The sequence below is a fragment of the Heptranchias perlo genome, chromosome 6, assembly GCF_035084215.1.
Source record: "Heptranchias perlo isolate sHepPer1 chromosome 6, sHepPer1.hap1, whole genome shotgun sequence".
Classification (NCBI taxonomy): domain Eukaryota; kingdom Metazoa; phylum Chordata; class Chondrichthyes; order Hexanchiformes; family Hexanchidae; genus Heptranchias; species Heptranchias perlo.
This window is the reverse complement of record NC_090330.1, coordinates 8,059,463-8,203,641: the sequence shown is the minus strand read 5'-3', so window position 1 is coordinate 8,203,641 and position 144,179 is coordinate 8,059,463. Positions and strand designations below refer to the sequence as shown.

The 144,179-nt window shown below is 44.6% G+C and overlaps 1 long non-coding RNA gene across 1 annotated transcript; it reads right to left on the bottom strand.

Moving 5' to 3' along the window:
• Positions 1 to 72,962: 72,962 nt before the first annotated feature.
• On the bottom strand, positions 72,963 to 121,970 carry LOC137322443 (uncharacterized). The gene is made up of 4 exons (XR_010963123.1): positions 121,634 to 121,970; positions 81,382 to 81,572; positions 78,720 to 78,865; positions 72,963 to 73,252 (listed from the first exon to the last, which is right to left on the bottom strand). It is a non-coding gene; the product is annotated as an uncharacterized lncRNA (long non-coding RNA).
• Positions 121,971 to 144,179: the final 22,209 nt, after the last annotated feature.

Below are 144,179 nucleotides of genomic sequence, written 5' to 3'. Positions count from 1 at the left end.
GCTGTGATGCCCTGGAAGCCCCGTTCCACAATGGTTCCCCAGAGCCACGATAGCCGCAGTCTGAGCTTCCAATGCAGCAGTCAGACCTTGGATGGCAGATGTTTGTGCTACAACGGAGGTGACCACCCGTTCCATGTTGGAAAGGATGGGCTCCAAGCTCTGCGCAAAGCCCTGCGCCAAGTTGGAGCTGGACTCCTCCATGCCCCTTCTCATTGTGCGCAGGCTTTCTGGCAGGCTTTCCAGTGCCCCAAGCATTTGTTGGTGTACGCCCATCAGCCGTCTTCTGTAGCCTGGCCCATCGAAGTCCTCATCTGACTCCTCTGCAGCAGAACTAGTGAGCGACCTCGCCCTCTGGTGAGCTGGCTCCTGTGGTATCCGTTCCCCTGCGCACTTGTGCTCGGTGTCTCACCACGTGCAGATCCCTCCACTAACCTAACCTCTAAAGGACGCTCAGTGTCAGTCTCTGAGCTGGTGGAAGCAAGTTTCAGATCGAGTGACGGTGTGGCTTCGGTGTCCTCCTCCTCCTCCTCCTCCTCCTCCTCCTCCTCCTCGGGTGCCGTCACGTGTTCTTGGGTATCTGCAATGACAAAGTGAAACAGGTTGAGTTGTGGAGTGGGGAGAGGAGCAAGTAAGAGGTGTGTGCTGACAGTATGAGCAGCACGTGAGTCAGAAAAGATTATGGGGGGAGGGAGATGTGGAAAAGGAGAAGGAACATTAGATATGCAGGGACCCCCTTCATCGGGACCTCCAGTGCGACTTGTTGTGATGGCTGTAGCAACGGCCTGCCCATTGATCCTGAGCACCGTCTCCTCTAGGGGGGTGAGGACGTGCGGACGTGCCCGTCCAGCCTCAGGTCCCTTCTGCTGGCGGGTGTTATACTCCACCTTCTCCTGCAAGTCAGAGGACAGTGTGTCAGTGAGTGTCCTGCAAGGTGTGTGGGTGATGTGCCTGTCATGGTCGAATAGCTGCCAGTTTGTGTGACTTGTGAGCGGTGGTTGTGTGGCCTGCAAGTGTGGTACTGTGTGCGGGTGAGATGTAGCATTGCCTATGGATGGGCAGTGTTTGTTGGTGGGTGGGTGGGTGACGGGAGGTGTCGTTCATGGAGTATTGGTGCCACTTGACACTTGCATTCACTTACCTTGACCACTCGTGTCAAATCATTAAACTTCTTCCGGCACTGCACCCATATGTGTGGTACAATGCTCCTCGCATTCACCTCCTGCGCCACAGCCTGCCAATGCCTGCGCAGCTATAGTCTGGAGGGTCTCTGGCCACCCTGCGGGTACATGGCTGATCCACATCTTCCACCGGGGCCTCCAGAGCATCGTCCGAGATTCACGGATCCCTCTCTCTTGCCGGTGCAGCTACTCGCGATGCCATTCTCCCTTCTCCTAGTTGGCTGTGTATCTGCCATTTGAAATGTGCCTGCACCTTTAAGTAGTGCAGGCAGCTGATGACGTGCGCTGTGCACGCCCCATTTCCAACGTCCTCATTCTCCGTGCAGCCTCTTAGCAGCGAGGGCTTGCTGCACGGAGATTTCAGGGTAAGTAGCAGGCAGCACGAAGTTCACGTGCTACCTGCATAGGGTCCATCGGACGCGGGGTGGTAGCTACCATCGCCCAGAACGGACCCTTATCCAATTTTTCCCCTTTGGACTTTCAATATGAAACCAAAATACCAGTTTTAAGGAAACTAAAAAGATTGGCCAGAAACCTGGATTAATTACCTGCTAGAGGAGCTGAGTTTGCTTAAAAGTATTAATTCCACAAAGGAACTGTTAAATTGACTGTTCAAGGCGACATGCTGGGAAGGCTGGCCACATTTGAAAAGTTTTATTCAGCAGAATGTCTAGGAGGTTAAAGATAAGACAGCTGTGAGGCCTTGACAGTCTGTGAGAAGCTGTTGTAAACATCAAATGCTGCCGTATCCACTTGTTTTAAGCCATGGGAAAGAGATAAGGTGAGAGAGTACTGGAAGCTTGTTTTTGCACCAGCGTGAAGGGTATAAAACCAGCCATTTTAGTAAGTTCACAGAGACAATCCAGAAGAACACCACCACACAGGATGTCGATGGAGAATTAACATCTCGCTCTCCCGAAGCAGTAAAACAAGCCATTCTGAGTTTCGCGTTGTATTGCTGACTTAAAAGTTGTATGAATCTCTGTCTATAAACCTACTGTTTTAACATTAATAATACCAATAGTTAGAAAAGTAATAAACCCTTGGTTGATTGTTACCTCTGATTACCCTAAAGAGTTAAGAAAGTTAACAGAAATACACTACAGGTAGGTGGATGAAGGAATAGGGGATAAAAGGATCTGGGAACAGGGTGGGTAAAAGTGAAATCTTGGCCTTTGTTCATCAAGGAGTAAAAACCAGTACAGCCTTACATAATTCTCATCTTGATGTAACAGGGGGTGATTCTCGTCCCTCTATCACCCCATTTTTCAGCATAAACAGGGTGGTAGCGAGACGAAAAGGGTGAAGAAAAAGATACTGCCGACTTCTTGCCAGAGGCCTGCCCAGTGTGGTCCTAGACCAGGCCTCGATTTCGACGGTCAATACTCTCCCGTTAACAGGCAAGAGCCTCATTATTCCGTGCAATTTGGACCGCAATGCTGCTTTTGTTGTCGCCAGCGAGGCGCCTGCTCGGTGGTAAAGCTGCTCATTATTCACAGCCGATACAGGGCGGTACACAGCCATGTCCAGCATTAAAGGGACCATTGGAAGCAGGCCTGAGAATATTATTAATTTATGGATTTGGCAGTTTTTGAGCCCTCAAGATTGAAAGAAAGAAAGATTTACATTTCTATAGGAACTTTCATGACCTCAGGATGTCCCAAAGTGCTTCACAGCAATCAGTACTTTTGAAGTGCAGTCACTGTTGTAATGTAGGAAACGCGGCAGCCAATTTGCACACAGCAAGATCCCACAACAGCAATGTGATAATGACCAGATAATCTATTTTAGTGATGTTGGTTGAGGGATAAATGTTGGCCAGGATACTGGGGAGAACGTACCTGCTCTTCTTTGAAATAGTGCCATGGGATCTTTTCTACCCACCTGAGAGGACAGACGAGGCCTCAACTTAACGTCTCATCCAAAATTCAGCACCTCCGACAGTGCAGCCCTCCCTCAGTACTGCACTGGGAGTGTTAGCCAAGATTCTGTGTTTTAGAAGTCTCTGGAGTGGGACTTTAACCCAGGACCTTCTGACTCAGAGGCAAGAGTGCTACCTCTGAACCTAGGCTGACAACACCTCTCCCTCCCTGGACCCACCTTCCCCCCCCCTTCCCCATCCCGAAACCAGCATGTCTGAGTAATTGTCAGACTCCACCGTTGGCCTGTAGTCCCTGATTATGCGAGGCATGGGACTGGCAGCGGACGCTTGAAAATCATACTGCTTTGGCTCTAGATTCAGACATTTGGAGTCGTCACTTGGGTGAGGTATTGGAGGTCGGCCAGTGCCGGTGGAAGCAAAGCCCAGCAAAGAGTCAGAGCCTTCTGCAGACAAGGGGAGAACACTGGACCAGCCACATAAATACTGTGGCTACAAGAGCAGGTCAGAGCCTGGGTATTCTGCGATGAGTGACTCATCTCCAAAGCCTTTCCACCATCTACAAAGCACAAGTCAGGAGTGTGATGGAATACTCTCCACTTGCCTGGATGACTCAACACCATCCAGGACAAAGCAGCCCGCTTGATTGGCACCCCATTCACCGCCTTAAATATTCACTCCCTCCACCAGGTGCATGGGAACACCATCACCTCCAAGATCCCCTCCGAGTCACAGACACCATCCCGGCTTGGACGTACATCGGCCGTTTCTTCATCGTCACTGGGACACCGTGGCTGCAGTGTGTACCATCTACAAGAAGCACTGCAGCAACTCGCCAAGTCCTCTCTGACGGCACCTCCCGAACCCGCGACCTTTACCACCTAGAAGGACAAGGGCAGCAGGCACATGGGAACAACACCACCTGCACGTTCCCCTCCAAGTCACACACCATCCCGACGTGGAAATACATCGCCGTTCCTTCATCATCGCTGGGTCAAAATCCTGGAACTCCCTTCCTAACAGCACTGTGGGAGAACCTTCACCACACGGACTGCAGCGGTTCAAGAAGGCAGCTCACCACCACCTTCTCAAGGGCAATTAGAGATGGGCAATAAATGCTGGCCTTGCCAGCAATGCCCACATCCCATGAATGAGTGAAAAAAAAGTGTATAAAAGAGAATAACAATATTCCTTTGATACAGAAGAGATGCTAGCCTGTGAGAGTAAGAGAGTATTGGATTGGGCCACGGGGTGAGATACAACAAGGTATGAGCTGGAGGAGCAAATACACATATGTTAATTGTTAGTCGGTGAAAATCTCTTTATTTTAATTCATTCTTGGGATGTGGGCATCGCTGGCAAGGCCGGCATGTATTGCCCATCCCCAGGTGCCCTTGAGAAGGTGGTGGTGGGCCTTCTTATTGAACCACTGCAGTCCGTGTGGTGAAGGTGCTCCCACAGTGCTGTTAGATAGGGAGTTCCAGGATTTTGTCCCAGTGACGATGAAGAAGTGGCCGATATATGTCCAAGTCAGGGTGGTATGTGTGACTTGGAGGGGAACCTGGAGGTGATGGTGTTCCCATTCACCTGCTGCCCTTGTCCTTCTCGGTGGTGGGGGTCATGGGTTTGGGAGGTGCTGCCAAAGAAACCTTGGCAGGTCATTTCAAAGCTTGGTATGGATAGTTACAACATAGTCACTGGAAAGTAACCTCGGCCTGATATTTAGTGAATGAAATTTAACCAGTTAAAATAAATTGCTGATCTAGAGAAGTTTGTCGTGTTCTTCATAAATCACAAGTAACACTTTTAAAGTGTGTTTCTCATAATTAGAAAAGGGTATTTATTGAACTTCAGTAGGTACCTGCCACTGTAATTCCAATTTCCTTTCCATTAGTATTATATCTTAATCCCTGCGAAGGCACCATAAGACCTGCTCGTGTTCCCACACGCTAGTCACACCAGCTCCTATACTCTGCCTGAGTGCAGTGCTACACAAACAGCTTAGTCTCAACACAGCCCCTGTTGCCCACCCTTCCATGGTAAAATATTTACATGTTCAAACGGCTTTTGAACTTCTTCCTCTGATCCTCTATCCATCTTGCTGTCACAGTGCACGAAGACACTTTGCTACCACGGAAAGAGTTGGAGCTTGTAATTACATTGAGGACTATTGATTCATTTTAAAAGTACGGCACTGATGGTCATTATAGCCTACTTGCAAGTTAGGTTCCCTCGCTACTGCAATAGGAACACAGGAATGGCCATTCAGCCCCTCGAGCCTGTTCCACCATTCTATTAGATCATGGCTGAACTGGACCTCAACCCCATTTCCCCACTTTTTCTCCATATCCCTTGATGCCCTTACCTAACAAAAATCTATCAATCGAAATCTCGGAAATTTCAACTGACTCATCATCCATGATGGTTCCTGTGTTGCTGGGCTCGGGATAGGGCCCAGAGAAGGAGGAATGCTGCTCTGTGTGGAGGCCAGGGTTAAATATTGAAGATATAGCAGGGGGTGATCAACTCTTTTTTTCCTCTCAGGAGTTGGCCCATTTTAGGTTTGATATACCAAAACTCATCTCCAGAGTGGAGATGAGGAGAATTTTTTTATGCAGTGAATAGTTATGATCTGGAATGCACTGTCCGAAAGGGCGATGGAAGCAGATTCAATAATAACTTTCAAAAGGGAATTGGATAAATACTTTGGAAGGGGAAAAATTTGCAGGGCTATGGGAAATAGCAGGACCAATTGGACAGCTCTTTCAAAGAGAATGGGCCTTTGCTGTCTGATTCTATGATAACATTGGCTTTTTCTAGTTCCATATTTTGTTATGCTAAAATTCATTTTGAGACAGTTTTTTGAACTTTCTGACATGTTTCCCGACAGTTTTAGAAGTTCTTTCCACCCAGTGTTCTCCCCATCTCTCCAAGCGCTGGTGACCCTAAGTGGGGTGTGCTTCCACACGTTCTCTCAACTGACTTGATGTGTGAGCCTAGACATTGAATATCAGCTGGCTATTTGACTGTGGAGGGCAGTCCGATACTGCTGTAACCCAGCAACCGTTCACCTCCATCTTCCAGATTTAGTCACTGGATAGCAATGAGGAACAATTCTGGCTGGCTAGTTAATTTTTTTCCTTCTCTTGCCTAGGGACATGAGGAGCCCCTACTATCATTTTACCTGATATAAGCTACCTCACCACAGACTAGAAATGGAATCTGCGTCCTTTCCAATCTATCTCAATCCTCCATTGACCATTAAAGAAATACTTGCATTTATATGTTGGCTTTTATTGCTAGGGGGATAGAATATAAAAACAGGGAGGTATTGCTGCAGTTATATAAGGTATTGGTGAGACCGCACCTGGAATACTGCATACAGTTTTGGTGTCCACACTTAAGAAAAGACATACTTGCTCTCGAGGCAGTACAAAGAAGGTTCACTCGGTTAATCCCGGGGATGAGGGGGTTGACATATGAGGAGAGGTTGAGTAGATTGGGACTCTACTCATTGGAGTTCAGAAGAATGCGAGGCGATCTTATTGAAACATATAAGATTGTGAAGGGGCTTGATCGGGTGGATGCAGTAAGGATGTTCCCAAAGATGGGTGAAACTAGAACTAGGGGGCATAATCTTAGAATAAGGGGCTGCTCTTTCAAAACTGAGATGAGGAGAAACTTCTTCACTCAGAGGGTGGTAGGTCTGTGGAATTTGCTGCCCCAGGAAGCTGTGGAAGCTACATCATTAAATAAATTTAAAACACAAATAGACAGTTTCCTAGAAGTAAAGGGAATTAGGGGTTATGGGGAGCGGGCAGGAAGTTGGACATGAAGCTGAGTTCGGATCGGTCAATCCCCTGTGGGTGGCGGAGAGGGCCCAGGGGCTGAGTGGCCGGGTCCTGCTCCTACTTCGTGTGTTCTTTAGTTTTGTGGTTGGGATCAGATCAGCCATGATCTTATTGAATGGCGGAGCAGGCTCGAGGGGCCGATTGGCCTACTCCTGCTCCTATTTCTTATGTTCTTATATAGCGCCTTTCATGATCTCAGGTCGTCCCAAAGCGCTTTACAGCCAATTGAATACAATTGAAGCGTAGTCACTGTTGGAATGTAGGAAATACAGCAAACAATTTGCACACAGCAAGATCCCACAGACAGCAATGTGATTCTGACTAGATAATCTGTTTTAGTGATGTTGATTGAAACATAGAAACATAGAAAATAGGAGCAAGAGTAGGCCATTCGGCCCTTCGGGCCTGCTCCGCCATTCAAAATGATCATGGCTGATCGTCTAACTCAGTACCCTGTTCCTGCTTTTTCCCCATATCCCTTGATCCCTTTAGCATTAAGAAATATATCTATCACCTTCTTGAATACATCTAATGACTTGGCCTCCACTGCCTTCTGTGGTAGAGAATTCTACAGGTTCACCACTCTCTGAGTGAAGAAATTTCTCCTCATCTCGGTTCTAAATGGCATACCCCGTATCCTGAGACTGTGACCTCTGGTTCTGGAGGGATAAATATCAGCCAGGACACCGGGGAGAACTCCCCGGCTCTTCTTTTCTTCAAATAGTACCATGGGATCTCTTAAGTCCACTTGAGAAGGTAGACGGGGCCCCGGTCTAACCTGAATGACGGCACCTCCGACAGTGCAGCACTCCCTCAGTACTGCACTGGAGCGTCAAGTCTGTGGAATGGGACTTAAACTCACAACCTTCTGATTCGGAGGCAAGAGTGCTACTGACTGAGCCACACCTTAAGAAACTGAGCCAATTAGACGCCTTCCCAGTTTTAAAGTTACTGGGAGTGAAATTGGTCTTTGCCAGAAGTGCCAAGCAGGCTCATAGCGAATCGGCAGCCCCGTTTAATACCGTGTCTGAGTTTCTTTTCCATTAACGAAGGCCAACACCCTCTTCAGACCTATCTGCATGATATCTCAATCATTCCTCAGACTGGAGTATAAGCATGTGACCTGTTCCCAGGCCTTTAAATAAAAAGAAGATCTGAATTCATATAGCGCCTTTCATGACCTCAGGACGTCCCAAAGCGCTTTACAGCCAATGAAGTACTTTTGAAGTGGAGTCACATTTGTAATGTAGGAAACGCAACAGCCAATTTGCGCACAGCAAGGTCCCACAAACAGCAATCAGTACTGCTTTGTAACCGGGTGCTCCGAGACATGGGAGAAAACTCTGGAACAAATTGGTGTCTCACTGCCCTTTTCTCCCCACTGGTAGACGTACTTTCCATGCCAGAGCACAAAAAAAAATTCCCCTGAACATCTGTGCAGTATCTTTGAGTGAATGGACCTCTCCCTATCTAAACCAGCTGATTTAAACCAAGATTCAGATTTTTCATGCTAATTTCAGAGTTGGAAGACAGTTCCTCCTTTTTCCCTGGAGACTTTATTCTCATTGTTCCCATTCATATTTGATCCAAGCTACAAGAGGTGCACAGCCCCTAATCTATCCTAACTTGCACCAAGTCCCGTTCCCCCATCATCCCTGTGCTCATTGATTTACATTGGCTCCCAGTCCATCATCACCTAAACTTTAAAATTCTCATCCTCATATTCAAATCCCTCCATGGTCTGGTCCCTCCCTATCTCTGTAATCTCCTCCAGCCCTACAACCCTCTGAGAACTCTGCGTTCCTCCAATTCTGGCCTCTTGTGCATTCCCTATTTCCTTCACCTCACCTTTGGCTGCCATGCCTTCATCTGTCTAGGCCCTCAGCTCTGGAATTCCCTCCCCAATTCTCTCCACCTCTCTATCATCCTCTCCTCCCTTAAGATGCTCCATAAAACCAACCTCTTTGACCAAGCTTTTGGTCACTTGCCCCAATATCTCCTTCTGTGGCTCGGTGTCAAATTTTGTCCGATAAACTCCAGTGAAGTGCTTTGGGAGGCCTCGGAGGTTCCATCTTTCAGACGAGATGTTAAACCGAGGCCCCGTCGCAGGTAGATGTAAAAGATCCCACGGCATTAGTCGAAGAAGAGCAGGAGAGTTCTCCCCGGTGTCCTGGCCAATATTTATCCCTCAACCAAAATCACGAAAATCATAGAATGATACAACCCAGAAGGAGGCCATTCGGCCCGTCGTGTCTGTGCCGGCTCTTTAAAAGAGCTATCCAATTAGTCCCACTCCCCTGCTCTTTCCCCATAGTCCTGCAAATTTTTCCACTACAAGCATTTATTCAATTTCCTTTTGAAAGCTCTTATTGAATCTGCTTCCACCGCCCTTTCAGGCAGGGCATCCCAGATCATAACTATTCGCTGCGTAAAAACTTTTTTCGTCATGTTACCTCTGGCTCTTTGCCAATTACGTTTAATTTGTGTCCTCTGGTTACGGACCCTCCTGCCACTGGAAACAGTTTCTTCTTATTTACTCTATCAAAACCCTTCTTGATTTTCAACACCTCTATCAAATCTCCCCTTAACATTCTCTGCTGTAAAGAGAACAACCCCAGATTCTCTAGTCTCTCCACATAACTCATGCAATTCATGCCTGCTACCATTCGAGTAGATCTCCTGTGCACCCTCTCTAAAACAGATTATCTGGTCATTATCACATTGCTGTTTGTGGGACCTTGCTGTGCGCAAATTGGCTGCCATGTTTCCTACACTACACTTCAAAAGTACTTCATTGTCTGTAAAGAGTTTTGGGACGTCCTGAAGTCGTGAAAGGCTCCATGTAAATGCAAGTCTTTCTTTCTATAAGCAATGGTGTCAGGCAGTTGTAAAGGACCATACTAGTCCAGGGTCACTTCACAAAATGGAGCTTTTACTTTCGTGATACCTCTTGAATTTAAAACAGCCTCAGAAACCAACAATGGAATTGTATGTCCTCTAAACTACATTTAGCCGAGAATTACATATTTCCAAAAGACCTTATCCGCTAGTCCTGTAATTAGCTGAAAAGGAGTCATAAATCTCAGAGTAATGAGCTGGAATTGGAGATGAGGCAAATTAATGTAATTATCGCACAATCCCCAGCTGTGACTAAAACCATGAATAACCTTCGCTCATCACTAAAGAAACCCCTAAATTATAAAAAAAAGGAAAAAAAAAATCACCATGTTTTTCCACACTCAATCTTCAGTTATATGTTAAGAAAAATCACTTCAATTTGATGGATTGCTTCGAGCACTCTAGTTAAGGAAAGACAGATGGAAATATTTACAGACAAGATTTACAGTGAAAGAGTTCATTTGCAAGTCTTCTTTTTTCAATTATGTCATCTGTCGGCGCTTATTAAGAATCAGAATTGCAATTGAAAACATGAATTAAGTTTTTAATTACAAACTATAGCCAGATTTACGTGCACACTGCCATCTTCCAGCTTGGATTCAAAGCGATGTTTTAAAGTAGGACCCACGTTTCATGACTTTAAAGGGGGTTTCCAGTCCCCCCCGTTTAACACAAAAACAACTTGCATTTACATAGCGCCTTTTAACGTAGTAAAATGTCCCAAGGCGCTTCACAGGAGCGTTATCAAACAAAATTTGATCTCGGAGATTAGCACAGGAAGCTTGGTCAAAGAGGTAGGTTTTAAGGAGCGTCTTAAAGGAGGAGAGAGAGGCGGAGAGGTTTAGGGAGGGAATTCCAGAGCTTAGGGTCCAGGCAGCTGAAGGCATAAACATAAAACTCCTTGGGGTGGGTTTTCAACTTGCTGCCCGGGCTGTAAAACTGGAGTTGCGGATCAGCCACCTGTTTTAGAAACCGTCTGACTTTCCTTTCCATGACTTTGGTGGAAATGAAAATCGCGCGGTTTCACTGATGTGCAGCTGATTCGGAATGTCGGTTTTAGGCCTAGGGCAGCAAGTCAAAAATCTACCTCATGGTGGTCACACACTTCCCTGGGCCTGGGCTGATACTTGGGCCTTTGTTTTCACACGATCTTAATCTTCAAATTGCTTAAGGGTTGTATTAAAGTAGCACACAAAATAATTCTCTGCAAATACATTAAGTAATGTGCTACCAGACAGAATTAATATAAGGAGTCTTACAACACCAGGTTATTGTCCAACAGCTTTATTTAAAATCACAAGCTTTCGGAGGCTTCCTCCTTCATCAGGCGACGAAGGAGGAAGCCTCCGAAAGCGTGTGATTTTAAATAAAGCTGTTGGACTACAACCTGGTGTTGTAAGACTCCTTACATTTGTCCACCCCTGTCCATCACCGGCATCTCCACATCATCGATAGAATTAAACCACAGAGATCATTGGCAGTATGATATTAAAAACCAATCATGTTAATGTGTTCATATGCAATTCCTCTGTAAGCTACTTTAACAAAGGTATTAAGCCATTTATCTTAATTGTGCTAACTCTTTTGTTAAAATAGCAGGCAAACGAGCCTGTTTGTTAATAATACCGTACAGCATGATCACCTGCTATATTACTGCAACTAACTCTCAAAATGATCAGAAAATTCTTTCAAAACAACTGTCTTTCTCGACCCTATTGCAGAGAGGAAAACTCAGTGCCATAAAGCCTTTTATGACAAAGATGAAGCATCCTTCACCAAGATTTGGCTTGGCTTCTTTAATAATCACAGTACTTAAGGGGTTAAGGACCAACTTCACGGACAGAAATCATGTCCCAATTTAACTCATTACAATGTTTTGACTATTTTTATTATTATTCATTCTCGGGATGTGGGCCTCACTGGCAAGGCTGGCATTTATTGCCCATCCTTAATTGCCCGTGGGAAGGTGGTGGTGGGCCGCCTTCTTGGAACGCTGCAGTCCGTGTGGTGAAGGTGCTCCCGCTGTGTTGTTAGGCAAGGAATTTCAGGATTTTAACCCAGCGACGATGAAAGAACGGCCGATATATGTCCAAGTCGGGCAGGTGTGTGACTTGGAGGGGAACTTGGAGGTGATGGTGTTCCCAAGCACCTGCTGCCCTTGTCCTTAATGGTGGAGGTCACGGGTTTGGGAGGTGCTGCTGAAGAAGCCTTGGCGAGTTGCTGCAATACAACCAGCAAATGGCACACACTGCAGCAAAGGTGTGCCAGTGGTGGAGGGAGCAGATGTTTAAGCCATTGGATGGGGTGCCAATGAAGTGGACTGCTTTGTTCTGGATAGTGTCAAACTCCGTGAGTGTTGTTGGAGTTTCTCCCATCCAGGCAAGAGGAAAGTATTCCATCAAAGTCCTGATTTGTGCCTTGTAGGAGGTGGAGAGGCTTTGGAGAGTCAGGAGGTGAGTCATTCGCCTAGCCACTAGACTGGACTATCTGCAAGGGTATTAAAGGCCAGTGAAGAGAAATCGTGGTTTCCAGTGCTCTGGCAGGGCAGATGTTTGCCCATTCATTTGCTGTCATTTTCACCTGATCTTAAATCCTAAGAATGAGGTAATTTAAGTAATACATCGATTGCCATTTGATTATGACATTGAGGAGCCCAAACATGGCCCTATACAGCAAACATGTCGGATCCATGCAGGTGTACTTACTGACACCCATATAGTAGTGGGATTTTTGGAGAGCTGGGCATCCTACTCCAAAAGTGACACATGCACCTCCCTCTCTCCCTCCATCGGAATTTGTCATCACTGCTAGAAAGCGACGGAAATCCAAGGAGAAAGGTTTTGCCCCAATTTCTAGCCCGCTCTTGCTCCCACGGTGCTGGTTTTCCAAAGTCCCAAAACCCTGGAATTTTTAGGCCTGGAAGCCTCCAGAAGGACTGGGTTACAATACTGTCCCTTCACCTAGGGACCCGGATTTGAATCTGGCTCAGACAGATGAGATGAAAGTCCCTTACCCTTGCTGAGTGGAACGGTCCTCAATTAAATGAGCTTGGAGAGGTTTCTATCCAGTCCGTGGTAAACTCTAATCCATAATCTAATACTAATTCAGAGCGTCACTCCACAAGCCCCAAAGAATGGGGAATGAAAATACAACACTGGTACACTGGGAGATGCTGTTCTGAGATTAAAGGATATCATAGAGTGGAGAGAGCGTTCATCTGCATCCAGCATGACCTAGGAGTTGATGTTGACACAGAGTGAAAAAAATTGGATAAATGTTCTTTCCCAATAATCACATTGATCACCACATTGATGAACATATCGATGCAACAATGTTCTTAAAGGGTGAGGCCCATCTACATCCCGATTACCTGATTTAAGCCAATGCTCCACAGAGTAATTTCAAACTCACCCAGTACAGATTTCCGAAACAATTTATTCCCCTACCTCCCCCCCAACCTTCCATGGAGATTTTCTTCCCATTGTTCTGGTTTTTAGTTGAGCTCAGTTCCAGGGCGTGACAGGGTGGGATTCTAATCGGCCGTTCTAATCTGTGAACTGGAACATTTTTTGTGGTTGATTTGGCAATTGCCGTTATCGGGACCCAACTTGCAATTTTTTAGTCCGAGGCCTGAGCTAGATGGAGCAGTGACAGCTTCCCCGCCCAGACCAAACCTGCTAGGAGGCAAACTGTGGGCTAGAAGAAACCAAGACAGGTAAGACTTTTAATTTTTTTTTTTGCTTTAGGTGTCCTTGTGGGGCCAGGAGGAGCGAGAGGGCTCACCATTTACCTGACTGCCGAGGACCATTTCCGAGGGTCCCCAGCTACCGCCTCCTGCCGCCAAATTCCCGTTCCTGCCCGCCAGGCCTGGTAGTAGATCTGGCCAGGTTCGGCTGGGCAATCGAGGACATTTACTCAAATGAAGGCTGGCTGTTAAGATCGGGGCTTGCGCGCACCGTACCCGCGACCCACCTCCACCTCCCTTTTTAAAACCGGGGCCCACAAAATGGACGACCTTAAACGTTCGTTGTCTTCAAGCAAACAAAATGGTTTCTTCACTTCTGACGTCATACCAATCAGCCAAATGTATTTGTGGTTTCTCTTCGATTTTAGACATCAAAAGATGGCATTTTATTGCATTTCTAACTGGAGGGATTTTTGTTTTCCTTGGGTGGATGAATAAGGTGCTGAATAATTCACCAGCACTTTGTCTGTTGTAAGTGATTCCTCGCACCGAACAATGTTATCACAGCATGACATTCTCGTTCAGCTTTCATTTCTTTTGTAATTAAATTGCTCGGAGGGGGCAGCCGGTGTTCCGACGTCTTTTCTTGTTGACTTTTAATAGACTGTAAACCGAAGAAGGAAGTGATAAAGTGGAAAGCGTGAAATCAAATTTCCGAGACGATAACACTTTCTTTTAAAAGAGTGAAGAATATGCGTGGCAGTCGTCCTTTTCTTTCCAAAGGGTCTCTAATAAGGTCACCTCTAATCTCGCTGCAGCTGCTTGCCTCCCTCCCAGTTCTTCCTAAAAGTAGAAGCAATTGTATTTTAGTAAACACGTTTCTCACCATGTTTTTGTATACTTCAGGCTTCTGTAAATCGCGGCAGCTCAAAATGCGTGGACTATCATATAATTTCCCTTAGAATCAGACAGAACAGAAGGAGAACATTCGGCCCATCGCGCTTGTGCTGGCTCTTTGAAAGAGCTGTCCAATTGGTCCGACTCCCCGACTCTTTCTTTTACAGGAGAATCAATAGGGGTGTTCAAAATTATGAACGGTTTTGATAAAGTAAATAAGGAGAAACTATTTACACTGGCGGGTGGGTCGGTAACCAGAGGACACAGATTTACAGATAATTGGCAAAGGAACCAGAGGGACGACGAGGTGAAATTTTGCTTAGGCAGTGAGTTTACGACCTGGAATGCACTGCCTGAAAGGGTGGTGGAAGCAGATTCAATAGTAACTCTCGAAAGAAAATTGGATAAATTTGGAGGGCTGCGGGGAAAGAACGGGGGAGTGGGACTAATTGGATAGTTCTTTCGAAGAGCCGGCACGGGCCCGATGGGCCAAATGGCCTCCTTCTGTGCTGTAAGATTCTCGGAGTGCATTTCAGGAATTTTGGAGTATGCCCTCCACTCCCACAAATCTAAGTCGTCAACACGCACTTAAGAATTCAATTCACACAAATAAATAACATCGAGACTGTGCTTGCTTTTTTGTTTACAATTTATAACACCTTTTTTGGACCCTGATTTACGTGCATACACAGAGTTGTATCATCCGCCAACTCATTCTTTACAACCACCTCGTAAATATTTTCTGATTGAAAACGTGTATGTTCCAACTTAGACCTGATCAAGTGTGATAACTACGAATACATTTGTCGTGATATTAAAAAAAAAACCTACCTATACTAATTTACTTATCGTTTGGCTCAGATGAGTAACTGGAGAGGGTGACTGATGCTAAATTAATCCGACTGTTTTGTCTGCATACCCACCACAAGTCCCACAAGCTGAGACTCGGTAATCTCTGTGTTCTGGATAGCTTCTTGAGGTCACCACCCACACTTGATGTGCTCACAGCATCCTTGTCTTTTCCTGCTCCTCATTACAAGCTACAAATATGATTGCTAACAATATCACAAGTCACGCTAATGGCTGTAAAATGGGCACTCTTCACTGACAAATTATATTGCATTAAAAATCATTGACTGCCTAGGACTCACCAAAGAATGAACCTTTATTACATTTTCATCCATTCATCATAAAATGTTTAGTACTAAATTACCATCAGGAGTCTTTAGCTCCACTTCCTCTGAACTCTGAGCTTCTTTCCAACAAAAGATGACTGTTTTCTTCCCCCTTACTTTGACAGCACAGAGGTCCTTAGCGTATTCCTGAGATTCTGTTATAAGGTGTCTGAAATCCGGAGTCATTTTCTGAAGATCTCTGGACTGCAAACCAGAAAGCCAAGCTCCATTTTTCGCCTCGTACCTCAGACCGATATTGAGATTCATTCAGGCTCTTGGGCCCCATGAGACCCTTGGACCTGCTCTGTTGGTATAAGCGCGCCCTGTGACCCCTGCTCTTGACCACGCTGGAGTATCTGGGGTCAGGGCGGAGTCAACTGTTTATGGTTTTGTGGGTAGGCTCCCAAGCCAGAATGGTTGCCTGCTGCTGGGGGTGGTGGGGGCAGGAAGTGCAAACTGGCAAGCTGATCATTTGGCCAGCCAGTGCCACCGGCTCCGTGGAGCCCAATCAGCCCCCTTCACAAGGGGGCCAATATCACTCAGGGTGCAGACATTTTCAGCCTGGGCATCCAAGTGGGTCCAAAGCCCACAAGTTCAGTGACCTCTATGTACGTCAGGTATGTCTTGGCATCCAGGTTGTTGGGCGGATGGTTAGTCAGAAACAAGGACATTTCCGGTGTGCAAAATCCCTCCCCTCAGCCACGCCCCCTCCAATGTCATAGGCTATAAATGTCCTATGTTCCCTGTGCCCGAGAGCCGGTCAGGAATTGCTGAACTGGGCTGTTGTTCCAGGATATTCTGCATTCCCAGCCGACTTACACCAGCAGTACGTCTCTGGCACCGAGGTTATTCAGGAACCTGCTCTTTAGTTCAAGAACTAAAAGTTAAGAAGACCCACCATATTGAGAATTCAAGGCTCACTTTAGGACTTGAGCAAATAATCTCGATTGGCATTCCAGTGCAGTACAGAAGGAGTGCTGCATTGTCTGAGATGCTGCCTTTCAGATGAGACATTGAATCATACAACACAGAATGAGGCCATTCGGCTGTGCCGGCTCGTTGAAAGAAGTATCCAATTAGTCCCACTCTCCTGCTTTTTTCCCCATAGACATGGCTCAGTGGGTAGCACACCTGCCTCTGAATCAGACTGTTTGTGGGTTCTAAGCCTCCCTCCAGAGGCTAGGATACAAAATCTAGGCTGATGCTCCAGTGTAGTACTGAGGAAGTACTGCACTGTCGGAGGTGTGGTCTTTCAGATGAGATGTTAAATTGAGGCTCCATCTCAGGTGGTAGTAAAAGATTCCATGGCACTATTCAAAGAAAAGTTGGGGAGTTCCTGGTCAATGTTTATCCCTCAGCCAACATTATTATAACAGATTATCTGCTCATTACCACATTGCTGTTTGTGGGACCTTGCTGTGTGCCAATTGGCTGCCACATTTTCCTACATTACAACAGTGGCCACACTTCAAAAGTACGTTATTGGCTGCAAAGCACTTTGGGTCATGAAAGGCGCTATATAAATGCAAGTTCTTTCTTTCTTTCTATATATCCAATTCTATTTTGAAAATTACGTTAAAAACTGAAACCCCCATCTGCCTGTTGCAATAGACGTAAAAGCAGAACAGAAAGTTGTCCCAGTGGCCTGCCCAATACTCCACCCTCAACACCAAAACCGGTCCTTCATTGCATTTGCTGCTTGCAGTACACAAAATGGCTCCTGCACTTGCCTGCATAGCAACAGTGACTGCAACTGAAAAGTAATTCATTAGCTGAGAAGTGCTTTGGGGCATCCGGGGGATGTGATAAGTCACTGCATAAATGCAAGTTCTTTTTTCTCATATTAAAAACTAACAACGGCACGTTTCATTAATTTGTCCAAAATCCAATTGCTGATGCTAAAAATGCAATCTGTCCGAATGGATGTACAACGACAAAGTCTGAAATGGGTCAATTGCCTTTCATTTCTGAAGAAAAGTCAAGTTTCTGGTAGCTCACGAAACAAAATCCTGAGGGGGGCAAATGTTCTAACGATTCTCTTGTCCCTTCTTTCAGAATCGGCATATTGCACCCGTTTAGAAAAGAGATGACCTGATAGAGGTCGTTAAGATGATGAAAGGGTTCCTTAGGGTAGACGTAGAGAAGATGTTTCCACTTGTGGGGGAGACCAAAACTAGGGGTCATAAATATAAAATAATCCGATAGGGAATTCAGGAGAGAGTGGTTGGAATGTGGAACTCGCTGCCACAAGGAGCTGTTGAGGCAAATATCAAAGATGCATTTAAGGAGATGCTAGATAAGTACGTGAGGGAGAAAGGAATAGAAGGTTATGTTGAAGAGGGGAGGGAGGAGGCTCGTGTGGAGCATAAACACCAGCACAGACCAATTGGGCCGAATGGCCCGTTCCTGGGCTGTAAATTCTATGTAATTCTATGTAATAACATATAGCAGGGTAGATTTTGAACTTGCCACCTGGGCGTGAAACTGGCCTTCCAGGTCGGACACCTATTACAAAACCGCCCGATTATTATTTCCTTTGAAATCAACTTAAATGAAAATGGGGGTGTTTTCTATAGCGGGCGACCCATCACAATGCCAGTTTTACATCTGGCGGCAGCATGGAAAACCTACCCCAACGTCTCAAACAGAGCATGGCACAAGGTCCTTTGATCATGGAACGTAATTCCAAACAAACTGCTGAACCGAAGCAAAGTCCAACTTTTAAGCCCTTCATTCTTTTGGAATCGAGAGTCATGGATGAACTTAATGATATGTCATTGCACCCGAAAGTTATTATTTTTTTCATTCCGTCAATAGAAGTGGGTGTCGCTGGCAAGGCCGGCATTTAATGCCCGTCCCTAGTTGCCCTTGAGAAAGTGTTGTTGGACTGTCACTGCGTGAAGCTCTTTGAGGTGTTTCAATGTAACACGGTGCACTGCAATTTCAAGTATTATTACTTTTGAAGATACAATTGACAGTTCTACATATAAATAGAGTGTTTCTGATTTAAAGTGGAACATGTTTATTCAAAATCCGCAGCTAGCTAGCACTGGTTCAGAGCTATGCATAATAAGTACCTATTTCTTTGATAAACTGACAAGCACTTTACCAGAAATAAAAACAGAAAATGCCCGAAACGCTCAGCAGGTCAGAGCAGCATCTGTGGGGAGAGAAACAGAGTTAATTTTTCAGGTCAATGACCTTTCGTCAGAACTGCCAGCACTTTACCAGATTTGTCCCATTAATGGAGCGTTGGAGTTGGAGTATAAGGTTACTGGGTTCCAACATCCAGCTACTCCCTACTGAACAAGGTATGAATAAGAACACTCCAGTGCAGTGCCGAGGTCCTGTCTGCCCTCTCGGGTGGACGTAAAAGATCCCATGGCACTATTTCGAAGAAGAGCAGGGGAGTTCTCCCTGGTGTCCTGGCCAATATTTATCCTTCAACCAACATCACTGAAACAGATTATCTGGCCATTATCACATTTCTGTTTGTGGGACCTTGCTGTGTGCAAATTGGCTGCCGTGTTTCCTACATTACAACAGTGACTACACTTCAAAAGAACTTCACTGGCTGTAAAGAGCTTTGGGGCGTCCCGAGGTCATGAAAGGAGTTATATAAATGCAATTTCTTTCTTTTAACAATGAGTACGAGCTGCATTTATACTTAACTATGGACACAAAGTTATAACAATATAGATACACACCAGCCACTACTTTTGAATGAAATATCAATATAATAAATAATTGGGAAATCCTGAAGATAATAGAGATAGTAGGGCTTAATTCCGCAATCATTGGCTAAATTATAAGTGTTAAGTGGATTAGGGTCTAAAAAAGATTTTAATCCAACCTTCGCCTAGGTTAGAAGATGAATGGTGTTCTTTGGGTAAACACTATGGGGTGACGGAGAGCCTGACTGAAGCCAGCCTCGCGAGGCCCACACGAACCATTTTCAGGTTGCGGCCTCGTTTGAATAGAGTCAGCGCATTGCAGGTGACAAAAGGGTGCTCTGCTGCAGCTCGCTGGTTGTGGGAGGACGAGAAATCGACCGGCTCCTACGGTATCCGGCCAGCAGGTTGTGTTTCTGGGGAGAGAGGGGAGAGAGGGGGGAGGAGTGGGAGGCGAAGTTCATCCCGGAGGTGTGTGAGCACGGCAGCCGGCCACTCCTGTTCCTCCTGGCCCCATAAAATGAACAAAAAAGCAAAGAAAAAGCGGCCCGGGATCCTTTTTGTGGAAAAGTCTGCAGCTTCCCTTTAAGAACTGCTGGTAAGGCCACTCACTGCCTGGTCCAAAATGGCGGAGCATGCATGGTGCCCATTTGTACTTCAAAATTGTAATCGGGGCCCACAACAGCGTTGGTGACCTGATTTGCATATTTAAGAAGCTTCCCGCTCGAAGCAGACAGACACACTGTACGTCCATTTACAGGCCCACCCAGGCATCTAAGGGGCAGCCCAGGTGACCCCCCTCCCCGATTTACCACTGTTGGCCGCCCGTTTTTCAGGCGAGGAACGGACGGGCGGCAGTTGAAAATCGTCCTCCTAAGGTCCATCCCAGAAGTAGATGTTACCATGGACACAACGTCTAGTTTTACTGGACAGGTTGTTTAGCAAAAGCCAGCATTAGATCCAACTTTATCTTAAACTCACATCTCTCTGGGCGTCAAGTGTAAAAAGTCATCCACTGGGAATCTGATTGCAGGCAAAAGGCCGAGATGGTGAAAGGATTTTTTTATTAATCCATAATGAGAAGAAGAATTGCTCAGAGATCACATAATCTATGAAGGCCCTTATCTTGTGTTTTTTTAATCTCTAAGCAAACAATTGATTTTGTGATTTAAAACAGATTCAAATCAACAGGGGCTAATTTAAATTGGACGCACCATTTATTTAAATGGCAGCATGATGGATTGAATCTTGATCACCGTGTTAGATCTGATGAGTTAGGAACCTATTATTGGCTGATATTTCCTCCCCTTGTGCTGCTCAGTGTCAAAAATCCAAATATATTATTGGAAATCTGAAAGGACTGATGAATGGGATTTAACAAATCATTGGATCATCAAGGATGGTAAACATTACTCGTTACTGATATAGCGGGGATGGATTTCTGATGGGATTTTCCTGATCATATGGTGGAAGAGATGCGGAAACCCCGGAATAACGGCCTACTTACTTAGAGCAAGTGTCAAAAAAAAGTCATGTTTATGCGCAGAATGAGTGGGTATGGAAAGAATGCAAAGGTTGCTGGCTGATGGGCCTGGCTTGCGATCATTTCATACTTATTACATTCAGCTAACATATGAGCCTCAAAATTACTTGCTCATCCCCGATTTCGTTCGCTCCACCATTGGCGGCCGTGCCTTCAGCCGCCTAGGCCCCAAGCTTCCCTCCCTGAACCTCTCTTCCTCTCTCTCCTCCTTTAAGACGCTCCTTAAAACCTACCTCTTTGACCATGCTTTTGTTATCCTGTCCTAACATCTCATGTGGCTCGGTGTAAACTTTCGTCTGGTAACGCTCCTGTGAAGTGTCCTTGGGACGTTAAAGGTGCTATATAAATACGAATTGTTGTTGGTGATGTTAATGGACGAACACTCAAACGCATTCATCTGACATTCCTCTGTCTGCCATTTTAGTGTTAATATCACTCATTGTCCTTTTATCGAAAAAAACTGAACGCAACACATTATATGGAGAGCAGGCATCCAATGAGCTTCAGTACATCAGCCACCTACCTCAACCTTGTCTGTTCTGTCGAGGGGCATCAATTTTACATCTCCTGCATAAACAGTGTAGTCCTTTTACATGAGGCTCACACTCCAGCGTTAATAATTCTGTTGTTTATATGAATGGCGCGAGGGATAATTTCCCATTTGTCCACATCGCTATCATCAGATGTTCCAATAAAATCTTCAAGGGTCTCTCAGCAAAAAAGAAAATTACAATGTAGAAAGTGAAAGCTCACAGGATCCAGGATGAATTGGATTATTAATTAGCTCGATAATAGCAGAGTGCATTTATCAATGGTAATAGTTTTAATTGGACAGCTGCAACCAGCAGTGTTCTCAAAATCCATGGTACTCATGGAATTTATTAATGGGCCTGATGATGGCATTGTAAGTCGACTGTCTAAAGCTTGTTGATAACGGAAGGGGGATGAAATTGGTCTATGTCAGCAGCACAAAATGGGCTGATGGTGAATCAACAGCCTGTTTTACACTGCACCTGATTTTCTTTCCCATTGAAGGTGACAAGGATGTAGGAAGGAGAAAGGGCTTGTGTACTTGCACTAGAGGAGGGAAGTTCAGATGCGGCAACAGACATGGTAGACGGGGGAAACCTTTTTTTGTATTATTCATTCATGGGATGTGGGCGTCGCTGGCAAGGCCAGCATTTATTGCCCATCCCCTGATTGCCCTTGAGAAGGTGGAGTTGGGCCTTCTTCTTGAACTGCTGCAGTCCGTGCAGTGAAGTTACTCCCACTGTGCTGTTAGGTAGGGTGTTCCAAGATTTTGACCCAGTGATGATGAAGGAACACTGATATATTTACAAGTCAGGATGATGTGTGACTTGAAGATGAATGTGGTGGATGTAGTGTACATGGACTTCAGGAAAGCCATTGACAAGGAACCACATGGGAAATTCCGATAGAAGATTAAGGGGTATTGGTTTAGGGGAAGGATGGAAAACTTGATTAAAAATTGGTTAGAAGGGAGGAAACAGAGAGTAGGAGTTATAGGCAGTTTTTCAGAGTGGTTGGAAGTGGGTAGTGGTATCCCTCAGGATTCAGTTCTGGGGCCACTTCTGTTCACTGTGTAGATCAACGATTTGGATATAGGCTTAGAGCGAATGGTGTTGAAAATTACAGATACCAAATAGGATGTATAGTTAATTCTTTAGAAGACCAAAGGAAGCTGCAAAGGGATATTGATAAGGTGGGGCAGTGGACTAAAATATGGCAGATGGAATTCAATGTCAGTAAGTGTAAGGTGATACATCTTAGTTAAAAAAAAACAGCAGTAAGTGTACTCTGAATGGAAGTAGGCTGGGTGCAGTGGAAGAGCAGAGGGGTGGAAATTCGTATGCATTGCACCCGTTTATTGGGAGCAAAACGGGAGCAAAGCATACTGATGTAGCAATGGGAGAGCCTGTGCCCAATCTGTGCAGGCGTTGGTCCCACTGCTAAATTCACAGGACCATTTTCTTAGGCATCTAATATGTAAATTAAGGGCCTAAGGCTAGTTGAAGGCCTCCATCCAGTAATTAGTTAGTGACGCCCCTGCCCCGTTGTGGATTCTTCAGCAGCACCTGTGGGTGTCATTAAAATAAAAATGTTCCCATGGAGCCAGGAGAAACAGGAGCGCTCCTCCATCTCCACGGGAGTTGCCATGGGCTCTCCGCGTAGCCCGCTCCAATTCCCCCCCCCCACTCCTGGGACTTCCCCAATGCAGACGGTACGACGTCGATTTCGTCACTCTCGTGAGCTCACTGTCGAGGTACGGACATAACCTGCAGATCACGCCGAGTATGCAGATGAGGCCCGAGGACTGATTTCCATTGATCCTTTAGCCTCTTGGTTCGGGCCCCGAGAATGGGTCTGAAAACGAGCCCGGACTAAAATCTACCCCTCAGGATTTTAAGGGTACAGAATATTAAAGGTAGCACCTCAGGTTGATCAGGCTGTAAAAAAAAGTCAAAGGTATTTTGGGTTTTATCACAAGTGGTATAGAATATAAAAGCCATGAGAGAATGATGAGCCAACATAAGACTTTAATAAGATCACTTAGAGTATTGTGTGCAGTATTGGGCTCCACATTACAGGAAAGATATTAAAGCTCTAGAGAAGGTACAATGCAGCTTCATGAGGATGCTATCATAGAAACATAGACTCTTCCAGCACAAAAGGAGGCCATTCGGCCCATCGTGCCCATGCCAGTTCTTTGAAAGAGCTATCCAATTAGTCCCAATCCCCGCTATCTGGTACGAGGAAATACAAATATGAAGAAACTCTTGAAAAATCGGGGCTTCTTTTGATAGAACAACGCAGATTATGGGGTAATATGAAAGAAGTGTTTAAAATTGTGAATGGATGGGACAGGGCCGATAGACAACTGTTATTTTCAGCAGTTGAGAGGTCAAGAATGAGGGGCTAAAGATGCAAGATTAAGAACAGAGAGCAAGAGAAACTTCTTTGCACAAAGAGTTGTGAGGCTGTGGAATTCACTTCCAGGGTTAGTGGTTGAGGCAGAAATGACGTCAGCATTCAAGATTAAATTGGATAGGTGGATGAAGAAAAATGTTTCCATATACCTTCAACCCAAGGTGGCTAAATGTGATTAGGACAATTTGGTTACAAAGAGGGTAAATCACGGGTTGGGCGGAATGGCCTGTTACATAGGAGCATCGGAACATAGGAACAGAAGAGGGTCATTTAGCCCCTCGAGCCTGTTCCACCATTCAATGAGATCATGGCTGATCTGCGACCTAACTCCATATACCCGCCTTCGCCCCACATCCCTTAATACCTTTGGTTAACAAAAATCTATCAATCTCAGATTTAACAATTGAGCTAGCATCAACTGTCGTTTGCGGAGGACAGTTCCAAACTTCTACCACCCATTGTGTGTAGAAGCAGTTCCTAACTTCCCTCCAGAAAGTCCTGGCTCCATGTTCAGGCTATGTCCCCTAATCCTAGACTCCCCAACCAGCGGAAATAGTTTCTCTCTATCTACCCTATCAGTTGCCTGTAACATCTTGAAAACTTTGATCAAATCATCCCTTAATCTTCTAAATTCCAGGGAATACAACCCTGGTTTGTGTGATCTCTCCTCATAATTTAATCCATGGAGTCCAGGTATCATTCTAGTAAATCTGGGCTGCACTCCCTCCAAGGCCAGTATATCCTGAGTCTACTTGAAAGTTACAACACAGAAACTGTTTGCATGTTATAACTTCCATGTACACCTATGAGCACTGACCACAGTATTATTGATAAAATAAAGGAAGATGAGAAAGATAAACGCAAGGTCATGTACGTTGGTGCTAAAAGGTAGTAAATATAATTGTATCAGTAGGGCAGAGGTGAATATGTTTCTTGTGCAAAACCAAAACACAAATAGGAGTCAGGATTATAAATCATTTCAACTGCAAATGTAACTTCAGGAGTAACTACCTCACACTCTGGTTGGATAACTTATGGAATAGACTGCCATCTAAGTGTAAGAAATGTGAACTGAATTGAAAAAAATGAATAGGTCCAGATTCAAAGTGGGATGACGAAGGACGCAAGGTGGCACACTAAAAGAGGGCAACATGAAGATAAAATGGACTGTACGGGTCATGAGGATAGAGCTAAACAATGGGACAAGCTTTATGAGCTGATTGACCTTTTCATTTTTCTCGATCTTCTTATGTTAGCTGGTCACCACAAGAAAACAGGTAGGAGTTATAAATAATGACTGACACATTGATGAATGAAACACAAGTTGAGCATTATGATTAACGGATTTGCTAGGATAGATACAGGGAAACTATTTCCTCTGATGGGGGAAACAAGTCAAAGTTGACATGATCTTAAAATTAGAACTAGGCCATTCAGGAGTGAAATCAGGAAGCATTTTTTCACACAAAAGGTAGTGGAAATCTGGAACTCACTCCCCCAAAAGGCTGTGGTTGCCGGGCCAATTGAAATTTTCAAAACTGACATCAATGGATTTTTGTTAGGTAAGGGTATCAAGGGATATGGAGCACAAAATGGGGTTGAGGGACAGATCAACCATGATCACATTGAATGGCGGAACAGGCTCGATGGGCTGAATGTCCTAATCCTGTCTATATATTAGCAATGATTAATCTCAAGAGTGTATTTAAACTGTAATGAGCAGTAAAACTCATTAGCTTAGACCCCAGGTTCTTTCACACTGGGCTACTAGTTTTTGCACCCTTATTTAGGGAACTCTCCAAGAAATCTCTAAAATGAATTTTTGAAATTAAACTTTTTTGCTTCCACTTACTTCAGTTTCGGGTTTCTGCTTAGAATTTTGGGTTCAGGCTTAGAATTAGAATTTTAGGGTGTGGGTAGGGTTAGGACTAGGGGCTCGGATTTATGATTAATCTTTATGTCTTAGGAGCAGATCCTGTGTTCGAGCTTAGGGTTAAGGCTTAAGGTTAGCCACTGAAGGGTGGGGATAGCTTTAGTTGGGGTCAGATGTCTGAGCAAGGGTCACATTCATTGGTTATGCTTAGGAGTTATAAACGGGATTTAAGATGTGGCGTTAGAGACTTTGGATGTTATTTTTTCCTTACTCATTCATGGAATGTGGGCATCACTGGCAAGGCCAGCATTTATTGCCCATCCATAATTGCCCTTGAGAAGGTGGTGGTGAGCCGCCTTCTTGAACCGCTGCAGTCCGTGTGGTGAAGGTTCTCCAACAGTGCAGTTAGGTAGAGAGTTCCAGGATTTTGACCCAGTGACGATGAAGGAACGGCGATATATTTCCAAGTCAGGATGGTGTGTGACTTGGAGGGGAACGTGCCGGTGGTGTTGTTCCCATGAGCCTGCTGCCCTTGTCTTTCTAGGTGGTAGAGGTCACAGGTTTGGGAGGTGCTATGGAAGAAGCCTTGACGAGTTGCTGCAGTGCATCGTATAGATGGTACACACTGCAGCCACGGTGTGCCAGTGGTGGAGGGAGTGAATGTTTAGGGTGGTGGGTGGGGTGCCAATTAACCTGGATGGTGTCGAGCTTCTTGAGTGTTGTTGGAGCTGCACTCATCCAGGCAAGTGGAGAGTATTCCATCACACTCCTGACTTGTGCCTTGCAGATGGTGGAAAGGCTTTGGGGAGTCAGGAGATGAGTCATTTACCGCAAAATAAGACCATAAGACCATAAGAGATAGGAGCAGGAGTAGGCCATTCGGCCCCTCGAGCCTGCTCCACCATTCATGGCTGATCTAATTTTTACCACAACTCCACTTTCCCACCTTTTCCCCATATGCTTTGACTCCCTTGCTGATCAAAAATTTGTCTAACTCAGCCTTGAATGTATTCAATGACTCAGCCTCCACAGCTTTTTGGGTTAAAGAATTCTAAAGATTCACGACCCTCTGGGAGAAGAAATTCCTCCTCATTTCCGTCTTAAACGGGCGACCCCTTATTCTGAGACTATGCCCCCTAGTTTTAGATTCCCCCATGAGGGGTAACATCCTCTCAGCATCTACCCTGTGGAGTCCCCTCAGAATCTTGTATGTTTCAATAAGATCTCCTCTCATTCTTCTAAACTCCAATGAGTACAGACCCAACCTGTTCAATCTTTCCTCATAAGAAACTCTTCCATACCTGGAATCATCCGAGTGAACCTTCTCTGAACTGCCTCCAATGCAAGTATGTCCTTCCTTAAATAACTGTACGCAGTACTCCAGGTGTGGTCTCACCAGCACCCTGTACAGTTGTAGCATGACTTCCCTGCTTTTATACTCCATCCCCCTGGAAATAAAGGCCAATATTCTGTTTGCCTTCCAGATTACCTGTTGCATCTGTATGTTGACTTTTTGTGTTTCATGTACGAGGACCCCCAGATGCCCACATTCCATGAATGAGTAAGGAAAAAATAACATCCAAAGTCTCTAACGCCACATCTTAAATCCCGTTTATAACTCCTAAGTATAACCAATGAATGTGACCCTTGCTCAGACATCTGACCCCAACTAAAGCTATCCCCACCCTTCAGTGGCTAACCTTAAGCCTTAACCCTAAGCTCGAACACAGGATCTGCTCCTAAGACATAAAGATTAATCATAAATCCGAGCCCCTAGTCCTAGGTAGAGAGTTCCAGGATTTTGACCCAGTGACGATGAAGGAACGGCGATATATTTCCAAGTCAGGATGGTGCGTGACTTGGAGGGGAACGTGCCGGTGGTGTTGTTCCCATTTTGTAGTATTTCTCCATTCAAATAATATTTTGCTTTTTTATTTTTCCTCCCAAAGTGGATGACTTCACATTTTCCCACATTATATTCCATCTGCCAAATTTTTGCCCATTCGCTTAACCTGTCAATATCCCTTTGCAGACACTTTGTGTCCTCATCGCAACTTGCTTTTCCACCTATCTTTGTATCATCAGCAAATTTGGCCACAAGACACTCTGTTCCTTCATCCAAGTCATTGATGTATATTGTAAATAGTTGAGGCCCCAGCACTGAGCCCTGCGGCACCCCACTAGTTACAGATTGCCATTTTGAAAATGACCCTTTTATCCCGACTCTTTGTTTTCTGTTAGTTAGCCAATCCTCTATCCATGCCAGTATAATACCCCAAACACCATGAGCTCTTATCTTGTGCAGTAATCTTTTATGTGGCACCTTATCGAATGTCTTTTGGAAATCCAAATATACTGCATCCATTGGTTCCCCTTTATCCACCCTGCCCGTTATTTCCTCAAAGAACTCTAATAATTTTGTCAGACACGATTTCCTCTTCATAAAACCATGTTGACTCTCCTTGATTGTATTATGAGTCTCCAAATGTCCTGCTACTACTTCCTTAATAATGGATTCTAGCATTTTCCCAATGACAGATGTTAGGCTAACTGATCTGTAGTTCCTGCTTTCTGTCTCACTCCCTTCTTGAATAGGGGTGTTATATTTGCAGTTTTCCAATCCGCTGGGACCTTTCCAGAATCTAGTGAATTCTGGAAGATTACAACCAATGCATCCACTATCTCTGTAGCCACTTCCTTTAAGACCCTTGGATGCAATCCATCAGGTCCAGGGGACTTGTCAGCCTTTAGACCCATTAGTTTACCCAGTACTTTTTCTCTAGTGATAGTGATTGTTTTTAGTTCCTCCCTCCCCTTTGCCCCTTGATTTTCTACTATTATTGGTATGTTATTAGTGTCTTCTACTGTGAAGACAGATACAAAATATCTGTTCAATTCCTCTGCCATTTCCTTGTTTTCCATTATTACTTCTCCAGTCTCATCCTCTAAGGGACCAATGTTTACTTTAGCTACCCTCTTTCTGTTTATATATTTGTAAAAGCTTTTACTGTCAGTTTTTATATTCCTTGCTAGTTTACTCTCATAATTTATTTTCTCCCTCTTTATTATTCTCTTTAGTCATCCTTCGCTGGTGTTTTAAAGTTTTCCCAATCTTTGGGCTTACCAGTAATCTTTGCCATGTTGTATGCTTTTTCTTTTAACCTGCTACCATCCTTTACTTCCTTAGTTAGCCATGGTTGGTTAACCCTTTTTGTGGCGTCTTTCCTCCTCACAGGGATATATTTTTGTTGCGAGTCATAAAATATCTTTTTAAATGTTTGCCACTGCTTATCCATCATCATACCATCTAATCTGTTTACCCAGTCCACTTTAGCCAATTCCACCCTTATTCCTTTATAATTGCCCTTATTTAAATTTAATACAGTAGTTTCAGACCTAAGATCCTCGCTCTCAAACTGGGTGTGAAATTCTATCATGTTATGATCACTGCTTCCCAAGGGATCCTTTACTTTGAGATCATTAATTAATCCTGTTTCGTTACCCATTACCAGATCCAAAATGGCCTGTTCCCTGGTTGGTTCCCCGACGTTTTGGTCTAAGAAACAGTCCCTAATACACTCTAAGAACTCCTCCCCAGGGCTATTTTTGCCAATTTGATTTGTCCAATCTATGTGAAAGTTAAAATCACCCATGATTATTGCATTACCTTTTTTACAAGCCCCCCTTATTTCCTGATTAATATTTTGCCCTACAGTGTAGCTCCTGTTAGAGGACCTACATACTACTCCCACCAGTGATTTCTTTCCCTTGCTATTTCTTACCTCCACACAAATTGATTCAACATCTTGATCTTCTGAGCCAAGATCATTTCTCACTATTATACCAATTTCATCCTTTATTAACAGAGCTACCCCACCACCTTTACCTTTTTTCCTATCCTTCCGAAATGTTAAATAACCCTGAATATTTAGCTCCCAACCTTGGTCATCCTGCAACCACGTCTCTGTAATGGCCACGAGATCATACCCATTTGTTTCTATTTGTGCTGATAATTCATCTGTCTTATTACGAATGCTGCGCACATTCAGATAAAGAACCTTTAATTTTGTCTTTTTATCATTCTTTCCTACCCCGGCCCCATTTGCTAGCGCACTCTTATGTTTGTACGCTCTGTGCCTTCCTGACACACTGTGTTTATCATTACCCCCATCACTTTCTTGTATTACTTCCTTGCCTTTTCTCTTTATCAATCTAAACTTCGCCCCACTGAGCCCTCCCCCCCCTCTATTTAGTTTAAAGCCTTCTCTACCGCCCTAGTTATTCAGTTTACCAGAACACTGGTCCCAGCATGGTTCAGGTGAAGCCCGTCCCAACGGAACAGCTTCCTCTTTCCCCAGCACTGGTGCCAGTGCCCCATGAATCGAAACCCACTTCTCCCACACCAATCTTTGAGCCACGCATTCATCTCTCTGATCTGATTTACCCTGTGCCAATTTGCTTTTGTAGCCACAGTATTTATGTGGCTGCCCCAGTTAAGTTTCTGGTCAATGGTGACCCCCAGGATGTTGATGGTGGGGGATTCGGCGATGGTAATGCTGTTGAATGTCAAGGGAAGGTGGTTAGACTCTCTCTTGTTGGAGGTGGTCATTGCCTGGAACTTGTCTGGCGTGAATGTTACTTACCACTTATCAGCCCAAGCCTGGATGTTGTCCAGGTCTTGCTGCATGCGGGCTCGGACTGCTTCATTATCTGAGGGATTGCGAATGGAACTGAACACTGTGCAATCATCAGCGAACATTCCCATTTCTGACCTTATGATGGAGGGAAGGTCATTGATGAAGCAGCTGAAAATGGTTAGGCCAAGGACACTGCCCTGAGGAACTCCTGCAGCAATGTCCTGGGGCACTACGGTTTGTATTACTCTTAAGATCTTTTTTAGCATTAGTGTTTGGATCCACATTAGGGTTAGGATTTGGGTCTGCATTGAGGTGAAGGGATTTGGTCTTGTGGCTTTCTGGTTGGGACTGAGACCTTTTATGCCTAACCTTGCTTCAAGCCATCAGTTTGTCGATTTGCTATCCAGTGACTTTCTTTCCTTTTCCATCGGCAGGATTAGGGTTAGAGTTAACCACTGCTGTATTACAGGAAATTAAACCATCTCAGTTCACTCTTTCAGTGAGCAGATGTTCACTAATGTGCCTTTTTTAAAATTGCCCCAGAATCTTAGTAGCTCTATTGTAACTAAAGCACATCAAATCATGTCAATCCCATGATAAAATGATATTTTATTTGACTCCTATTTAGTGATTATGTTTGTTATTTCAGGGTTATTTGATGTTTATTTCCACTTCATGGTCTAATTATTGTTATTTTCTACTGAGAATCTGTAGTCCAGTGTGGGACTAAGCTGTACAGACCAGGGAAGTCCCACGTTCAATCCCTCATTTTTTGTTCAATTAATCTTAGCTCAGTGGCAATTGGGGTGGGGGCCATTGGCCTCAGTGCCCTGGGGCAAGGCAGGTGACAATCATCCAGAGTGCCTGCTCCTGACGCTAGCCACTAGACTTGCTGTGCGTGTGCAAAATGGGTAGGGGCGACATCAAGTTTGCCTGCGATTCCCTCCGTGGTCACACGGAAGGTGAATTTCTGCATGGGTTTTCCTGGTCGTTTGCTATATCTGACTCCGTTTTTCCGGGGCTTTCTGCAGCTATTCCGCCAAAGTTATAGCGGTAGAGCAGGAGAGCCCCCTCGGATATTTACCCCCATTGTCCACCAAAGCTCGCAGTCCTGGTTCACACATGAAAAAAAACCTGCCGCGTCGTAACTCAGCACCCTCGGTTATGGTAGCCTAGTAGTTCTGGTACGGAATCACCAATCGCAGAGGTTGCGAGTTCAAATCCCACCATAGGAAGCTGTGCAATTTAACACAATAAATCAGATAATTTGTGATGTCAGCGCCAATAAATTTGACCATGAAAGCTGCTTAAATTTTGTTAAAAATCCAATTAATTCACTGGCGCTATATAAATGCAAATTGTTGTTGTGATATCCTTGGGAAGGGCATTTACTACCCTTAGCTGGTGTGACCTACATGTGACTCTTAATGCCCTCAGGGCAACTCAAGATGGCTAATAAATACTGTCATGCCAGTGTTAACCACATCCCAAGAACAGAAATGAAAAAAAAAACTTCAGGAGAAAATGAGTGAAAAATGGAGGAAAAATCCATTGGAACGAGAACTTGTAACCATTTCTAATTGAATCTACATAACAAATCCATCCCATATATAAATCTGTGTATTAAAAATGACAAACTAGCTTTGTTCATGAATACATTGGTCAGCTTTTATCAATAAAGGGACTCTTTTCTCTGAATCAGTAGGTTTGGGTTTCAAACCCCACCTCATGACTTGGTACATAACCTAGGCTGATACTTCAGTGAAGTGTTGAAAGAGTGCTGCATTGTCAGAGATGCCGTGTTTCAGATGAGCTGTTAAATCGAGGCCCCTTTTGCCTGTTTAGATGGGCTAATAAGATCCCATGGCACTATTAATAATTTGGATGTGGACTGCTCACAATTTTCCAACCATTTAGACTTTATAATATGCTCTTGGTGGGTAAGGCTGCCAACCAGAAGCATGGACTCAGAAAAAATTGCCCCTCGTCTTCTCAGGAACTCTTTGGGGTCAAGCTGGCTCCAAAGTGACATGTCTGGTGATGGGAGGTTGGAATCGAGTGTATCTTCTGTAGCAGGCAAGCCCAGGTGCTATTGGCAATTGACTAGCCAGCCTGGCTTATTAATGTAACCTGGAGGGGTAGATCTAGGCTGGTATTCTTCTCATGTGTCTCCAGATAACAATGGAAGTCAATGCCCAAAGTGGGTTCTGATGGACAAACAACAGAAAGCTTATCAGTGCTCTTTGAAGGTAAGCTGCACTGTTTAAATTGCTTAAACTCCAAAAGTATCTCGATGCGCATTTGGGGGATTCCCTAAATTTTTGTTCTATCCGACCTGCACCTCTGTTCTCTGTCCTCGGCAAATGGGCTATGTCCCTACAAAGAGAAAGTGCGCATTCCTTATCAACCAAATGGAAACTATTTATATGGCTTTGCCAGTAGATTGTTTGAGGACTCTGAAGCATGTAGGTGGGTTTCATTGCATGTTAAACACTGGCTGGCCAAAAAGTATCATCAGTTTTCTTCTCTGGCGAAGTTGCAGCTCCATGTTCCATATTGGTACATATATTACACAAGAACTCAGCAATCATAGTAAATTAATAGGCCAATGTTCCCACACCTCCACAGTTCTTCCTTAATCATTTCTGATCTACCTTTGTTCAGCATGCTGATGTACCATGTAATTAATGCACTACAGAACTTATTGTTTCAAAGTGTTTATTAAATAAAAACAAATAGCTGAAACTATTCAGTTTAAAGCAATGGTTTCACTCAGTATGCTGTACAGTACCTAATGGTTCCATATGTGTCATGCCAGAAAGCCCATTTCATTTTAAAATTCTCATCCTTGTTTTCAAATTCCTCCATGACCTCACCCCCTCCCTATCTCTGTAACCTCCTCCACCCCTACAACCCTTCTAGATCTCTGCGCTCCTCCAATTCTGGCCTTTTGTGTATTCCCGATTTTCATCGCTCCACCATTGGCGGCCGTGCCTTTAGATGCCTAGGCCCTAAGCTCTGGAATTCCCTCCCTAAACCTTTCCACCTCTCTACCTTTCTCTCCTCCTTTAAGATTCTCCTTAAAACCTACCTCTGACAAGCTTTTGGTCACCTGTCCTAATATCTCTTTATGTGGATCAGTGTCAAATTTTGTTTGATAACGCTCCTGTGAGGCTCCTTGGGATGTTTTACTACGTTAAAGGCGCTATATAAATGCAAGTTGTTGTTATCTCAAAATGCTATCTGGAAGTCCATCCATTTGCATCTGTGAATTTATGCAACACTTTCTCTTCAGACTTTTTGGCACTGTTGACTCATTTGGCAGTGCCACATTTTTGGGGTATTACACTAGATATTCCCTCAAGTTCAGCAGCCCCAGTCATTCCTGTAAGTGGACCGTGTGTCCCCTACAATCTGGAGTACCCCTTTTGAACCTTGTATCTCCTATGATCCGTTAGTAACTGGTAGCTTGAGATATGTGCAGATGAATGGATTTAAATTTTATGTGGCTCTCACAAGACTTCATGACATGCACTTATGTGGTCCATAAAGAAAAAGCTTTGGACAGCTCTGGTTCAGCAACAGCATTTACTGATCAAATCATGAAAACATTTGACGTCAAGCGACACAGTATCATAGAATGATACAGCACAGAGGGAGGCCATTTAGCTTATTGTGCCTGTGCCAGCCCTTTGAAAGAGCTATCCACTTAGTCCCACTCCCCTGATCTTTCCCCATAGCCCTGCAATTTTTTCCTTTTCAAGTATTTATCCAATTCCCTTTTGAAAGCTACTATTGAATCTGCTTCTGCCATTGCCAGGAGGTGCATTCCAGATCATAACAACTCGCTGTGTAAAAAAAATTACACCTCATCTCCCATCTGTTTTTTTTGCCAATTACCTTAAATCTGTGTCCTCTGGTTACCGACCCTCCTGCCAGTGGAAACAGTTTCTCCCTATCTACTCTATCAAAACCCCTCATAATTTTGAACACCTCAATTAAATCTCCCCTTAGCATTCTCTGCTCTAAGGAAAACAATCCCAACTCCTCTGATCTCTCCACATAACTGAAGTTCCTCATCCCTGGTACCACTCCTCTGTACCCTCTCCAAGGCCTGAAGTGTGGTGCCCACAATTGGACACAGTAAGTACATTCTAACTTAGAAAAGTAAAGTCAAACTAGAAGGAAAAGTTCCATCTTGTTACAAAATAAATGTTCAAACTACAAGTGGAGAAGGCCAAGGGCAACTGAGCTAAGCTCAAACTATGTCTCTCTCATACTTCTGGTGCACCTGTCTCCTGAATTCCGTATGGCTGTAGATCTGTACTCATACTAAACTGGGCATGCATCTTAAACTGTGACCCTTTGTCATTGTCTGCTATGTGCTAAAAACACACCATCTATCTTTCACGCGCTTTGACCAGTAACTGCATGCCCATTAACTCAATCACTGACATGACTGCAGTGTCACATAAAGTTGCTTTTACCCCCACTCTTACTACAGTGCTAGTTTACTCAGAATTAAAACTTTTCTCCCTTTTCTCAAATCTGTTCAGAGCTGGGAAGCCAACAAAACCAAATACTAATATCAGATTATCATTTCACATTGTATGCAAATAAACAGATTATATAATATGCAAATTGTCACAGATACTGTGATGGGCAACAAGATGGACGAAATTTGTACTGAGTCAGTTAAAGGACAATATTAAAGGACAAATTCCATAAGCTATTTAACTTCGGGGGGGGGGGGGCATCACAGTCCAGTCCAGTCCCAACCTCATTCAATGTCCATACTTGTGCACTTTCCAGCAGGAATCACTGGATCTTGATCCAGAGCAGGAACTGTAAGAATATAGGTATGTTTTTACTTTGTTTTTTCAAGACGGAACAGCTAACGTAGCAATTATGGTTAAATCACATGAGTAAATCCAAATTAGTTTGATCTGTAAACTGGCAGGTCTTATCCTTTCATCACAATGACAGCCCAGGATAAAAAGCTACAGTTCAAGGAGAGCAAACATAGGAGGCAAAGGTTATTGAAGGATGAAACCTTAGACAATGTAGTAGGATATTGATCAGGTCATGAGGCCTCTATCATTGTATGCTTGATGTCCTAAGGGTAATAAAACAACCAACAAAGTTAACCTCAGAAAGAATTAGACAATGGAAGCTTGTTTTTAAAATAGTATAAAGGACAGGTATGAAGCAAAACTCAATAGGAACTTTAGCTACCTTTGAGGCAAGCTACCATGCACAGCTTTGGATAAGCAGCACTCACAATTCCTGGGAAATTCTTCACATTAAATTTCTAGATGTGGGACTGCATTGTTGACCGGAGGTCACCGGTTACGGTTATTGGCTTAGTACAAAGAGGAGAAGAGTAAATTCTCTCTTAACTCTCAATGCGCTTTATTCACGCCGTTAGATCATATACATACAGCTTATATGTCTGGTTAGATATAGACATGCAGTTTGCACCAGGTTATACAGTTTTATACCCAAACTAGGATCTAAATGCACACCCACTGGTTTCTCTGACACTCCCTGAGTGGTCACAGAATATAAAGGATAATACCCGAAAAGGAGAGCTGACGCTGGCCAGGTGTTCCGTTCTCTCTCTCTCTCTCGACATCGTCTCTATGTCCCTGACGGAGGGTCTTCCACTTCCGCGATGGTTGGTCTCCGGAGTCTTCGCTCTCTCTCTTTCGAGGTTTCTCTGACACTCCCTGAGTGGTCACAGAATATATGTCGTCTCTACGTCCCTGACGTAGGTTCGTCCACTTCAGCGATGGTTGGTCTCCGGAGTCTTCGTTCTGGCTCCACGCCCCAGATTCTTCATTCTTATTCTGAATCTTATCTCTTCAAGCTGTGCTGTCTTTCTCCCTTTGGATTAGGCTTGCTCGCCTAGCCTGTGTCTTCTCCTCATTGGCTCTGTCCCAAGGACTTAGGTAACATTACCTCATTACTCCTTTTCTAAATAAGGACTTGTGTCTTATTACATCTCCTTTGTCTTTCACAAAACTTAGCTAATTCAAACCGGTTCCAGCCAGCTCAGGCCAGCGACTGAACTCAGGTTACTTCAGTTCAAAAGTTGCTTTTGCCTGTGTGTCAGCAGTTTGGAATAAACTCAGCCCCTGGCCAACAGCGTGTACTGCTCTGTATGTAGACTTAAGATGAATGTTTTGGAATAATAATAAATGAAGTTAATTGTCAGACATATTACTGTCTCTAACTTTTTGAAAATGTTATCAAAAAGGATAATGGATTTATATCTAACAGGAATGATAACTGATTTTTCCTCATCCTAGCCCAAAGTACTAATAACCTTTTTTTTGGTCTTGTGTGGTATTGTATCTTGAACTCATCCACGCATAGTTTGGCACACTGAGATGGCATACAGAGAGTGAGAGAAATGCCACGGTGTCATATTTGAGAAAAATGGTCTTGAATTAATATGCAAAATGTAATGTAATTAATATAAAAATTGCCTTCTGAAATGCCAGTGATTATTATTGCTGTTTCCTTCAATGGTAAACACACTAGGGCAGTGCATTCTGCAGAACTGAATTGTGCTTGCTCGGGTGAGCTACATGATTGACCTCACTAAAGATTTATTATTTTGGGAACTCCTAGATACCATTACAGTTTGCAGTAAATTGCAATTTATTTCTCCCAGGCTGTCAGGTCATTTTCTGCTTGTACCTTTATCCTACCATCATTGTTATGACTCTTACTCTATCACTTAAAAGAACCTGCTAGCAGCAAGATTGCAAGTACTCACATGCCTAGGAGACCTTAGATCAAATTAGGGAATAGATACAGGAACCAAGGTCCAGTAACCCTGGTTGCAACAGTTGTGAGCGGTGTCATTCACTACATTCATAGTGAAAGTGTAAGACAGATCTTAGTTACGATGGATTTGTTAATGGCCTCTGAAAATTATACTATGCCCTAACATGCTCTTCACTTCCTCTCACTTCCACATCCTTCTGCTTTCTCAGGGGCTCGTTCTCTGCTTTCCATTCGCTGCTCTATCACCTTTTCCCAATCGCACACACTCACACTGGGCATCTGTACCTCAACCTGCAAACGATGCAGCAGAAGATGTACTAGTACTTAAAGAAAACCCACTAGCAATCATTCTAAAAGTTTACCTGCAATAGAGAGCAACACAAACTATTAAATGCACCGCACAGAGGAAAATGAGCAAAGTGTTCAACGTTTTAACCCAGTACCCCAGACACCTCCAGTCTTAATCCCCTGTGTGAGATAAGCAACAAGTGAGTTTAGATTTCCTCAAATACTTTTGTGATTGACTGTTTAAATATGTGCTTAGTAGCCCCTTACTTGAAAAATTGATTCTTTAATAGCGCACGAGAAAACATCCAACATGAGAAATAGGAAAATGTAATTGGAGGGGTTCGATTTATGACACAGGCAATGCCTTTATAGGAACAGCACGTAACTCTCATGTAATGGAGACTCTGTGGCTGAAAATTCATCAGCACCTTTTCAAGACACAATTTAAAATTTGGATTCTCAGGGCCCTTTATTTACATTTGAAGAGACGGTGTCTTGTGGATGTTATTGGTTCATAATTTAGTTTTCAAGTTTTTCATGTTTTGTGCTTCTGATGTGAGCACACATTTAAGAAATCATTTTAAATACATATACACAAACTCACACATATACACACACAAACACATACGTATACTCACTAATACACAAGAACGTTTATATTTACGCATCCACAGATAAACTCACAGATATACAAGTACACGCACAATCATACCCACCCACATATATATCAAAAGAAAGAAAGAAAGAAAGAGTATAGTGCATTTCACCACCTCAGGATGGCCCAAAGTACTATTTTGAAGTGTAGTCATTGTTGTAATGTAGGAAATGTGGCAGCGAATTTTCACTCAGCAAAGTCCCACAAACAGCAATGAGATAATAACCAGATCATTTGTTTTTGGGTGTTGGTTGAGGGATAAATGTTGACCAGGATACTGGGGGGAACTCCCCTGCTCTTCTTCACATAGTGCTGCGGGATCTTTTACGTCTATCTGAAAGGTTTAATCTCTCATCTAAAAGATGGCACCTCCGACAGTGCTAGCCCTCAAATGAAGTGCCAGCCTAGATTTTGTGCTCAAACCTCTGGAGTTCTGTAATACATGAATGCACATACACCCACAATATGCACAAAACTAGGAAATAATTAAAGATGGAATAAAATGTTGCCTTTCTGCCTTTAATGTCCCCTCTGTATTACAGAACTCCTTCAATTAGCAATGTAGGCTCTACTCCCTCTCTACTCACCCTCCCTCCACCCTGATGTTAACTTTAAGGTTCTCATCTTTATTTTTAAATCCCTCCATGGCTTCCTGTGAGTGATCTTCTCTAGCCATACATCCCAACCCAGTTCCTCTGCTCCTTCAACTATGCTTGTCCCTTGTTCCTTCTCCTCCACCATCAGGGGCTGATCTTCCAGTCCTGGCCAACATTTATCCCTCAATCAACACCTCCAAAACAGATTAACTGGCCTCTTATCTCATTGTTGTCTGCGGGATCGTGCTGTGAGCAAGTTGGCTACCTCGCTTGCCTATAAAACAACAGCGACTACACTTCAAAAGTGATTCATTGGCTGTGAAGTGCCTTGGAATGTCCTGAAGACATGAAAGGTCTTAAAACTCCTGCATTTACACTCAGTAAGGCACCATAGGTTGATGTGCATGGAAAAGAAAATAACCATGACTGCCCGAATGGATTCCATCCCCCTGTAGGCAGCTCGTCCTTCTGCACAATGGGCTACTGCACATGGACCAGTTGAGGAAATATGGAATAAAACTAAAAGGTTAATAGAAGGAATAAAACTACTGTACAGGGATGATGTATCATCCAAGATAGTTGTCAAAAAGATTGCAGAGGTGAAAAAGCTAGCCACAGGAGGGAAAAAGTAGTTAACACCACCAGCAGCCATTATAATAGTATGGAGTCCACATACGTATTAATTGCCCAGGAGTCCAAATTGGTCCAAGTATTAAGCCAAGGTTGCAGCAAGCTGGGATTTTGGGACTTGTTAAAGGTTAATAAAAGGACAGTGGATTCAGCTGAACTAACACACAGTTGAACGACTTAAAATAAAAAGGTTTTAGACATGAACCGAGACAGGAAAGATACTCAGTGTTAAGGAGAGAGCATATGCCAGTTGATTTATAAATAAATTATAATGCTCATTGAAGGGAGTGCTCTCCTGTTTGAGAGATACACCCTTGGCTATAAAACTTAGATAACTCCTTTCAGTCTATAGACAGGAGTCTCAAGACCACAGGAGTGACTTTGCAAGGCTCTGCTTCCAGGTTGGAGCCTCAAAGACTGGAGAATGGGTTGGAGATTGGGGGATATATAACATTATATGGCCATTCCTGCCAGTCAAGAACAGACTCCACTCTGGGAATGAAATTACATCTTGCATCTTCAAACCTTTGAGCAACTGTTATCAATACAGAATAACAGATATCTGAGAGTGACTAAAAGATGATAATCAGAGTTCCCTTACATTCCTCAGTGTGAAATTGAGCAATACGGGCCAGGAATTTATCAGGTTTGATATCTGGTTTAAGCAGATCTTAACCGGGACGTGGGAGAGACCAAAGGTGCTAAAAATTGACCTTCATGTGCCTCAGCTGGAAAGGAGAAAAATCAGCCAGAGTTGCCAGACCTGAAGTTCTCATAGAAGATAGGACAATGCTTGGCTAGGGTATCCCCACAACTGTCCTCATGCACCGTGTTTGGTTCATGTAGAATGACCACTTGGGCAAGGAACTGGATAACAATCTACCACGGGGCAAATTTTCAGCTTACTGCCTGACGTAAAATTAGTTCTGTGGATTGACCGCCATTATAGAAACTGCTCGATTTTCACTTCCATTGAAATCAATGGAGATAAAAAATCGGACGTTTTTAAAAAATTCATTCTCGGGCTGTCGCTGGTATTTATTGCCCGTTCCCAGTTGCCCTGAGAAGGTGGTGATAACAACTGAATGGCTTGCTAGGCCACTTCAGAGATCAGATAAGAGTCAACCATGTTGATGTGGGCCTGGAGTCACATATCGGCAGATGGCAGGTTCCCTCTCCTATTAGTGAATCAAATGTGTTTTTACAACATTCCAACAGCTTCTAGGTTACTTTGACTGGTTCCAGTTCCTTATTTTCCAGATTTTTTGAACTGAAATCAAAATCTCAAATGGTGGGATTTGAACTCACGTTCAATGTTGAATTAGCTAGTGCAGGCCTCTGGATTACTACCCCAGTAACGTAACCACTACACTACCGTACCCCACAATGGGGATGGTGGTGTAGTGGTTATGTATATAATGGACGGCCGATCCACAGAGGCAGTTTTACGCCCGAACAGCAAGCTGAAATTCTACCTCCACAAATCAAAGCCTTCAGGAACAAAAAGGCCAAGCAATCGGAGAAAGACAAAAGCCAATAATATCAGCCAGAGGTTCAGATTTGCAACTGAAACTATGAAAGCTTAGCTGGAGCCCTATGTAACTCTCCTCTTAAACCCTGAGACATGATTTCATCCTTAATTTCATTCTAACAAATCCAAATGTGTTAATATATGTATATCTTACTTTCTGTCTACGAAACCTTATTTCCTGTTGTCACAGGACATTGACTAGTATACTGTGACATTCATTGAATACATTATATTCCACTTGGGAGCCTGGTTCTTGCTTACTGTGCTATAATGGTGATCAGACAATTGCATGTTTTCCCACATATTGCTCTTGTTGATCTCCACATTGAAGGCACAATTGCTGGAAGGTTATCGAGCATCAATCAACAATTGATTGCAAGGAAATAATAGTTATCTGCATGTTTATAAGAGTTATGAGCTTAGAAATTACTATTGATGGTAATCAAGGGGCAGCTGAGAGTTACTTCAGTTTTTTGAATGCAATAAATCAAGTTTGAAATGAACGTTCTTACTGTTTTATGGATTTGTGGTAAAACATGTATTCGACTCACGCACAGCAGGACTTTGCGGTAGATTTTCAATTTGACATTTCAGTTACGTGGAGGGACTAGACAAGCTGGAATTGTTCTCCTTAGAGCAGGGAAGGTGAAGGAGAGATTTAATAGAGGTGTTCAAAATCATGAAGGGTTTTGATAGAGTAAATAAGGAGAAATTGTTTACAGTGCCAGAAGGGTCGGTAACCAGTGGACACAGATTTAAGGTAATTGGCAAAAGAATCAGAGACGAGATGAGGAGAATTTATTTTTACACAGCGAGTTGTTATGGTCTGGAATGCACTGCCTGGATCAATGGTGGAAGCAGATTCAATAATGGGCCAGAAATTTATTTAAAAAGAACGGTGAGCTCAAAATAGCTCACTGTTGTTAGCGGCCAAATGAAAGAGCAAATTCCGGCGTTCGCACATGCACAGACAATCGGGGAAATCGGCACTTGCTCTTCCTGGTTCGCCGGGGATCTGCCAGCTTTGCCTTAAAGGGATATTGCCAGCTGCAATCAACAGAATCAATGGACCAGCGCCAACTTTCTCTTCTGCCCAGCTGGAAACTAACTTAAATCGCCACAAAACAGGTACGCTTAAAAGTACCAGGTCTAAACTAAATTTTAACAGCAGTCTTAATGAGTGCCAAACAACTAAAAATTAACCTTTAAAAATTGGAGTCTCATTACTCCTTATTTTAATAATATTTGATCACTAAAAATTTTTTTTAAAAAATTAAAAACATTTTTGTTTTTTACTTTTTCCTTCTGTCTCTTTTATTTAATTCGTTATTCTTACCCTCTCTTTTTTTCCCGCTGTCTATAACTGTTTTTACAAATGGTTTTATTGTTGTAACTTTCACTTCCTGGTTTTTACGTTGTTTGCACTTCAACATTTTGACTCTTCGCGGCTTTTCAAGGATGCGGCAATCTGAGTGGTCGAGGGGAGAGATCGATCGTCTCGCTTCTCCCTGAGTCCTAGCTTTGCTGGAGCTAATGCTGAGCTCTCCTCAGCTTCCTACTAGAGGAAGTGCCCGCTGTAAAGACCGCGGTAAGTTAGTGGGTAATTATAAATCTACGGAGGGACGAGCGCGTTTGTTCGCCGCTCAAAGCAATTTACGGGCCAATAACGTTCAAAAGGGAATTGGATAAATACGTGAAGGGGAAAAACGTGCAGGGCTGTGAGGAAAGGGCAGGGGAATAGGGCCAATTGGATAGCTCTTCCAAAGAGCCGGCACAGGCACGATGGGCTGAATGGCCTCCTTCTAGGCTGTATCGTTCTACGATTCTATGAATCTTCACACCTTGACGCCCAGGTGTAAAACTGATGTCATGGATTGGCCGCTCATCTTAGAAGCTGTCCAATTTTCATTTCTACTGAAATCAACTGGGAATGAAAATCTAAAGGTTTCTGTAACGGTGGATGGCAAATTTACCCTTTTGTTAGATTGGCATCCCAACTGCCTCTGAATACAGACAAAAAAAATGATGTGACCATGTCATTCTTGAGATCCTTGTCATTCGATTAGACTTTGGAGCTATTTTTCTTCGCCAATCAAATGACAATTTATTTGCCAAGTCAGGCCTATGTCCGAAATGGACAGTGAGAGTGGGGAGGTGGAAGATTCAACACAGGTAAAAGATTTAAAATTTACAGAATCAATGTGAATACAGGTAAGATTAGAGTTAATTCGTTAGTAAAGAGCAAAACTAAATTAAAATGACAAAGATCAAAGAGTATTGGAAAGAGAAAATAACAACTTTGAAATTGAAAATTTCAAATCTGAGATTGATAGACTTTTGTTAGGCAAGGGTATTAAAGGTTACGGAACCAAGATGGAAAGATGGAGTTAAGGTACAGATTAGCCACGATTTAATTGAATGGTGGAGCAGGCTTGAGGGGCTGAATGGCCTACTCCTGTTCCGATGTTCCTAACTGGACTGGCAGAAATATGGTATGGACTTTCTTTTAATATTTATATAAAATAGTGACTTTAGCTTTAATTTTAGAAGCTTGGGGTTAATATTACATTGATAAGGCTGTTCCTGGATATCTAAGCAGCATTATTGCTGTAATATTAGAGGTTGTTTTAGTGTCATTCTATGTGAGTCGAAAACTGCAAAACCAATCAGGCCAGGGAAATGAATATTTCCCCGGATCTTCTGGCAGTGTATGTCTTCAGAAAATGACAGATCTTGTATCTCTGTTGATGTTTTCAACCTATTCTTGCTTCACATTGTTGACCGGAGGTCACCGGTTATGATTATTGGCTTAGTACAAAGAGGAGAAGAGTCAATTCTCTCTTAACTCTCAATTCGCTTTATTCACGCCGTTAGATCATATACATATAGCTTATACGTCTGGTTAGATATAGACATGCAGTTTACACCAGGTTATACAGTTTTATACCCAAACTAGGATCTAAACGCACACCCACTAGGTTTCTCTGACACCCCGAGTGGTCACAGAATATAAAGGATAATACCCAAAAAGGAGTGCCGACGCTGGCCAGGCGTTCCCTTATCTCTCTCTTTCGACGTCGTCTCTACGTCCCTGACGTAGGGTCTTTCACTTCCGCGATGGTTGGTCTCCGGAGTCTTCGCTCTTGCTCCACGCCCCAGATTCTTCATTCTTATTCCGAATCTTATCTCTTCAAGCTGTGCTGTCTTTTTCCCTTTGGTTTAGGCTTGCTCGCCTAGTCTGTGTCTTCTCCTCATTGGCTCTGTCCCAAGGACTTAGGTAGCATTGCCTCATTACTCCTTTTCTAAATAAGGACTTGTGTCTTATCACATCTCCTTTGTCTTTCACAAAACTTAGCTAGTTCAAAACCGGTTCCAGCCAGCTCAGGCCAGCGACTGAACTCAGGTTACTTCAGTTCAAAAGTTGCTCTTGCCTGTGTGTCAGCAGCTGACGTCTCAGGTTACTGCAGCCTCTGGCCAACAACATTCATTCATTATTACATTGCCTGAGCCTCTCATTGCCTTGTACCCCTCCATCTCATGCACTATCCTATATACCATATAGGTGAAGAACAGTAACAGCGATAGAATGGGCCAGAATTTTGCTGTAGCAGGGCATCTATCAGCGTCTGCCATTAATTAGACTTGCCCCCTGTGCCCCTCAGTTCAAAAAGATGTTGCCCACAAAATTGCTGGAAGTGCGAGCTGATAACATCACAGCGAGGGAAACAGGGCATCTGGGACCTCAGTGAACAGGGCTACCAACAGGGTATCTCTCTTAACCAGTCAGAGCTAAGGATTGGGAAATAAACGCAGAAAGAACTTAAGAAGGAGGGTGAATTAAAGGGGGTGAATTCAATGTTAAATCAGGTACAGAAAGAGAAATAAAGAGTGGGAAAGAAAAAATTGGATTAAGAGAGAGTGAAAAAAAAAGGCAGAAAGGCAAAGTAGGAATTTAAAAAAAAATAACATTTTTAAAACCCCCCTGAAAAAATTCAAAACCTGAAGGAATGAGACTACACACATGTAATGGTTAATTTTCGGTGCCAGAGAGGTTGCTTGGCAGTCATTAACACTTATCATGTCGTTAAAAGGGTTCTTACGCTTGTAACGACAAGACTTAACTTTGTGTGATGAGTTTAATGGGCAAATACAGCAAGTTCCTAAAAAAAAAGGGTGGGGGGGGGGGCTAAGGGCGAGTCGGCGTTTTCGCGAAGCTAACGGTGGAGCGGCGCAACTCGGACAGCAACTTTTAGATATTTACATTTAAACCGCGCATCTGCCCCTCGCCTGAAGTCGCCGCACCATTTACCCAGAAACAACGGTGAGCGCCATTAGCCTTGCCGTTATTTTTACACCAAATTCTGGCCCAATTGTTTCTTTTCATCTGGGATCATTGGGCAGTTGTCCCACTCGGTCCTGTTACGTAACCCCCCCGCCCCCATTACTATCACTTAAACACCTTCCAGGTGTTAAACAGAGATTAACTTTATTAACAACATGAGCTGCAACGAATTCCTCTAATTTGTGCTTATCAATTGTCACAGTTGGATGGAACATTTACTAGGTGGCACTAAGTCTCTCTTAATACGGAAGGTTTTTCAGTTTTTGAATCCTCCTGTGTTGCGATAAATTAGAAATTCTTCAGAATTATCAGATTACGTCCGGCCAAAATTAAATCAGACAAGTTGCCTTTGTTGTTTCTCTTCAATTTTTCCAAATTTTCTCCTTTTCTCTTCTAAAGCTGGGGTATGGTTCTGTAACCCTCTTGGCCTAAGTATCTATTTGTGATGCATGTCACAGCAAAGCCAGATCCTGTTCTGATTCAACACCCATGCAATTGTACAAAAGTCAGAGACTAGCAACCAGGAGGGGAAAACTTGGTTGATTCTTTTTTTCCCCTTTATCTCAATCTTTGCCCCTTTTTGACTTGGAAAATGTGTCCAACCTGATATGGAAGCTGAATTCCGTGGCAGATACATTACAGACCTTTACTATGTTGCTATACCACTTCGGTCTTGTAACATTATACATAAAGAAAGCAAGACTTACCTTTACACAGCACATTGCCATGTCTTTCAGAAATATCTCGATGCGCTTCACATACAATGAATTATTTTGGAGTTCAGTGACTGTCAGGTATGCAAACATGGCAGCCATTTTGCACACAGCAAGATTCCACTTTTGATATTGCAGCACTCCCTCAATACCGCATGGAGGTGTCTATCTAAATTAGAATGGGACTTGAACCTTAGCAGCACTTGGAGACAAAAGTGCTGCTAAGTAAAACAAACTCAACTTTAACACAATGGTACAAGTTAACTACAATAGCAGTTAAGAATTGTTAACTTCAGATTTCACCTCAATGAACCGGACAAGTAACATCCCAGGGTAAATATTCCCTTTCTCCACTCAGGTGGTAATCCGAAGAAACGGATCGCCCACCAATTGTAGAACCCACCTGATTCTCATTACATTGGTTCTTGGATATGTGACTCTCTCGGGGAGCGATTTTAACCCTACCTGCCCAGCGAAAACTGGGCAGCTAAAATTGCCCAGCTTACTTACCCGCCAGAAAGCCATCAGATGCCCATCGAATTTTAACCCGCTCCACTGATCAGGTAGTAAAGACACGCGCTTGAACTGGAGGGGACCTTCTGTACATATGTATGTCGGGCCCCAATGACATCATTCGGACCCGACTGCAATTTTAGCCGGTTATCGGACCCTGAATGAAAATTTGAGGTACAAATGGGCGGAGCTTACGCCAAACACACTTCTCCTAGTTGTACCAGATGCTGAGTGACCTAACTAGCGATCCTTAAAGGGTCTTCAGGAAGCTGCTCAAAAAGAAGGCCCAAGAAACTTCCATTTGTTTCCATAGATGCAGGAATACTCCTCCTGGATCCACAAAAAATCTTCGGCCTGCTGCCCGCATGTTCGCAGGGCCTACTCTGGGATTGTCTCCCCACAACACTCCTCCACCCCCCCCCACACCCACCCCAGATCCGACCTGCCAGGCAGATAAGCGTAGAAGCCGGACGATTTCTCGACCTTCAAAACTGGTGAGCTGCAGGAGGGGCCACCTGTTCGGGGCCTGCAGCTCGCCGTCAGCATTTAAATTAACCACCACGCCGAATCAAACTTTGGGCCTCAGGCCAGCAGGGACTGGAGCGCGGAATCGCTGCTCCGCCAACTTTGCGCCTTTTTTTGGGCGCGAGTCGAATTTCTCAGCCTCTGTGTCTGAGCCCTCCGTTGAAAACATTGACACATACATGAATCCATTTCCACGGGAACCAGTCGCACTCCAGTATCTTGCCTAAGGGACCGTTTTTCATATTTAAGCATTGGCATTGAGTTTTGGCAACATTTTTGGCCATTGAGGCATTCCTGTTCTCATTGATGATTCATACACATGCCCTTTCCAGCAAGACCAATGGATATCAATTAGATGCATCAACCTTGATTTTGTTCCTCCATTGCTGAGGCCCAATTGTTGCTCAGTTTATTTTTAATTAATTCTTGGGATATGGGTGTTTCTGGATAAGCCGACATTTATTGCCCATCCCCAGTTGCCCCTTGAGAAGGTGGTGGTGGGCCTTCTTCTTGAACCGCTGCAGCCCATGTGGTGAAGGTTCTCTCACATGGTTGTTAGGTCGGGAGCTCCAGGATTTTGACCCAGTGATGATGAAGGAACGGCCGATATATGTTCAAGTCAGGATGGTGTGTGACTGGGAGGTGATGGTGTTCCCAAGCACCTGCTGCCGTTGTCCTTCTCGGTGTTGGAGGTCACGGGTTTGGGAAGTGCTGAGGAAGAAGTCTTGGCAAGTTGCTGCAGTGCATCCTGTAGATAGGACGCACTGCAGCCAGTGGTGGAGGGAGTGAATGTTTAAGCCGGTGGATGGGGTGCCGATGAAGCGGACCGCTTTGTCCTGGATGGTGCCGAGCTTCTTGTGTTACCTCAGTACAGACCAGCTAGTGAGTCTTGGGAGCTTCCTGGTCCACACTGAGCAGTGCGTTCTTCCAAGGGTGGCCTCTTGCGCATCCCAGATTTCCTTTCCTCCACCAGCAAAAACCTCCTCTAGCCCTACTCCCCTCCGAGATCTCTGCGCTCCTTCAATTCTTGCTTCTTGCACATCCCCGATTTTAATCGCTCCACAATTGACAGCCGTGCCTTCAGCTGTCTAGACCCTAAGCTTCGGAATTCCCTCCCTAAACCTCTCTGCATCTCCACCTCTCTCTCCTCCTTTAAGACGCTCCTTAAAACCTACCTCTTTGACCAAGCATTTGGTCACCTGTCCTAATATCTCATTGTGTGGCTTGTTGACAATTTTTGTCTGATTATGCTCTTGTGAAGCACCTTGGGATGTTTTACTATATTAAAGGTGTTGTATCAATGCAGTTGTCATTGTTGTTTCATTTACACACTGGTAGAGTTGACATCTGACTGGTTCTCCCTGATCCTTCCTGGTTTTTCAAATTGTCTGTGGTGGACATTTGCCAGTTTTAACTGGCAATATAGCAGCCAGTAACTTTGTTGCTTGTACAATGTATATTAAACCCCTCAACGTTTAATATTAACAAATAATACAGCCACTCTATTGATTGTTAAAACCGTCAACCAGCAGCAAGTTTCAAAGCCTGGTTGTTACAGTGAGAAAGTGGGACAGGTGGCAACCCTCCCACTGAGGCACTAGGGGAACTAGAGGCTGTTAGGTTTAGTTTTACATCTTCATGCCACACTATAATCTGAGTAGGACGGGGAAAATAAGAGCATTATAAACATATTACAATTCATCACTTTGACAAATTAACTCATGCAAACTCAGTACAGCTGTGTGAGATGAATCCCTAGTGTCCTCCAGACGATCGGTGCATTAAACTGACTCTATTAGGGAAAGGGTCTATCGGTTTCAAGAATATCCCCCACCCCTTCACTCCTCTGGTACTAATTGTAAAACGGCTTTGTATCAGTACTATTCGGTCTGCATTTATATTGCATAGAACTACATAGAATTTACAGCATAGAAACAGGCCATTCAGCCCAACTGGTCTATGCCGGAGCTAATGCTCCACATAAGCCTCCTCCCACCTTGCCTCATCTCACCCGATCACCATATCTTTCTATTCCCTTCTCCCTCATGCACTTATCTAGCTTCCCCTTAAATGCATCTCTGCTATTTGCCTCCACCACTCCATGTGATAGTGAGTTCCACATTCTCACCACTCTCTAAGTAAAGAAGTTTGATATAATATAAAATATCACACCTTTCACAACCTCAGGACGTCCCAAAGCGCTTTACACTCAATGCAGTAGTTTTGACGTATAGTTACTGTTGCAATGTAGGTAAACATGGCAGCCAATTTTGTGCACAGTAAGGTCCCGCAAACAGCAATGAGATACATGACCAGATCGGCTGTTGATTGAAGGATGAATATTGGCCAGGACACCAGGGAGAACTCCCTTGCTCTTCGTTGAGACAGTGTCATGGGAACTTTTACATACACCTAAGAGGGCAGAAGGAGCCTCGATTAATGTCACATCCTCAGACAGTCCTTCAATACTGCACTGAGCTGTCAGCCTAGATTGTGTGATCAAATCTCTAGAGTGGGGCTTGAACCCACAATCTTCTGACTCAGAGGGATGAGTGCTACCACTGAGCCTGAACATCCTCGGACTAGTGAGGGGGAGAAAGGAATCAGCCAAGCTTCCTACTTCTTATCGTCAACCAGTGGAAAAATCTTGTCCTCGCATTCTCTACATTGCATGAAAGCATCTCACGTGCATTATGTTTACTGTTGCAGGGCTGCATTTCCGATACTGTGGGAGGACGTTACCTGTAGCAATGCCTTAAATTTTACTGATGTAGGACATGTCAGAATATTGAGTCTACTTTGAAGTCCCCATCAGGTTAGACTTAACTGCACATTCCAGGTTAAAATTCACTATCTTTTATATAACGATAACAACTTAATCTCCATATAGTATGAGATAAAATAATGTATTCAACAGGAAACTAGGCCTCCTTACCACCATACAAATGTCCCAGCCTGCGGTAGCAGCATCGATCCACTGCATTAGCATTTATCGCCTCAAACTCTACTTCTTAATAGACCTCATCACTTCATTATTTTGCATTACGTACCTCAAGGGATGTGTGCCTTCACTGTAGTATCCACACAGGTGCATTGAGGGAACATTTATCGAATCTAGCCTTTAGAAAAAGAATATTAAAATCCCTTAACACTGTCGCAGCTCTTACCCTTACAGTTGATGTTTGTGGAGCTAAACCGCACCAAAATTAGCAAATCAGATTTCCAACTCGCTGTAACGCATCTGGCATTAATCCTTTTTATCTCTCGCTACAGACTGCCATTAGGATCAGGGAAGTAAATTAGCCTGGAGGTTGGGCTTTGGTAATGAAGCGCGGTGAGTGCTAAATATGAAAGTTCGGGAAACGTTTCCTCCTCGTCCTTAACCTCTCACCACACCGCCCCCCACAACTCCGCACACACCTCAGCTTCAAAGCACAAATCCAGACGGTTCCTGTAGCCGACACTCAAAGTGTCAACTGAGTTGCTGAGAGACAAGAAAGCATCATTATGAGTGAAACCTTATTGATCAGCTACATAGATGAGCAGCGAACCAATCTCAATACATTGGCACAGAGTGAGGAGATAGAGCGCATCATTCAAATAGTTTGGAAAGGATAAGGGCTTTTGCTTGGCAAGGTCAGACGAAGGCAATGGGTGCAAGCTGAATTCACAATGTACTCTGACACTCGCTAATTTACAGCGCTGATAACTGGCAATTCCCCGTTCTGAATGACCAATGAATTTTCTTTCTTCGGTGCATGATGTGACCACTGGTGTGTGAAAGTCAAGTGAAAAGCCATCAGATCATCTTCGCATTTGTAACGGAGATGCCACTGGCCATATATAATTGCATTCACTTTCGGATGAGGGATTGCAAGAGCTCGTTCCAAAAAATATCCATCAGGTTTCAATAAAGGTTTCGAGGTTACAAAAGGAATGTTTGTGGAAGAAAGATTAGTAATTAAAGATTTCATCGACATAGCTGTAGACAACATAAAACATGTATTAATTCAGCACATAGAAAGAACTTGCCTCATAGGCAGCTGAAGCAGATAAGCCCACAAATTACTGTTGTCGATATTAGCAGCTGTATGCTTGAGGCGTCCGTATGCCATTCCGCTCTCTGTTATTTCAATGCTGTTCATTTCATAGAATCATAGAATCATAAAATGGTTACAGCACAAAAGGAGGCCATTCAGCCCATCAAGCCCATATCGGCTCTTTGTAAGAGCAATCCAGTTAGTCCCACTGCCCCCCCCCCCCTCTTTCCCCGTGGCCCTGCAAATTTTTCCCCTCAAGTATTTATCCAATTCCTTTTTGAAAGCCACGATTGAATCTGCTTCCACCGCCCTTTCAGGCAGCGCATTCCAGATCATAACTACTCGCTGTGTAACAAAGATTTTCCTAAGGTCGCCTTTAGCTCTTTTGCCAATCGCCTTAAATCTGTGTCCTCAGGTTCTCGACCCTTCCGCCAATGGGAACAGTTTCTCTTTATTTACTTTATCTAAACCCTTCATGATTTTGAACACATATATATATATGAACGCATACACCCTCAGGTCTCTCTGTTCCTGCGCCCCCTTTAGAATTGTACCATTTAGTTTATATGGCCTCTCCTCTTAACCTTCTCTGCTCTAATTTCTCTGCTCTTGTCAGCCGTGGCTCAGTGGGTAGCACTCTTGCCACTGTTACATAAAGGTTGTGGGTTCAAGTCCCACTCCAGAGACTTGGTGTACAGAATCCAGGCTGACACTCCAGCGCTGCACTATCGGAGGTGTCGTCTTTCGGATGAGATGTGAAACTGAGGCCCTGTCTGCCCTCTCAGGTGGATATAAAAGATACCATGGCACTAATCAAAGAAAAGCAGGGAAGTTCTCCCTGGTGTTCTGGCTGACACTTATCCCTCAACCAATATAATTAAAACTGGTTACCTGGTTGCTGTCACATTTCTATTTGTGCGCAAATTGGCTGCTGTGTTTCCTACATAACAACAGTGACTACACTTCGAAAGTACTTCATTGGCTGTAAAGCGCTTTGGGACATCCTGAGGTCGTGAAAGGCGCTATATAAATGCAATCTTTCTTTCTGCTACAAGAGTGGAGTGAGGAAAGTTATACGAACATGCTAAGCATTCACTTGCTTACATCACCAACAGTCGTTGTTAGGCTCTGGATGTTGGATCAATTGAAATTTTCATGACTGAGATCGACAGATTGTTATTAAGTAAGGCCAACAAGGGATATGGATCAAAGGTGGGTAAATGGAGTTGAGGTATAGATCAGCCATGATCTAATTGAATGACGGAATAAGCTCGAGGGGCTGAATGGCCTCCTCCTATTCCTGCGTTCCCATGTTCTTATTAGCCTGCAGAAAGTAAAGAATAGCTTGCGTAAGGTAAGGGCCACAGATGTGACCAGGTGGCTCCTCCATTTGGCTGAGGGCAGAACCTCGACTGAACCAGGACATGACCGCTGAATAAACTTGTGAGAGTAACTCACTGTTTACAGAGTGCTCCCCACCATGGTAAATCCATCGCCCGGTGTAGCACTAAGCCATACAAATCAGGAAGATCCAGGTTCGATTGCAGATCTATGCTGAATTAACTAACTTCAGTCTGGGTAGCAGCTGGGGTGATGCAATTGACATCAGGGCTGCTGGGCTATAGATGAGAGAAATGAACCAGGACTGATTGCGTGTGCGTGTGCGTGTGCGTCAGGTGAGTGCATTAACGGGCTGAGCTTCAAGAGTCATGTATGTAGAACATCCACCATAGGGAAAGGCTGATGGTGCCTGTCGATCTGTACTCCAGAAAGAGTCATCTCCTTCACGAGAAGAGGGAAGAAAGGGGAAGAAAATTGGAATGAAAACGAGGATGATGCCAGAACTGAGAGTTTACACCCATCAGGAAAGATTAAACAGGCTGGGGCTCTTTTCTCTAGAAAAGAGAATGTTGAGGGGTGACCCTGATAGAGGTCTTTAAGATTATGAAAGGGTTTGATAGGGTAGACATAGAGAAGATGTTACCACTTGTGGGGGAGACCAGAACTGGGGGGCTGTAAATCTGAGATAGTCATTAATAAATCCGATAAAGAATTCAGGAGAAACTTCTTTACCCAGAGAGTGGTGAGAATGTGGAACTCGCTACCACAAGGAGTAGTTGAGGTGAATAGCATAGATGTATTTAAGGGGAAGCTGGATAAACACATGAGGGAGAAAGGAATAAAAGGATATGCTGATTGGGTTCGTGTGGAGCATAAACACCGGCATGGACCTGTTGGGCCGAATGGCCTGTTTCTGTGCTGTACATTCTATGCAACTCTATGTAATTAAAAAAAAGACCACAACAATAAGGTGCATTTATAAAGCACCCTTAATATAGTTAAACATCCCAAAATGTGTCACAGAGGCATGAATTGATGCCGACCAGTAGTGGGAGAAGAGTTTGACCAGCCCTGACCTGGCAGGCGAGAAAAATCCAGTTTTCTTTGTAAGTGTACGTTGCCCTTTAACCTTTCTTCCATTTTCTAGTATTTCTGGCCTATCCACACCAGGCATTCCCTCTTGTCAAGATGAACAAGCGAACAACCTAATGTAAGGTTGCTGCTGTCCTTGAACCAAGTACTAGGAAATTTTTGTTGGGTAAGAGTATCAAGAGATATGGAGCTAAGGCGGGTAAATGGAGTTGAGGTACAGATCAGCCATGATCTGATTGAATGGTGGACCAGGCACGAGGGGCTGAATGGCCTCTTCCTGTTCCTATGTTCCTAAATGCAAAAATAAGGCACTGACGACCCATCATACTATCTTCCCTTTCTCCCTGTGGGAGGCCACCTGACGTCTGTGCAATGCCTTCCCATAGTGATGCATCTAAAGTAGAACAATTCAAAGGACCAGGACTGCAAACCCACATCACGTTACTCCATGGCCCTGGGAGTTGGTGCTCCATCAGCCCACTTATGTTCCAGTTACATTTGTAATATCCAGTTAGACACTTCTCATTTTGGCTCCTTAATTTCGATGTTCAAATCCAAAACATCAAATCAGTTGACCAGATTCTCATATATCTATTGGCAGACTGCTCCACTGTAAGGTCTAATCATAGGCACGATTCCAGAATCTGTACCACACCACACTAAGGGAGTGAATGTTCAGGTTAATTCAGACTTTTGATTTCAGGTCGGTCAAAATTCCACAGATCCATTTGCATCCGAATCCAGGGTATGGATTAATGAAGGAAAATCTTCACTTCAACCACCAGGAGAGTGGGGACATACCCATGATCAGAATGCAAGGATCCATGGGACTGAAAAGAATGCGATCCATACCCACCACTGGACTACTAGGAAATTGGAAATAGCACATCCATAAGTAGATTATCAGGAAATTAGATGCACATCCAAGAATAGACTGCCAGGGAATTGGCAGTATACCCACACTGCTCTACCAGGGAATTGGGAGTGTACCCACACTGTTCTGTCAGGGAATTGGCAGTATACCCACACTGTTCTGCCAGGGAATTGGCAGTGTACCCACACTGTTCTGCCAGGGAATTGGCAGTGTACCCACACTGTTCTGCCAGGGAATTGGCAGTGTACCCACACTGTTCTGCCAGGGAATTGGCAGTGTACCCACACTGTTCTGCCAGGGAATTGGCAGTGTACCCACACTGTTCTGCCAGGGAATTGGCAGTGTACCCACACTGTTCTGCCAGGGAATTGGCAGTGTACCCACACTGTTCTGCCAGGGAATTGGCAGTGTACCCACACTGTTCTGCCAGGGAATTGGCAGTGTACCCACACTGTTCTGCCAGGGAATTGGCAGTGTACCCACACTGTTCTGCCAAGGAATTGGCAGTATACCCACACTGTTCAGCCAGGGAATTGGCAGTGTACCCACACAGCTCTACAGGGAATTGGTTGCATACTCACACAGCTCTACCAGGGAATTGGCAGTATACCCACACTGTTCAGCCAGGGAATTGGCAGTGTACCCACACAGCTCTACAGGGAATTGGTTGCATACTCACACAGCTCTACCAGGGAATTGGCAGTGTATCCACACTGTTCTGCCAGGGAATTGGCAGTAAACCCATACTATTTTGCCTGGGAATTGGCAGTGTACCCACTCTGCTCTACCAGGGAATTGACAGATACCCACACTGTTCTGCCAGGGAATTTTTTTTTATTCGTTCATGGGATATGGGCATCGCTGGCAAGGCCAGCATTTATTGCCCATCCCTAATTGCCTGAATTGAGGCACATTTGAGGAAAATAATTTAATTTTATGAGTGCATGTCTATTTGATGGCATAAACATGTATACAGTGGCAAACTATTCTAACGAGCACAGATAGCTCATATAATCTGGTTGCTAGGAGCTCAGGGATACTTGGAGAAATTCTAGTTCAGTCAGGATGATGCCAAGGGTGAGAAGCTATAGTTATCAGGAGAGACTTGAGATACTGGGATTATTGCCATTGGAGCAGAAAGAACTTGCATTTGTATAGCGCCTTTCACAACCTCAGGACCACCCAAAGTGCTTTACAGCCAATGAAATACTTTTGAAGTGTAGTCACTCTTGTAATGTAGGAATCATGGCAGCCAATTTGCCCACTGCAATGTCTCACAAACAACAATGAGATCGTGACCAGATAATCTCTTTTAGTGATATTGGTTGAGAGATAAATATTGGCCAGGACACTGGGGAAAATTCCTCTGCTCTTCTTCGAAATGGTGCCATGGGATCTTTAAAATCCACCTGGTAGGGCAGTTGGGGCCTCGGTTTAACGTCTCATCCAAAAGACGGCACCTCCGACAGTGCAGCACGCCCTCAGTACTGCGCTGGAGTGACAGCCTAGATATTGTGTTGAAGTCTCTGGAGTGGGACTTGAACCACGACCCGAGAGTGCCACCAACTGAACCAAGGTTGACACCCGAAAGAAGTGCATCCAGATAAAAGCAGCTGAGACAGACTGAGGATCGACTATCATTAGTCATGTAGTTGACCATTGCAATACACTTAGTCAGTTCTCAGATATCCTGCAGGTAAGTCCGCAAAATCTATGCTGCTGCCTGAAATACACAGGACAAAATATCCGCTCAATGGATATTGTTCTTTTCCTTGCGGCTGAAGGTTGCTTTTAATCAAAGGCACTGAAGCCAAACAGACAGTGGAGTACAGCATGTCGAACTAATATTGCTTTCTTGGCTGCTTGTCAGAATCTGATGTTGTTTCTTGGCTGCAGGTCTGCTTCCAGGAAAGAGCATAATTTACTTCTTACCTCCATTAGGAAGTGTAGCCTTCTCAGTCAGTTTTCCTTGGTGAGGTCAAGGTGACTTTCTTGCCCACGGTAGACACAATGCCGGGGTAGTAGTGAATCCTTGTGCTCCTCATCCTGTGGCCACTGATCACCTCTGCTGCTCCTCCTCCCTCCTCCAGCATGTTCTGTTGTGCGAATTGGAATAGTTGAGTCTCTCTGTAAGAAAGAAAAGAAAGAACGTGCATTTATATAGCACTTTGCAGCCAAATAAGTGCATTTCTTGAAGCGTCGTCACCGTTGTAATGCAGGAAACGCGGCAGCCAATTTGCGCACAGCAAGGTCCCACAAACAGCAATGAGATAATGACCTGTTAATAATAATCTGTTTTAATGATGTTGGTTGAGGGGATAAATATTGGCCAGGACACCGGGGAGAACTCCCCTGCCCTTCTTCAAAATAAAGTTTTGAGTTTTTTTACGTCCTCCTGAGAGGGCAGACAAGGCGGACAGGGCCTCGGTTTAATATGTCACCCGAAAGACAGCACCTCCGACAGTGCAGTGCTCCCTCAGTACTGCACTGCAGTGTCAGCCTAGATTACGCACTCAAATCTCTGGAGTGGGACTTGAACCCACAACCTTCTGACTCAGAAGTGAGAATTGCTGTCGGCTCGGCCGATATTTGGAGTGTACCGTCGGGTAGGCCGATATTTGGAGTGTACCGTCGGGTAGGCTGATATTTGGAGTGTACCGTCGGGTAGGCCGATATTTGGAGTGTACCTTCGGCTAGGCCGATATTTGGAGTGTACCGTCGGGTAGGCCGATATTTGGAGTGTACCGTCGGGTAGGCCGATATTTGGAGTGTACCGTCGGGTAGGCCGATATTTGGAGTGTACCGTCGGCTAGGCCGATATTTGGAGTGTACCTCGGGTAGGCCGATATTTGGAGTGTACCGTCGGGTAGGCCGATATTTGGAGTGTACCTTCGGGTAGGCCGATATTTGGAGTGTACCTTCGGGTAGGCCGATATTTGGAGTGTACCGTCGGGTAGGCCGATATTTGGAGTGTACCTTCGGGTAGGCCGATATTTGGAGTGTACCGTCGGGTAGGCTGATATTTGGAGTGTACCGTCGGGTAGGCCGATATTTGGAGTGTACCGTCGGGTAGGCTGATATTTGGAGTGTACCGTCGGGTAGGCCGATATTTGGAGTGTACCGTCGGGTAGGCCGATATTTGGAGTGTACCGTCGGGTAGGCCGATATTTGGAGTGTACCGTCGGGTAGGCTGATATTTGGAGTGTACCGTCGGGTAGGCCGATATTTGGAGTGTACCGTCGGGTAGGCCGATATTTGGAGTGTACCGTCGGCTAGGCCGATATTTGGAGTGTACCGTCGGGTAGATTGGTATGTGAAGTATACTTTTAGGTAGGTTGATTTGAAGTGTACTGTTAGTCAGGTTGGTATTTGAAATGTACTATTGGTTAGTTTGATATTATTTGGACTGCACTGTTTGGTAATTTGATTTGGAGTGCTGCGTGATATTTATTAATTAACTGGTTGATATTTGGAACATCCTTTCCTGTTGGATGGGAACAGGATCACGGATATCGACCAGGAGTAGGAATCCTGTCTGATTTTTGCCTTTTAGTAATTTGTAGGCAACACTTTGGCCGTCGGAGCTGATCCTGCTCAACCATCTTAACTTGGCCGGGGGGCGCTGTGTAAACTCCATTTACAGACGGTTTATTCCTTAATAACGAAGATAAAATTTGGCATGACAAGGATATTTTATAAAATGTAAAATGTAGTCATATAAACTCAGATAAAATATTAATACATGCCAGTTTGAGGGCCGAATTGGCCTTTTTAGATTGATTCTGTTCCCAACAGGTGTGATGGAATAGAAAAACATCTGCGTGGAATACCAATGAAAGCAACGAGCCAAAGGCCAATATTCTGACTATCAGACTATCCAACACAGCTCAGAAGAGATTAATTTGGAATTTTTATTATTTTACTCAAAATTCTGCACTTTGGGACTGAATCCATCGGAGCTGGACCTTTAATTAAATTATCAATATTACCTATAGATGAAAGGAATGTGCTCTGAGAAAGGAAATTGAGACTATGCATTGCCTGTGGATTAAAAAAAACCTTGTTTATCTGTGGAATTTTATAACATTTATCCAGAAGTTTACTATGCTGTTGACTTAGCTCTTAAAAAATAGTTGGCAAAGTTTGTTTATGATGGGCTCCGTGTTGTGTTTACATTGATTATAAATCCAGCAGTGAAAGAGTACCATTAACTACAGCCTGCTGTTCCTCTTGCATTTGACTGTAAGACACTCTGTAAAATATTAACATATTTATTCGAAAGAGTTTTAAATTCACTGATCTATCAGGATTATATTCGAGCTTTAATAAGAGTACAATTCTCAGCAGATAATGCTGGATGAGAACTCCTGTGACATAAATTCACCAAGAATGCTTGGATTCACCCTTAGTTGCATTTGCCCATTGATGCTGCATTTGTTGGTCACATGGAACCCCACCCAGTCAGAAACGCTGAATTCATCTGCATTCAGTGCCTGCCTTGACTCAGTGGTAGCACTCCCACTTTTGAGTCAGAAGATGGTGGGCTTAAGCCCCACTCCGGACACTTGAGCACAAAGTCTAGGCTGACACTCCAATGCAGTACCGAGGGAGCGTTGCACTACCAGAGGTGCCGTCTTTCAGATGAGACATTAAACCGAGGCCCCGTTTGCCCTCTCAGGTGGACGTAAAAGATCCCTTGGTACTATTCAAAGAAGAGTAGGGGAGTCCTAGCCAATATTTATCCCGCAGCCAACATCACTAAAACAGATCTGGTCATTATCACATTGCTGTTTGTGGGACCTTGCTGTGTGCAAATTGACTGCCACGTTCCCTACATTACAACAGTGACTACACTTCAAAAATACTTCATTGGCTGTAAAGTGATTTGAGACGTCCTGAAGTCATGAAAGGTGCTATATAAATGTTAGACTTTCTTTCTTTTTCTATTACCTTTTTGTCCCCCAAAACCTGTGAGATGGAATAATGCATGTGTTTTGAGGATCCCAGTATCATTTTTATCTTTCACCAGTTAAACCAGAATGGATAGCAAGTTGGCAACAAAACAGAAAACAGAGAGTATGAGTTAAGGGTGGCTAAAGATGGGAAGTGGTGTTCCACATGGATCAGTGCTGGGACCACTGTTGTTCACAATTTACATTGACGATTTGGATTCAGGAATTGGAAGTACAATTTCAAAATTTGTGGACGACACCAAATTGGGGGGGTGCAGTTAATTCAAAGGAAGAATGCGTCAAAATACAAGAGGACATTAATAAACTTGCGGAATGGGCATGTAATTGGCAAATGAATTTCAATATAGATATGTGTGAGGTGGTGCATTTTGGTAGGAAGAATAAGAGGGCCACATACTGCTTAGATAAGAGTCTAAACAGGATAGAGGAGCAAAGGGATCTGGGGGTACAGATACACAAATCACTAAAAGTAGCAACGCAGGTTAATAAGACCATAAAAAATGCAAAACAAGTGCTGGGGTTCATTTCTAGAGGAATAGAATTGAAAAGCAGAGAAGTTATGTTAAATTTGTATAGAACCTTGGTTCGGCCACAGTTGGAGTATTGTGCACAGTTCTGGTCTCCATATTATAGAAAGGATATGGAGGCATTGGAGAGGGTGCAAAAGACATTCACAAGGATGATACCAGAACTGAGAGGCTATCCTTATCAGGAAAGGCTGAACAGGTTGGGGCTCTTTTCTCTAGAAGAGACAAGGCTGAGGGGTGACCTGATAGAAGTCTTTAAGATAATGATAGGGTTTGATAGGGTAGACGTAGAGAACATGTTTCCACTTGTGGGGGACTCCAAAACTAGAGGTCATAAATATAAATTAATTGCTAATAAATCCAATAGGGAATTCAGGAGGAACTTCTTTACCCAAAGAGTAAGAATGCGGAACGCGCTACCAGAAGGAGTAGTTGAGGCAGATAGCATAGATATATTTAAGGGGGAGCTAGATAAGTACATGATGGAGAAAGGAATAGAAGAGTATCCTGATAGGGTTAGATGAAGTAGGGAGGGAAGAGACTCATGTGAAGCATGTAGAGAGCAGTTGGGTCGAATGGCCTGTCTGTGCTGTAGTTTCAATGTAACTCGATGTAACTTTGACCCAGTGACAGAGGCAACGTAGTCCCTTATGTAGGAAGTAAGAAAATACCCTTATACGTTTAAGGGGAGGTTCTGCCACCTCGGGCCCCCAGTGGGGAGTGACACTGGCAGGGAGCAACCCGTGATTTTGCACCTATTAAAATGAATGACTGGAAAACCATGGGCTGCACGCCCTCAATTTCTCAAGATGCGTTCCAGCCGAGGGTCGCTCCTGTAACAAGCATTGGATGCTGAAAGCATCTCTTTAAACTGAACTTTCACACCTCGGGGGGTCATTTTGACTTTGTTCGATTATACAACTCTCCCGATTTTCCTTTCCATTGAAGCCTACGAGTGGCTGAATCAATAGCACAAGCTTTAAACCATCGGCCAAAGTCAAAAATACCACCCACTCGCCCCCCCAACCCCCCATCTACTTCTGTTGTGAAATTCACGGCATTCATTTATCTTTCATTAATTCAACCAAAGATAATTCTATTCCTTTCTGTGCTTAAGTGAATATCTATTCATAGCTATTGAGGGCTCCTATTATTTATATAGCGCCTTTAACATGGTTAAACATCCCAAGGCGCTTCACAGGAGCGTATTCAAACAAAATTTGACACCGAGCCACATAAGGAGATATTAGGACATGTGACCAAAAGCTTGTTCAAAGAAGTAGGTTTTAAGGAGCATCTGAGAGGAGGAGAGAGGGACGGATAGGTTTAGGGAGGGAATTCCAGAGCTTAGGGCCCAGGCAGCTGAATGCACAGCCGGCAATGGTGGAGCGATGAAAATTGAGGGTGCCACATTTGGAGGAGTGCAGAGATCTCGGAGGGTTGTAGGGCTGGAGGAGGTTACAGAGATAGGGAGGGGCGAGGCCATGGAAGGATTTGAAAACAAGGATTCGAATTTTGAAATCGAGGCGTTGCTTGACCGGGAGCCAATGTAGGTCAGTGAGCACAGGGGTGATGGGTGAATGGGACTTGGTGCAGGTTACAATACGGGCAGCAGAGTTTTGGATGAGCTCAAGTTTACGGAGAGTGCAACGTGGGAATAAGCAACAATGGGCAGTTCTTATGCAATCACGATGCTTTTGAGGAAGAAATAATTAGAAAAAAAAACTATAAATGCTGCGAATCTGAAATAGATGGAGAAGAAGCTGAGAATGAATGCTCCGCTCATGCAGTACCTAATCAACTGAGTTCTCCAATCATTGAACACTACAGCAGATAAGTAAACCGCTTTGCTCATTATATCAGCCCTGGTGTTTTTCTCCACATGATCCACCTTGTTTATCTACAGAGTGAATTTGAAAAAGAGCTTCTGAGTCAGAAAATCATGGGTTCAAGTCCCACTCCAGAGACTTGAGGTGATTAAAATACTAATCAGCAAGGCTGAATAAGGTTGCCGTAAAAAGGAAACAGGGTGAAGACACAAAGGGACTTGCTGATAAGGACAAGAATTTTGAAAGCAAGAGGTTGGGAGACGGACAGCCACTGTAGGTGGGTGAGGCCAGGGATGGTAGGGTTACTGGATTTAAAAGGAGGACAGGCAAAATCTGACGTCAAAAAAGAATTGAACAGAGAAATAATGAAGTGGAAAAGTTCCAGTGCAAATATAATTATTTTTAGATAATACTTTGTGGCAAGGAGAAGGGACAGAAAAATAAGATTGCTCTTGTATGCTTGTGATAATGCGGACAATCATGGATAGTCCCTGAATGCAGTGAGGATTTGAATCAGGTTGGTCGCACGAGCTTAGTTTTAATCAATTTTCTTCACAGCTGGCTTCATCCCAGCAGTGTGAAGTATACATTTTTATTCAGTAGATCAAAGTAAATACATTTTTTTGGTGCATTTTAATTCTGAACAGCTGCAATCTTAACACAAAACCGAATTAGCAGTCGCTGTGTGAATTGAAAATGAGACAAACCAAACACATCGTCTCTGCTCTATCCTCCAGGCTTGCTCTCTGTTGGAGCATTTTTTTTTGCCTCATTCTGTTTTATCATGCTGTTAGGATTATTAACCCTCTTAGCACCCTCACTTTCCATCAGAAGCTTCAATTACTCCACACAACATGCTAATTCCCCCCCCCCTCCCCCACTCTTTGATTCAGCCAATCAGTGCAAAACTGTCCATTATTTGCAGAGGACACTAAACAAGGTGGGGGCAGTTGATTCTGGGGAGGCAATTCAGGAACTAAACAACGAGTCAGGCAATGGTAGATGAAATTTGACTGGACAAGTGCAAAGTGCTACGCAAAGGAAGTAAAAATGGGCAAGGTAGTACTGCATTGAAATGTCAAGCCTAGGTTTTGTGCTCAAGTCTCTGGAGTGGGGCTTGATCAAATGGCCTTCTGACTCAGAGGCACGAACGTGACTGACTGAGCCAAGGCTGACATCAAGAGCTTTAGTAGGCATGACACTCAACATGCCTAAATTGCTGTGGAGCAGCAATCAACAAAACAAATAGCATGTTGAACAATACAGCCAGAACAATTGAGTACAAGTCAGAAGAAGCCATGCTCAAACTGTAAAGTGCTCTGGTCACTGGTTGTGGAGACACGAGGGAAACATTCAAACTCTACAGGCAGTTCTGAGAAGAGACCCATGAGGTTGATCCCTAGCAAAAGAAGACTGATTCGTGAGGATAGGCTGAAGAAACTTGGGCATTAAAATGGGGTGACTGAAAGGTGACCTAATCAAGGTATATATGTTAGTAAATGACATGCAATAGTAGGTGCAGAACATTACTTCAAACTGAATTGTGAGATTGGGACACAGTTCCAAATTAGTAAAAGGAAAACTTAGGACTGATGTCAGGAAGTTCCTCTTCACAAGAAGAGCGATAAATACATGGAAATGGACTTCCAGGTAGAATAATGGAGGCAGAAGCCCTGGAATCAATGAAGGAATGGCTGGATGCTGCAATGCGGAGGAATTTGGGATCTTTCAGGGTGGGTGGGCTAAGACCGGCTGTCTATATCTATCTTATGATCTTGCGATCCTCACTTTGTTGAACTTGAGATTCACTGTACATGAGGGAGAAAGGAATAGAAGGATATGTTGATAGGGTTAGATGAAGAAGGGTGGGAGTGGCTTGTGCAGAGCATAAACACCGGCATAGACCTCTTGGGCTGAATGGCCTGTTTCTGTGCTGTACATTCCATGTAATTCTACGTAATTCTCCAGCTCAAGTACATACTTGCCCCAAATCTCCAAACTGTGAAACTCCTTTGATGTTAGCTAGTTCCTGATTTATCTCACTTGGTGTCTCAGTAAAAAAAAAGACCTGCTCTTCTTGACAATGCAATCACCAATATTGTTATTCCACTATCAACAACCTTTTACTAGAATGATACCAGGGATGAGGGACTTCAGTTATGTGGAGAGACTGAAGAAGCTGGGATTGTTCTCATTAGAAGAGAGAAGGTTAAGGGAGATTTGATAGAGGTGTTCAAAATCATGAACGGTTTTCATGAACTAAATAAGGAGAAACTGTTTCCAGTGGCAGAAGGGTCAGTAACCAGAGGACACAGGCACGATGGGCCAAATGGCCTCCATCTGTGCTGTACCTACTATGATACTATGAACAACCTGTTAATTAAAATTAAAAATATCGAACATATGTACTACCAAAAGATAGTGGGATACTGACATTACCCTTAATGTGCTTACATGAGGGAGGGAATTATCCAATATTTGCATTACTATCCAGTGACCTATTGCAAAAAAGCATATGCATGAAGATCAACTGAGGGCAGGACCTGGCTCTTCTCTCTGCGGCGGACACCAACTAATATTGACACATTGCCAGAGGTCTCCTGCAAATTTCGAGGCATTTCCAGTGAATCCCGTGAAAATATCGGCACATTTCCAGTGATTTCCTGCAAATATTGCATACCTCACGAAAACTGTCCCAATTCTTGTCCTAACTTCCGAAAGATGACGACAGCTACTCAAAAGACAGCAAGCTGCCATGATCAAGTAAATAAGGAGAAACTGTTTCCAGTGGCAGAAGGGTCGGTAACCAGAGGACACAGATTTAAGGTGATCGGCAAAAAAGCCAGAGGCGACATGAGAAAACATTTTTTTTTACACAGCGAGTTGTTATGATCTGGAATGCGTTGCCTGAAAGGGCGGTGGAAACAGATTCAAAAGTAACTTTCAAAAAGGGAATTGGATAAATACTTGAAAGGAAAAAATTTACAGGGCTATGGGAAAGAGCAGGGGAGTGGGACTAATTGGATAGCTCTATCAAAGAGCCGGCACAGGCACGATGGGCCAAATGGCCTCCTCCAGTGCTGTACCTACTAAGATACCATGATACTGCCATTGCAGAAAATGCTTTTTAAAATAAAATTAGTATGCAGTAAACAAAACGTTGGCTCAATTTTAATTCGGGGCGGGATTGGTACGGGGTGGGGGTGCAGGGGGAGGGGCCGGAGGAGAGACGCCAGGGAGGGGGTGAGGGGGTGGAGGTGCCAGGGAGAGCGAAAAACTCGCGTGTCGAAGCCCAGAGAGATTTTTGCCCCCGAGGCCTCATTTAAATATCGAGGCTCCGACTCTCACCTGAACCCGACAGGAATCATCGGCAAAGCCGGCGGGTGGAAGCGGGAATTCGGGCGGCAGGCGGCTGCGGCCGGGGACCCGCGGCAACAGTCCCCGGCAGTCAGTTAAGCGGTTGGATGGGTGGGTGGGTGGGTGTGCCCAGAGGGGATCATGAATGGTAGAGGGTAGAGAAAGCCCGGAGTAAGAGAGGCCCAAAGTTTCCATGCCCCTCTATATAAAAATTCATTACAAAAGGGAATAGTGCCAGAGGACTGGCGGACAGCTAATGTTATTCCTATATTTAAAATGGGAGATAGAACCAGCCCAGAGAAGTATAGACCAGTTAGCTTAACATCGTTGGTAGGAAAGACAATGGAATCTTTACTCAAAGATGTGATAGGAAAACATCTAGAAACCAAAAACATAATAAAGAATAGTTAACACCGATTCCAGAAGGGAAAGTCATGCTTGACCAACCTTATTGAATTCTTTAGAATCATAGAATGGTTACAGCACAGAAGGAGGCCATTGGGCCCATCGAGCCCGGGCCGGCTCTTTGTAAGAGTATTCCAGTTAGTCCCATTCCCCCGCTCTTTCCCCGTAACCCTGCAAATTTTTTCCCTTCGAGTATTTATCCAAATGCTTTTTGAAAGCCACGATTGAATCTACTTCCACCGCCCTTTCAGGCAGCGCATTCCAGATCATAATAACTCGACGCGTAATTATTTTTTCCTCATGTCGCCTTTGGTTCTTTTGCCAATCAGCTTAAATTTGTGTCCTCTGGTTCTCGACCCTCCTGCCAATGGGAACAGTTTCTCTTTATTTACTTTATCTAAACCCTTCATGATTCTGAACACTTCTATCAAATCTCCTCTCAACCTTCTCTGCTCTAAGGAGAACAACCCCAGCTTCTCCAGTCTCTCCACGTAACTGAAGTCCCTCATCCCTGGAACCATTCTAGTAAATCTTTCCTGCACCCTCTCTAAGGCCTTCACATCTTTTCTTAAATTGCGGTGCCCAGAATTGGACACAATACTCCAGTTGTGGCCGAACCAGTGTTTTATAAAGGTTCAACATGACTTCCTTGCTTTTGAACTTTGTGGGCATGATTTTAAATTGGGAAAAACGGGCAGGTTGGGGGCAGGGAGGCAGTAAAAGTTTTAAAAATCTAAAACCCGCCTCCAACCCACCTGATCCGGTTTTAACAGAGGCGGGATGTGGGGCAGGCAACCAACCGGCTCTCAGGAGGCGGGTTGGTCAGTGAAAGCTTTCAAGTATTTATCCATTTTTACAGATTTTTGTTTTTAACACCTGGGGGGCTGGGATTCCCAGGCCTTCTCCTTCACGCCACTTGAGAGGAGGTGAGAAAGCCCAAAACTGCAGGTAAGTGCCTTTATAGCACAGCTTGTGAGCCCGGAAGAATATGAGTCCTTCCCCCAGGCCCAATAAGCCAACCTGCAGTGACCCTACAAACGTGATTGGCCCCCCACGCACGATCTCCGACCCTCCCCACTATCTCTGACCCCCGCGATGACTGAAACCACCTCCGATGACCGAGCCTTCCAGATGACTGCCCCCCCCAATGACTGTACCCCCCCCCCCCCGCCGATGGCTGCGCCCCCCCCAGTGACCCCCGACGACCTCTGATGACTGAGCCCTCTCCGATGACCGTCGCCCCCCATCCCCCCATGACCCCTACCCCCCATCTAACACATACCTTTTCACGTCATCTCACTGGCTGCTTTCCTGTCTGACTTAGACCAGCCTGTCAATCAGGCCGACCTGTTGGACAGGAAACATACAAAAAAAAAGACGTCCTTCCGTCAAAATCGTAAGGACGTCCAGGAAACCAGTACTTCCGGGTTTTCGTCGGGAATTCCACCTCCCCCCCCCGACTCCCCGCTAAAATCATGCCCTATGCCTCTATTTATAAAACCCAGTATTCCATATGCTTTTTTAACCACTTTCTCAACCTGCCCTGCCACCTTCAATGATTTGAGCACATATACCCCCAGGTCTCTATGTTCCTGTACCCCCTTTAGAATTATACCATTTAGTTTATATTGACTCTCCTCATTCTTCCTGCCAAAATTTATCACTTCGCACTTCTCTGTAATGATTGGCAAAAGAACAAAAGGGGACGTGAGGAAAAACTATTTTACACAGCGAGTAGTTATGATCTGGAATGCGCTGCCTGAAAGGGAGGCGGATGCAATTTCAATCATGGCTTTCAAAAAGGAATTGGATAAATATTTAAAGGGAAAAAATTTGCCGGACTACGGGGAAAGAGCGGGAAAATGGAACTAACTGGATTGCTCTTACAAAAAGCCAGCACAGGCAGAATGGGCCAAATGGCCTCCTTCTGTGCTGTAATGATTCTATGATTCTATGTATCACTCGCACTTTGAAGAAGTAACAGAAAAAGTAGGCAAGGGTAATGAAGTAGATGTAATATATTTGGATTTTGAAAATGCCCTCGATAAGGTAGACTCAAGACGAAGGTCAGATCATGTGGTGTCAGGGGACAGGTAGCAGAAGGGACAGCAAGCTGGCTACAAAACAGAAAACAGAGAGTAGGGGTTAAAGGTAACTACTCAGACTGGCAAAAGTTGGGAAGTGGTGTTCCACCAGGATCGGTGCTGGGACCACTGGTGTTCACAATTTACATTGACGATTTGGACTCGGGAATCGGGAAAGCATTTTCAAAATTTGAGGACGACACGAAATTGGGAGGTGTAATTAATTCAAAGGAAGAATGCGTCAAAATTCAAGGATGCATTAATAAACTTGCAGAATGGGTGTGTAATTGGCAAATGAATTTCAATATAGATAAGTTTGAGGTGGTGCATTTTGGTAGGAAGAGAAAGGAGGCCGCATATTGCTTGGATAAGAGTCTAAATGGGATAGAGGAGCAAAGGGATCTAAGGGTACAGATAAAGAAATCAGTAAAAGTAGCGATGCAGGTTAATAAGGGCATAAAAAAGGGAAACTAAGAATTGGGTTCATTTCCAGAGGGATAGAATTGAAAAGCACAGAAATTATGTTAAAATTTTATAGAACCTTGCTTGGACCACATTTGGAGCACTGTGCACAGTTCTGGTCTCCATATTATAAAAGGGATATGGAGACATTGGAGAAGGTGCAAAAAAAAGATTCACAAGGATGATACCAGAACTGAGAGGAAAGACTAAACACACTGGGGCTCTTTTCTCTAAAAGAGCGAAGGCTGAGAGGCGACCTGATAAAGGTCTTTAAGACAATGAAAGGGTTTGATAAGGTAGGGGTAGAGAAAATTATTGCACTTGTGGAGAGTCCAAAACTAGATATCATCAATATAAGATGGTCACTAATAAATCCAATAGGGAATTCAGGAGAAACTTCTTTACCCAAAGAGTAGTAAGAATGTCAAATGCGCTACCACACGGAGTAATTGAGGCGAATAGCATAGATGCATTTAAGGGGAAGCTGGATAAGCACATGAGGGAGAAAGGAATAGAAGGGTATGTTGATAGGGTTAGATAAAATAGGGAGGGAGGAGACTTGTGTGAAGCATTAACACCAGCATAGACCAGTTGGGCCGAATGGCCTGTAACTGTGCTGTGACTCGATGTAACTTGATGGAACTCTTGGTCCATAAGGAAACCTAAAAAAATTTTTTAAACTTACCTCACTGGGCCTCTTTGGCCCACGACCCAGCTCCCGACAGGTTTGACCTGTTGGGGAAGCCATCACTGCTGTCCCGCTCAGGTCTCGGGCTAAAATAGCAGATCGGGCACCGATGACGCCATCAAAGCCCGATCTGCGTATTTAAAGAGGATCCTGATGGTTTGAAGATGGGCGTCCTTGTCACCTGCATTGTTAAAATTGCAGTCGGTCAGATCAGGGTGGGAAAGGAATGGGTAAGTTCCCGTTCCATTTTAACTGCCCCCCCTCACCCCGCCCAGTTTTGACCAGGCGGTGAGGGTGGGGGGGGTTAAAATCTAGACCAATATGCTGGTAATCAATACAAATACAGAAATCTAATGACAATGGGAATCTGATATCTTTGTGGAGCCCTAGGAACAGAGGAAGATCAGAACAGGATTGGCCATTGAGTCCCTCGAGCCCATTCCGCCATTCAATGAGATCATGGCTGATCTGTGACCTGCCTTAACCCCATATCCCTTAATACCTTTGGTAACAAAAATCTATCAATCTCAGATTTATAATGAACAATTGAGCTAGCATCAAATGCCATTTGCGGAAGAGAGTTCCAAACTTCTACCACCCTTTGCGTGTAGAAGTGTTTCCTAACTTCACTCCTGAAAGTCCTGGCTCTAATTTTAGGCTATGTCCTCTGGTCCTAGACTCCCCAACCAGCGGAAATAGTTTCTCTCTATCTACCCTATCAGTTCTCCTTAATATCATGAAAACTTCGATCAAATCACCCCTTAATCTTCTAAATTTCAGGGACTACAATCCTAGTTTGTGTAATCTCTCCTCGTAATTTAACCCTTGGGGTCCAGGTAATCATTCTAGTAAATCTACGCTGCACTCCCTCCAAGGCCAGTATATTCTTCGTAAGGTGCATTGCCCAGAACTGAGCACAGCACCCCAGGTGTGGTCTAACCAGTGCTTTGTATAGTTGTAGCATGTACCCAGGGTACAGGAATCCCAATGTCCTGGATTCTCACTGCAAGAATGATCACTTGGGTGGGCTAGATTGGGGGGTCTTTTGGTATCCACGGAACCACAGGCCTAACTCCCTGATTGGATGATCACAGTGAGGAACTGCTCTCGCAAGGGCTGCTGAACTGAAAATTTCAGGCCCAATGTCTCTGATTGTCTGTCAATGTAAACAAATGGAAAAAGGAGGAGGCCGCACGCCTGCGATTTCCAGATCAGCGAACCTGTCCGGCCTCCGTTCCTTGTCAAGAGGTGCCCGATTGGAGACTCAGCCATCGGACTCCAGCACGAATCACTACCTTCAGTAGAGGAGGAAAGAGAAGAGGGAACAGACGATAGCCACGACGACAAATGATTTATGCAGGGAAGGAAATATTCTGTGAAGACAAAGAGCTTTGACTGATCATTATTGTAACGAATTGTGGAGTGTAAATACTCATTTTAATTCATATTTATTAACGTCATTTTATTGTCATTGCAACCATAGCAATTTCAGCATGCTATGAAAATGATGATGGTACCTCAAATATAATTTAAACTTCAATTAAGTTAAGTATACCGAGTGTGGTTTCAATCCTAAAATATTAATAATTTTATATTATTTTAAGTGTCACGTGGCTGCCACGTGATTGTGTTTAGTAAAAGGAAGGTGATTAACTTCAGAATTTCATTCAGCCAACCATGCTAGAAGTACTGTCATTACAAACACTCCTGCATATCATATCTGTGAGACAAAGCTACTGTGTGCTGCCTCATAAATTAACTGCAATATGTGCCCATGTCTATTACACTGTCATATAGAGTTGTATCAACAACTCCAGATGTGTGACAGGTCTCAAGACCCACATTTTATTAGTAACCCTTCAGATTTCTTTGTCTTTCTCTGTTTTTTGGTTATTACTTTAGTCATCGCTTCTTTCTCTCATATTCTTCTCAATCTCCAGATATACTGTCCTACATCTTCGTTCCTTCTCTCTACATCTTCACCGTGGCTGAAGTCAAGTTGTAGGATTACATAGAATTACATAGAATTTTACAGCACAGGAACAGGCCATTTGGCCCAACAGGTCCATGCCGGTGTTTATGCTCCACACAGGCCTCTTCCCACCCTCCTTCATCTATTCCTATCACCATATCCTTCTATTCCTTTCTTCCTCATGTACTTATCTAGTTTCCCCTTAAATACATCTGTGTTATTCGCCTCAACCACTCCATGCGGTAGTGAGTTATATTACCCAGACGGGTGGTGGACTGAGGGAACGTCCCATCATTGGTAACTGGGGGAGAAGGAAGGTGAGGCTCTGGTGTCAAAGGTAAATTGTGCTGCGCAGACAAGAAGACTTCAGCCACGAGATGTGCTCCAATGCCTCCTGCAGCAGTTACTGAGGAGTGCAAGTCACCCTGATGCTCTCCTCCATGTAGATGCTGCCTCCAAAACAAAGCTGAAAGCCTCCCCTTGTCTGTGATGTCAAAGTCCAGCCCTTTTTTTTGCATGGCAAAGTTGGGATGAGCACAATAGTTTCCAGCTACATGTGGTACACGATTTGGAGCATACCAAAGAGCCCCTCCCAACCTATCCAGGCAGCGAAAGTATCCCTTAAGACCTCAATGGTGCTCTCAATGACCAATTTTGTAAAGGCACGTACCTCGTTGTGGTATTTCTCAGTTGCTGTTTGCCCCACTCCTAGTGGGGTGCTTATCCAGGGGAGCAGGGGGGTGGGCTTTTTCACCCAGAAGCCATCGGTTGCCCTGATTTTCATCCCTGAAGAGGTCAGGGAGGGCCGAATTTCAAAGGATCAATGTATCCTGTCAACTACCAGCATACCTGGGGTTGACTTGTAGGATCCTCAGCCCGTCAACAAGCACACTCTGTACGTTGGAGGAATGGAGGACCTTCCAGTTGAAGATGTGCCCTGTGGGAGCTCACATAGCAACCTGAGTGCCATCGATTGCACCCTGGAACCTGAGACAGCCAGCAACCTCGTAAAACTGGATGACCCTATCACGTTGCTCCCTTGCGGCAATACCAAAGGTGATGAATTCCCCAGCTCTTCTGTAAAGCATAACAGTCACCTGAGATCTCTATTAGCTGCCTGATATGAGCCTATGCCATAAAAGTTGAGTAGAGTGGTCATCTTCAGAGGTACAGAGAGGGCAGTGCTAGCAGATGAATGTTGCAGATGCTCCATTCAGTAGATGACAGGGCTGCCCTGTTGCCTCTTTGGTGAAGCGCACTCTTCTTATAAACATCTCCTCATTAAAGTGCTGATATTACCTGTGCAGCCCGTATGTTCTATAGGGTGGGGGAGGGGGGGGGGGCGGGGGTGGTGGTAATATCTGGTGGACTGCATCCTCCATAAATGCTACCTGACTCGCCTTTGCCCCATTCTTACGGTCTTATAGGTAAAAATCAGATCAGCCATGATCTCATTAAATGGCAGAGCAGGCTCGAGGGGCCGAATGGCCTACTCCTGCTTCTATCTCTTATGGTCTTATCCTCTGCTGCTGCTCTTCCTCCTCCTCCGTGACACCAGGTGTTGAGTGGCCCATCCGGCGGTCCTTAAAGGGACCACTCCAAAAATGACCAGAGAGGCTCTCAGTTTTCCTTTTGGTGGGCCCAGGAGGCACAGAAGGGCATAGAGCATCTGCTGGCAGGCAAAGATTGGGCAGCCGTTGGCCGACAGCTGATGTCTGGGTAAGTGACACTTAGGGAATTTCGACTGGTCTCGGGGAGTGGGAGGGGGGGGGGGGGTGCGGAGAACCCTGGGGCAGGAGAAGCCTTGAATTTCCTTGTGGGGCCTGGTGGAGCTCTTCTGCTACTTCAGGCCCCACAAGGGTAAGTTTGTCACTTACCTGGAAGGCCACTTTGTTCTTTTCGGCCAGCTGCTGACCTACTTCAGCCTGGCGGGAAAGCCATGACAACTTCCATGCTCAGCCCTCAGTTACAATTAACGACTATGCATGAGGCTCCCGCCTGAAGCTGGCAGGCGCCTCATCCGCCACCAAAACCAGCGGCGTTAACATCAGAGGTGGGCGGGAAGGGAGCGGGAAATAGAGACGCTCCATTTGAACTGCTCGCCCGCTGCGTTCCCACCCCGCGAGGAACGTTCAAACTCCACCCCCCACCCCCCCAGCTCCCCACCCCTCCCCAGTGAGTTTGCATTCGCTCATGATTCAAGATGGCGCCTGTGACCCTTGCAAGCTTAGGACAGAATTTCCAAACTGTCTTCAGTTGCCATGGAGAGTAGAAGAGGCCAATGAGGAACATGACTTTTACAGTCTTTCAAACCAAAATTGCCACTCATAAAAAAAACTGTTGGTCTGAGAGGCATGTTATCCCCTTTCGAAGCTACCTAGAAGCAAATACTTTTCAAACAAGAACTGTTATAAATAGAAAGATTCATAAACACTTAAGAATACAGATTACTCTTCAGTCTTTTTTAATGAATTGCTTAAAGAGTTGAGATAACATTTTTTTATTATTCGTTCATGGGATGTGGGCGTCGCTGGCAAGGCCGGCATTTATTGCCCATCCCTAATTGCCCTTGAGAAGGTGGTGGTGAGCCGCCTTCTTGAACCGCTGCAGTCCATGTAGTGAAGATTCTCCCACAGTGCTGTTAGGAAGGGAGTTCCAGGATTTTGACCCAGCGACGATGAAGGAACGGCGATATATTTCCATGTCGGGATGGTGTGTGACTTGAAGGGGAACGTGCTGTGTTGCTGTGTTGAATATTTTTTTTACAGTTTATCTCAAGCAGATCTATCAATTCAGTAAAAGAGCGAACATAGGAACTTCAGCTGAATGGGTTAATCATTTTTAAAAAATAATTGAATCATTTCTACCCATTCAAGCAATTTAAACCATTATAAAAACTCCAGGAAGGCTGCTCCATAGATTAATGTTACATTTAAAGTACAAAAAATGTAATGATTTGTCGTGTTGATGACTTTAATTATCTCAGACACCGATTGCTGGCCTTTTAGTAAAAATCTTTTTTGCTAAGTGATGAGGATCGGTTGACTCATCACAAAGCAAATAAACACATCTACCAGTAATGATCAAAAATTAAAGGGTGGTGATTAAGTGAGCTATAAATCTTAATTAAATTTTAAAATGAAGCATGGGGCACCAGGGCCAGGTGATTTGTTACATAGAATTACACGTAGATTGTACAGCACAGAAACAGGCCATTCGGCCCAACAGGTCCATGCCGGTGTTTATGCTCCACACGAGCCTCCTCCCACCCTACTTCCTTTCATCCTATCAGCCGATCCTTCTATTTCTTTCTCCCTCATGTGCTTATCTAGCTTCCCCTTAAATGCATCTGTTCTATTCGCCTCAACTACTCCATGTGGCAGCGAGTTCCACGTTCTAACCACTCTCTGGGTTAAAGAAGTTTCTCCTGAATTCCCTATGGGATTTATTAATGACTTAGCTTTGGCCTCTCCCACAAGTGGAAGAACAGTGCCCTCTCAATGCTGGACATGGATTCAAATCATGCCCAAACTCTATTATATTCCGCTAGTGCCAATGGCTGCAGACTCATGAGCCCCGATTTTAACTCGGGCCGTGAATCGGATGGACAGGGGACCGAGGTGGGCAGCAAACCTTCCTGACCTGGGCAGCGCGAGATTTTAACTCCCGGGCCTCTCCTGCAGAGGCTCCGGTCACTTTCCCGCCAGAAAGCAGCGAGGAAGCGGCAGCTGGCCTGCTTGGGGGGTGGGGGGCAGGGGGCAGGGGGCAGGGGGGCAGGTTCAGTGTCGGGCACCAGGAGGCAGGAGGCCGACGCCTGGGACCGAAAGAATGGTAAGTTGTGGAGAGGGGGATCGGGAGGGACATCGCACTCCTGCGCACCAGGCCCCAACGAGGAAAGGGAAAAACTTCAAATAAATGGACTCTGGGCCTCATCAAGGATGTGTCAGGATGAAACTTATTTATAATAAAACAGAAAACATGTCTGAAAAAGAAATCTTTTCCCCACATTGTTTTTCGTCTTTCACCACACCGACACAGTATAACGTAGATCTGTCTGTTGATTTGAGGCTATAACAATGAAAGAAAGATTTGCATTTATATAGTGCCTTCCACGACCTCAGCACCTTACAGCCAACAAAGTACTTTTGAAGTGAAGCCACTGTTGTAATGTAGGAAATGCAGCATCCAATTTGCGCACAGCAAGCTCCCACAAACAGCAATGAGATAATGGACACAATTTTAATATACCGGCGGGAAGTGTCCGGGTGAGGAGGGGATGATTTGCGGGCACCAAACCCTAATGATGCCAATCAAAACCTCTTCCGGGTTTTGCACCTGGCAACCAGTCTGATTGACAGGCTGGCTGCTAACAGGAGCTGCACATCCGGGGGGGGGGAAGAAAGAGAGAGAGAGAGAGAGAGAGAGACTCATCGACAGTTAGGATAGAGATGGAGGTGGTGGGGGGGAGGAACAAAGATTAGAGTGAAGACATCGGGCATCGGGATCGGAGGGCAGACATCGGACATCGGGGTCGGAGGGCAGACATCGGACATCGGGGTCGGAGGGCAGACATCGGACATCGGGGTCGGAGGGCAGACATCGGACATCGGGGTCGGAGGGCAGACATCGGACATCGGGATCGGAGGGCAGACATCGGACATCAGGGTCGGAGGGCAGACATCGGACATCGGGATCGGAGGGCAGACATCGGACATCGGGATCGGAGGGCAGACATTGCACATTGGAATCGGAGTTGATGGCGGGGGGGAGGCAACATTGTTTTTAAGGTATGTTTATTTAATTTGTTTGCAATGGGAAATGTAGTTTTATTTAATTTATTTAGTTTATTTTTCACTGATCCGGCCCTTCCCGTCTGGTTTCACCAGGTGTGAATGGGAAACCGTGGGAAAGCTGCCCAGGTAATGTTAAAATCTTTTTAACTATCCAATACACAAAAAATAAACTACCTTAAGTACCTCAATGAGGTACATTTTCTCCTTTAATTATCAGCCCGCTGGATTTAAGTGGGGGCGGGACTTCCTGGTGATTGCTGTACGCACGCACACAGATTTGCCTGAGTCTCATTCAAAAATGTGTGGGTTCCAGCCGGGATGTCTGCCCGCTCCCGGGTTCCAGCCGGGATGTCTGCCCGCTCCCGGGTTCCAGCCGGGATGTCTGCCCGCTCCCGGGTTCCAGCCGGGATGTCTGCCCGCTCCCGGGTTCTAGCCGGGATGTCTGCTCGCTCCCAAAAACAGCAATTTTGATTGCCCCCCCGTTTTTCCCTTTTATCCAGATCATCTATTTTTTAGTGATGTTGCGAGATTTTACAACTGTGTCTCTTGCTCGGCCATTTCAGAGGGCAATTAAGAATCAACTACATTGCTGTGGGTCTGGAGTCACATAGAGGCCAGACCGGGTAAGGACGGCAGGTTTCCTTCCCTAAAGGGCATTAGTGAACCAGATGGGTTTTTACGACAATCCGGTAGCTTCATGGCCACCATTACTGATACTAGTATTTTAATTCCAGATTTTATTTAATTAATTGAATTTAAATTCCCCAGCTGCCATGGCGGGATTTGAACTCATGACTCTGGATTATTAGTCCAGGCCTCTGGATTACTAGTACTAATAACATAACCACTATGCCCCGTACTGTTGGCCAGGACACTGAGGAGAACGCCCCTGCTGTTCTTTGAATAGTGCCATGGGATCTTTTACGTCCATCTGAGAGGGCAGACAGGGCCTCGGTTTAACATCTCATCTGAAAGACGGCACCTCCGACAGTGCAGCACTCCCTCAGTACCGCACTGCACTGGAAGTGTCAGCCCAGATTTCATGCTCAAGTCTCCGGAGTGGGACTTGAAGCCAAGACCTTGTGACTCAGAGGTGAGAGTGCTACCGACTGAGCCAACACTGAGAGCTTAAAATGGATACAAACCCTTAAATCAAAAAAATAAATCTCAGAGTTGTGGATTATGACCGGCAAAGAAAGAGCAATTTAAGAAATGTCACTGGCTGCAGTGAATCCTGCTCCACACATCACCTGAGCTCTGCGTGGCTCTATTTGTATTTCTGAAATCTCTCTGACTATATTGGAATATTCCTTGCTTTTATATATTATGCTTGAATCAGATCAAACTGAACAAAAATGTTTCTTTTTGCTCCCCTACGCAAAGAAGTACCATTAATGTTTCCGCAAGAGAAACAGTAGATATACGGATACATGGTAACAGCTTATTGAGTCTTACAAGTTTTTCTGGAGCTATCCGATTACACCATTGAATATTTAACGTCATGGATCCAGTTAGCTGGTCTCTGTGCACCAGTTGCACCCTGCGGGAAATTTGCATTTCCAGTATTTCTCTTTGGACAAAATTTGCATGCTATTTACAGTTTTTCACTGGCAATCAAGTTGGAATGCAATGTTACAATGGATAACAGCTGGTCTGTAGGGGATTAAGGGCTCTTATGTGTGCATTAGGAGTCTGCGAATGCTTTTTGAGGCTCTCAACAACAACCTGCATTTATATAGCTCCTTCAACGTATTAAAACGCCCCAAGGCGCTTCACAGTAGAGTAATCAGGCAAAAATTGACAGCGGGCCAAAGACAGGTGAGGTAGGTTTTAATCAGCCTCTTAAAGGAGGAGAGGGAGGTGGAGAGGCGAAGAGGTTTGGGGTGGGAATTCCAGAGCTATGTAAGTGCCGTTGTTGTTGTTGTTGTTGTTGTTGTTGTTGTTGTTGTTGACAGCTGTCCTTACCCTGTCATGCCATCTAGTGTAATTACACAGTACCCACATAATTAGAATGACTGGCTTGTTAAGCCATTTTTTTTACAAAGAAGTGGCAGAGATAGAACATCACATTATCGAGGAAAAGAGCATCTGGGTCTGTTGCTACAGGAAACAATATTGCATTCCTTGCTTATTTAATGCATTAAATATCAAATATACCACAGTAATCTGATTTGAGCTACTAATGCCAGCCAAAGTTGTTATATTAGCAATGATTAGAAATGAATCTGCCAGTGCTTTTTAACCTCATCCTCGGACTTGCCACCTCCACACATTAAATGGTAGTAATAATGACAATCCACAGGGGTATTAGATTCTGACAAATATTCGTCATTTGACGTCAAGATTCAAAACATAACACAATTTGGAGTCGTCAGAATTTGGATTCCATTGGGATTTCGTTTAGAAGCCAAGATCTGAGATAAGTACAATTTCTCTTTTCACACTACATGATTTCTCCGGATCATGGTGTCACACTGGGTGGGTCCCAGCTATGCTTGCCTCCTCATAAGAGCCCTAGTCAGGATTACTTCCTGATCTCTTCCTTTATAACATGGATGCATGTGTTGCTGCTGCTTCCAGTCCCTGCTGTGACCTAGAAAAGCTCAAGATTTCCACCCATCCGTCACCATCACAGGATCCGTTCTGACTCATCCTTTTCTTTTTTGGGACATCTCTCACTCTATACCTCTGGCAATGAGTTGCCACGGATATTTCCAACAAGCCTACAGACAACCGCAATTATTTGGATTAAGATTCTTCTCACCCTCTACCTGCAAAGCCTCCGTCCCTTTCTTCCAGTTCCTCTATCTCCGTTGGATCTGCTGTGGTGATTCTACCTTCTGCACAGAGTTTCTGAAATGGCCTATTTTTCCTCTGTGAAGGTTTTCCTTTGCTTGTGGTCAAGGAGGTCCTTAGTTGCATTCCCTATTTCTTGTGATCCCATGATCCCCGCCCTCACAATCCCTCCACTCACCTTTCCACCTATTAGAACATGTATCTGTCAAAGTCGGCTTGATTTTTGCAGCAATTAGGTTCAATTAAGATCTAACGTCTTTATTCTCTGTAAAAGGTCATAATTAATCTTTCAGTATCCAGGATTAGTTTTATATACGATGCTCAATTTATTCTCACCGGTATCAGAAACTAAACATTAGAACCTAGAAATTCAGGGATTTTGGGGAGGCGAGGGGCAGAATACAATGTAACCATCTCTTTCTGGCTCTGAAGGCAAATTTTGACAGATGGGGGACTCTGATCATCATTGACCAGAAACTCAACTGGATGGCTTTGTGTGGGCATCACATTAGGGCTCTTAATGGTTTATTCCAATATTTAATATTCCAATGACCCAATCTCCAGGATTTGGGAAGGTGTCAACAGGAGGGCAAATGGATGGATGTGCAGCACCAAGAATCCAATTTCTAGGCTTGTGGTATGCTTTAAACTCAGCCACATACCTTTGTAATATATGAGAGGTAAACATGCAGAGTCTACATGTTATGCATGTAATCCACACTGGTGATAATTTCCTTTGTGGTTTAATGTCATTCATTTCCATCACACAGTGGGTTTTCCATACCAGGTTTAGTTTCTGTCAGAACCACTGAAAACAAAAAAAAAGAAATGTTTCAATAAAATATCTGTCACCTTGTACATATTCCAGCTTATTTTTGCATCCAAAGACAATTGTATTCATCACCCAGTTTATCAAAGCTACCCTGAACGCACAGGAAATAACCCCAATCCAACTCCATGTACATCAGCCCAAAGTAACTTGAAACAAACAGAGCTGGGGAAACTAGACAGCAGCAAAATGGAAAGAAATCAGCATTTAGAAACTGTGTTGATTGGTTTAAGAATATGAGAGTTATCGAGTTACATCGAAACTACAGCACAGAAGCAGGCCATTCGGCCCAACAGGTCTATGTCGGCGCTTATGCTCCACATGAGCCTCCTCCCTCCTGACTTCATCTTACCCTATCAGCATGTTCCACATTCTTACCATTCTTTGGGTAAAGAAATTTCTCCTGAATTCCCTATTGGATTTATTAGCGACTTTTTTATATTTATAACCTCTAGTTTTGGACTCCCCCATAAGTGGAAACATTTTCTCTATGTCCACCCTCTCAAACCCTATCATTATCTTAAAGACCTCTATCAGGTCACCCCTCAGCCTTCTCTTTTCTAGAGAAATGAGCCCCAGCCTGTTCAGCTTTTCCTGATAAAGATATCCTCTCAGTTCTGGTATCATCCTTGTGAATCTTTTTTGCACCCTCTCCCTCTATATCCTTTCTACAATATGGAGACTAGAACTGTGCACAATACTCCAAGTGTGGTCTAACCAAGGTTCTATTCAAGTTTAACATAACTTCTCTGCTTTTCAATTCTATCCCTCTAGAAATGAACCCCAGTGTTTGATTTGCCTTTTTTATGGCCTTATTAACCTGCATCGCCAATTTAGTGATTTGTGTATCTGAACCCCTAGATCCCTTTTCTCCTCTATCCCGTTTAGACTCGTATTATCCAAGCAGTATGTGGCCTAGCCTCCTTATTCCTCCTACCAATATGCACCACCTCACACTTATCTATATTGAAATTCATTTGGCAACTACAAGCCCATTCCGCTAGTTTATTAATTTCTTCTTGCATTTTGACGCATCCTTCCTTTGTATTAACTGCACCCCCTAATTTGGTGTTCCAATTAAATTTGGTCACAGTGCTTTGATGTCGCAATAAGAAGGAAAGAACGGCTGGATTCCATAAACAACAACTTGCATTTATGTAACAACTTTAACAAAGTAAAATGTCCCAAGACACTTCACAGGAGCGTAATCAGACAAAAATTTGACACCGAGCCACATAAGGAGGTATTAGGACAGTTAAAGAGGTAGATTTAAAGGAGGATCTTAAAGAAGGAGTGAGAGGTAGAGAGGTGGAGAGGTTTAGGGAGGGAATTCCAGAACTTAGGGCCTCGGCAGCTGAAGTCACAGCTGCCAATGGTGGGGCGATGGAAATCGGGCCAGAATTGGAGGAACGCAGAGATCTCGGAGGGTTGCAGGTCTGGAGGAGGCTACAGAGATAAGGAGGGGCGAGGCAATGGAGGAGCGAGGCAATGGAGGAATTTGAACACAAATGGTTGCCTTTCACATTCTCAGGACATCCTAAAGCACTTCAGATCCTATGAATTACATTTTTTCAACTAACTTGTAGGCAAAGATTAAACTTTTTGTTCTTGTTTTTATACGATGTAACATCACATGATGCCACATGAGACCGTTTTTTCTTGCTCCATTTACTGAAAGGTACTTTCAGGTCTCTTCACCCATTCTTTTGATTGCTCAATGCCACATGCAATTCTTACACTGTCAGGGTGGGAGACTTTTGGGCCATAGCTCATAAGGGTAAATGTTATGACTTTGGGCTAACCCGCGCAGAACTTCATTCAGTGGGAGCACACATTGGGAATTTGGGCATGGAGATCCAACCTGTGGACTACAAACTGGCCGCAGAGGTCAACGCGCCCAATTTGGGGCCCGCGGTTTTGACGCATTCGAAATGCGCTGCTGTTGTGCAAAGCTCTGCTGAGAGAGCAAAATCATAACACTTAGCTCATCGAGCAGGACACCACCAAGTTGCATAAGAGTAAAACAGAAGACAAGTAGGGCTTATCGGCCGCCAAGCTTTACAACCCTAAAGATTGTAAGGGGAAGGAATGAATGAGGGAGGTAGGGAGGTAGATCCACAGATTTGAGATTTTAGGAAAGAATGAGTTCGAGCAAGAGGCAGTGCGATTAGCCTTCATTTCAACACCATGAGGATTTGGTGAGGTGGAAGAATATATCTTGCAGTGTGTTTGTAGCTTATTTACAGGTTTAGCAGTGAACATTTTGTGGACTTGTTTTCTCACAGTGTTTACCACCCAAATATTTCAAATATGAAATTAAATTCCCTCATGAATTTGAAGTGGAGAAAGAAAATCAAAAGAATTGACTAAATGCTGCTGATTTCTATGGTCCAATGGTCATTCCATCGACAATGACGATAACTAATGTCTTCCCAGCAAGAGAGGATACAGCGGAGGCATTGTGCTTTAGTTAAGTGCTTCTTTGAACATCAAACCTGGTTGCAGTGTATGTTGTGTTATCCCTTTTTTGCACTAGATGAAAATGCCTTTGATCTGGCAGCAGAGTAGCATGGGGAAAGCTGGATTCCTGACATTGTGCACTGTTGGGTGAGAGCGGAGAGCAGGCACTTTCCCATAGGGATTGAAAACTGGACGTTGAGTCATCTCAGGATTTCCAAAAGCACTTCTGCACAAAAAAGAAAGTTAAATTAGACTTTTTAGGAACATAGATGAAAAAAGACTGAGGTCCATCTAGTTCGCCCTCTACCAGCTTGGTAGTCGCGTGATACAACTGAGCTGTTGACCAATCATAGTCCATTTCCATTTGTTAAAACTGCGAATGTTCTGTTCATTTCTAAAGATTCACATTATGGGGGTGATTTTATCCCCCAAGAACGGGTGGGTTGGGGGCGGGTGGGAGTTGAAAATAATTGTTTTTTGGGGTCACAATCCCAAAATTTTCGAACTTTGCATTCCCAGTGGGAAGCCTGGACTTCTGCGCTCCCACCTTAAACCCAGAAGTGAAGCCGGGCTGCAGTTGCAACCCGAAAAACAACTATTTTCAACTCCCACCTGCCCCCAACCCACCCGTTCTTGGGGGTTAAAATCACCCCCTATAACTACAAGAAGTCCTGGTGAGGCAAAGATTCACAAAAAAAATTGAGAAGAGAAACAGAAATCGGTGAGTCAGCGCCTGAAATCGAGGGGGTGGAAAATCAGGATCTGCGGCCTTGGGTCTGATTTGCACTGGCCTGGGGTTTTCCGATGGGGCTATGCTGTTCCATGGCACAAGCCTCATTGGTGCACTCATTTGGGGGCATGTTGGCTATGTGTCCATGCTGCCTTGGGAATTCTAATGCATCGCCCCACTGGCACAAGCCTAGTGCAACTGAAACAGGTACACAGCAGAAAATGACTGGTTTCAAAGTTCTCCACCAAAAAGGAAGACAGGTACCGCTTTAAGAAGCGCATCACAAGGTTTCTCTCCTGCCTAGGAAACCCTGACCCCTGCTCGCTAAGGGCAAGCTGGGAGCATGCTAACGGCCATGCTAAGCTTGCCTTAGCTTCATTTCCCCTTCCTGCTGCTCACCCCTTCCCGACTCCCTGAGGCTGCTCCGTTCAGTCATTCTTCCACATGGCTCCTGCCCTCAGAAAAAGATGTGTGGCCCTTTAATCAGCGGCGGCGGAGAAAAGCCAATGAGTACACAATTCCACATGTAACTTGCATCCTGCCTGCATGCCGTCCTGCTCCAAGGCCATGTGTGTTAAGCACTGATAGCCTCACCCCTCCCTATCTCTGTAACCCCCGACATCTCTTCGAGAACTCTGCATTCCTCCAATTCTGGCCTCTCGTGCATTCTTTGGCCTCAACATTCCCTCCCTAAACCTCTCCTCCCCTCTCTCCTCCTTTAAGACCCTTGGGCAAACCTACCTCTTTGACAAAGCTTTTGGTCACCTATCCTAATATTTCCTTCTTTGGCTCGGGGTTAATTTTTGTTTGATATCGCTCCTATGAAGCACCTTGGGATGTTTTACTACGTTAAAGGCGCTATACAAACGCAAGTTATAGATGTCATGGTTACACTACTGTTTTGGCAGCGCAAGAACAACAGGTTCTGAGGACACAGTTTGCGGCATGTACGCTTGCGATAGAAATCAGATGGGTGGCTTTACCTTGGCACGTTTCATAAGTTCTGCCATCTTCTTCCGCATTTGCAAATGCTCTGGGAGCAATCACCATGCCAGCTATCTCCGACCAGATATTTCAGGTGACTCCTCTCTGGGGAGGGTGCCTTCAAGGGCTGACCAGGGTAAACCCCTCCTTTGTCTCACTGCGTACATCAGCACCAATGCGCATACAATCAGTCACCCTAAGAGAAAGCAATGGGTGAGCTGGTGGAAGCCCGATATTCCAGCATTTTTCCATCACTGGCTCTGGGGTGAAATTTAACATTTTGGTGAATTTTCCGTCTTCAAGCTTGAAAGTTCGCGACATGGTAAATAAATATTTTTTTGCTCCTGTGCAGTCTCATGGAATTTATTCTCTTTCATTGGGTATGAGTTTGTCTTAGGACGCTAACAGATGCTATAGAGAAAGACATGTTTGGTTTAAGTTATTACTACCTTCATAGGCCAGCGATACAATGAAAAGTTAATGAAAATGACCTTTTTCAGCCGGTAATTGCAGTGTTTCCCATCCATTTGTAAGTTCGGTAATGTAAGTGAAAGTAAAAATGAATTTTATAGGAATCATTTTCCTTTATTTTCTGCTGGTAGTTTCTCGTTAAAGACACAATAGGGTAGATTTAGGACTTTGTGCGATAGTGTAAAACGGGTGATAGTGAGTCGGCAGCCTGTTTTACATCTCTCCTGATTTTTATTTCCATTGACTTCAATCAGGAGAGACGTAAAACGATTTTAATCGCTCCACCATTGGTGGCCGTGCCTTCAGCTGCCTGGGCCCTAAGCTCTGGAATTCCTTTTCTAAACCTCTCCGCCTCTCTACCTCTCTCCCCTCTCCTTAAAACCTACCTCTTTGACCAAGCTTTTGGCCACCTGTCCTAATATTTCCTCATGTGGCTCGGTGTCAAATTTTGTTTGATAATCGCTCCTGTGAAGCACCGTGGGATGTTTTACTATGTTAAAAGAGCGATATAAATGCAAGTTGTTATTGTTGTTGTTGCCAACTTGCTATCACCCATTTTACACTCTTGCTTCACTGCTATGACTGAGGGAGTGCTGTACTGTCGGAGGTGCTGTCTTTCGCATGAGACATTAAACCACCCTCTCAGGTAGACATAAAAGATCACATGACACTATTGGAAGACGAGCATGGGAGTTTTCCCCGGTGTTTTGGCCAATATTTATCCCTCAACCATCATCATTATAACACAATCTAGCCATTATCACAATGTTGTTTGTGGGACCTTACTGTATTATGAGGCAAGTGGCTCACTTCCTGACTCCCCAAAGCCTTTCCACCATCTACATGGCACAAGTCAGGAGTGTGATGGAATACTCTCCACTTGCCTAGATGAGTGCAGCTCCAACAACACTCAAGAAGCTCAACACCATCCAGGGCAAAGCAGCCCGCTTGAGTGGCACCCCATCCACCGACTTGAAAAACATCCGTGCCCTCCACCGACATTGCACCGTGGCTGCAGTGTGTACCATCTATAAGATGCATTGCAGCAACTCATCAAGGCTTTTTCAGCAGCACCTCCCAAACCCGTGAACTCCACCACCTAGAAGGACAAGTGCAGCAGGTGCATGGGAACACCATCACCTCCAAGTTTCCCTCCAAGTCATGCACTATCTCGGCTTAGAAATATATTGCCGTTCCTTCATCGTCGCTGGGTCAAAATACTGGAACTCCCTGCCTAACAGCACTGTGGGAGCCACTTCACCACGTGGACTGCAGTGGTTCAAGAAGGGGAACTAGAGATGGGCAATAAATGCCAACCTTGCCAGTGATGCCCACATCCCAAGAATTAATAAAACAGAACTTAGCTTTTGACTTTTAGCTTTTAATTACTCCTCCTACTCTTTCCCTTCCTGGCCTGATTTCCCTTTGCTTAAACCTCTTATATTAAAAGAGCTATATAAATGCAAGTTGTTGTCATTCCTTATTCTTATAGAATCATACAGCACAGAAGGAGGCCATTCGGCCTATCGTGCCTGTGCCGGCTCTTTGAAAGAACTGCCCAATTAGTCCCACTCCCCCTGCTCTTTCCCCATAGCCCTGTAAATTTTTCCTTTAAAGTAAATATCCAATTCCCTTTTGAAAGTTACTATTGAATCTGCTTCCACCGCCCTTTCAGGCAGTGCATTCCAGATCATAACAACTCACTGCGTAAAATAATTTCTCCTCATCTCCCCCTGGTTCTTTTGCCAATTACCTTAAATCTGTGTCCTCTGGTAACTGTCCATCCTGCTGACCCTATCTACTCTATCAAAACTCCCTCATGATTTTGAGCACCTCTATTGAATCTCTCCTTAACCTTCTCTGCTCTAAGGAGAACAACCCCAGCTTCTCCAGTCTCTCCACATAACTGCAGTCCCTCACCCCTGGTACCATTCCAGTAAATCTCCTTTGCACTTCTTTCATTTTCGCTTGAAGTGTACGACTTAATGACTTTGTGTTAAAATCCTTTGTGCATTGTTTTAAAATAGCACACAGTGGAACGTTGTGTGACTGTGTTAGCCAGGGGAAATTAAACTGCAGGCAAAAGTTTGAAGAGGGGTCACAGAGAGATAAGAGAGAGTGATGTTAGCGTGAGAGGTGACAATGTCAAGAAGGTTGTAGCGATTCAATGATGCCGTAGCTGTGATCTTGCCTGCCCCCAGCTAATTTATTATTTCAATCAAAACATAAATAAACTTTTAAAAAAATTTGTACTGAGGAACTCGGTAACACAAGGGATTGACACTCATTAAGAAAATGGAGTTGGTGGCACTTCGCCAGTAAATTAATTCTCTCTCCACTACCCCTTCATCGTGCAGCACAAAGGAGATGCCTTTTTTCAAATAAGTGGGAGGGGACAAAATACTGACAATTATTTGCGACGTGAAATGTATCTTTGCTGGAACATAAGATTAATATCATTATATCTATCAATAAATAATCGTGGTCTTTAGATCAGTTACAGCTCTCTATGTTTCTCTCCAGAATGCAGTAAGTATACATTTCTCCTCCCCCTTTTTCATCCCAATTGCACTATTCCTCTTCTCCCGAAGGAATTCATTCCTTGCAGTTCCACGGACACTGAGTGCCCTCTTTTACCTCACCCAAGCGGGCTATATATGTCAGGTGCCAACGGGCGTGGGCGGGCCATTCAACAGCAGGGGGTATCATCAATCCAATCCTGCCCTCAGCAGTGGTCATTCTGAAGCATTCAGGAACTCTTGGCTAATTTTCCTATTACTAATGCAGAGGCAATGAGACCAATTGTAGACATTGGCTAACTCATTGTTGCCTCGTCCCTCAGTACAATTTCTTTTTAAAGTTTATTTATGTTTCGATTGAAATAATAAATTAGCTGGGGGCAGGCAAGGTCGATGCTATGGCATCATTGAATCGCTATAGCTACATCTCTACACTGGATACTGAAAATAATACTGGCACAAATCAGTGGTGAGGAAAACAACCCAATATCTTTCAATACCATCCACATTCATGAGGTGCGATCGAACAGCAATAATGGGTTTCATGTCTATTGTCCTTCTGAGGAGAGGTTAGAAGATAGAACTCGTCCCTTGATTGATTCCAGGGATGAGAGGGTTGTCCTATGAGGAGAGACGGAGTGGAATGGGCCTACATTCTCAGAAGTTTAGAAGAACGAGAAGTGATCTCAGTGAAACATATAAAATTCTGAGAGGGCTTGATAGGATAGATGCTGAGAGGCTGTTTCCCCTTGATGGAGAGTCTAGAAGCAGGGGTCATAGTCTCGAGATGAGAAAAAATTTCTTTGCTCAGAGGGTTGTGAATCTTTGGAATTCTCTACTCCAGGGAACTGTGGATGCTCAGTCGTTGAGTATATTCAAGACTGAAATCGATAGATTTTTGGAATCTAAGGGAATCAAGGTATAGGGGGATAGGGTGGAAAAGTAGAGTTGAGGTAGAAGATCAGCCATGATCTTATTGAATGGTGGAGCAGGCTCAAGGGGCCGTATGGCCTATTCCTGCTCCTATTTCTTATGTTCTTATGTTCTTGATCCTGCTCTTCAGTTTTTCACCATAGGGGAAGTTTTCACTGGTTGTTAAGGATTAATGATATGGAAAACATAGCAGGAAGGTGTCCTACATTCACTATTCTGAGAAAAAGTATTCTAATACAACAATAACCTACATTGCTGCAGTGATCAATACACACAAAAGGAGATGGATATGTTTACTTAACTATCTGGGCGTAGCAATGTCTTTTATTAGCATGTATATATATATATATATATATATACACCATATATTAGCATGGATTGAGGATAGGTTAAAGGACAGAAAACAGAGAGTGGGGATAAACGGGTCATTCTCAGGTTGGCAGGCTGTAACTAGTGGGGTACCGCAAGGATCGGTGCTTGGGCCTCAGCTATTTACAATCTATATTAATGACTTAGATGAAGGGACCGAGTAATGTAATCCAAGTTTGCTGATGATACAAAGCTAGGTGGGAAAGTAAGCTGTGAGGAGGACTCAAAGACTGCAAAGGGATATAGACAGGTTAAGTGAATGGGCAAGAAAGTGGCAGATGGTGTATAATGGGGGAAATGTGAGGTTATTCAATTTGGTAGGCAGAATAGAAAAGCAGAATATTTTTTAAATGGTGAGAAACTATTAAATGTTGGTGTTCAGAGAGACTTGGGTGTCCTTGTACAAGAAACACAAAAAAAGTTAGTATGCTGGTAGAAAAGGCAATTTGGAAAGCAAATGGCATGTTGGTCTTTATAGCAAGGGGGTTGGAGTACAAGAATAAGGAAGTCTTACTACAGTTGTGCAGGGCTTTGGTGAGACCTCACCTGGAGTACTGCGTACAGCTTTGGTCTCCTTATCTAAGGAAGGATACACTTGCCTTGGAGGCATGCAACGAAGGTTCACTAGATTACTTCCTGGGATGAGAGGGTTGTCCTATGAAGAGAGGTTGAGTAGAATTGGCCTACACTCTCCGGAGTTTAGAAGAATGAGAGGTGATCTCTTTGAAACATAAAAGATTCTGAGGGGGCTTGACAGGGTAGATGCTGAGAGATTGTTTCCCTGGCTAGAGAGTCTAGAACTAGGGGGCATAGTCGCAGGATAAGGGGTCGGCCATTCAAGACTGAGATGAGGAGGAATTTCTTCACGTAGAGGGAATTCTCTACCCCAGAGGGCTGTGGATGCTGAGTCATTGAATATATTCAAGGCTGAGATGGATAGATTTTTGGACACTAGGAGAATCAAGGGATATGGGGATTGGGCGGGAAAGTGGAGTCGAGGTCGAAGATCAGCCATGATCTGATTGAAAGGCGGAGCAGGCTCAAGGGGCTGCATGGCCTACTGCTGCTCCTATTTCTTATGTTCTTATTAAGAGTGTTACTGCTATATATTCCAAAATAAAGTGCTCAAGGTTACGACAGCTTTTTAACCTCATGCAATGTGGTGGATTTATAATCGCCCTCTGAAATGGCCTAGCAAGCCACTCAGTTGTAAAATCTCGCTACGAAAAGTCATAATAAGAATTAAAGCGGACGGACCACCCGGCATCGGACCACTAGGCACTGGACACGACAAAGGTAAACCAAGCCCAGTCGACCCTGCAAAGTCCTCCTCACTAACATCTGGGGACTTGTGCCAAAATTGGGAGAGCTGTCCCACAGACCTGTCAAGCAACAGCCTGACATAGCCATACTCACAGAATCATATCTTTCAGCCAACGTCCCAGACTCTTCCATCACCATCCCCTGGGTATGTTCTGCCCCACTGGCAGGACAGACCATTCTGAGGTGGTGGTACAGTGATATACAGTCAGGAGGGAGTGGCCCTGGGAGTCCTCAACATTGACTCTGGACCCCATGAAATCTCACGGCATCAGGTCAAACATGGGCAAGGAAACCTTCTGCTGATTACCACCTACCGTCCTCCCTCAGCTAATGAATAAGTCCTCCTCCATGTTGAGCACCACTTGGAGGAAGCACTGAGGGTAGCAAGGGCACAGAATGTACTCTGAGTGGGGGACTTCAATGTCCATCACCAAGAGTGGCTCGGTAGCACCACTACTGACTGAGCTGGCTGAGTCCTGAAGGACATAGCTGCCAGACTGGGCCTGCGGCAGGTGGTGAGTGAGCCAACACGAGGGATAAACCTCACCAATCTACCTGTCACAGATGCATCTGTCCATGAGAGTATTGGTAGGAGTGACCATCGCACAGTCCTCGTGGAGATGAAGTCCCGTCTTCGCACTGAGGATACCATCCAATGTGTTGTGTGGCACTACCACCGTGCTAAATGGGATAGCTTCAAAACAGATCTAGTAACTCAAAACTGGGCATCCATGAAGCGCTGTGGGCCATCAGCAGCAGCAGATTTGTATTCCAGCACAATCTGTAACCTCATGGCCTGGCATATTCCTTACTCTACAAGCCAGGGGATCAACCCTGGTTCAATGAAGAGTGTAAAAGAGCATGCCAGGTACAGCACCAGGCATAGAATAAGGTGCCAACCTGGTGAAGCTACAACACAGGACTACATGCATGCTAAACAGTGGAATGAACATGCTACAGACAGAGCTAAGCGATTCCATAACCAAAGGATCAGATCACAGATCTGCAGTCCTGCCACATCCATTCGTGAATAGTGGTGGACAATTAAACAACTAATGGGAAGAGGAGGCTCTGTAAACATCCTTATCCTCAATGATGGCAGAGTCCACCATGTGAGTGCAAAAGACAAGGTTGAAGCGTTTGCAACCATCTTCAGCCAGAAATGCCGAGTAGATGATCCATCTCGGCCTCCTCCCGATATCCCCACCTTCACAGAAGCCAGTCTTCAACCAACTCGATTCACTCCACGTGATATCAAGAAACGGCTGAGTGCACTGGATACAGCAAAAGCTATGGGCCCCAACAACATCCCGGCTGTAGTGCTGAAGACTTGTGCTCCAGAACTAGCCGCACCTCTAGCCAAACAGTTCCAGTACAGCTACAACACTGGCATCTACCCGACAATGTGGATAATTGCCCAGGTATGTTCTGTCCACAAAAAGCAGGATAAATCCAATCTGGCCAATTACCGTCCCATCAGTCTACTCTCAATCATCAGCAAAGTGATGGAAGGTGCAGTCGACAGTGCTATCATGCGGCACTTATTCACCAATAACCTGCTCACCGATGCTCAGTTTGGGTTCCGCCAGGACCACTCGGCTCCAGACCTCATTATAACCTTGGTCCAAACATGGACAAATGACTGCCCTTGACATCAGGCCGCATTTGACTGAGTGTGGCACCAAGGAGCCCTAGTAAAATTGAAGTCAATGGGAATCAGGGGGAAATCTCTCCAGTGGCTGGAGTCATACGTAGCACAAAGGAAGATGGTAGTGGTTGTTGGGGGCCAATCATCTCTACCCCAGGACATTGATGCAGGAGTTCCTCAGGGCAGTGTCCTAGGCCCAACCATCTTCAGCTGCTTCATCAATGACCTTCCCTCCATCATAAGGTCAGAAATGGGGATGTTCGCTGATGATCGCACAGTGTTCAGTTCCATTTGCAACCCCTCAGATAATGAAGCAGTCCGTGCTCACATGCAGCAAGACCTGGACAACATCCAGGCTTGGGCTGATAAGTGACAAGTAACATTCGCCCCAGACAAGTGCCAGTCAATGACCATCTCCAACAAGAGAGAATCTAACCACCTCCCCTTGACATTCAACGGCATTACCATCACCAAATCCCCCACCATCAACATGCTGGGGGTCACCATTGACCAGAAACTTAACTGGACCAGCCACATAAAAACTGTGGCTACAAGAGCAGGTCAGAGGCTGGGTATTCTGTGGCGGGTGACTTCCCTCCTGACTCCCCAAAGCCTTTCCACCATCTACAAGGCACAAGTCAGGAGTGTGATGGAATACTCTCCACTTGCCTGGATGAGTGCAGCTCCAACAACACTCAAGAAGCTCGACACCATCCAGGACAAAGCAGCCCATTTGATTGGCACCCCATCCACCACCCTAAACATTCACTCCCTTCACCACCGGCGCACTGTGGCTGCTGTGTGTACCGTTTACAAGATGCACTGCAGCAACTTGCCAAGGCTTCTTTGACAGCACCTCCCAAACCCGCGACCTCTACTACCTAGAAGGACAAGTGTAAACAATTTTACAACACCAAGTTATAGTCCAGCAATTTTATTTTAAATTCACAAGCTTTCGGAGGCTTCCTCCTTCGTCAGGTAAATGTTCAGGAGCTCCTTGAAGCCTACGCATTTATACATATAGAACAATACATGGTGTTTACAGACTGCCCCTGCAACTGCCCGTTGCCAAGGCAATCACCGTGTTCAGACAGAGAGGTGTCACCTGCAGAACCCCCGAATACACATTCAACAAAAAAACAAACAGGAAAAAAAAACAGAGAGAGGCAGAGACATCCGGAAGGCAGAGAAAGCCAGCAAATGACCCATTATATTAAAAACAGATAACATTTTTTCGCTGGTGGGGTAACGTGTAGCGTGACATGAACCCAAGATCCCGGTTGAGGCCGTCCTCATGGGTGCGGAACTTGGCTATCAATTTCTGCTCGACGATTTTGCGTTGTCGTGTGTCTCGAAGGCCGCCTTGGAGTACGCTTACCCGAAGGTCGGTGGATGAATGTCCATGACTGCTGAAGTGTTCCCCGACTGGGAGGGAACCCTCCTGTTTGGCGATTGTTGCGCGGTGTCCGTTCATCCGTTGTCGCAGCGTCTGCATGGTCTCGCCAATGTACCATGCTCTGGGGCATCCTTTCCTGCAACGTATGAGGTAGACAACGTTGGCCGAGTCACAGGAGTATGAACCATGCACCTGGTGGGTGGTGTCCTCTCGTGTGATGGTGGTATCTGTGTCGATGATCTGGCATGTCTTGCAGAGGTTACCGTGGCAGGGTTGTGTGGTGTCGTGGACGCTGTTCTCTTGAAGGTGTCACGTGTGGTGTCGTGGACAAGGGCAGCAGGCACATGGGAACCACACCACCTGCATGTTCCCCTCCAAGTCACACACCATAGAAACATAGAAACATAGAAAATAGGAGCAAGAGTAGGCCATTCGGCCCTTCGGGCCTGCTGTGCCATTCAAAATGATCATGGCTGATCGTCTAACTCAGTACCCTGTTCCCGCTTTTTCCCCATATCCCTTGATCCCTTTAGCATTAAGAAATATATCTATCTACTTCTTGAGTACATCTAATGACTCGGCCTCCACCATCCCAACTTGGAAATATATCGCCATTCCTTCATCGTCACTGGGTCAAAATCTTGAAACTCCCGACCTAACAGCACTGTGGGAGAACCTTCACCACACGGACTGCAGCAGTTCAAGAAGGCAGCTCACCACCACCTTCTCAAGGGTGATTAGGGATGGGCAATAAATGCTGGCCATGCCTGCGACCCCCACATCCCATGAACGAATATTTTAAAAAATCATCCAATTTAAAGCAGGGTGGATGTGGATATAATAAGAGCCAGGCCAGAGAGAATTTAGAAAACACTTCTTCACACAAAAGGTGGTGGAAGTGTGGAACTCTCACCCACGAAAAGCAGTAGATGCTCGCTCAATTAATAATTTTAAATCTGAGATCGAAAGATTTTTGCTAGTCAAGGGTGTTAAGGGATATGGAGCCAAGGCGGGTGGAAGGAGTTGGGATGCAAATCAGCCCTGATCTCATTGAATGGCGGAACAGGCTCGAGGGACTGCATAGCCCACTCCCGTTCCTGTGTTCCTTTGTTCCTATGAGTTAATCCCGAGTCAGTGGTGGGGGTGTAAAGACAAGGAAGAGGGTCAGGAGAGGGGAAAAGCGGAGAGTTAAAGAGGAGCGTTTTAAGGAGGTTTTTGGAAGCAGCGAGGAAGTGGCAAAATGGGGGAAGAGTGAACCTGAGGGCACCTGTAGCTAGCTGAAAAAAGCATCTCTGATAGAACAGAGGGAGCAGGGAACAAGACAGCAATAGTGATCAAAGGAAATCTTCCTGCGATGTCACTAACACATAACGAGAGGGGGAATCTTACCTCCCCTCTCCTCGTATTCCCCCATTTGACAGATCAATACTCCCACATATCCATCACTGTTTAAATAAAAAAAGAGCAGTACTGTTTGAATGGTCCGGACTGGGCCCCAGAATTAGACACCCATTTGCAACTTCTTGATGATGTTACAGTGTCGAGCTGGTGTCACAATTGAAAGTTAATATATTTTGGCTATGATCTGAGCCATATTGTTTTTTCATCAGAAAGGTTTACAAAACCAAAATTGAATTCCCCTGTTTTAATATCAAGTTTTCTAGTTGCACCTGTTGTGTTCTGCACGCATGAAGTTAAGAGTACAGCGGTATTTCTCAATCTATTTTATCTTTGTAATTTCTTAATACATCTCAGTTTGCTTAAAGTTCATGGATCAGCTGCTTAACCTCGAGTAATTTACACAGGAATTGATAGCAATGCCCCTATTAATAGTATGCCTGGAGTGGTAAGTAAACATAATTAGCCAGCAAGTCATCTGAACTGATTGGAAAAAAATAGTCTTCATTTGAATAAATATTCAGAGCACCAAAATCCCAATTATCTGATTGGATTTTATGAATCTGAAAGGGAGGGGGAGGGAAGGGAGAGGGGGTAGAAATCGGACCTCATTGCACCAGTTTCACAGGCAATGAGAGTCAATTTCGGGGATCCAATGCCTTGTGCCCCAAGGAGGCCTGAAAGACGTCCGACCCGATATTGGGTCAGGCCATTTATCAGGCGTCCGGGGTGGCTGCCTGAAATAAGCGTTAATCCCCTTTGCATACGCTAATGTGGGGGCTTACACCTGTTTTAGGACCCCTCTGGGAAAGCGAGCTGGCTTGACCAAAGCCTGTTCCATTCAGGCTTTCCCGGCAACCTACACCAAAAAGGTAACATTTTAAAAAAAAAGTTGGCTGTGGAGCCAGGAAGGAGCAGGAGAGGAGATGGCTGCACAGCATATCCAAGGGCCACTGCCGGCACGCGATCAGCACCCCCCCTCCAGGTGTCCTTTCCCGGGACTTACCCGAGGTCCTCTGAAGGCAAGGCTAGTTGCCCGAAATGGATCCGTCGGCAAATGGGCTAGCTGCCTCAGGTGGCATAGTCGGGTGCTGGCAGCTCGCCCAAATAATGTTAATGAGGCCCGAGATCCAATTTTGAGCCAACTTTGTGACTCCTGGTTGGGGCACCCCACTTCATTCACCGCGCCCATTTCGGGCCCAAAATACGAACCTAAAGGAATTTCCACCATTCCAGCTTTCTGGTTGAATGAGACCGTTAAAGAGTTCAGAGTCGGTCAATTGTTAACTTGCCGCCTAGGTGTAAAACCAACTTTGCATGATTGGCTACCCATTACAGAAATGGAAATGAAAATTAGGCGGGCTCTACAACAGGCAATGCCAGTTTTACTGGCAAGTTGAAAATCTACCTCATTGTTTTCAAGAGAAAAATGTAGGCACACTTATTTTGTTTGAGGAGAGAGTAGGATTCAGGCACCATTTTTATTACGATGACATAATCAAGAATGATCGTTTTCAAAGTTAATGTTACAGGTCGCTGACCTTTCATCAGAAACGTTAACTCTGTTCCTCTCTCCACAGACGCTGCCTGACCTGCTGAGTGTTTTCCAGCATTTTCTGTTTTCATTTCCAATTTCCAGCATCCGCAGTATTTTGCTTTTGTTTTATGATGGTTTTCAATGTGATTTACAACATAAAGTGCCGACAAATGAGAAAGAAAGTTTGCCATGCACTTTTTCAGATAGCTGGCATCTCTCTATAAAGATTGGAGTTGGCAGGTACAGATAGCAGTGAGTATTTCTTAGTTTGGCTGTGATTTTCAAAGAGAGTTCCATCATCAACACCACTTTCTGTTTCCTGCAACCCTCCATTTTTGGCAGTTTCTTTTATATTTTCTTTCCTTCCTTGGGTCACGTATCATGCCCCATGTCCTTGCTGAGAAAGCGCGTTGTTGTACAGGGCCTTGGTGAGACCACATCTGGAGTATTGTGTGCCGTTTTGGTCTCCTTCTCTGAGGAAGGATGCCCTTGCCATGGAGGGAGTGCAACGAAGGTTTACCAGACTGATTCCTGGGATGGCAGGACTGACGTATGAGGAGAGATTGGGTCGACTTGGCTTATATTCACTAGAGTTTAGAAGAATGCGAGGTGATCTCATCGAAACATATAAAATTCTAACAGGACTAGACAGACTAGATGCAGGGAAGATGTTCCCGATGGCTGGGGAGTCCAAAACCAGGGGTCACGGTCTCAGGATATGGAGTATGCCATTTAGAACCGAGATGAGGAGAAATTTCTTCACTCAGAGGGTGGTGAACCTGTGGAATTCTCTACCACAGAAGGCAGTGGAGGCCAAGTCATTGGATGTATTCAAGAAGGAGATAGATAAGTTGCTTAATGCTAAATGGATCAAGGGATATGGGGAAAAAGCGGGAACAGGGTACTGAGCTAGACGATCAGCCATGGTCATTTTGAATGGCGGAGCAGGCCTGAAGGGCCGAATGGCCTACTCTTGCTCCTATTTTCTATGTTTCTATGATCTTCGAGAATGACTACAGTGGTCTTTATTGGTCCTGTACACTTTACGTTGTTATGAAAACCTGGTCCCAGAGCCACCAATGCCCCTTTTAAACCTACCAGTAGAGAGCAGCCTGGGATAACATCTTCCAGTTGTCCACTTTGAAGGAGCATCTATCTTCTGTTTCTGTCTAACTGGTCATTTTCCACCCGTTTGCGTTGTTTTTCTGATGGTCTCGCCAATCTCCCATTGAGGTAACAGCAGAAGATTGGGAGGGTACCCGTGGAATTTCAGGAGCTCTTTTCTCCATGTAATTTCTCTGCTCTGGAGGTTACTGACCCAGTGCACTACCTCATTCCTAATCTCTGTACAGGAGGATTGTATTAGCCCTGATGTTACACCTGCCCATTCCATCACATCATCTAACTATGCTCTACTTTGCCTGCTTCCTGATTTATTATCAACTTTTCCAGCCGATAGGTAACAACTCCAACATCTTTCCCTGCGAATCTAGAATAATGCACCCATGACTCAACACAATCAATCTCTCTTTCCCTGTGTAATTCAAGGAGCCTCTCATTCCTAATTCTCCTTTTCCTGTGTCTTCAACCCCATAACTCACACCTCCAGTTCTCTTCACTGTTCAAGTTCCAATTTTCACAATGAGGTCAACCACACGCACTTCAGAATCCTGTTTCCTCCCATCAGTTTGACTGCAGTTACACGCAGACCTCCTTCATGTTGCTAAATGCTCTTCTTCAATAGTTATCCTATGTTTAACTTCTTCATTACTTTAGCCATCTGCTGTTTTTTGGACTACCCAAGTAAACAATTTTATCGACTTGTTCTATTTCCATATTGTTCATTCTGAGGTCAATTTTTGGAAGGTCCTCTTTCTTGCAAGTACCGCAGACTTTGGGGGTAATTTTGACTTTGGCCAATAGAAGTTAATGGAAATGAAAGTAGGGAGAAATGTATAATGGGTGGCTGATCCCATATCGCCCATTTTACACTATCGCCGAAGTCAACATTATCCCCTTTGTCTTTGTCTCATTTACCTTCCCAAACTATCTCTTGCAATTTCTTTTGATGTACAATTGTTCATCAATTTTTCAAAGACCTTGAACCCAAATTCAAAGTAATTCAGACAGTGTATGATAATGAAATTCAGAATATATCTAGGCAAGATTGAGTGATACTTTGTCATTACAACGATCACAAAGGTAAGTACAGCTTGGAGCAGCTTAACGTATCTCAAAGTTGGGATGACGTCAATAAATTGCTCAATAAAAATAAGTGGATGAGAGAGGCCATTTAGCCAATCCACCTCTTCTTCCATTTAAACCTACAAACCCTCCCTATCATCACATCTAACTGTGTCTCAAGTGATTCCAGATGTTTTTCCTCCACTCTTCCAGTCAGAAGACCATTCCAGGTTTCCCTACATTACAACGGCAATTGATACTAGCTCAATTGCTAAATTTAAATCTGTGATAGATAGCTTTTTGGCAACCAAAGGTATTAAGGGATATGGGCCAAAGGCAGGTATATGGAGTTAGATCACAGATCAGCCATGATCTTATCAAATGGAGGAGCAGGCACGAGGGGCTGAATGGCCTACTCCTGTTCCTATGTTCCTAACAGTGACTATGCTTCAAAAGTTCCTCGTCAGCTATAAAGCACTTTGTGACGTCCTGAGGTTATGAATTGTTAGGGAATGGATGTTCTTACATATAAGTATATATGCAAGAAAAATAGGGTGGTAATAGTAGGGGACTTTAACTTTCCCAACATTGACTGGGACAGCCATAGCATTAGGGGCTTGGATGGAGAGAAATTTGTTGAGTGTATTCAGGAGGAATTTCTCATTCAGTATGTGGATGGCCCGACAAGAGAGGGGGCAAAACTTGACCTCCTCTTGGGAAATAAGGAAGGGCAGGTGACAGAAGTGTTAGTGAGGGATCACTTTGGGACCAGTGATCATAATTCCATTAGTTTTAAGATAGCTATGGAGAAGGATAGGTCTGGCCCAAAAGTTAAAATTCTAAATTGGGGAAAGGCCAATTTTGATGGTATTAGACAGGAACTTTCAGAAGTTGATTGGGAGAGTCTGTTGGCAGGCAAAGGGACGTCTGGTAAGTGGGAGGCTTTCAAAAGTGTGTTAACCAGGGTTCAGGGTAAGCACATTCCTTATAAAGTGAAGGGCAAGGCTGGTAGAAGTAGGGAACCTTGGATGACTCGGGAGATTGAGGCCCTAGTCAAAAAGAAGAAGGAGGCATATGACATGCATAGGCAGCTGGGATCAAGTGGATCCCTTGAAGAGTATAGAGATTGCCGGAGTAGAGTTAAGAGAGAAATCAGGAGGGCAAAAAGGGGATATGAGATTGCTTTGGCAGATCAGGCAAAGGTGAATCCAAAGAGCTTCTACAAATACATAAAGGGCAAAAGGGTAACTAGGGAGCGAGTAGGGCCTCTTAAGGATCAACAAGGTCATCTATGTGCGGAACCACAAGAGATGGGTGAGATCCTGAATGAATATTTCACATCGGTATTTACGGTTGAGAAAGGCATGGATGTTAGGGAACTTGGGGAAATAAATAGTGATGTCTTGAGGAGTGTACATATTACAGAGAGGGAGGTGCTGGAAGTCTTAACGCGCATCAAGGTAGATAAATCTCCGGGACCTGATGAAATGTATCCCAGGACGTTATGGGAGGTTAGGGAGGAAATTGCGGGTCCCCTAGCAGAGATATTTGAATCATCCACCGCTACAGGTGAGGTGCCTGAAGATTGGAGGGTAGCAAATGTTGTGCCTTTGTTTAAGAAGGGCGGCAGGGAAAAGCCTGGGAACTACAGACCAGTGAGCCTGACATCTGTAGTGGGTAAGTTGTTAGAGGGTATTCTGAGGGACAGGATCTACAGGCATTTGGAGAGGCAGGGACTAATTAGGAACAGTCAGCATGGTTTTGTGAGAGGAAAATCATGTCTCACGAATTTGATTGAGTTTTTTGAAGGGGTAACCAAGAAGATAGATGAGGGCTGTGTAGTAGACGTGGTCTACATGGACTTCAGCAAAGCATTTGACAGGGTCCCGCATGGTAGGTTGTTACATAAGGTTAAATCTCATGGGATCCAAGGTGAGGTAGCCAATTGGATACAAAATTGGCTTAACGACAGAAGACAGAGGGTGGTTGTCGAGGGTTGTTTTTCAAACTGGATGCCTGTGTCCAGCGGTGTGCCTCAGGGATCGGTGCTGGGTCCGCTGTTATTTGTTATTTATATTAATGATTTGGATGAGAATTTAGGAGGCATGGTTAGTAAGTTTGCAGATGACACCAAGATTGGTGGCATTGTGGACAGTGAAGAAGGTTATCTAGGATTGCAACGGGATCTTGATAAATTGGGCCAGTGGGCCGATGAATGGCAGATGGAGTTTAATTTAGATAAATGTGAGGTGATGCATTTTGGTAGATCGAATCGGGCCAGGACCTACTCCGTTAATGGTAGGGCATTGGGGAGAGTTATAGAACAAAGAGATCTGAGAGTACAGATTCATAGCTCCTTGAAAGTGGAGTCACAGGTGGATAGGGTGGTGAAGAAGGCATTCAGCATGCTTGGTTTCATTGGTCAGAACATTGAATGCAGGAGTTGGGATGTCTTGTTGAAGTTGTACAGGGCATTGGTGAGGCCACACTTGGAATACTGTGTACAGTTCTGGTCACCCTATTATAGAAAGGATATTATTAAACTAGAAAGAGTGCAGAAAAGATTTACTAGGATGCTACCGGGACTTGATGGTTTGACTTACAGGGAGAGGTTAGACAGACTGGGACTTTTTTCCCTGGAGAGTAGGAGGTTAAGGGGTGATCTTATAGAAGTCTATAAAATAATGAGGGGCATAGATAAGGTCGATAGTCAAAATCTTTTCCCAAAGGTAGGGGAGTCTATAACGAGGGGGCATAGATTTAAGGTGAGAGGGGAGAGATACAAAAGGGTCCAGAGGGGCAATTTTTTCACTCAAAGGGTGGTGAGTGTCTGGAACGAGCTGCCAGAGGCAGTAGTAGAGGCAGGTACAATTTTGTCTTTTAAAAAGCATTTGGACAGTTACATGGGTAAGATGGGTATAGAGGGATATGGGCCAAGTGCAGGCAATTGGGACTAGCTTAGTGGTATAAACTGGGCGACATGGACATGTTGGGCCGAAGGGCCTGTTTCCATGTTGTAACTTCTATGATTCTATGATTCTAAGTAATTCCTCAAATAACAGGTTTCAAAGGCATTTATTGGCTTTCATAGGAATTAAGTATACAATGATAACTATTATTACTAATAATTACACATATACAATGATAACCTATTATTAATAATTACACATATACTTAAGGTCACACTTACGATAAAATGAATTATCAGAGAATTCACATGTTACAGTTCTCCAGCTCGAGGGGATCAGCTGGCCAAGCCTTGTCGAATTCTGAAGTATCTATTCCAACGCCCCTCTTTTTATACCTTTCAATCACTCTAGCTATGTGAGAATCTGCATGTTTCCACATTACCTCATCCAACTAGCTGTCATAACTCCGAGTTTAACAAGAATCACTCCCCGAGCCTTCCCCTTGACCGAACTGTCAATCACGTTATTCACCCGGAGACAGTTACAGGGACCCAAGACTCTCCTACAGGCGACTTATCACTAGCCTTGCGCAGATGTGTCCTTGGAGGAGTTACTCCCTAGGAGGACAGCGGAGAGATCAATGGGGCTCGGACAAAGAAAGCTTGCAGCTGAATGCTTATCAGCTAAAGGCTCTGTCTGGTAACTTTTAATTCCCACTGAAAAGTGAAACTCACTTAACAGGCAAAAGCTAAAAGTTAATATAAAGGATTAACCCTTTCCTTATAAAACAATCTACATAAATGCAAGTTTTTTCTTTCTAATCATTCTTTGTGGCATTAGGTGCTTCCTGGCATCAGTACTGAACTTGCCTTATACCAATTTGTACCTGTCTCTCCTTGCCCTGCATTGATTCATGGAATCATATAAAGGTTATAGCACGGAGGTAGGCCGTTCGGCCCATCGAGCCCACGCCGGCTCTATGCACGAGCAATCCAGCTAGTCCAACTCCCCCACCCTATCCCCGTAGCCCTGCACATTTTTTATTTCAAGTAGTTATCCAGTTCCCTTTTGAAGGCCATGATTGATTCTGCCTCCACCATTCCCTCTGGCAGTGCATTCCAGATCCTAACCACTCGCTGTGTAAAATAGTTTTTCCTCGTGTCGCCTTTGGTTCTTTTGCCAATCACCTTAAATCTGTGTCCTCTGGTTCTTGACCCTTCCGCCAATAGGAACAGTTTCTCTCTATCTACTCTGTCTAGACCCTTCATGATTTTGAATACCTCTATCAAATCTCCTCGCAACTGTCTCTGTTCCAAGGAGAACAACCCCAGTTTCTCCAGTCTAACCACGTAATTTCATCCCTGGAATCATTCTAGTAAATCTCCTCTACACCCTCTCGAAGGCCTTCACATCTTTCCTAAAGTGGACACAAAAGAACTGGACACAATACTCCAGCTGTGGTCCAGTGTTTTATAAAGGTTCATCATGACTTCCTTGCTTTTGTACTCTATGCCTCTATTTATAAAGCCCAGGACCCTGTATGCTTTTTTAACCGCTTTCTTAACCTGTCCTGCCACCTTCAATGATTTGTGCACATATACCCCCAGATCCCTCTGTTCCTCTACCCCTTTTAGAATTGCGCCCTCTAGTTTATACTGCCTCTCCTCATTTTTCCTACCGAAATGCATCACCTCGCATTTTCCGTGTTAAACTTCATCTGCCACGTGTCCGCCCATGCCACCAGCCTGTCTATATCCTCTTGAAATCTATCACTATCCTCCTCATTGTTCACTACCCTTCCGAGTTTTGTGTTACTTGCAAATTTTGAAATTGCGCCCTGTACACCCAAGTCCAAGTCATTAATACATATCAAGAAAAGCAGTGGTCCCAGCACCGACCCCTGGGGAACACCACTGTACACCTCCCTCCAGTCCGAAAAACAACCGTTCACCACTACTCTCTGTTTCCTGTCATTTAGCCAATTCTGTATCCATGTTGCTACTGCCCCCTTTATTCCATGGGCCGCAATCTTAATAGCAAGCCTACCATGTGGCACTTTATCAAACGGTTTTTGAAAATCTATATACACCACATCAACTGCATTGCCCTCATCTACCCTCTCTCTGTTACCTCATCAAAAAACTCTATCAAGTTGGTTAAGCATGATTTGCCTTTAACAAATCCGTGCTGGCTTTCCCTAATCAATCCACACTCATCCAAGTGACTGTTAATTCTGTCCTGAGGTTAAGCTGACTGGCCTATAGTTGCTGGGTTTATCTTTAAACCCGTTTTTGAACACGGGTGTAACATTCGCAATTCTCCAGTCCTCTGGCACCACCCCCGTATCTGAGGATGTTTGGAAGATTATGGCCAGTACCTCCACAATATCCCCCCTTACTTCCCTCAGCATCCTAGGGTGCATCCCATCTATTTTAAGTACAGCTAGCCTTTCAAGTACCTTTTATTTTTAGCCCATCTAGTATCTTAACTTTATCTTCCTTTACCAAGACTCTGGCAGCATCTTCTTCCTTGGTAAAGACCGATGCAAAGTATTCATTTATTACCTCAGCCATGCCCTCTGCCTCCATGATTAGATCTCCTTTATGGATTCTAATCGGCCCCACCCCTCCTCTTACTACCAATTTACTGTTAACTTGTCTGTAAAAGACTTTTGGATTCCCTTTTATGTTGTCCACTAGTCTATTCTCATACTCTCTCTTTGCCCCTCTTATTTCCTTTTTCACTTCCCCTCTGAACTTTTTATATCCTCTCTGGTTGGCACTTGTGTTATCGACCTGACACCTGTCATACGCAGCTTTTTTCTGCTTCATCTTATTCTCTATCTCCTTTGTCATCCAGGGAGCTCCATCTACGTTGTCTAAACTCTTCATGATTTTGAATACCTCTATCAAATCTCCTTGCAACTGTCTCTGTTCCAAGGAGAACAACCCCAGCTTCTCCAGTCTATCCACGTAACTAAAGCCCCTCATCCCTGGGACCATTCCAGTAAATCTCTTCTGCACCCTCTCTAAGGCCTTCACATCTTTCCTAAAGTGCGGTATCCAGAACTGGACACAATACTCCAGTTGTGGCCGAACCAATGTTTTATAAAGGTTCATCATGACTTCCATACTTTTGTACTCTACTCCTCTATTTATAAAGCCCAGGATCCCGTGTGCTTTTTTAACTACTTTTTCAACCTGTCCTGCCACCTTCAATGATTTGTGCACATGTACCCCCAGATCTCTCTGTCCTGTACCCCTTTTAGAATTGTGGCCTCTTGTTTATATTGCCTCTCCTCGTTCTTCCCACCGAAATGTATCACGTGTCCGCCCATTCCACCAGCCTGTCTATATCCTCTTGAAGTCTATCACTACCCTCCTCACTGTTCACTACCCTTCCAAGTTTTATGTCATCTGCAATTTTTGAAATTGTGCCCTGTACACCCAAGTCCAAGTCATTAATATATGTCAAGAAAAGCAGATCAATTCTATGAGTTGTAATGATCTGGAATGCACTGCCTGTAAGGGTGGTGGAAGCAGATTCAATAGTAACTTTCAAAAGGGAATTGGATAAATATTTAAAGAGGAAAAAAATGCATGGGGATAGAGCAGGGGAGTGGGACTAATTGGATAGCTCTTTCAAAGAGCTGGCACAGGCACGATGGGCCGAATGGCCTCCTCCTGTTCTGCATGATTCCATGATTCTACATATTGCCTCCACATTAAAGCTCACTCGACATTTCATCCCTTTTAAAGAAGGTGGTTTCTTATTATACATTTTAAGTAACGGAGCAGTTACATAGCTCTAATTAACTTTAATCTCCTTTTGTTTCCTTTTGTTTATATCTGTGGGAATTCTCAACACTTTATTACAGTCATAGTTGGCTTTAGTTGGGAGAAATCGGCTTGGAGTTCATGAGGAGAACAGTATGAGGAATTTGAACTGATGCTCACGATTTGAAATGGCGAGGAGCTTGATTTTATGATGCGTTTGGCCAATTTTACCGCCAGTGGGAATCTGTTTCAGGAAACCCTTTCAGGTTTAATGCTGGCTTTCAAATTTCTAATCTGTGCTAATGTGCATTGAAAAGGATTATCACTGAAAAGCTGAGTCTGTTGGAAAAAAAGGATTAGTTAGTATTTTCCAAACCAAATCCCGGTGCCAAACAGTGCTGGTGACGCGAAGGCCAATTAGTGGTATTAAAAAGCCCCACAATGATATAAATATATTCGCAGACAACTCTCTAATACTGCAGGAGTTACCAACAGAGATGCTAGAAGCCATGCTGTTTTTAGACCCTAGGACATATTCTACTGTAACTAACAGGCATTTTAGGATCAACATTAGCTCCCGTTTCACAAATCGTAGATTCAATGATTCCTACAACACAGAAGGAGGGCATTCAGCCCATCGTGCCTGTGCCAGCTCTTTAAAAGAGCTATCCGATTGGTCCCACTCCCCCGCACTTTCCCCAAAGCCCTGCAAGTTTTTCCTTTTCAAGTATATGTCTAATTCCCTTTTATAACTTACTATTAAATCTACTTCCACCACCCTTTCAGGCAGTGCATTCCAGATCATAACAACTCGCTGCATAAATAAAATTCTCCCCTCTGGTTCTTTTGCCAATTACCTTAAATCTGTGTCCTTTGGTTACTGACCCTCCTGCCAGTGGAAACAGTTTCTCCCTTTCTACCCTTTCAAAACCCTTCATAATTTGGACCCCTTTATTAAATCTTCCCTTAACCTCCTCTGCTCTAAGGACAACAATCCCAGCTTCTCCAGTCTCTCCACATAATTGAAGTTTCTCATCCCTGGTACCATTTTAGTAAGTCTCCTCTGCACCCTCTCCAAAGCCTTGACATCCTTGCTAAAATGTGCTGCCCAGAATTGGACACAATACTCCAACTGAGACCTAACCAGTGATTTATAAAAGCAATAAATGTTAGTTCACTGCCATATTCCCAATGACATTATCCATTTACATAAACAAGTTAATACCGTGTTTAAATCGAGGAATATCATAAGAAGTCATTAAATGTTCATCTGCTAACACTGTCGACAATAATTTGTAGGCTTTAACTTAAAACATTCTACAGTGATGCTATTTTCAATAATAATATAGATTGTAATCTCACTAACATGGAAACAGTTCTGACACTGAAAAGTAATTTTGAATTTATATTCACTAAATGGCTATTGTGGTGATATCACAACAGGACAATACTGCCCCATAATTTATAATCAGGGAATCAATTCACAATCAGGAAGCACATTTCTTGAGTGATTGAGACCATGGCATATATTATAGTATACTTATTTTTAAATCAGCAATTGGCTCGGTATCTTAATTTTGCCCAGTGCAATTGCAGAAAGTAATGTGTTGTAGAGAGGCAGGGTGGGGATCGTGAGGTGAGTAACACGCATGTTATGTGTTCTTGTGAAATGCCTCTGCTGTCTTAACAAAGGCGCTAATCTATGAGGCGTGCACTCAGTGCAACTTTAGCCCCAGAGGCACCAAATCTGGAACACACCATAAGAATAAACTGTGACTGTGGCATTTGTATGGTCTTCAATGGAGCAGAGTTGGTGCATTGAAAGCATCCTTGATTGCCAACAGACAGCAGTTCCAGGGTTCAGTTAAATTCTGCTCTCCCACAGTGCCGTGTTTAGCATATTTCTTGGATAATAGATTCAGATTTGTCAGGGTAAGTTTGCCTGGGTGGTAATCTGGTGGAGCGGATCGTCCGCCCGTTGTAGAAACCGTCTGATTTTCATTGACGATCATGCGGGTTCTATAATTAAGCGGTGACGACGAAAATCTACCCCGTTTGTTTGTAGCATGAAGCCTTGGGTTGTCCTCGGACACTGACACCATTTCAAGCATCGTCCATCCCCTTGAGCCCCAGATCTCTCGGCAACCCATCGCTCCCCCTTCCCTCTTGACCCCTGGAGTAATATCATGTTCATTACCAACTAGAAGTTAACGGTCATGAATTTATAAAGTGGAACAGTTTTGTTTCTTCCACATCCATGTGCTTGTTGATACATTCTTCTGTGAAATACTAGTGCTACTGTTGGGCACTTGATTCTGGGAAATGCTTGTGAACAGGGTCTGAAATTTGAGAGACGTTTATGAAGAGGGCCATGGAATTATGTTGCATTACTTCTCTGCAAAATCCTTGAATTTGTACACTTGTTTATTCTTCTCATTTCCCCACCAAATATCTTCCATCTCCTCCTGAAGGGTACGGCCTCCTGGGCACCAGTCAGCCTCCACCATCTCCGCTAAGTAGCCAAACTTCATGTATTAATCTTGATCAGAGGTTGGAACACCAGCCTTAATAAATACATAGGATCAGTGGTTGATGTGGGCATTGTTGGCAAGGCCGGCATTTATTGCCCATCACTAGGCGCCCTTCAGAAGGTGGTGGTGGTGGTGGTGAGCCTCCTCCTTGAACCGCTGCAGTCCGTGTGGTGAAGGTGCTCCCACGGTGCGGTCATGTCGGGAGTAACGGGGTTTTGCTCCAGCGACAACGAAGGAACGGCCGCTATACGTCCAAGTCAGGATGGTGTGCGATTTGGAGGAACTGGGGGTTTATCAATAGGGGATGCTTAGTTTACTTTGGGTATGAGATGGTTAAGGAGCTTCTAGATCAGCTCTACTTAGCTGAGGACAGTTGGCTGAATGCGTTCATCTCGCTGATGTGGTGCATCTTTCCCTTGGCCCCCTGATCCGCACTTGAGAGATGTTGCGAGCCTAATGAGGCCCCTCGCGGCCTCAAAGTCCAACTCTCACAGCACGCATCTTGACCTCCTTGGAGTGCGAGACACAGTTAGATATAAAATAAAAATAGTTTACTGAGAGGAAGAAAAGCTGGTTATCAATCACTGCAGCTGCCTACATGGTGTGCTGGAATCCGAAGCAACAATTGACTTAATTAGCTATGTTTTTGACTCTCTCCACTGAGCAAGGCAGCATGAATCAAATAAAAATGGAAATGGAAAGAGAGAGAACGAGAGAAGGAAAGAGAGAGAAAGGACAAGTTAGCTCCGAATGTTAAAGAACGAGAGAGAGCTTTTTAAGCTTCAAACTAATTACGCCAGGTGGGCTGACCGCTAACGACTAATCGCACTCAGGTCAGGTCAACAGTAACAGTTGTGGCTCAATTGGAAGCACCGAGTCAGAAGGTCGTGGGTACGGGTACCACTCCAGAGACTTGAGCACGTAATCCAGGCTGACACCTCAGTGCAATACTGAGGGAGCACTGCACTGTCAGAGGTGTCGTCTTTCGGATGAGACGTTAAACCATTTGCCCTCTCAAGTGAATGTAAAAGACCCCACTACACAGTTCAAAGAAAAGCAAGGGGCTTCTTGCCCTGGTATTCTGGCCAATGTTTATCCCTCAACCAACATCACTAAAACAGATTATCTGGTCACTATCTCATTGTCGTTTGTGGGACCTTGCTGTGTGCAAATTGGTTACCATGCCAACTAACGGGAGGAGGAGGCTCCATGAACATCCCCATCCTCAATGATGGCAGAGCTCATCACGAGTGCAAAAGACAAGGCTGAAGCGTTTGCAACCACCTTCAGCCTGAAGTGCCGAGTGGATGATCCATCTCGGCCTCCTCCCGAGATACCCGCCATCACAGAAGCCAGTCTTCATCCAATTCGATTCACTCCACATGATATCAAGAAATGGTTGAGTGTACTGGATACAGCAAAGATTATGGGCCCCAACAATTTTCTGGCTGTAGTGCTGAAGACTTGTGCCCCAGAACTAGCCGTGCCTCTAGTCAAGCTGTTCCAGTATAGCTACAACACTGGCTTCTCCCCAACAAAGTGGAAAATTGCCCAGGTATGTCCTGTCCACAAAAAGCAGGACAAATCCAATCTGGCCAATTACCCCCCACATCAGTCTACTCTCAATCATCAGCAAAATGATGGAAGGTGTCGTCAACAGTGCTATCAAGCGGCACTTACCAATAACCTGCTCAATTTGGGTTCCGCCAGGACCACTCGGATCCAGACCTCATTACAGCTTTGGTCCAAACATGGACAAAAGAGCTGAATTCCAGGGGTGAGGTGAGAGTGACTGCCCTTGAAATCAAGGCAGCATTTGACCGAGTGTGGCACCAAGGAGCCCTAGTAAAATTGAAGTCAATGGGAATCAGGGGGAAAACTCTCCAGTGGCTGGAGTCATACCTAGCACAAAGGAAGATGGTAGTGGCTGTTGGAGGCCAATCATCTCAGCCCCAGGGCATTGCTGCAGGAGTTCCTCAGGGCAGTGTCCTAGGCCCAACCATTTTCAGCTGCTTCATCAATGACCTTCCCTCCATCATAAGGTCAGAAATGGGGATGTTCGCTGATGATTGCACAGTGTTCAGTTCCATTTGCAACACCTCAGATAATGAAGCAGTCCGAGCCCACATGCAGCAAGACCTGGACAACATCCTGGCTTGGGCTCATAAGTGGCAAGTAACATTCGCGCCAGATAAGTGCCAGCCAATGACCATCTCCAACAAGAGAGAGTCTAACCACCTCCCCTTGACATTCAATGGCATTACCATCGCCTAATCCCCCACCATCAACATCCTGGAGGTCACCATTGACCAGAAACTTAACTGGATCGGCCACATAAATACTGTGGCTACAAGAGCAGGTCAGAGGCTGGGTATTCTGCGGTGAGTGACTCACCTCCTGACTCCCCAAAGCCTTTCCACCATCTACAAGGCACAAGTCAGGAGTGTGATGGAATACTCTCCACTTGCCTGGATGAGTGCAGCTCCAACAACACTCAAGAAGCTCAACACCATCCAGGACAAAGCAGCCCGTTTGATTGGCACCCCATCCGCCACCTTAAACATTCACTCCCTTCACCACCGGCGCACTGTGGCTGCAGTGTGTACCATTTACAAGATACACGGCAGCAACTCGCCAAGGCTTCTTCGACAGCACCTCCCAAACCGTGACATCTATTACCTAGAAGGACAAGAGCAGCAGGCGCATGGGAACAACACCACCTGCACGTTCCTCTCCAAGTCACACACCATCCTGACTTGGAAAAAAAATCACCGTTCCTTCATTGTCGCTGGGTCAAAATCCTGGAACTCCCTTCCTAACAGCACTGTGGGAGAACCGTCACCACACGGACTGCAGCGGTTCAAGAAGGCAGCTCACCACCACCTTCTCAAGGGCAATTAGGGATGGGCAATAAATGCCGGCCTCGCCAGCGACGCCCACATTCCATGAATGAATTTTTAAAAAAATGTTTCCTACATTATATGAGTGACTACACTTCAAAAGTACTTCATTGGCTGTAAAGCGCTGTGGGACTCCCTGAGGTTGTGAAAGGCACTATATAAATGCAAGTTCTTTCTTTTCAGTAGAAGAATGGACTATGGCATTAAAGAATCAACCACATTTTATCCCCTCATGTAAACATTTACCATTAAATGGCCACATCCTTTAAATCTGGCCTCCCCAGCCCTTTAAGATATGATGGTGTGTCGCATTTCATGCCCTTCCCTTTAGCGAGTTATCGGGGCCTGGCACAATCCATGCCTAGAGGTCACTTTGAATAGTAAATGAGGGCCCACCCTGAATGATCCTGTTCTCGATTTGCGTGAATGCGAAGTTCACAATACAACCACTGCATCAGCCCTCAGCCTGGTGCCAGAAAGCTGTGTTCTCTCTATCATTCCGTTTCTCTTCCTCTCTTTTTCTCTCGCTCTCTGTACAGCTCACATTCATGCTCCTTTACCCTTGTACTCAATTTCTAACTCCTACCATTTTTAAGATCGAAGCTATGGAACAGGATGACAGTCAGAAGGTAGTTACTGGAATCAGGGATAGACTCTATTGAAGCTACTGGAACACAGGCAGGTGAGACAGAAAGTGGGAGCCCAGCTTGTGAGGGATCGTGGCCCTGAGCTGGAATGAAGCAAGGGTTTAGGGACTAGTGCAGGCATGAGGGAGGGAATGGATGGAGTGAACCGGGATCTTGGAGAGACTTAGTGGTGGGAGTGGGGCCTGGGAATACTTGTAGTGTTTGGGTTCTATTAGCGCTAAAGTTTGTGGCTTGGGAATACTCAGGGGTTGAGCCTAAAAATTGTCAGGGATTGGAAACAGATGGGACTACTCCCGAGAGAGAAACATTGGGGGTACTCAGGGGGAGAGGGAGTTGAGTCCTTGGGAAGTGTCTGCTATTTAGGAACACAGGGGCAACAGGCTGTGATCTGGGAGCTCGTGGTGTGCTGGTGTTGTCGAAAACTTAAACTTAATATTACCTATTATATACAATGCATTAACTCCCAAACACTTAATTCAGACAAGCAAAATTTATTATGAAAACTTGTACAAGTGGAAGTGTACCCCAAGCAATGGTTGGGGATACATCTTCGCTGAGTTCAAGAAACAGCTCACGTTTATACAGTTCATTAACAACGCCCACCTGTCATGAAATATGGGCGTACACGTACATTCTTTATTGGTTCGGGTAGTTAGTCAATCAAAAATAGGGAACCCAACCTCTGGTTCCCATGACCGTCTCGTGATGTTGGACACAGGCCTGGGAAAGTGCTTTTCCCTAAGAAACTGTCTTTATTATCAGTAAGTCTGTACCCAGTCTCAAGACTATATGGTCATTCATTTCTGTTAGTCAGACAGCTATCAGCATGAGAGAGCTCAAAGTAATTACACAATTGTGCTTCTGTGTGTCTTTCATGAGAAACTATTATGTGGGTTTTAAATTGAATTAGCTGGTCAGTTAATATGGTCAAATATCCATCATGCATTTCTACATTCGTGGGTTAGGTGTATTAGAAAGAGTTAATATGGTCAGGTATCTCTTTATGCATTTCCACAGTGTTGCTATCTCAAAGACTTGGAAGAGTTAGGAAATGAAAGAACTGGAGGCTGGATCTGGATGCAGTGGAGAAGGTGGAATCTTGGGAGAAATAGCTTAACCGGGGTCTGGGAGCACTTGAAGTCTTGGTCTGGACTCTAGAAGTGTTGAGAGTTGGTCAGGAGCGAGCAAGGCACAGAAGTAAGTGTGCATTGTAGCGCAAAATTTCATGAGGGCCAGAGAGGACGAACATTAGACAAGCTCTGGGCCCCCGAGGGCTGTGTGAGGGAAAGTTGCTAGAGGTATGGGAAGATGGAATCGGTAAGTTCATTGGTAACTTTTATCTCAAAATTGTTGAATACTTAATTTATTTATTGTTTTAAATTGAACTTTTTGGAGTATAAAGCAAAGTAGACATGAATCAACTTGACCACTGAAAGGACAAATTTCAAGGATTGATTGGCTTCTTTTTTGCGAATGGGAATTTTTTGAGCGATAGTAAAATAAATGTTTGGTTCATTTTTGTGAAATTTTAAAGTGATCATCACCTGTGAACACATCAAGCAGGTGACAGATGCAAAACCTTTAATTACATAAATACATGGCTCACAAAATGATTTGCATTTTATGTTTCCAGAGCACGATTCATTGAACCCCTGTTCAATAATTTAGCTTAGTGTTGCCTCATGTTAGTTTAGAGGCAGCAGTCACTTTAGCATCGAAAGGAAGTTAATATTTGAATCTCCGTTTCACAAATGATGCCTCAAGGCAGCTGAAAACGGCAAAATGATTCTTCAAATGGCTTATATTCCTTGCTAAATATCATCCCTCTGAGAGAAGACAGCAACCCTTTGCTAAGAACAGATGAAGCATTGTCTGTGCTTCTTTTTCTAGCAGGGATTTATATATTGTTTATATAGGAACGCTATGTAGGCCCGGAATTTCCTCGGAGTTGCTCCCGATTGGCTGCTGTGATTTTATGCGGTGAGCGGGATTTCTTGCCGCCTCTCTGCCAAAGTCACGGCGGAGAAGCGGGATTGGCTCCGAGGAAAATACAGCCCATAATGTATTTCAGACAATGTTTTGCTGGTGGGCGCCCGTTAGAATTTGTTAAAGAGCTGATTCATAATGAATTTTATGCAAAACACAAAATCATGAGGGGCAATTTTAACCTAAATCCCCGGGTGGGTAACGGGATCAGATGGAGTAAAATGGGTCGGGTGCGAAACCAGAGTCCTCTAGAAATGAACTCCAGTACTTTGTTTGCTTTTTTTTTAAATGGCCTTATTAACCTGAGTCACTACTTTTAGTGATTTGTGTATCTGTACCCCCAGATCCCTCTGCTCCTCTCCCCTATTTAGTCTCTTATTATCCAAGCGGTTGCTTGGATAATAAGAGACTAAATAGGGGAGAGGAGCAGAGGGATCTGGGGGTACAGATACACAAATCACTAAAATTAATTTGCCAATTACACGCCCATTCTGCAAGTTTATTAATGTCATCCAGTATTTTGTCACTGGCTTCCTCAGTATTAACTACACCCCCCCCCCCCAATTTGGTGTTGTCCACAAATTTTGAAATTGTACTTCCGAGTCCTGAGTCCAAATCATTCTTGTAAATGGTGAACAGTGGTCCCAGCACCGATCCTTGTGGAACACCACTTCCCACCTTTTGCCAGCTTGAGTAACTACCTTTAACCCCTACTCTCTGCTTTCTGTTTTGTAGCCAGCTTGCTATCCATTCTACTATTTATCCCCTGACTCCACATGCTCTGACCTTAGTCATGAGTCTACTGTGCGGTACCTTATCAAAGGCCTTTTGAAAATCCAGATATATTACATCTACTACATTGCCCTTGTCTACTGTTTCTGTTATTTCTTCAAAGAATTCAATAAGGTTGGTCAAGCCTGACTTTCCCTTTTGAAACTCATGCCGACTATTCTTTATTATATTTTCGGTTTCTAGATGTTTCTCTATTATGTCTTTGAGTAAGGATTCCATTATCTTTCCTGCCACCCTGTGCTGATAGGATGAGATGAAGAGGGCTTGGAGGAGCCTCCTGTGGAGCATAAACACCATCATGGACCACTGATGTTTATTTATTTAAAGAATAGACATGGAAATGATCAGTCTATAAAACCAGGTATCATTTCTTACTTCTAGTATTATGTGACTGGCATTGAAAGAAATGATAAGCTATCTGTCATTTTCTGAATCCTGATATTCCCTCCGGTCTTTCTTCCGTTCGAAGCAGAGAGTGGACCCAGCTCTTGGGGATTGCCTCCATCTCACCAAAGACAAGCCGTCGCTTAATGTTCTTTCGACGCAATGAATCTTCTTGCCGATTATTTCATTTGCCCTGTGGCAGAGTCTTTTCAAAGACTCAAATGCATATGAAACGCATGGGCATATGAAACACAATAAGAACACAGCTGCTCTGGGTGTACATCAGACCATCCATTCTGTATCCATTTGAGTTGAGCAGAAGGGGGAAGAGCTTTGAAGGAAACCCTCAAGTCGAAACCACGGCTAACATGGAGGGAAAATCTCTGCTAGTCGCTTTATATTAAAAGCATCTTTGAGCATAAAGAAATAAAAAAGATTACATTTATTTTGGGATGTGGGCGTCGATGGCAAGGCCAGCATTTATTGCCCATCCCTAGTTGCCCTTGAGAAGGTGGTGGTGGGCCTTCTTCTTGAACCGCTGCAGTCCGTGTGGTGAAGATGCTCCCACAATGCTGTTAGGTAGCAAGTTCCAGGAATTTGCCCCAGCGACGATGAAGGAACGGCCGATATATGTCCAAGTCAGGATGGTGTGTGACTTGGAGGAGAACTTGGAAGTGACGCTGTTCCCAAGCACCTGCTGCCCTTGTCCTTCGAGGTGGTCGGAGATCGTGGGTTTGGGAGGTGCAGTCGAAGAAGCCTCCTACATAAAACACCTTATAATGCCCTCAGCGCTGCATGGTCAATTAATTACTTTTGAAGGCAAATGCGACTGCTAAATTATGCACGGCAAGGCCCATCTAACAAAATTGAGATGAATGAACAGTTAAGCTGATTCTTGGTGGCGTTAGTTGAGGGAGGAACGTTGGTCAGGATACTGGATGAACTCTCTGCTCTTCTTCAAATGATACCATGAGATCTATTACATCCACCAGAACAGAAAAATAAGTTTAATGTCTCATCTTAAAGACGGCACCTCTGACAACCCAACACTGCACTGGAATTTCAACCTAGATTCTGTATTCAAACTTCTGAATGAGACTTGAACCCACAACATTCTAACTCAGAGCCAAGGGTATCACTTGAGTCAAGCTAAACCGAACATAGTGGTGAGATTTCCTACGTTGGCTCTTCCTAGCAAAACTGTAAAAGAATGTGTATTAGCAACCATGGGAAATCTTCCTACTCTGTTTATGATGTTAGCAGCACAGAACTATCAGAGGACGTCTTCCTGTTTTGTTTGTGTTGTTGCTAACAGATAGAAACCAGAGGAAATCTTTCCCCTGGACCATGCATGCAGCGTTTCACTCATTAAAGAAAGAATTTCTCCAGGTTGTCCCCAAAGTGCTTTACAGCCAACAAATTACTTTTGAAGAGTAGTCACTGGTGTATTGTAGGTAAGCATGACAACCAATTGCTGCACAGCAAAGTCTCACAAACAGCTGTAAAACTACTTTAGTGGTTGAAGGACAAATGCTAGTCAGGACACTGGGACCACTCCAATGCTCTTTTTCAAAGAGCATTCGTAGAATAGAATCATAGAAAATTTATGGCACAGAAGGAGGCCATTCGGCCCATTGTGTCTGCGCTGGCCGAAAAAGAGCCATCCAGCCTAATCCCACTTTCCAGCATTTGGTCCGTAGTCTTGTAGGTCAGGTGCACATCCAGGTACTTTTTAAAATGAGTTCAGGGTTTCTGCCTCTCCCACCCTTTCAGACAGTGAGTTCCAGACCCCCACCACCCTCTGGGTGAAAAAAAATTTCCTCAGCTCAACCTCTAATCCTTCTACCAATCACTTTAAATCTATACCCCCTGGTTATTGGCCTCTGCTAAAGGAAATAGGTCCTTCCTATCCACTCTATCTAGTCCTCTCATAATTTTGTGCACTTCACTTAAATTTGCAAACTTCTTAATCATGACATCCAAATCATTAACATATATCACAAAAAGCAAGGGACCTAGTACTGAGCCTTGCGGAACCCCACTGGAAACAGCCTTCCAGTCACAACAACACCCGTCGACCATTACCCTTTGCCTCCTGCCACTCAGCCAATTTTGGATCCAACTTGCCACTCTCCCTTGGATCCCAGCATTGTGGGATCTTTTACATCCACATGAACAAAGAGACAGAGCCTCTGTTTAGCAGTTCATCCAATTTATGATGACGCCTCTGGCAATCCAGCACTCCCTCAATGCTGTACTCGAGCATCAGTCTAGATCATGTGCTCACCTTCTGGAGTGGGGCTTGAACCCACGACCTTCTGACTCAGAGGCAAAAGTGCTACCCACTGAGCCACATTATACATTTCAGCCAATATTGAATTAAGTGGACTCACTGCCTGATGACTCATTGAGTAAATGCTGTGTGATACTGGCCCGTATAGAGCCGAAGGGTCCCACGTTCAGTCCTTGGTCTGTGCTGAGTTAGTCAACCTAAACTGGGTTGGTGACTGAGGAGCTACACATTGTGGATCAGTTGGAATCCTGTTCTACACTATCCAGTGGACCCCCCCCCCCAATGGAGAGTGGTCGGTGAAGACAGATTTGGGCATGGCTGTCATTCCATAGCTCACTGTCCAAGCCTGCACATGAAGAAAGTTTAAGCAGAAAGTTGAATCCCATGTAGAGATATCTATGTTAAGCACCACTTTATGGGCCTGTGATGTGTTCATTCCAATATAGCAATTTTCATATGATTGAGCTCATTTTGCTCCCTTGTCGTCAGTCATTTCAGGTTTCCAGGCTTGTAGATGTAATCAGCGGAGTATCAGAGTGCATGACTTTCAAGTGGTTTGTCATCAGTTCCAATTGATAGTCCTGCGTATCAGAACTCCAGCATTGTACCACCTGGGAAGAGTATGTGATTGCAAAATTATTTGCTGATTATGCAGGAACCAGAGTAGAAAGCTCTGAGTGCTGCTAAAGTGTGCAATTGTCATTAACTGTTTATTAACCGTTTCCTCCCTTTCCTGAAGGCTCTCACTCTTACACTTCCACAGATCCTGATACTTCCCCCAAAGTGGCCATCCATCAGATGTGAGTCTAGACAATGACAGGCCTCGACTTTAACTCCCCCCCCCTTCTTGCTTGGTGGAAACCGGGCTGGTAGTGGTGGGGAGGGGAGCAGTTAAAATGAGGGGATGACCAACCCCCACCCCGTGATCCTGCCTCTTCCCACCGGGTCTTTTGAGCAGGCCAGCAGGAGCACTCGCAGGAAGGCGGAGGAATCCTTCTTTAAACATGGAGATCGGATCACATCATCGGACCTTGACTTGCAAATTTTAATCCGAGGCCTGAGCGGGGGGAGCAGTGATGGCTTCCCCACTCCCACCCCCTCCTAACCCCCAGGCCAGACCTGTTTCAAGGAGGGGAAGCGTGGGCCAGGAGGAGGACCGCGGGCCAGAGGAGGCCCAGCAAGGTAAGTTTTTAAACTTTTATTTTAGGTTCCCTTGTGGGCCAGGAGGAGCAGGAGTTCTCCCTCTGGGCCCCCTCGCTCCCCCAGTTGCCTTCACGTCCCTGCCCACCTCCCTCCTCTGACTGACTGACTGCTGGGGATCACTTTAAAATTGGGGTCCGAGTGTCAGCAGGGAAATGGACCATGGAGCCCATCCTGTCCTCATATGATGTCCAGAAGCACACTTTCCAGCAGGGACCTCTAGCCTGTAAGCAGGGAGCCTGGTAGTTTTTCTCTCCCCACCCACCGCCTCTTGCCTGGGGGCACTGATCACCGACACGCAGCACGTAGCACGTAGGTCTCATGTTGCAGTACCACCTAAGGTCAGCTGGCGCTGCGCAGATTGGCGACCGCGTATCCCAGTGCTGCGAATTTTGCCGAACGCAACATCGAGGGCGACTCACAGTAATTTTTCTTTTGTACATGAAATCTCACAGAGGCGATTGTGGTTAAAGTTTTTAAAGGCATTTCTTTTAAACAGATTTTTATTTTACGCAGCGAGTTGTATTCACTGCCTGAAAAGATGGTGGAAGCAGATTCAATTGTAAAAAAAAGGGAATTGGATAAACACTTGTAAAGGAAGAATTTGCAGGGCTGCGGGGTGGGAGTGAGACTAATGGGATAGCCCTTTCGAAGAGCCGGCACAGGCACGATGGGCCGAATAGCCCCCTTCGGTGCTGTAAGATTTTATGATTCTAGGAAGATAACCTTTATGAAGATGCTAACACATGGAGATCAGATGAAACCTTCACCCCAAATTAGAGTTTTCTGATCAATTAACTGATTATAGATTGGCGTTGTTGGCTGTCATAGGTAGGGTCTCCAATTAGGACAGCCCTATTCCTTCAGCTGGTAAAGTCTTGATAGAAGTAAGCTAGGTGTCCATGTGGAAGGAGAAATATATACACTTAACTAGAGTGGGCACAAGAATATTACTTTATAAAGTTTACTCACGGGCTCATTCAGTCCTGTTAAGTCTAGCTGGGCATCTCGGTTGCTAAATCTCAACAAATCGCTCCTTGTTTGTTTTATTTCTGGCCGTTAATTTACGGCCTCCTTTGTACTTTTAGCACCATTGGGAAGTTTTCCAGCTCAATGCTTTTTAAAGGGCACTTTCTATCTGCAACCAATCCCCCACACCTTTTAAAAGTAAACCGTGTTTATTAACGGCTCATCACCCGTAAGTGGAGGTGATGCGTGATGGGAGGTTCAATGAATGGAAGTGATGGCCCTTAGGTACATACAGGCCGGTGGTTCACCAGGCAGTATTAAACTGGACACCAATAAGATTAACTGAGGTGGTTTAACTGATTAAAGGTGAAAGATTCCTTTGTGGTTTGTTGTGGGATCAAACACTTTAATATCTTAGTGTGAAACCACTTTAGGATGATTGGAATTAGCTGCAGTCATCGAGCCACATGGAAACCATTTGCCTTATGAGAATGGAGCCGACTCTTTACAATTTAGAACCTGGAGTAGTTGAGGCGAATAGTATAGATGCATTTAAGGGGAAGCTGGATAAGTACGTGATTGAGAAAAGAATAGAAGATTATGCTGAGCGGGTTAGATGAAGAGGGGCGGGAGGAGGCTCGTGTGGAGCATAAACACCGGCATGGACCAGCTGGGCGAATGGCTTGTTTGTGTGTTGTGAATTCTATGCAAGTCACGATGACTTAGTGGGTAAGTGCACCTCCTATGTTATTGCTATTGCTGAGCTATGCAGACCAGGAAGCCCTCAGGTTCAATCCCCCCATTTGTGATGAGTTGGTTAGTCTCACTCGGGGTGGCAGTAGGAGCTTTAAAGTTGGCCTCAGTGTCCCAGGGCAAAGGAGGGGAAAAATCAATCAGAGTTTTCACTCCCGATCACCATTAAGTGCCTCTTTTTGGAAAACGTTGCATGTATAGATGTCAGCGAGGGGAGAATTGGGCTTGGCTGTTATGCCCCTGTGGTAAAATTGCCTGTTAATGCTCGTGTCCAGGCTCATACATGAAGAATAGACACTTGCACCAAGTGCCAATTCAAGTGGAATCATCGCCTGCACCTTCAGCAGAAGGAAGAAAAGGAAACCTTTTCCTCTCGGAGAGTTTTAGAAACCAGCGAAGGAGGACCAAAAAAAATTGATAAAAAGGGAGAAAATAGAAAATGAAAGTAAACTAGCAAGAAATATAAAAGCGGATTGTAAGAGTTTCTACAAGTATGTAAAAAGGAAGAGAGTAGCAAAAGTTAACGTTGGTCCCTTAGAGGCTGAGACAGGAGAAATTATAAATAGGGAATAAGGAAATGGCAGAGATGTTAAACAAATATTTTGTATCTGTCTTCACAGTAGAAGATACAACAAGCATACCAGAAATAGTAGGGAATCAAGGGGCAAATGAGAGTGAGGAACTTATAACAATTAATATCAGTAGATAAAAAGTACTAGATAAACTTATGGGACTAAAAGCCGACAAATCCCCTGGACCCTGGACCCATCCTAGGGTTCTAAAAGAGGTGGCTGCAGAGATAGTGGATGCATTGGTTGTGATCTTCCAAAATTCCCTAGATTCTAGCAGATTGGAAGGTAGCAAATATAACACCAGTATCTACCTTGTCAAGCCTCCTCAGAATCTTATATATTCAAGAAAGGAGGGAGAGATAAAACAGGGAACTACAGGCCAGTTAGCCTGACATCAATCATCAGGAAAATGCTGGAATCCATTATTAAGGAAGTTGTAACAGGGCACTTAGAAAATCATAATATGATTAGGCAGAGTGAACATGGTTTTATGAAAGGGAAATCATGTTTAACAAATTTATTAGAGTTCTTTGAGGATTTATCTATTCTGGTAGTTACAGGAGAACCAGTGGATGCAATATATTTCCAAAAGGCTTTCGATAAGGTGTTGCATAAAATGTTGCTATGTAAGATAAGGGCTCATGGGATTGGGGGTAATATATTGGCAAGGATAGAGGATTTGTTAAAAGGACAGAAAACAGACATTAGGAATAAATGGGTCATTTTCAGGTTGGCAGGGTGTAACTAGTGGGGTGCCGCAAGGATCAGTGCTTGGGCTTCAGCTATTTACAATCTATATTAATGACTTAGATGAAGGGACCGAGTGTAACGTATCCAAGTTTGCTAACGTTACAAAGCTAGGTAGGAAAGCAAGCTGTGAGGAGGACAAAAAGAGTCTGCAAAGGGATATAGACAGGTTAAGTGAGTGGGTATGAAGGTGGCAGATGGAGTGTAATGTGGGGAAATGTGAGGTTATTCACTTTGGTAGGAAGAATAGAAAAGCAGAATTTTTTTTAAATGGTGAGAAACTATTAAATGTTGGTGTTCAGAGATCTGGATGTCCTCGTACAAGAAACACAGAAAGTTAGCACGCAGGTACAGCAAGCAATTAGGAAGGCAAATGGCATGTTGGAGTACAAGAGTAAGGAAGTCTTGCTACAATTGTACAGGGCTTTGGTAAGACCACACCTGGAGTCCTGTGTACAGTTTTGGTCTCCTTATCTAAGGAAGGATATATTTGCCTTGGAGGTGGTGCAATGAAGGTTCACTAGATTGATTCCTGGGATGAGAGGGTTGTTCTATGAGGAGAGATTAAATAGAATGGGCCTATACTCTCTGGAGTTTAGAAGAATGAGAGGTGATCTCATTGAAACATAAGATTCTAAGAGGGCTTAACAGGGTGGATACTGGCTGGAGAGTCTAGAACTAGGGGGCATAGTCTCAGAATAAGGGGGTCAGCCATTTAAGACTGAGATGAGGAGGAATTTCTTCACTCAGAGGGTTGTGAATCTTTGGAATTCTCCACCCCAGAAGGCTGTGGATGTTGAGTCGTTGAATATGCTCAAGACTGAGATGAATAGATTTTTGTACTCAAGGGGAATCACGGGATATGGGGATCAGGCGGGAAAGTGGAGTTGAGATTGAAGATCAGCCACGATTTAAAGAATAGCGGAGCAGGCTCGAGGAGCCATATGGCTTATTCCTGCTCCTATTTCTTATGTTCGCCAAATGTCTTGACGATTTTCTTCTCTCCCTCCCTGCCCTGAAGATGTTGACCCTTTGTTGGGCTACTGTTCCATAGATGTTGGCCACACTCCAGCACTTTGCTCAACTAGGTGGCTGCCATGGCTCAGATGGTAACACTCTCGCCTCTGAGTCAGACAGTCGTGGGTTCGAGTTGCACTCCAGGGATTCGAGCACAAAATCCAACTGACACTCCAACGCAGTACGGACGGAGAGTTGCCCTGTCGGAAGTGCCATCTTTCAGTTAAACAGACTCAGGGGGAAGTAAAAGATCCCGTGGCATAATTTGGAATAAGTGCAAGGGAGTTCTCCCCAGTGTCCTAGTCAATATTTATCTCTCAACCAACATCACTAAAACAGATTATCTGGCCATTATCGCATGGATGTTTGTGGGACCTTGCTGTGCGCAAATTGGCTGCAGTGTTTTCCTACATTACAACAGTCACTACACTTCAAAAGCGTTTCATTGGATGTCCTGAGGCTGCCCTTTGGGATGTCCTGAGATTGTGAAAGGCACAGTGTAAATACAAGTCTTTGTTTTTCTCACGTACGCCCTAGCAGTTTCCAGACCAGTACCTCTCGTCACTAAGTGATTACTAGAGATAGCACTTAGCTATTGGCCCATCGGGATGGACTTTCAATTTGCTACTCGGGCATAAAAACTGGCCTTGGGGATCGGCCTGATAGGAATTGCCCGATTTTCATTTCCACAGAAAGGAAAATCCGTTGTTTTCTATAATACACGGCTAATCGTCAATGCCGGTTTAACACCCGGGCGGTAAGTTGAAAATGGACCCCTTTCCCTTTTAATATTTGGCAAGCCATTTGGAAAAGTTTCACAGAATTACATAGAACGTACAGCACAGCAACAGGCCATTTGGCTGCGTTTATGCTCCACACGAGCCTCCTATCAGCATATGCTTCTATTCCTTTCTCAGTCGTGTACCTATCCAGCTTCCCCTTAAATGCACCCACACCTCAACTACTCCTTGTGGTAGCAAGTTCCACATTCTAATCAATCTTTAGAACATCAGTTGTTCATGGATGTATTTTCCAATGCAAGGCACTGTCCATCTCCATTGCTCTGTTTTAATTGAGGGGCCCCAGCATTAAATAGCAGCTCTGATGTAGGATAAACCTGATTTCCAGTGATTCTTGATCCTGGACAATGGTCAGTCAGTCAAAGTAGGTCACACTCACGGTAGTTCCGTTGATCAAAAGTGATTATTTAATGATTTAAAAAGGTCACAAGCATGAAGCAAAACAAGCAATGCATATAACCTTATTATACCCGTTATACACTGAAACAAGCAGCGAGCAAATCAAGTAATGCATATCACCTTAAAACCAAGGACTTTTCTTCATCAAGGCACAAGAGAGTGATCAATTCTCAGAGCTCTTGAACTTCTTTTCCTTTGTTGTTGGATGTCCTCCCTCTAGGCGAGCTTCGTTAGGGTCCAACCTGACTGCAATGCCTTCTTTTTGCCCAGTGGGGCATTGAATATTAGGGAAAGTGTCATTTTGTCCAATCCCTAATTGTTGCTAATGCCACAACCACAAACAGGCCTCAATGATTGACCGTTGCATCAGTTACAACCAGGTGCAATGGTCTCTCGTGTTTTCCAGACATTCGGAATGTGGTAGGCCTCTATTATCAGTGCTACCATGGCGACCTGCCTGCAGTAGTTTTGCTTCCTTAGTAGTCCTAGCTGCCTTAGCGGTTCTGTTCAGACACCTGGAATGTGGTAGGCCTCTATTATCAGTGCTGCCATGGCAACCTGTCTCTCTCTCTCTCATGGCTTTGCATGGCTTCACAATAACTGCCTCAGTCGTTTTTAATTACTTTGTACGGTATCTTATCAGCTATTTTGCAAGCCAAAGCTTGCTGAAGTCTCTGCATATTTGCAGTCTTCAATTTATACTGATGTCCAAATGGGTAACATTAACCCTTTCCTTATTCCAGGTGTAATGTCCAAATGGGCACAGTTAATCCTTGACTGTCCAAAAGTCCAGTAGGTTTTAAATTCACAATGTGCAAGGGATTTTAACCCCTGCCTTACACTGAGAAAATCAATTGTAGTAAACAAGACTCCCAAGCTGATGAAACCAGCTGATTTGGAGAAAACTGCACTTCTGCCCCAATCATCATATCCATTCCACTTTAATTCTCCATCCCACTCCTACCTCAGCCTCCCACATTGATTTTTTAATTTCCTTCTTCGGATGTGGGCATCGCTGGCGAGGCCGGCATTTATTGCCCATCCTTAATTGCCCTTGAGAAGGTGGTGTTGAGCCGCCTTCTTGAACCGCTGCAGTCCGTGTGGTGACGGTTCTCCCACAGTGCTGTTAGGAAGGGAGTTCCAGGATTTTGACCCAGCGACAATGAAGGAACGGCGATATATTTCCAAGTCGGGATGGTGTGTGACTTGGAGGGGAACGTGAAGGTGGTGTCGTTCCCATTTGCCTGCTGCTCTTGTCCTTCCAGGTGGTAGAGGTCATGGGTTTGGGAGTTGCTGCAGTGCATCCTGTGGATGGTGCACACTGCAGCCACTGTGCGCCAGTGATGAAGGGAGGGAATGTTTAGGGTGGTGGATGGTGCGCCAATTAAGCGGGCTGCTTTGTCCTGGATGGTGTTGAGCTTCTTGAGTGTTGTTGGAGCTGCACTCATCCAGGCAAGTGGAGAGTATTCCATCACACTCCTGACTTGTGCTTTGTAGATGGTGGAAAGGCTTTGGGGAGTCAGGAGGTGAGTCACTCGCCACAGAATACCCAGCCTCTGACCTGCTCATGTAGCCACAGTATTTATATGGCTAGTCCAGTTAAGTTTCTGGTCAATGGTGACCCCCTGGATGTTGCTAGTGGGGGAATTCAGCGATGGTAATGCCATTGAACGTCAAGGGGAGGTGGTTAGACTCTCTCTTGTTGGAAATGGTCATTGCCTGGCACGAATGTTACTTACCACTTATCAGCCCAAGCCTGGATGTTGTCCAGGTCTCGCTGCATGCAGGCTCGAACTGCTTCGTTATCGGAGGGGTTGCAAATGGAACTGAACACTGTGCAATCATCAGCAAAACATCCCCATTTCTGACCTTATGATGGAGGGAAGGTCATTGATGAAGCAGCTGAAGATGGTTGGGCCTAGGACACTGCCTTGAGGAACTCCTGCAGCAATGTCCTGGGGCTGAGATGATTGGCCTCCAACAACCACTATCATCGTCCTTTGTGCTAGGTATGACTCCAGCCATTGGAGAGCATTCCCCCTGATTCCCATTGACTTCAATTTTACTAGGGCTCCTTGGTGCCACACTCGGTCAAATGCTGCCTTGATGTCAAGGGCAGTCACTCTCACCTCAGTTCTGGAATTCAGCCAATTTGTCCATGTTTGGACCAAGGCTGTAATGAGGTCTGGAGCAGAGTGGTCCTGGCAGAATCCAAACTGAGAATCAGTGAGCAGGTTATTGGTGAGTAAGTGCCGCTTGATAGCGCTGTCGACAACACCTTCCATCACTTTGCTGATGATTGAGAATAGACTGATGGGGCGGTAATTGGCCAGATTGGATTTGTCCAGCTTTTTGTGGACAGGACATACCTGGCCTCCTACATTGTTCCAACATAGCTCAACACAAGCTCAAGGAACAGCACCTCATCATTCTATTAGGCACTTACCAGCCTTCTGGCCTCAATAACTTTAGATCATGTCCACTGTTCCCATTTCCTTGACCAGCAGGTACTAATAGTTATGCTGTTGCCATTTACACCTCCTCAGGATCCATCTTTTGTTTCTTTACTTCTCCAGTTACCACTCCCCATTGCCTTGCACCATAATCACCTTTGTCATTTATTCACTCCTGGCCTCCACTCTATCACAGACCTTCCCTTTTGTTCTTTCCTCCCCCCTCCCCACCTTTCCCTGGCGCTGTACTTGCTTAAAAACTGTTAAATTTCTAACTTCTTCCAGTTCTGATGAAAGGTAATCAACCTGAAATATTAACTCTGTTTCTTTCTCCATGGATGCTGCACTGACTTGCTGCATGTTTCCAGTATCCTCAGTATTTTGCTTTCATTCAACATGGTTCTAATTCCTTCTGACCTTAGCCACTCCTGATGTGGAGAGAGCAGGGGATTTAAAAGCTGCTTCCAATCTACAGTGACAATTCCCTCAACAACAGCAATTAGCCATTAATTAACTCAGGATGCAGCAATTAGACTTCATGGCCTTAAACAGACAGACCACTTAAATGTAGCTACACCTTATCTGAATAATACATTATGCATTAAATGGTATTACAATCTTGTTATTATATATAAGTCTATCATCTAACTTGTAATGCACAGTGTCACAGGAGAGTCACTAGAATTAACAATAACACCACTTCATAATCAATTATAATTCATTGGCCTTGGTTACTTTCTCGGGCATCTGTACCTTTAAGAATCACAACAAAAAATTGTGAATAGATTACTACAAAAAAGGCTTAGGAAGAAAGCTCATTAAATCCCGATGGCCTTTTATTATTTAAAAGTCTGCCATTTGCTTTTTACTCATATCTAATCATGTTATGTTAGATTGTGCAGTGCCATTATATATATTAAATCTAACGTGGCACTAATGTCTGGATTAGTGACTTGTAATTACACTTATATCCCTGCCCAGTGCACAAACATATGTTTTCACTGATTATAGCATATGTGGAGTGCTGCGTTGTCAGAGATGCCATCTTTGGATGAGAAGGTAAACCATCGGTCTGTTCTGGTGGTTCAGAATGAAACAATTCCATTGCATTACTCAAAGAAAAGCAAGGAGTTCTCCCAGAGTCCTGGCCAGGATTCATCCCTCAACCAATACCATTGGAGCACACATTAATTAGTCATTCATTTGGTGCACCTTGTGGGACCTTGGCTGTGTGCAAATTGAGAACCATGGGCTAGAAATTGGGCCGTGTAGCGTCTGTTCTTTGGTCGCTACTCGGCCTCTTGAATTGCCATGATGGCATCTTGGCTGCGCACGCACGTTTTTAGCATGATGTGCGCCGGACGCCATCTTGGTATAGATAGCAACGCATGCGCAAATAACGAACGCCGGCAGTATGTAAAGTAAGGAGAAAATGGATACAATCAGTGTGCAACAATGATTTAAAGTGATAGGCACCATTTTGGAACTTAACGCTCCACTCAACGCACAGTATTAACCGCGACCATCTGAACATGTCTTAGAGTGTCTGGAGGACCCCCCACCAGCGCTATTGACCATGCAGGGTTTACAGGTTAGTTGCTGGATTATTGCTTCTGGCTGCTGAGACATTTGTAACTGTTTTTGGAGCTCTCCTTTATTTTGAATACTAGGACGTGGGGACGTAGCCTAACATTTAGAGCCAGGATGTGCAGGAGTGAAGTTAGGAAGTGCTTCTACACACAAAGGGTGGGAGAAGTTTGGAACGCTCTTCTGCAAATGGCAGTTGGTGAATTCTATATCTGAGGTTGATAGATTTCTGTGAGCCAAAGGTATTAAGGGATATGGGGCTAAGGCGGGTATATGGAGTTAGGTCACAGATCAACCATGATCTCATTGAATGGCTGAACAAATTCGAGGGGCTAAATACCACTGCCACTTGCTGTTTCTTGATATGCGCCACCTTCTCCTGCAAGAAAGCGGGACTTGTGTCTGGGTGATGCGGCTGCCATGGTTGAATAGCTGCCAGTGTGTGTGGGCAGCTTGAAACAGTGGTAATGTGTAAGGGTGAAAGGAAGGATCTGATTGGAAGAGTTGAGTACTGATGGAAAGAGTTTGTTGGTATGTGGGTGATGGGGGGTGTAGTGCATGGTGCAGTTGGTAGGAGACGCCACTTGACAGTTGACCTCACTCACCTTGACCACTCATGTCAAAGCATTGAACTTCTTCCTGCACTGCATCCATGGTCATGATGCTGTGCGCCTGGCATTGACTTTGTCCCTCGCTGCCTCCCATTGCCTTTTGGGCATATGTTTGGAGGGCGTCTTTATCCCCCCCCATTCCCCCCCCCACAGATATAGGATGTCCCTCCTTCTGTCCACCTCTTGTACCAAGGTCTCTAGTGCATCAGCACAGAACCTTGGTGCATGCACTCTCACAGGCCTGGTACCAACTCAGATCGGCAGATTGGTGAGGTCTGATGTGCAGATTGGAGGATGTGGGATTTAGTAGTGCACAACGTTTATTCAATGTCTTACCATAACTCATCAGTGTGTAAACATAGGGACGGGATCTGTATCTATGTTTTACGTGTGCGATGTCTGATCTCCGTTCAGACTCCGTGCAGACAGCAGACTGTTATTTTTTGCAAATAACAGGTACCAGCTACCTTTAAGAGGTTTTAAGAGACATCCTCCCTTTAAGTGATTGGGGCTCCCCTTGCTGATGGAAAGTGCAGATTTCCTTGAATCCTTGTATCAGGCCTGGATTTTAATGTTGCTTGAAGGTAAGTCCTCAGGCAGGAAAAATGTCCCGTCCTGCTTGCGCGGTAAGCACCGGGCGCGAGTTAATCGCGGATTGCGATACCTGTGCCCGGTTTCCGGCCCTATCCAATTTAACCCCCTATGTATTTCGATGATGCCTAGCTCTATTTTTTTCTGCCTCTCCTGTCGAAAAAGGCAAATCAAGCACTCGGGTTCATTTCTAGAGGGATAGAATTGAAAAGCAAAGAAATTATGTTAAACTTGTATATAACATTGGTTAGACTACACTTGGAGTATTGTGAACAGTTCTGGTCCCATAATATAGAAAGGATATAGAGGGAGAGAGTGCAAAAAAGATTCACAAGAATGATACCAGAACTGAGAGGATATCCTTATCAGGAAAAGCTGAACAGGCTGGGACTCTTTTCTCTAGAAAAGAGAAGGCTGATGGGTGACTTGATAGAAGTCTTTAAGATAATGATAGGGTTTGATGGAGTAGACGTAGAGAAAATGTTTCCACTTGTGGAGAAGTCCAAAACTAGAGGTCATAAATATAAAATAGACACTAATAAATCCAATAGGGAATTCAGGAGAAACTTCTTTACCCAGAGAGTGGTTAGAATCTGGAACTCACTACCACAAGGAGTAGTTGAGGCGAATATCATAGATGCATTTAAGAGGAAGCTAGATAAACACATGAGGGAGAAAGGAATAGAAGGATACCCTGATAGGGTTAGATGAAGTTGGGAGGGAGGAGGCTCTTGTGCAGTGTAACCACCGGCATAGGCCAGTGGGGCCGAATGGCCTGTTTCTGTGCTGTAGTTTCGATGTAACTTGATCCAAAGGCATTTGCTACATCCTGCAAATGTCTATTCAACACCAAGACCTGGATCATTCGTGATTTCCCCCAGCTTCACTTTGACAAAACCAAATCCATCCACTGTTGCTGCTATTGGCGCTAATGTTCTTCTGCCATTGGCTTCATCAACCTCCCTGGCAGGCCCTGCACCTTGAATCAAGAGTTGCTGAACATTGCCACGCTGTTTGATCCAGAGTTCAGCTTCCCTCCCCCGTTTGCTGTATTAACAGACTACTTTGTTCCACCGTTGCCTGACTCTGCTCCTACCTCACTCTCCCACCGTTGATGAAACCCTAGTCACCTTCATCAGCTGGAGGCTCGACATCTATAAGGCTCTTGTAGCTGGCTGTCCACAAGTTACAATGCATTCAAAGTGCCACCGTGCACATCCCACGCTCTCATCACCCCCATCCTCTCCAAACTCCATTGGCTTCCCATCCTACGGTGAACTGGCTTAAAATGTTTTTTATCTAACTCATGGGCATGCATCAGTCTGCAATGTGGGACAGTGTCAAATGCCTTTCTGAAGTCCAGGTAGATAACATCCACTGCCTCACACCCTTATGCAGTGAATTGATCAAACTGTAAGGTCCCACAAACAGCAATGTGATAATGACCAGATAATTTAGTTTTTTTTAAGTGATGTTGGTTGAGGGATAAATATTGGCCAGAACACCGGGGAGAACTCCCCTGCCCTGCTTTGAAAGAGTGCCAATGGGATCTTTTCCGACTTGGAGGGCAGACAGGGCCCTCGGTTTAACCCCCTCGCTACCTCAGATATGTAGATGCGAACTGCAAACTCCTTGACCTTTGACAAGTCTCCTGCCACCGCCTTGGTCCCAAAGCTTGTTCCAGGAGACGGCACGATTCATCAGGGCCTTACTTATTGAGATGAGAGATTAATTTTAATTCGGAGGGGGTTTGTGGCAGGAATCCGCTCCAGCGGGTTGACTTTCCACTCAGCAAAAGCAGCAGGGAAGCCACGGCGATTTTAAACCAACGGGGCCTCGTTTAGATGTCGCCGATCTGCTTCCCGCCCGTTCCGCAGAGTCTCGGCCTCCAGCCGGCTTCCAGCTAAGTGGCGGGGAAGGGGCTTTCAGGACCATCTTGCAGCGGGGAAGGGGTGGAAGTCCGGAGTACGGGGAGGCTGTGACTTTCCTCACGGGGCCTGGAGAAGCACTTGGGCTCCTCCTGGCCCCACAAAGGAGATATTTAGACTCACCGGAGGGGCCTCCTCTGCCTTCAGACCTGCTTCGGCCTAGCGGGAAAGTCGAGGTGGCTCCCCCTCCCCTCAAGCCCCGGTTAAAATTGCATCGGGGTCCTCTTGATGTTATAGGACCCCAATTTGCATTGATTTAAGAGGGTGCCACCTGCTTTAAGCGGGCTCCTCATCCGCCTGCAAAGCCCTGCAGGTAAACAGCGGAAAAGTTCGGGATCTAAACGGGTAAGTAACCGGATTTTCATTCCTCTTCCATCTTGATACAGCCTGAAATCGGGGCAGAAGCGAAAAGAAAATCCCCCCCCACCGTGAGATGGAAGGCAGTTATGGGCAACTCATCACCTTTTACCTTTTAATTGGAGCTTAACGAGCCAAAAAAAATTACCTGTGTGTAAATGTGGATTAACCGTAAAGCCGCTTTAGTATTGGATTTCTTTCAATTGGATTCCAGGAGCTTGCTGTCCCTGAATGGGCTCCCATCTTTTAGACTACACAGGAACACAGGAGTGGGCCATTCAGCCCCTCGAGCCTGTGCCACCATTCAATCAGGTCGTGGCTGATCTCTCCCTCAACTCCATTTACCCGTCTTGGTTCCATATCGCTCGATAGACTTGCCCAACAAAAATCTATTGATCCGAGTCCCAAAAGTTCCAATTGACCCCTAGCATCCACAGGCTTTTTTGGGGGGAGAGAGTTCTACATTTCCACCACCCTTTGCTTGAGAAAGTGCTTCCTGATTTTCCCTCCTGAATTGACTACCACTCCTAGTTTCTCCAGATCGGTGTCAAACTCATCGATTTTGAGTTTCGCCGTACATCGGGTGGTCGGTGAGCCGAGCGTTCGGCCTGCCCTTCCTGATGTCGTCAGCGGGAGGTCCAGACCGTTGCTGGCGGTTCGGGCCTGGATTGAATCTCGCTGGCGATGCTGGGGCAGCTCGCCGATCGGGAGGGCGGGGCCTTCCGGCAGGCCCGGTCTCCTCTTTAAAGCCAGGTCGCACCTCTTTAAAAGGCAGGCGCCCTTTAACCCTGTTCAAACTGTGCGGGGTGAGAGGTGTCGCAAGCTGGAGCTCCAAGGTTGAGTGACGCAGCGGTGGGGTGAAGTTTGTGTTAGCTCAACACAAAGCCCGAGCAATTACCCACAATATAACTCTCCAGCGCCCCACTATCTGATAATTTAGTGGAACCAGAGGCAAAAAGGAGCTCAGGACAGATAGGTATTATATTCGGACTCATTGAAATTTGTGAAGGTAATAAAAATGCTGTCACTGGTAATACAGTCAAAAAAAATCAATTTCAAAATTGGTTGTGAGTGGATAACTCCTCCATAGGATTAGATATTGATTTTAAATACAAAAAAATGCTCAGTCTACCTAAAAAATAAAATCGGCAAAATTTGACAATGCGTGTCTACAAAATGAAGATTCAGGAACCGAATGTCTAATCCTTGGTGATTTATTGACATCACGAGATCAAAGATTTGTGAAACTTAAAGACTCATGTATTGTTTTAAACTCCTCTTTTTTTGTTTACCGCTGCAACTCTGGCCTCTTGTCCTTCGCCCCACAATTGGCGGCCGTGTCTTCAGCCGTCTAGGCCCTAAGCTCTGGAATTCCCTCCCTAAACCTCTCCGCCTCTCTTTCCTCCTTTTAAGACGCTTCTTAAAACCTACCTCTTTGACCAAGCCTGTCCTAATGTCTCCTTCTTTGGCTCGGTGTCAATTTTTGTCTGATTTATGTTCCTGTGAAGCGCCTTGGGACGTTTTATGATGTTAAAGGCGCTATATAAATGCGAGTTGTTGTTGTTGTTGTTGTTGTTGTTGTTGCTTCAGGCACTGGGACCGATTTATCTGACCTTTGCACTCTGGTGAACGCCCTCCCCCCGAGGGCAGTGGTCAGACGTTAAAGTACGGTGAAGCCTGCAGCTGCGACACTAGGCCCTGTTAGGAGTTGTGCCTACACCAGGGGCGCCCACAGATAGGAAACACTGGTGCTCCTGGGCATAGGCAGGCCCGACGCACTCTGTGTGAGCTGCTCCTGTCCAGCGCCACAGCAGAGGGGGCCCAGGAAAATCAATGGAGGTGCAAATTGGGCGGTTTCTGTAACGGGTGGCCGATCAGCACCGCTAGTTTTACGCCCGGGTGGCAGGTTGAAAATCCACCCCATGGACACCATAATTTGCCTCAGTGTCGCTGGCCATGGCTGAGTGCTAAAGCTAGATCAAAGCTTGGTCAAAGAGGTAGGTTTTGAGGAGCGTCTTAAAGGAGGAGAGAGGGGTGGAGAGGCAGAGAGGTTTAAGGAGGGAATTACAGAGCTTAAGGCCTCGACAGCTGAAGGCACGGCCGCCAATGGTGGAGCGATGAAAATCAGCGATGCACACGAGGCCAGAATTGGAAGAGTACAGAGATGTCAGAGGGTTGTAGGGCTGGAGGAGGTTACAGAGATAGAGGGGTGAGAGGCCATGGAGGGATTTGAAAACAAGGATGAGAATTTTAAAATCGAGGCATTCCCGGACCGGGAGCCAACGTAGGTCAGCGAGCACAGGGGTGATGGGTGAACGAGACGTGGTGCGAGTTAGGATACGGGCAGCAGAGGTTTGGATGATCTAAAATTGATGGAGGGTGGATGATGTTAGGCCATTGATCAGCATAATCAAGGGGCCCAATGCCTGATTTAAGCGGGCACACTGAACGCTCAAAATTCACAGCTGGACTACTTTTAGAGGGAGTGGATCGTCACATGAAACTGGTCCCCCCCAAACCCTGATTTTTGCATGTGGAAATCGGGCGGGGTACGTACCCCGAATTCTATCCCCATATCCCACAATTCCGTTCATTTTTCTGCAGAAACCGCAAATTGGCAATAAAAGGTATTGATAAGCCACTTTATCAGCACCTCCCAGAAATATCAAAAGGGGTTTATATCTAAAAGTGTAGTCAGCAAAATGCAACAGCCATTTTTTCTCACACAGCTTAAACCCACAAACAGCAAAGCGATAAATGACCAGTGCCTCTATTTTTGGTGCTTTGACCAATAATTGGTGAGCTAGTTAGCAATCAGCTGACACCAGGCTGCCAGTCCTGTGAGAAAGAAGGAATCTATGCTAACGTTGTGGGCATCAAACATGAATACAAATCACAAGCGTTTAATTTTTTTTTACATCTTACGCCTTATAAATTGTGGGCTTGCAGCGGCAGGGCCCCAAGACATGGATGAGAAAAACCATTTCACATTCAAAGAGGTTCCCTCGGGTATTTTTCAAGTATTAGTAAGTATTCTGCTTGTGAATTAATTTCAACATAGCTCATGAAGCTCAGTGAAAATATTTTGTACTGTCGCGAACAGCTGGACACTTACCGTTAAGGTTTCCTTCACCTATTCAGTTCTGATGAAGAGTCTGCTTGTAACTAACGGATACTGACTGCCCTGCTGTGTATTTCAAGCGTTTTCTGCTTTTATCTCCTTTACCTAACGTCTGTCCACAATGTTAAATTTACTTTTCAATTACAATTTAATACTGTGTCTGTTCCGGGCATGTTTCTATTTGCACGTGTAAAGGTTTCTTATACATAAAAGGAAAGATTGTTAGTGCCTCACACATCTCCTTCCTTGTCTCCCTTAGCTTGCTGGGATAAGTTATTCACGGGATATGAGCATTGCTGGCAAGGCTGGCATTTATTGCCCATCCCTAGTTGCCCTTGAGAAGGTGGTGGTGGGCCTTCTTCTTGAACCACTGCAGTCCGTGTGGTGAAGGTTCTCCCACAGTGCGCATAGGTAGGGAGTTCTAGCATTTTGACCCAGCGATGGTGATGCTGTATGCCTGGCGAGTTATATGTTATGAGCCCACATGGCCTGTCTAGGACTTCCATCTCATTTATAGTGAAGGCATCGATTTTACTTGGGATATCTTCCCTCGTGATTACTTGGAGGAAGAGACTCATTCAGAATATTTACTGTTTTGAGCTATCTGTTGACTGATTAGATATGTTTACTGCTCATTGTAGTACATGATGTGGAGATGCCGGTGATGGACTGGGGTGGACAAATGTAAGGAATCTTACAACACCAGGTTATAGTCCAACACTCACCTGACGAAGGAGGTAAGCTCCGAAAGCTTGTGATTTTCAAATAAAACTGTTGGACTATAACCTGGTGTTGTAAGATTCCTTACATTGTAGTACAAGCTAGAATGGTTCCCAGTTTTGCAAACCAGCTAAGCAAATTGATCCTAAGTGGATTAACAAGCAAGTTAAAACTGAGGTAAATAGGATAAATAGAAAGATAAGAACACAGGACTAGGAGGCCATTCAGCCCCTCGAGCTTGTTCTGCCATTCAATGAGATCATGGCTGATCTGTATCGTACGTCCATCTACCCGCTTTGGTTCTGTAACCCTTAATACCCTTGCCTAACAAATCTTATAAGGAGAAAGGAGGATGGGCTCACTGCGATGAATATACGACTATGCAGAAACACTTAAAAAGGGGCAAAGAGCAACCAGGAAAAGGCATACAAGGATATGGCTGACCAAGTACTGAGACCCCTCACCAAGGCAAGCACCAAATAAATTCATCAGGATATTTTTAATTTGAAGTTAACAAGGTGTGGAAATACACTCAGTAATCTAACTACACCTAGAATCAATAAAGCACAGGAGGAGGCCATTCGGCCCGTCGTGCTTGTGCCGGCTCCTTGAAAGAGCTATTGAATTAATTCCACGCCCCGTCCCCGCTCTTTCCCCGTAGCCCTGCAAATTTTTCCCCTTCAAGTATATATTGAATTCCCTTTGGAAAGTTACTGTTGAATCTGCTTCCACCAACCTTTCAGGCAGCGCGATCCAGATCATAACAACTCGCTGCGTAAAACATGTTCTCATCAACCGTCTGGTTCTTTTGCCAATTATCTTAACCTTTAAAATGGGCGATTAAACCAATCTTTCTAAAGAAAAACACAGGGGGTGGAGAATTTTCAGAAATGTACAGTTTATGTCTCCAAAACTGTACAATTAATTTCTGCTCTTTGTGCAGTGACTTTTTGCAGTCTTTAGTAATGAACATGATTCATTTGTGTTACCATGGTTGCGGGGATCGAAAAATAGACAGCTGTAAACGCTAGAACATCTACAACAACTTGCATTTATATAGCGCCTTTAACCCAGGGAAACGACCCAAGGCGCTTCACAGGGGGTTAATCAGACAAAATATTGACACCGAGCCAAAAAAAAAGGAGATATTAAGAGGGGTGACTGAAAGCTTAGTCAAAGAAGGAAGTTTTAAGGAAGGTCTTATAGGAGGAGAGAGAGGTGGAGAGGTTTAGGGAGGGAATTCCAATGGATGTGAGAAACAGCTCCCTTTTTGATTTAACTGCTTCCCTCCCGCTGTTCCATAGCGGAGTCGTCTTCCATTGATTGGAAATCGTGAGAAATATCAGAATTTTGCAAGGGGGGAGGTGCTTCCTAAACATCTGAACACCCCGAATATGATAGTGTATCACCCAGAACCTCAAGAGCGGTTGGCACCAGATACTTGCTGCTGCAAGACCATGGTATACTGATATGTGTCAATGTGATGTTATCCACAGGTCTAGGTTCGACGTGGCCCGTGGGGGCGGTCGCTCCGACTGTCTGCCTCTCTTCCGCGGCATTCTCCGCACTCGGGTGGCCCTGGAGAGGGAGCACGCGGTGTCTGCCGGTACGCTTGAGGCTTCCCGCGACCGGTGGGCACCGCAGGGACTGGAGTGAATCCTGGACCGATACAGTAACATTTTAATTTGACACTTATTTTGGGTGTATTGGTTTTCTGCACATGAACACACCCTAACCCCCCACCCCCCCTTCTTATAAACGGGGGGCCTAAAACACACAAAAAAAACAAAACAAAAAAAAATGTGACGTATTCCATGAGAGAAATCCTGTGTGTAGTATGCACGATGGAGACAGCCAAACGGCATTGAAGAACAGGTCTCTATTACGCTAACCACTGTGGGACATGAACTCATAAATTCATACAATCATACAGCACAGAATGAGGCCATTCGGCCCATCGTGCCTGTGCCGGCTCTTTGAAAGAGCTGTCCAATTAGTCGCACTTCCCTGCTCTTTTCCCGTAGCCTTGCAAAATTTTCTCCTTCAAATATTTATCCAATTCCCTTTTGAAAGTTACTATTGAATCTGCTTCCACCGCCCTTTCAGGCAGTGCATTCCAGATCATAACAATTTGCTGAGTAAAATAAAATTGTCCTCATCTCCTCCCTGGTTCTTTTGCCAATTATCTTAAATCTGTGCCCTCTGGTTACCGACCCTCCTGCCAGTGGAAACAGTTTCTCCCTGTCTACTCTATCAAAACCCCATATAATTTTGAACTTTTATTAAATCTCCCCTTAACCCTCTTTGCTGTACGGAGAACAACCCCAGCTTCTCCAGTCTCTCCACATAACTGAATTCCTTCATCACTGGTACCATTCTGGTAAAACTCCTCTGCACCCTCTCCAACATAGTTAATGTTGGACAAGGGAGATGGAAATACATATTACATGACCACAAACTTAAAAACATTGAAGCATAGCAATGAGTTGTGCCCGATCAGTAATGAGACTTCCTGTAGCAGAATCTAGAGGACTATCATTAATACCGAGACCCTTACGCCCATCAGAAGAATGGACATTGAAATAGATCATGAATTCATGCTTGCAATCCCTAGATTTAGTCCGTCCCAAGACTGATATTAAAATTGCAACAATTGATGGCAAGGAAGAAGGAACGTTTGATTAAAATTGTTCACGCTATGGATAACAGTAAGAAAGTGCTGAAGGATTTTTTTTTAAAGTCCTGGGGATGATTTCTTAGTATATGGTAGTATTTCTGGTATAATCGGCTTTAAGACATTCTTTGCTGTACAATGTGTTATGATTTTCTTTGTATCATAATGTGTAATATTAAATGAATGCAGTGAAGGCTCCTGAAACAAATGGATAACCAGTGGTTATATAATGTTAACCAGATAGTGTGCGTGGAACTTGGGGATTTTCCCAAGGCCCACAGGGGCGAAGATGCTGGAGAAGCCATGCTAAAGGAAGTTGTGTTCGGATTCCATTTTGTATTGAGGACTCCATTTTGTGGTTAAAGACAGTTTCTCCAGAAATTTGCTGAATCGGGCAGTGTGTGGAGAATATCAACAAGACAGCCCAAATCTCCAAGACTGGCGTGGGCTGTTGTTATATAAGAAAGTTTTCTGATTTCTTGTGTAGTTCTGACCTACTGATAGATAACATTTATCTGTTTGACAACTATATGTTTACCCTTTCTGTACATGTAAGGATGACTTACGCTGTGTCTTGAAGCCCACTGTGGAGTTTTCATCCCTTTAACACCATGAGACAGCAAGTCTTTGGAACGCTGAGCTAAGGGTAGCTAGTGTAAATCGAGGGTAAAGGTCATGGAAGAGGTATGATGTAAAAGCCTTTTTGCAGAGGGATAAAAGTGAGACTTCTGTAATGCAAAGTTGGGATGATGAAGGGCTGGCTAACTTGCCACTGAGCTCAGCATCTGTAAAGTGAGGTCTCCCGCAGCCTTTGCTTTGCCACCTGTATTCCCAATGAGTATCGTTCCCTCTAATAAATCAATAAGCACGAGACTCTGCATCTAGAACATTCCTGGCACAGAGCCAACAGTTCCAAACTTGCCTCTATATGGTATTTACCAACAAAGACAGCACCTCGGACAGTGCAGCACACCCTCAGCACTGCACTGGAACGTTACCCAAGATTACGTACGCGAGTCTCAGGAATGGGGCTTGAACCCAGTAACTTTTGACTCAGAGGTGAGAGTGGTACCAGAGACCCATTGCTGACACCTCATCCCGAAAGACAGCACCTCCAACTGTGCAGCGCTCCCTCAGCACTGGAGTATCAGCACTAGATTTTTGTGTTCAAGTCTCTGGAGTACGACTTGGAACCCACGACATTCTGACTCAGAGGCGAGGGTGCTACCGGCTGAGCCATGCCTGACACCTAGACAGTGTCCGTATAATGTTCAAAAATAAGTGGGGAATTTGCACTCTCTCATTTGTAATTGGTAAGTGGGATCTTGTAAATTGTATTTGTAAGACACCAGTTACTTGGCTCACTGGTGCAGTAGATTAGATACTTGCTTCAAATCATAAACTCCCAGCGTTTAACTCTACTGACATTATCATTTGATTATATTGCTGTAATAGAACAGTGCACATTTATCTGTCGATCACACGGGCCACCGTCAAGAAGAAATTTGCAAGTGGCTTGTGAGCTACTTGAATTTAGTCCACCGACAATGTAGCTATTATTATAACTGATACCATGTTAGAGTAACTGGCATTAAAACCGTCACAGCAATGTAATTTCCGAAATACAGTGAATCAACATTCAGCAAAACCTGTTTGCAGCAAGAGTAGCTTGAGGTGGTAATTTAAGATGACACACTGCCTGGTGCAGATTACACTTCAGGATTAAAAGAGAGGAAATATTTACATTAATCCATGACTGAAAAGTTTTGTGCCAATAATTTTTTTTTACATAGAATGTACAGCACAGAAACAGGCCATTCGGCCCCACTGGTTTATGCTCCACATAAGCCTCCCCCCAACCCTCTTCATCTAACCCTATCAGCATAACCATCTACTCCTCTCTCCCACATGTGTTTATTTAGCTTGCCCTTAAATGCATTTATGTTATTCGCCTCAAACTACTCCTTGTGGTAGTGAGTTCCACATTCTAACTACTCTCTGGCTAAAGAAGTTTCTCCTGAATTCCCTATTGGATTTATTAGTGACTATCTTATATTTATGGCCCCTAGTTTTCATCTCCCCCACAAGTGGAAACATCTTCTCTACGTCTATCAAACCCTTTCATAACCTTAAGACCTCCAACAGGTCATCCCTCAGCCTTCTCTTTTCTGGAGAAAAGAGCTCCAGTCTGTTCAATCTTGCCTGATAGGTATAACTTCTCAGTTCTGATACCAGCTTCGTAAATCTTTTTTGCACTTTCTCCAGTGCCTCTATATCCTTTTTATAATATGGAAACCAGACCTGTTCACAGTATTCTAAGTGTTTTCTCTGGGTAAAAATGTTTATTTTGCTGATTTATTCATTAGTCATTAAGAACAGAATATGCCAACATTTGCCTTTTTATTTCTTTGAATTTTGATCCCTTCAGGGGGAGGAATATTAATGCTAGAAAATGGAACACCTTCCATTTCAGGACACCTGTGTCAGCACCAAGCACTCCCAGGTCAGGTACCATGGTTAGAGATGCAGAGTAAAGTTCTCTCCTCCTCTATCCTAACCTCAGAAGAACACCCATTTTTGCATCAGTAAATAGTTTGTTACATTTCCCACACTCGTGACCTCTTGGTGCCACTCCAGAGACTTGAGCTCATTATCCAGGCCGAAACTTCAGTGCAGTACTAAAGGAGTGCTGCACTGTTGGAGGTGCCATCTTTCAGATGAGACGTTAAACCGAGGCCCTGTCTGCCCTCTCAGGTGAACGCAAAAGATTCCATGGAATGGTTCAAAGAAGACCCGGGGAGTTCTCATATACCATATCCCAAAGTGTTATTTTCTGAAAGAAATCTATGCAATTTGCATTTGAATGAACCAATACGAACTGCTTCCACCATCTCCCTAGGGAGCCTGTTCCATAGATTGACCGCTCGCTCACTGAAATATTGTTTCTGTAGATTAGATTGGATTTTACGGCCTCTCCCCCCCCACCACCTTCAAGCACAGGCCGTGTCCTCTGATTCTACTGTTCTGGACAAAGTGAAATATCAGCCATGGGAAATCTGCCCACTATGTTTACACTGTCTCGAACATATAGCAACCAGAGGAAATCATCCTCCGTCGCTGGGAAGTGTAGGCTGAGTTTAACTATGCGAGCTGGAAAGATTACGGGCCGCAGCAGAGATCATTTCATATAAAAGGTGAGTGGATTAAGAGTTAACGCACACATGGTCCATGTGATCTCCTGGACTGGTTTGGATCACCTGAGAAGGTCAGAGAGGGTTTTCCAAAAAATGTTTTTCCCTTATTGGCCCTGGGTTTTGTTCTGGTTTTTTTTTGCCTCTCCCAGCCTGTGGAGAGGGGGGGTAGGAAGTGTCTAGTCATGTTGCTCCAGCCAGTTTGGGGGTAGGAAGTGTCTAGTCATGTTGCTCCAGTTTGGGGCTGGCTTGATGGACCAGCTGGTCTCTTCCGGCCCATCATTTTCGTGTGTTCGTGAAACGGTGCTGTACTTGAAAACTAGGAGTGCTTGGTACTAACGCTGAGCAAAAGAAAATTGGAAAATGTTCTGTTGCACACACTGACATCCTTCAACTTGATGAGAACAAAACAGAACATTTTCTTTAAGACAGTACAGAAACGACAAGAATAATGACTGGACTGTGACAGTTTCCACACAGCGTTTAATTATTCCCATTGGCAAAACTTCAGATCCTTTTTTCCTTTGTAACGTCTCTATCAGGAGATACATTCCTTATATGCAAATACCTATTTTGTATCTTAGAGACCAGCTCAGACATTTGAGGAAGGGTAATCCTGTAGACTTGCACGGAAAAACATCTGTAGCGGTAGATAGAGTGGGCTATTATTGTCAGTGAAACACTAACAAGTAAATCACAGCCACCAACAAGAACTGGAGCAGGATGCATTAATGCTCCTGTGGCTGTTGTTAAGGCAGACTCGTGTGAGGAAAGAACTGTTAACTGGTCATAGTCACTATTTATCAGAAATAACCAATAATTCTATCTTGAATTTCATGCTTTGAAGGTGATGCCACTGGACCACAACTTAAAATAAACATTTTTATTCATTCTTGAGATATGGAAGTTACCAGTAAGGCCGACATTTATTGCCCATCCCTTGTTGCCCTTGAGAAGATGGCGGTGGGCCTTCTTCTTGAACTGCTGCAGTCCGTGTGGTGAAGGTTCTCCCACAGTGCTGTGAGGTAGAGAGTTCCAGGGTTTTGACCCAGCGACGATGAAGGAACGGCAAAACATGTCCAAGTCAGGATGGTGTGTGACTTGGAGAGGAGCTTGGAGGTGGTGGTGTTACCATGCACCTGCTGCCATTGTCCTCCTAAGGGGTGGAGGTTGCGGGTTTAGGAGGTGATATCGAAGAAGCCTTGGCGATTTGATGTAGTGCATTCAGTAGGCAGTACACGCTGCAGCCACGGTGCACCGGTGCTGGAGGGAGTGCACGTTTAATTAATCAGCTTTCCCTACTTAAAAGGACGCATGCCATTGGATCTGCGGGCTAATTCCTGATTCTGGGCTCTCAGCTGCCCTCGTAAGAAGTGCAAGGCAGAGAATCTGAGCAGTGTAGCCCTCTGTCTGACCTATGTTCCCTCCGAGCACAGATCCCACACTGGGAGCAGAGGGTTGTGAAGTTAGCCCTGTGATGTTTGTCTTTCGGGTGTAATACGGACCTTCTGTGAAGGACTATTGGCTGCATGGACATTGTAACGATGGCTGCCCAACACGGTTTCTCTTTAAACTGTATGTTCCATTGGTTAAAAAACATTAAAAGGGACAGATTTTCCTCAGAGTTATGCCAGTTCCCTGGGTGTGCTGGGACTTCAGGTATTGCCACTTTCGCCTGAAATGACATCAATCGCCCAAGTACGGGCCGGCGTATTGGCCCCTGTCCTTTTTTTTTTGTAAATTACATTTTCTAGGCTCCTTTCCAGTGCGATTTCCCACCCTCTCCTGCGGTGGGCTTCCTGATACCAGCAGCAATCATACCGAAACCCCGCCAAGTGTGTTCAAATTCAGCCTTGGGGGTCAGGGTTACACAGGTGTAGGTCTCCCCCCCCACTCCCCTGAATTTGCACTGACAGTGGTCATGTGGAAAACCAGCCCCAAAATATTGTTCTTTAAGGTTTTGTTTAAAAGCAAGGACTTGTAACCAACCCATGTAATGCAGTTGTCATGTGGATGTGGTTACCGTGAACCATAAAAGCAATTAAAAGCAACAGGGGTTATGAAGGGAACATTGCTTCTGAACTGAATGATATCCAGTGCGTCTTGTGGTGTATAGAAGGTATGCAAAGCAGCCTTTAAAGTCAAAACCGTTGCGGAGTCCTACCACGTCCTTCGCACAAAGTGGTACCATTAAATCATGTCTCGTAAGTTGACCAAAAGCCCATGATGTAAGGACACAGGAGTTAGCCTTGGCTCAGTGTTTGCATTTTTGCCCCTGCATCCGAGGGTTGTGGGTTCAAAATCCACCTCAGAGACTTACGTATACAGTCTAGGCTGACACTTCAGTGCCGTACTGATGGAGTGCTGCACTATTGAATGTGCCACATAGATTCATAGAATGATACAGCACAGAAAGAGGCCATTCGGCCCATCGTGCCTGTGCCGGCTCTTTGAAAGAGCTATCCAATTAGTCCCACTCCCCCACCCTTTCCCCATAACCCTGCAATTTTTTTTCCTCCCAAGTATTTATCCAATTCCCTTTTGAAAGAGACAATTGAATCTGCTTCCACCACCCATTCAGATGAGATGATAAACAAACAGAGGGCCTGTTTGCTCTCCCTCTCTCTGCTAGATGTAAATGATCCCATGACACTATTTTAAAGCAGAGCAGCAGATCTCTCTAGCTGTCCTGGCCACCATTTCTCCTTCAACCAACATCACTATAAAGAGATAATCTGGTCAATTATCTCCCTGCTGTATGAAAATTGGCTGCCGTGTTTCCTCACATTACAACAGTGACTGCACTACACTTCAAAAAATACTTCATTGACTTTGAATAGCTTTGAGACAGCCTGAGGTAATGAAAGGTGTTATATATATATATATATACATATTTGCAAGTTCTTTTTTTGATTCTTAAGTATATGGTATAAAATGATACGGGGAGCAGGCAGGAAATTGGACATGAATTTAGATTTGAGGTTAGGATCAGATCAGCCATGATCTTATTGAATGGCGGAGCAGGCTCGAGGGTGAAGGGATTCGCAAAATTTCACATGTTCCCCCCACCCCGAAGATTTATTGGAGTTATTAAAGAAACCCTGGTGTGACTGTTTTTAAAAATCCAAGGTCTCTCAAAATGGCTGCAGTCAGACACATGGCCGAGGACCGGCAGATTTGAAATTGCATTCTCAACAACTTGGCAGGCTTCGTGTCTCAGACAGGTTTCTTTAAACAATGCAGTTGCATCCTAGCCCTGAGGCAAGCTATCAACATGGCCGGCCAACACATCAAAATTCGAGCAGGAAGTGATCGCAGGACAAAAGGTGAACCATCAAGGTACATTCGGAACAATGGTAAAGCAGTTAGCGAACAGATCGATACAGGAAATGGCCATTAATGTAAATGGGCCAGAGATGGGGTCCTTTGTCTTACGTTTCGTGCTTAAATCAAACAATGAAGCAAGCTGATGAGGTATGAAAAAAACCTGTTACCAAGAGGGTATAACTGGGGCTGCCCAGTATCTCTCTTCTTGCTCTTCTCTCTTCGCCTCTTGGCCCTGTCCTGTCTGTCTGCTAGCACCTAAGAAGGAAGGCCATTCAGTAAACCTCGCAACCACATGTCGACGGCAGCAGCAGGCACAGGGGCCAGGCCTTTTCATCTGTTTTCACCGGTGAGCATTAATTTTCTGGCCGCCACAAGACAACCTAGCATAAGTGTAAGGTTGGGGGTTAAGGGATATTGCTAAACTTGTGATTTTAGAATTTTCCCTCGATGTGTCCGTTTCTTTCAACCCGATAAGTGTAAGACTGTATTACATCCATAGCGATTTCTTTATCTTCTGTATTATACTGTTTACCTTGTAGTTTTAGTTTTCTTATTAATAAACATTGGTTTTCCTTGTACCAATCCACTGGTCTGTTTGTCTGTCTTTGTTACCACTCGATAAGTCCTCAGCTCAGAATCAGGAAGGGGTAAGCGATTCGCAACCGCACTGCGGGCAGGGCAGCTCAGGAAAAACATGACTGGCTGACCTATTATAAGCCCGAGAAACAGTAAAAAAAGAAACCCCTTACAAGGGGCCGATTGGCCTACTCCTGCTCCTATTTCTTATGTTCTTATAAAAGGTTTTTAATTGATTAGTCCTACATCTTCCATAACCTATACAATTCACTATCATAGTATGTACTCTCCTTATTTACTGTCCTAAATGAATGTTCTAAAAAGTCTGTTGGTCACCAAATGACAATCAAGTATCTATTTAATCTTCTTGCCAACCATATCTGCCTCATGCAACAAGTCATATTATACAAACCAGTCCCATCCTTCTTTGAACTACAGGCTAGCATTTGACAATCAATGGTTTGAAAAGCCTATGTCAGTCATCTGCGATGGTTCTCAAAATTCTTTACCCGTCTTTCACTTCTCCAACCCTTCTATCTGAGGCAGTGAAATAAATGATTGATTTTGACTGACAGGGATACTTCATGTCTCCATTCTTCCCTTTCTGTCAGATCTGGTGTTACATCTTCATTCAATCATGGCTCTCTTTCTTCTACCTCTCAAAAATTCTGCTCATTGCATCTGGCACCTCGATCATTTGGTCACATCGCAAACCAGAATGATCTCTGCTTGGAATTTCTCTGAACCCACTATTAGAGTTACTAGACCAAAGTTTCTTAAAAAGAAGTGAACACGAGTATCTTCCTGCCGGTGCCTCATCAAAGCGGTCTGTCTTAACTTGTGCAAATCCTTCTTTTACCTCTCTTCAAAAGAAGGAGATCATTTGTGTTTTTATGTGACATCTTGCAGAAACATTCCAAAAGCACTTCACATCAAATGAATTACATGGCACAGTTACTGTTATGGACACCAGCAGCCATTTTTGCACAGGCCAAGCTCCTGCAAAGAGATGAATGATCAGTTGGTCTATATTTGGCACTTCACAGAAGGAATGGCTGAAGGGGCAATGCAGATCAGGGCACCGGGAGAATGCCTTTGGATAGTGCCACAGGATCAGTAACTTCCATCTGTACCACCACAACAGGCAGATAATGCCTCGATTTGATGTCTCATCCAACAATGTAGCATTCCCTCAGTCCTTAGGCTTGTCTGAATAGCCTTGCCAATTGGAACTGAATTAGGGAAGTCTTTATGTGATGAGCTCTTGCCCACAGGGAATTGATTTGACACTGTCCCCAGAGAAGGAGCATGTGGTGTCTGCCAGTATACTTGAGGCTTTCCACAACCAGAGGGACTGGAGTGTATAATAGGTACAGACAATAAAATTATGATTTAATTTGGTTCCTTTAATTGATCTGTCAGGGTGATATGGGTGGTCCAGTGTCATGAGCAAAGTGGGACACATTTATACCTACCCCCACCCCCTTTAAGGGGCTTAAATTTAAGATTTGACACTGTGCAAACACACTT